At 39.0% G+C, this 144,179-nt stretch overlaps 1 pseudogene; it reads left to right on the top strand.

Moving 5' to 3' along the window:
- Positions 1-116,726: 116,726 nt before the first annotated feature.
- Positions 116,727-117,058, top strand: LOC109490019 (annotated as a pseudogene).
- Positions 117,059-144,179: the final 27,121 nt, after the last annotated feature.

The following is a 144,179-nucleotide window of genomic DNA, read 5'->3' as shown; positions in this document are numbered from 1 at the left end:
AATCCTCTATTATAAACAGCTGGTATTCCAATTATGGATATGGCCTCCTGAATTCTTCCTGACCTGGAATGAAAATGTGTATTAAGGAGAAAGAAATTCCAACCAGTATATCATATTCATGATTTACCCTGCTAGAAGAAACATGGAATAATTTTTATTTTCTCAGTAGATCCAACTTCTCCTTATTACTCATTATTAATTTCTTTGTCTGTGAGTAGAAACCTGACATTTAGATATATTCTGCCTCATCTTGCCTGAACATTATTCAAGGGTATTCAACAGACTGAAACCTAGGTATCCTTCTTTGTTTAATCACATCCTTATCTTATTACCCCAAAATGTGTTTCTGGGTCATAAATTGTCCTGAGACCATCGCTAGTGGGGTGGGGATGGGGAGGTGATGAATAGAACTACATTGTAGTTACTGGTCCTGGGCACTTGGATCAGCATGCCTATTTTTGTAAAAAAAAAAAAAAAAAAAAAAAAAAAAATCTTTCTGTGCTCAAAGCCTGAACTGGAAATCTCTTTTATCCTGAAGGACAAAGGTTGGAGGTCCTGCACCTTTTTTTCTTCCAATTGGGTCATTAGCTCAGTTTGATTTTTCTTCATTTTCACATCATTTGCCATAGTAAAATACAAGTTGAAATGTTAATCATTAATGCCTATGTTAAAACCTCATCTTAAAAGAAAAGGAGTTCTGAAAAGTGTTTAGTTTGAAATCTACTATGTGTATTCTAGAGTTACAGTCACAGCTTCATTTCTCTTTTGTTGCTATAGGTTTTAAATGAAAAATGTATTGAGTCCTATTCTATATTGACTATAACTTTGATATATGAATATGAAGAAAAATAGAGAGAATGTGTATTAATCATGGGTTTTTTTTTTTTTTTCTGTATTTTATGAAACTTTGACATCTTGGTGTCTTCTGGCCCCAGGGAGGGACTGCCCCTCCCAAAGTTAGCTAATTCCTAAAGATAACAGCCAACTTTCCTGGAACAAACCTTTAGTATGCAAACTAACCAATCTCACATCCACATGCAAACCTTGCCTCCTTTTACTGGGTTCCTACAATCCAGAACACTAAACCCCCTGCCCTCAATCACCCCAGGGTCAGGTACTAGACAACTACAGGCCACCCCCCAAGCACAGAGCCCATTGAAATTTTTCAAACTAGCCAATCCTGAACTTGCTCACTCTTCCTCTCCTGTTCCTGCAGAAACCAAAATAAAGGCATTTGCCTGTGTGCGTTCCCCTTGTTCCTTCTGCCTCCTGAGCGGTGTGCTCATGCCCCTCGGAAACTAACAAACTGTCTTTTCAAGGACAGTTGTCTCCTGGCCTATTGGCCCCTATAACTGAAACTGCTACTGTAAAACTGAGGAAGAAAAGCAGAATGAGATGACAAAGATGAAGAGGAAGAAAGGGAGAGAAAGAGAAAGATGGTGGGAAGAAAGAGATGCTAAGTCTCTGCATGACTTTTAAAACCAAGCAGGGGGAGGGGGGACATTGTGTAGCATTGTGTAGACTGAAACCGAATATTGACTAAATAAAGGACAACAGTGTGGCAAAATTAAGAACCTTCCTAAGATAGCAAAAGTAAAAACGAATTGTATTTGCACGCAATAGTGATTGGATGTAGGCACCAATGGAATGATACTAGCAGTTAACATTTAATTTGAAATACGAAGGCCCAAGTTTCCCATCTTTAAAAAAAATTAGCATAAAAGCACCGACTCTTCAGGGTCACTGTGAAGATCAGATAGGATAACACCTGTGTAAACAACTGGGACAGTGCCAGACACAGAAGGGGTGTTCAATCAATGTGACTTTCCCCTCATTTTCTATCAACATCTCTCACATCGAGTTAAATATATAGTGTAAGGGAACTTCTGTCTCTGTCCTTCGGTGGGGGGTGACAAAAGGATGCTGAAGGATTTTCAAAGGAAATAGACTGTGTATTCTCCATCAGCAGTAAACACTGCGTCAATTTTGAAGACTTCCTGAGAGTTATCTTGGAGTGATAAATTAGACGATCTGGGCTGGGGTAATTACTGCATTTTTTAAAAAGCCCTACAATTGACGCTGATGTGAGCTTTCTGGTGAGAACTCCTGGAACACACTTTCATAGGAGGTATATTTGTTGTACCAAACTATGATGCTACCATATCTTTTAATTGTTTGGCATACTCAATGAAATGTTATTTCATCCCTACAATGTACCAAACTGAGTCAGCCACCAAAGATACAAAAACTAAGATGCGATTTGTGGTCTCAGAGATGTCTTTCGTGAGAGACACAGATGTCAAAAAAGAACTATCATTTTGAGAAGGAGGTGCTGTTATATTAACACAGTTAATATCCACAACAGAAGCCCCGAGGAAGGAGCTCTGCCATGACCCATGACCCTGCTACAGACGCAACTGTGACTAGCTTTTTTATTGCAAGACTGGAAGAGCACTTCAGTACGAGCTATGACTCTTTTGCTTTCAAGCAGCTGATCTTCCCTACTAGCTCCCAATTCTTAATGGTTCCCAGTGCACAATACCATTGCCAAAAGGCCTGGTCCAAATCTCTGAGCACAGCCTCCCAGACTGGAGGATGCCCGAGTTCTAATTATGAATTCTTCTGTACCCTTTGTTATATTGTCCCCAGTGAGTGATTACTTAATACTTAATACCCATGACCTAGTTCCCCAGTCTATAAAACTGGGACAATAATATTTATTTGCTTTTTATGATTTGGTATTCAGCATTTAGGTAGCATTTTTATTTTAAAGGGGCTCATAATCATTGGTTCGTTTTTCCTAACTAGCTATGCTTGCCTCGCAGGGATGGCATGAAGCTTAACGAGTTCATGTTGGCCAATGCTTCTGAAGATGAAAGACCTTTATACCACTCTACGGTAGCTGCCTTTGGCATTATGAGGCTCCCCCAGCCTGCCTGCTGCCAGGGGCAGCTGTAGGGGGCAGTGCTCACTTGCCCTACTTCTCTTAAACACTTGACCAGCAAAACACAGTATCAATTCAGAGGAAACTTTTTAAAAAAATTTTATTTGAATTCCAGTTAGTTAACATAGAGTCTTACATTAGTTTCGGGTGTATAATGTAGTGATTCAACACTTCCATAGGACACCCAGTGCTCCTCAGGGCAAGTGCACTCTTTAATCCCCATCACCTGTTCCACCCATCCCCCCACCTCCCAGCTGGTAACCAGCAGTTTGCTCTCTCTAGTTGGGAGTCTGTTTCTTGGTTTGCCTCTCTCTCTATCTCTCCTTTTCCCCCCTTGCTCATTTGTTTTGTTTCTTAAATCCCACATATGAGTGAAATCATATGGTAATTTCTTTCTCTGACTGACTTATTTTGCTTAGCACAATACTTTCTAGCTCCATCCATGTCATGCAAATAACAAGATTTCATTCTTTTTTATGGCTGAATAATATTCGTGTGTGTGTGTGTGTATGTGTGTGTGTGTGTGTACCACATCTTCTTTATCCATTCATCAGTACATGAATTGGGCAGCTTCCCCTTTGAATATACTTGTCATGGAAGAGAAATCCTTCCAGTGATGAGTACAAACCAGGTGAGCAGAGCAGAGCCATGTTCCCAAGTACCCACCTGCTTCACATTCAAGTTCTTCTTAACAACAGTGAAATTATTAGTTGAAGCCAACAATGTTAGACACTATTCAAACCAACAGGCAATACAGAATTGTTTGTATTATAAAGTGGGTAAAGAAGATTTTTCTGATTATGTAGCCTGTAGAAATAGCTTACTCAATTTATTTATCCATTCGCATACTAAGTAAAGCAGTACCGTTTAGAAGATATGTGTTATACAGCAGTATTTTTTTTCTTTATACATAATCAAACCTTTGACTGATACTATAATTTTGTGGAATCCATACTAAAGACATAATAGGAAAGTGATAGTATTATTTATAATTTTGAAAAAAGAAAATGATGCAAATATTCAACAACTAGAGAATAATTTAAACATTTGTAAAACACATAAAATGGAATATTTTGTAGGGATTTAAAATTATGTTTAAAAGATATTTATTGAAAAAAGGAAATGTTCTGGATAAAATAAGTAAAAAAAATAAAGTATAAGACAGAGTATGCCTTATGATCTCATTTATATGCATTGAAGTTGGCTAGCTCTGGATAGAATTATCAGTGATTTTCAACCAATATTTTCAATTTCATTTGATACTTTGACCTTGCTCAATTCCCCAATTTTATATAATAAGCAATACTGCTTAACTAGTCATAAAAATTACAGTAGTTTAATGCCAATACTGAGATAGACATTCTTTCATTCAGCCCCTCTCCTATCTCTAATGGTATCATTAGGAAGACATACTAGTATTTATAATGGTTCCCACTTACTAAGCATTGAGCCGGGTGATTATACGCATCATCTCATTGTATAAGGCTTTAAAAGTGACCCCTCCATTGCAGTATGCCCACGTGAACCTTGAAATTATTAGTTGCTTATAGCATATTCTTGGAAGACCCCACCCACCAACACACATCTTGTATTACAGTTATTTGTGGAAATAACTGTAGTTATTTTTACCTTAAGTTGTAGTTTTATTTTTGTCTTAATTTGACTTCCATATTTTTGGGAGCAAAGACTATGTTCTATACATCTTGTATCCTTGTATTTCCTACTACTGAATAAGTGTTACTATGAAGAATTGTTCCGTAAGAGTTACTTTATCTACAAGAAGTAAATATTCCTCTTTTATGACTGTGTCTTTCTGAAAGCCCTGAAATCCACTTCTTCTTGGGCAGGCCTGAAACCAACTAATCTTCTCTTCTGTCCATTCATTCAACGAACACTCGGTGACCACCACTACGTGCCAGGCACGTTCCTAGGCACTGTGGACATGGCAATAAACAAAACAGAATCTCTCCCCCACAGAGCTTACACCCTTTTGAGAAAAACACATAAAATACAAGGCAAGATTTATGGTATGGTCAATGGTAATAATAACAGGGGAAAACCCCTAAAGTAGTAAACGGGCACAGGAAAGCTCAGGAGAGGGGACTGAATTTCAGAAAGAATGGCCAAAGGCCTCACTGCAAAAAACAGGACATTTGAGTACAACCTGAAGGTCGTGTGGCAGCAAACTATGTGAATATCTGAGGAAATAACATTCTAGACAGAGAGACTAGCTAGTGCAAAGGCCCTGGATAGGTCCATGACTGGTGTGCTTGAGGAAGCAAGGCCAGCCTGGTTGTAGCTAAAGGTATAGGGGAATAAAACAGTAGAAGATAAAGTCACACATTGACAAAGGGCCAGATTGCGTAGGGCCTTGTAGGCCCTTTGAGGAGAATGGCTTTTTTCTCAAAAAATAAAAAGACGAGTCACCGGAATATTTTAAGCAAGGAGTGGCATGAGCAATGTATTTTACCAGTAAAACTTTAGTTACTGTGCTGAAGACAGATAAGCAGGGCAAGGATAGAAGCACTGGAAGGTTCATCCAAGTGAGAGAGAACAGTGCTTTAGACCAGACTGAGAACAGTGAAGGTGCCAAAAATTGGATTTTGCAAAGAATTTGCTGGTGAGTTGGGTGTTAGTTGCAAAGGAGGAACTGAATGCTTCCAAGATTGGGATGTGAGCAACTCAAACGATGGAGTTACCACTATCTAAGAAGAGAAAGGGGATGCATGGAGCAGGCTTGGGGAAAAGATCATGAGATCTGGAGTGGCTAGTATTAAATCTAAAGGAGACTTGTGAGTGGAGATGTCAAATGAACACTGAGATTTACATGTCTAGAGTTCAGAGGTGAGTTCTTGGATGCACACAGAAACACAGGAGTCAACAACGTATAGGCAGTGTTCGAAGCCGTGAGATCGTCTAGCATTGCCAACGACAATTAGAAGATTATAAAATAATAAGTAAAGACTTGTAAGAAACCCCTCTTCTCTCAAGTTAGAAAGAAAATACTAGTCGTACCTGTTCTTTTTGCCCAGGAGTTTCACCCCATGGAAGCCCCAAACACCCAGAGCTCCCCAGACGTCTAGCTGGACCTGCCACTCCTGGTACCAGACTTTACCAACTGGAGTTCTTACTCATCCCTCACTACTCCGGCTGCACTATGGATGGCAAGAAGGTAGCAAAGCTGGAAATAGTTTTGGCCTCTATCAGTAAGACCAAAACTGCCCCTATCACCAATTGTTTATTAGAAATACAAAATCCAGGCTCCATTCTAGACCTGCTTCATATGAAGTTTGAGAAGGCTTATGCTATATAATGACTTAGGAAAGTTCTGTGGGCCTTCAGAAGGCCCAGGGAGTCATCTTGCAGTCTCTGCATCCAGGAATTATGCATAAGGTCAACATCAGGATGCTTGTATGGGTGCCTTCAACATCTCTAGGCCTGTGGGAACAGGCACCACATCTCTGCCTTGGGGATGCCCAGCACAGAACACACCCACTGGGACTTCTGCTGCTGCTGCTGCCTGTAAAATCTTTATACCAGGCTGAGACCATGCTGGTGAATTGACTGACAGAACCTAGGTCACTGGAAGCTGGCAACAAGAGTTGCAGCTTACATTTGGGGATGGAAAAACTCATAATGTGGAAAATGTGTTTAAAAGATGCTGGTGGCCACAAATATAACAAATGTCCCTACAGGCTGAAGTTAGATACAGGGGGGAATACAGATAGACTAGGAAAGCCTGGTATTTGGGTGAAATTAGAGAAAAGGACATACCTAATTGAGATATGCAGACAAACATTAGATCTCAGACCCAGATATTCTGGGTCTGAGGACAGAGTCTGAGTCAGAATTCAGAGCCCAGAACTAAAGATAAGAAGATCTGATGGTATCATTCTGCATCCCCTTGGCTAAGCTGGAACTCCATTTCCCATCATCCCTTTCTCATGCGGTTCCATGTGAGAACTGGCCAAAAGAGAAATCGGCACAAGATCTGAGGGCAGAAATGACACAGCAGCCATTATTCTCGGAGAGTCTCGGTGGGTAGATGGAGTAAGAGACAGATGACCAGGTGCTGGGTTCCAGCTTATTGCCCCTCCCCCCCATCCTGTCTCCCGCCCCCCATATCCACCTCTTCTTCCTGACAACTGGCCTAATGGCCACTGGTGACTGCAGGCTCTCTCACGGATGCAGGAATGACCTTCCCTATTCTTTCTACTAACTCTCCTTTGTGCTCACATATGGCAATAGATGTGCCTGGTTTTAGGAGGGCTGCTGAGTGAATTTTCTCGGATCCTACAGCTCCCCTTTTCAGACTCTCATGGCTCCAGCTTCTCTTATAGTTATATGGACAAAATTCCTATATAAATCTCTTATTCCACAATGCTCATGGTCCTTCTATTTACCCAATTAAATCTTCACTAACAGTTGCTGCTACCAGAACTGGCTCCAGGGAACAGAACAATAAGAGTGGGAATCTGGAAATATTGTTTGGATCAATTGAGACTTAAAGGCATTAGTGACACCATGCCCACCAGTAAAAAGGACACTAGTTGTCCATGGCATGCTGCAACAAGACAGTTATTTAAATCATCGTCTATCATCACAGGTAATCAAATACTCAGAGAAGAGAAGGTTGTGAATGAACAAGCAGAAGCTACTATATAATACTTTAGTGGAAATAAAGAAGACATTAGTTTGACTTGTTGCTTCTCAGTGTACTGCAGAACATGGGCCAAAAAAAAAAAAAAAAAAGTCATGAACACAAGCCTTTAAATTCTCAGCTGCAGGTTGGGGGAAGGGACTAGAAAGCTTTTAGGTCTTTGGCAAGTTGTAACTATGTTTCCCAAAAGGGAGAGTTGATGCCTCAAAGGACAGCCACTGGTGCAGGTGGACAGGCTGCAACCTGCACGTGAACCTGGGGCTCCGGTCTGTCCAGCTATCAGAGTGAACCCACCAAGGGCAGCTGGAGAAGTCAATCCTGCAGATGGCTGAATTAAAGGAAGATAGAATTCACAACCTCATCGGGTCTCTAACGTTCAATGCGCTTTGCTGTTTGGTTTCAGTAACAAATTAGCTGATTCACTACATTTTCCACATTTTATAGAATCATGGAATTTTAGAGTGGGAAGACACTCAAAAGCTCTGTATTCTTCAGAGATTCTTGTATTGTTGCATTCTTGTTCTACTGTTTTATGTGCTTTGTTTGACTTAGGTTGCTAAATTAGTTTTGAAGATTTAGTGAATGAAAGTATGAATCACAGTAAGAATGACAGGCACTGAATTTGGGGCAATGGTTATCTCTAGGTTAGGCATAAGGTGGAGAGAAATGCAACTGGAGAAGGTACACAGGAGATTTCCACTGCATTTATAATGATTTATTTCTTTTTTTTTCTTTTTTTTTTTTTTAAAGATTTTATTTATTTATTTGACAGAGATAGAGACAGCCAGCGAGAGAGGGAACACAAGCAGCGGGAGTGGGAGAGGAAGAAGCAGGCTCATAGCGGAGGAGCCTGATATGGGGCTCGATCCCGCAACGCCGGGATCACGCCCTGAGCTGAAGGCAGACGCTTAACCGCTGTGCCACCCAGGCGCCCCTATAATGATTTATTTCTTAACTGAGTGCTAGAAACACATTTATTTGTTATATTACTTTATACCATTATTTCGTATGACTGAAGCAGTTTATCAAAATAAAATGGTAAAAATAGATTTCACATGGGCCTTATAAATAGGGGGTTTTTTTCTATTTTATTTTTGGCACAAAGATTTTAATAAAAGACATTTTATGTTGGATAAAAGGTTTCTCCACAGCCAGCCAATGAATTATAGAAAGCAACTGTCAGGAAATCTGGTTTCTACAGAAATGACTTTTCAAGATTTACATAAAGTTTTATAGATCAAGAATTTTGAAAAAGATCTTATTTTAACAGATTCAAAATAAAGACTTATTTTGGCTGCAAGCAATGCATGAAATTGTCTTCCCTTTCCTATCCCCTCCAGAGAAGAAACAACAGTGACTTTGAATGATAAGAACTGGATTCTTGCCAGGACTCTGGCCTCTGCTAGCTGTAAAGTCCCCAGCTCAGGGAGGCTTTGAAAAGGCTCTTGCTGACTAGAGAAGTGCCAAAGGGAAGAGGAGGGGACTGGCACTAACAAAAAAGAAAAAAAAAAAAAAATCAAAGTCATCATTGTTCCTTCTTACCATGAAGTAAGTATCCTCAAGGAAGGGAGAACGAGAAACAAAAATGGCTCTTGGGAACAGTTAGAGCATCTATTTTTCGTGATAAATCAAAACAGTTCCAGTTTTTAGAAATGATGATATTTGGGTCACTTTTGAGCTCTGCCTTCAGGACTTCTAAAGACAGCATCTCCTAAGCATGCTTCAAACAGCTCGCTCACATACACATGGCTTTTGTTTATTCTTATTCGCCTTGGTTTTCACATTTTTATACATGGCCTTGAGGAATGACTTTGATGCTGAATTTTTTTGGTGAAGAAAATGAATAAGTAAATACAGAAGTCACATATACAGAAAATATAAAAGTATAAATCAATGGGAGGACCCTCCAGTGTTTTTCAAAAACCTGCGTCTCTAATAGTTTTTCCAAGCAAGATTCCATTTCAACAGCAGTTTTGTGTCTCTTGACTACTGAAGGAGGCTAATTTCTGGATTCATGAATTAGTCAGGTGTTTGGTCACATTGTGAAATGTTACAACCACAGAGACAAAATGTCTAAGAGGTACAAAACCATTTTAATAGCAGCACTGTATCTTTTCCCATGAGAATATGAAATGAAGTCTGGATCAAGTCGATGGCGTGTCTTTCTCAAGGGTGGGTAACTCATTAGCTGTTGTCCTGGAAAATTCAATTGTCCATGGGATTTGGGGTTTGTTTTACTTTTTTGACCAGGGAGTTTTCTTTGACTTCCCAATTTATTCTATTTATTCACGGAATTTTGCCCTAACTTTTTTCTTCTGCTTGAGTCACTTGTACATCAAGGTGGGTGGGCCCTGGGTTTCAAAATTCTTTTCAAGAAACATCAAATATGTATGATGTATGAAAGCAGGATTTCATTTTAGCTGCCAAGCTTACAGTTGTAAACAATCATTGAATAAATAGTCTTCATATAATTTATGGTCATCAGGGGCCACTCGAATGAATATACTATCTATTCTAAAACTTCAGAAAAATATCTACTGGAAAGGATTATAATAATAAATGTAGGATGAGCTCTGCCCTGATACTTCCTCCTGCCTGTCCCTTGTGCTCAGCAACTTTTCCATTAAACCCCCCTGTAAAGCTGCCACCAAACAAAATGCTGATTAAGGTTTACCAAAACTTTCAGTATTTGGTGATAAAATACAGGTCTCATAAAGTAGCACTGGGAAAATTAAAACAATTCCAGGTTTTGAGTTCTTTTCATGCTTGATCTTCATGGACAAGAATATGAAAAATTATGTCATATGAAAAGGGAGATGGAGGGACAGGAACTGTTATCAAGTCAGACTGGGTAAGACTGACAAACACCTACTTCTTCTCCTGCCTCTTCCCCTGTACGCTGGTGTACTTTTTTAGTTTATGATTTGGAAGGAATTCCTTAGCCACTAACACATATTCAGTAGGAAAAAACCAGTAAAGTATCATTTAAAAATCTTTAAAGAAATTTTTTTCAGGAAAGAAATGAAGAGAAATGGAGCAGTAGGTAGGGGGGAAAGTAGGTTCAAGAAGTGTCTCTCTTTTGTTTAAACTGATGCACATTATAGCATCTTTGTATCTTTGCAGAATTTTGTACCCGTAGAAGGCAAAGTCTATAAATTTCCAGGAAAGAATGAAAATTGCTGAAGTGATGACCTTAAGGAAAGGAGAAAAGAATGCGTCTATTTCACAGTCAGAAGAATCAGGCAGATGGGAACATGGACATTCTTCCATAGTAATATGTGGATGCTAATGTATATGGATATAGGTGCTAGTGGGCTGGTGAATTTGGTAGTGGGAAAATATGAAGTGATTTTTGGTGATATAAAAATCAAGGCCATCAACTGAGACCAGAGTTGGGGGAAGAGGTTTGAGGGGCTTACAGAAGAGGAGAAGAATGAAATAATCATCTAGAAGAATGATGGAGTAAATAGACTAGGGACATGAGATGGAATTGCCTGGTGGCTCCAAGAACCCACACGAAGATGGCAGTCATGAATTTAGAGTGAGACCAGGCAGCATGGTAATGTCTTTTCTCCAGCCATTTCCAGCTGTGTGGATGCAGGGTTGAATTTGTGCACAGTTCAGATTTTCTAGGTGAGTTCAATGAAGAGAAAAAGGAGTAAAGATGAGTAAGGCAGTGGAGGCAATGACTGTGATCATGCTAATGATGATGATGAAGAAAGATGATGTAACGGAATTCTAGTAAAGAGAGACAGGGGCAGCAAGCGAAGGTAAGATGGAAGAGGAGGAGAATCAATGGATTCTTTCTCCCAGTGGGGTCATAAATTGTATGAGACAAGTTCTAGAGGGAGTAAATTGGAAAGAAAGGAGAAGGGAGTCAGAGAGTGTGATGCTTTAAATTACTATTACGGAAAAGATGCTATCATTGGCCATTAGAAGGCCTATGGTATGTGTGACCATTGGAGTTGATAACTGCAATGAGATGGAGGACAAGAAAATTGGAAGAGAGGAACTTAGAGTCAGGTCCTTAAAAACTGTCTACCTGTTATAGAAACACCCAGGAGTTTTGAATGGAGAGGGAGAGCCGGCAAACAAAAGCTAAAATTCTCAAGTTATTAGGGAGAATAGCCAGGGCATTTTGGCCAGCTTCGAGGAGGGGGCATAGGTGGTAGTCTGAAGATAAGAGCAGAAAATCTGAGGGGTGTAAGGAAGAGGGAGAAAGAGGGGCGCCTGAGTAGCACAGTCATTAAGCGTCTGCCTTCAGCTCAGGGCGTGATCCCGGCATTCAGGGATCGAGTCCCACATCAGGCTCCTCCGCTGGGAGCCTGCTTCTTCCTCTCCCACTCCCCTGCTGTGTTCCTTCTCTCGCTGGCTGTCTCTCTGTCACATAAATAAATAAAATCTTAAAAAAAAAAAAAAAGGAAGAGGGAGAAAGAGTGAGCTGGAAGTGCTGATGCCAGCAAGAAAGACACCAACCCCAACCCCTAGACACAGTTGGGAGAAAGCCACATTTCCAATCTTCCTTGAATTTCTGAAGAAAATTTGCTAATTGATCATACGGGCTTATCTATGCATCTTTATGATTTCTTCCCTTTCCAAGGTTTAATATTTTCTACCTCTTTCCATAATTATGTTATGCTTACAATTACATCATCTCCTAATACTTGTCAGGCTCCGGGAGATGGGGATGGGCAATCAGAGACCTGAATCAACCAACCAGTTTACATGTTCAAAACTCAGCTTTTGTGTTTGGTTTTTATTTTCTTAAATTGCTTTAACTTTCACTAGTCTTAGCACAATGGGGGAGGGTGGGGGTGAGGAGCTTGAATGTGAGAAGGGTTTTAATCTCCCTCAGTAAAATGAAATAATATTTTTTAATATAGACACTTGGCCTTTCTCAATGTTAATAAGGTGTAAATAAAAGCATCTGGAACTAGAAGCTTGCTATTTTAATTGATTTGTAACAGACATTCTGAATAAAAAATGTGCTTGCCATGCAAAAGCAGCCCTCCACCACAAGTTCCAGTTTTCCACCCCAAACCCCACTGTAAAAAATTCTATAGTCAGTGTTCACTGTCCACATACTTTCACTAGTAGGTGGCATGGGTGCAGACTCGGCTTACATCTGGGATATAACAATTCAATTTGTGACTATAAACTTGATCTATCTTGAATTTCTTCCAAGCAAATTTAGTTACAAAGAGTACTGGAAGGCTCTGTGTTTGTGCAGTGGTGTGACTTGAACCCTAAGATGATGTTACATTGGGGTTTCACAACACTCTGGTGTTTTAACAAATAGTGCAGATTGAGTCCTTTTGAACCTTTTTTTTTTCTTTCCTAAAACTATGTGTCATCAGTTTACATTTATTAGTGGAACCTATATATAGGATTCTAAGAATCAATGAAATTGACAGAATCAGCTAAAAGTCTCTTTCTGACATTACCTCTGAGATTCATGATCATTCTGAGGAAGGCTAGGATAGCCCAAAGCAAGGGACAATAACCGTCTGATCTATTTGACTTGGCTTTGGAAATAGGAATTTAGGAAAACAGTTGGCTGCCTTGCTCCTAACTGCTCCACAGGAGGAGGGGTGGCGGCAGGCGCGAGAGACATGTGGAGATGTAGAGGGAGAGGAGACACAGAAGCGTAACAGGGGGAGGAGGGTGGGGGGAAACTGACTGCGTGGGATGCCCCTCCCGCAGTTCACTGCAGTGACCACCTTCCTGAGCTCCGGGTGTGGGATCTGTTCAAGCGTGTGCTGAGAAAATGGCAGCTCAAATGCAGACATGTGGGCTTCCCTGGCGAATGAATATGATAGACTGCCTTGGGAGTTCCATTCAGGAATTTAGAGAAGGAAGTCATTTGACTTCTTTGTAGATCGTTAGGTAGGTCATTAAGTCATTTATGGCTTAATTTCCATGTCAGACCCTCAATTTTATACACACACATACACACACAAGCACACATACACAAGCACACACGCACACAGATGACAGAATAGATTTAATTTTTCACAGGTGCTTTAGTCAAAAACCTCCTAAGTGGTTAAAGCACTGAGAATATACATAAACTCTCCTTTAGAATATGTTGTGAAGGCAAAGAATTGATTTTTAATTCATTTTGTGGGTCTCAGAAGTTGAGTAGGTAATGCAAAGGGACTATAAGTAACATACCACCAACAAGTTAATGACTAAATGCTGAACTAATTTAACAAAATATAATATTGAAATATATATATTGCATGTAAATTCCATATTTATGATTGCAATAAACTTATAATAAAATCCCAGGGCATGCTTGCAATATTATTATTAAGTTTCATTTCCATCTCCAACTGCCTACTTTTAGAAATATGTAATATTACCTTGAGCCATTTGGATTTTATGTGGCAACTGCATTTACCTTAACTCTTCCCTGGAGGAAGATTGAATCATTTATTTCATTCTAAAGGAAATGGATTTCTGCATCAGAATGAAATAAAAATGATTAAATGTGAATTGAATCACTTAATCCTTTTTCTTTGGTCAAAGGCTATAATTATAATTAGCACTTTGCTAAGTGCTATATGTGCAATCATGTACTTAAATTTAGACTCGTAAGTAGCTTTAAAATGATGAGCTATGAGAACAGGGTGGCAAGACCCCCAAGTATATAACCAGTGGCAAAGGCTTCAGGTGGCATGTTGGAGGTATAAGCTTGCCACACCTGTATTAGTGAACCGGACATGTGTGCACCATCCATCTCGTTTTTTAAAAGAACTCTCTATGACACAATGTAAGTCAACTTCATAAAATGTATCGTGACCACATGTCTCTAGAGTGAGAATTGCTTTGGGTATGTGCAGTTGTAGAGCCAACACAAGACCAACAGCCCTCCCACTCAGTGCATGTTTATTAGGTCAGTCCTTTGTGGCAGAGGAGAATCCAGATTCAAAAAAGCCACCCCCCCCACCGCCCACATCAGTTGGCTGCATGCCAGGGCAGCCCATGTGCAATGCTCAAAATAAAATGGAGAGTGAAAGAGAGAGGGAGAGAGCGAGGGAGGGAGAGAGGTGCGGGATGGGATGGAACAGGCTGGAGAACTGGATAACCAGGTTAGGAATCCATACTCTTAATAGCCGTGTGACTTCCTTCAAATCACTAACTTTCTCTGGGTCTCATTTTCCTCTTCTGTAAAACAAGAACAACACTTGCCCGGAAGAATATTATAGAGATGAGGGGGCAGGAACTAGCACATGCCTACTGCTCAGACGATGATAATTGTTACTATGATTATGCCACATGCAAAACAATGCCTGTCGGGAATTTCTGGAGCTTCATTTGCAGAGATGCATCCGTTCTAAACGGGGGCTTTTCGAAATGGCAAGAGTAGGGAGACCGTCCAGTATGGGCTCTGGTTCAGCAGTCTTCCAGTTCGTGTCTCTTCTGTTCTCAGATGTCCCTGTTCTCAAGACAGATCACGTAATCATCCTCACACTAGGAACTTGTGTGTTCCTTCTGCGGGTTATTTTGTGTGGCCGGATTCTCAAACACCTGGAGGGCTTCATGCTCCTTTCCAGATCCACACCTGTGGTCCTTCTGAAGAGATAATACCTCCAAGTCAAAGTTCAGGGTGGAGTCTGTTATGGATGGAATTATGTCCCCTCGCTCCCACTCCATATGCTGAAGTCCTAATAACCAGTACTTTGGAATGGGACTTTCTTTGAGTTAGGGTCTTTATAGAGGTTACCAAATTAAGATGAGGTCATGGGGGGGGGTCTAATGCATTATGACCGCTGTCCTTATAAAAGGGGAAATTTGGACACAGACACATACAGAGGGAAGATGCTGTGAAAACACAAGGAGAAGATGACCATCTACAGCCAAGGAGAGAGACCTGGAGCAGCCCCCTCCCTCACACCCCTTCTCTCACCCTGCTGACACGCTGATCTCAGACTTCTAGCATCCAGAGCTATGAGACAATCAACTTCTGCTGTTTAAGGCCCCTGGCTTGGGGCTCTCTGTTATGGCAGCCCCAGCAAACTAACACAGAGCCCAAGGAGGAAGGGCAGTTCTTGCCTTTCTTGGTGTTTGAGCTTTCGTTCCTAGAAAAACCCCGCTGCCTCCCAGATACTGAAACCGCAGTGCTTTCTACGGGCAATCCTATATGCCCGTTTCTCCTAGCAGCATTCTATGTGAACTCTGGAGACGAGATTTTAAAAATCAAGCTGTGAATAATGACACAGATGCTCAATTAGCAATAATGACACATATCAGAGTCGAGGCTCCATTCCCTGAAAACACCTCAGGGTCGCCGCTCCGACTGCCTGGGAGTTATAAACTATTAACACATTTATCTAGAAAGCATAACGCCACACTAGTATGAGGAATCTGTTTGTATCCGTGGAATTTACTGGTCATTCAGAGGCCTGATAATTTACCCTTTGTTCTCTAAAGTAAGTATATGCAAGTTACATAAATCAAACCTAATTTTAAAGCAATATTTTTCCTCATAGAAAAAAGAGCATGTTTCTCCCAGCAGCTCCCCCCTTTTAGCACCCCATACCCCCTCCCACATACATAGACACACAGGCAGGAAGACTCTAGAACCAGACACATAGTATCTGTCTACATTTTGTAAAATTTTACCTTCTAACTCTTAGCTTCCTCCAGCCTCAGCAATGTTACATTTACTTACAGATACAAACAGCGTTTGTCACGTATGCTTTCCCTTTGAAAAGAAAATATTTAAAATTCTATCTAATACATCACAAATGCTTCAACAAGTTGTTTTTAATTAATGTCAGAGAGTCTGTAGAGAGATCCATTAGAAAGTTTTGAAACAAGAAATGTGGTTAAAATCAATCATGATTTTTCCCTCTCACAAATGTGTTTGCCACATATTGTTAAATTTTTCAGATAATCTATTGTTCGAGGTTGGCAAAAATGAGGGGCTATTGTAATTTTCTTCCCAAAGCATCTGACTACCCCCAATAACATCTAACCTGCTCATAGCTTAAATTTAGAAAGTCGGCATTCATGTTTACATCATATTTCCAACTTGTTCCAGGGTAGACAAAAAAAAGAAAAAAAAAAATCATTAAGAAGGGAAAATGACTTGTATTGTGTGAGACTTTCTCATTTCTCAAATGTGAACGTATATTTATTTCAGTTTACATAATCCCTTATAATTTGCTAATTACCATAGCAAGTTCAAACTAGTTCTATTAAACACAATTTTCCCCTTTCCCCACATAATCTAATATAAAAATGTCATATAATGGAAGGAGTGTGGGCTTTGGAGTAAAACAGACCCAGGGTACAATCCTGGCTTTATCACTGTGTGGCCTGGGGCAAGTCTCCAAGCTTCCTTGGGCCTCAGTTTCTTCAGCTCAGAAATGAAGGTAGTGTTTACCTTGCAGGGTGGTTGAGAGGATTGGAGACTATGTGTGTAAAGTGTGGGCTGTACTAATAAGGGGCAACATTGTTAAGTGCTGTGGCCGACTGTATTTTCTGAACATAACCACACCATTAACTCCCAGCCCACACGCTCTTCCACAGTGTGACCTTGACTCCCCTCCATCGACAAGTGGTGTGTGCTTCCTCCCTTCTTGACTCTGGCCAGCCCAGGGGCTCCCTTGTAACCAGTGGGTGTGGCGCAAGTGATGGTTCCCGACTTCCCAGGTGAGGTGAGAAATGCCCCATAGCCTCTCCTGTTCTCTTGGGACGCTCACTCCCCTGACACTTCTTCTGGGAACACTTCGTCTCAGAAACCAACTGCTATGTCGTGAGGAGCCCAAGCCACTGGGAAAGGTGACATGTAGGTGTGCTGGTAAATAATCCCAAGTGAGCCTTAGAGCGACTCCAGCCTGGGTGCCAGGCATGTGAAAAGAGGTCTTCAGGTGATTCCGAACCAGTCATGTGAGCCTTCCCAGTGGGGACCCTGGATGTGGGGGGCTATGCTGCATGTGACTCTGAACCCACAGACGCGCGAGCAGTTAAGTGGTTGTTGCTTATACCTCCAAGTCTGGATGGTTTGGGGGGGCAATATGTAACTGGAACAAGGCTGATAATGCGCTTCGAACTGTTCTGCTAGAGAATTAGAAGAGCTCCCCTCCATTTTGGGAGCCTAGATTTCAAATATGTGTGATGTGTTCTCTCACTAAGCAACAACGCCTCCTTCCGAGCCCCTGAGATGCAGAGTCTTCTGCCAAAGCCGGAGAAAGTAGCAGTTAATGATGTTTCTGCAAAGCTGAGTCCATGCATTTTAGTCCTTGAAAGAGGTAAGGTGAGCAAACGTGGAGGAAGAAAAACAGACTAGGAGCACCCAACTCAGAACTCTGTTCTCTACATTGTCCCCCAACACCTCACACTAGCTGGATAGGCACCCGATTGATGTGCTTGTCTTTAAAATGCAAACACCTCCTAGAAACCTGGGATTCATTCACTCCAGGGCAGGGATAAACAAAATGACTTCCTTAGAGAATGGTAGCTCTGATGTGAAGCTGGAGAAGGGAGGGCATTGTGGAGGCCCATGGCAGCATGATAACAGGGGTTATGCTGGGGGAGTGAGGCTTTAGAAAAGTAGGTGAGACGGTGACAGTGGAATGTATCCGGCCCACTCACTGGTTAAGTCAACATGGACGGGTGCCTTCCGTGCACTGGGCACTGATATCAATGGATGAATGTGACCCATTCCCTGGCTGAAGGCATACTGAAGTTTTCCCTACGTCCTCATTCACCTCTAAGCCACTGAAATCTCCTTAGCAGAATTTGTTTGCCAAGCTAAACTGTTCCCAAACACCCTTGGCTCCCTAGGCTAGATTTACTCATTCAGCTTGCCAGTGGGAAAGGAGGGAAGGGAATATGAGGGAGAGAATGGAAGAGGAATTAACAGTATCAGTCTTTTATCTACTTTCTACCCCTCTGGATGTAAAACCCTTAATTATAGGAGCAGGTCTTATGCTAGCATAATTACTACACATAACTGATATCTAATAAATTGTTTATTAAGTGGAATTGGACTAAACCTGTGCATTAGTTGCAGAATCTCATATTCACAAGAATTTATAGAATATCACAGGAGAGTGCCAAGGGCCGGATGAAGAAGATGTGCGTTCAGAGTTTACATGCTAATCAACCTCTTTTTTTACTTGGGAAAAGATGAGACCATTAAAAGTATTCAGTTTGGAAATATTCATGTGTACAGTGTTACAAGTCAGAAGCCTTCAACAAAAAATCCCTACTGTTGGAAAAAAAGAACCTAAAATTCTAACTTGTCACCAAAATCATTTTCAAGATGCTATACATCGAATTCCCCTTCCTCAAACCTACCCACGCACCACATCAGACCCCTGTATTCAAAATCCACATTCTTTTGATTGGACTCATTAAGGAATTATCCTCGAGTTTGCAATTCCCATAGACTGGTAGGTTCTCAACACCCCACATAACATGTCCAACCAGGCATTGACAATTTTTCACCTAAGAAGGATACCCCCTCCCCAGGGGATCATCAATCCACTTATGGGGAGGGAGGGACCCTTCCACCTTTCAAGGACACTCTAAATAAAAAGATTTCTTTCTTTCCTTCAGAGAGCGAGGGAGCTAGCATGGGGGCGGGATGGGTGGCAGAGAGAGGGAGAAAGAAAAAAACTTAAGCAGACTCCACACTGCGCGTGGATCTCAATGCAAGGCTAGATCCCAGGACCCTGAGATCACAACCTGAGTCGGTGGCTTAACTGACTGCGCCACCCAAGCACTCCCCCCCACCCCCGCCATTTCTGAAGACCTCTTGACTTCTAAAATGTTATTTGTTTGAACTGAAATCCATCTTCCTTCTCTCCCAAATACTTTATAAAACTATCATTAGTGGAATCATTTAATATTTAATTTGTTTCAATAGAAATTGACAACAGAAGTAGGGATATATTGGGTAAATTAGATCTTGATTAATACTCTTTATGTCGTTCTATAGGTTCTAGACATCCTATGACTTTTAAAGAAAGAGGAAAGGGATGGGGGGATTTAACCCTTAGTAAATGTTTTTATTAAATTGGTGGTTATAAACTCTGTAAGTTGCAGTGATGAAATAGGACAACTACAAAGTCCCCAAAAGACACAATCATGTAACACAATGAAATAGAATATAAACAAATACATACACAATATAAAACATACCTAATAAAAGCAAACATTAGTATGGATTTTAAAAGCAACATAATTCTAAGAACAGAACTTTGATTTATATACAAGTACAAAATTAAAAATCTCCAAGACAGCTCTATGTAAATTTTTATAATGCAAGATGTTTTAAAAATAAAGTTGCAAAGGAAAAAGAACAAAGCAACATCCTTCATATTCTGTTAGTAATATAGAATAAAGAGGCCATTTTTATGCTCTGAGCATGTTTAGAGGTTGTGTAAGTTTAATTTATAAATAATTTTGAAACATTAAAAGAGACATGGGGGGGTTGCTCTGTAAGTTAAACAGCAATTTGATCTCAACATCATTAAAAATAAACTTTCACCTGTTACTAATTTTCTTCTTAGTTACAAAGCCATTGTTTGTTTGAATGAAAGGAAAAAAGCATCTTGATGCTGTTTATACAGTCCAAATAAGAGAACAAATTGCAAAGGCCCATGTACACTCAAAAGCAAATAAAAGAACTTTTCCAAGAATATGTTGAGAACATGACCAGGGCTACATACAATTAAAGGCACTACATTGTGAACCTCAAACAGCACCCCAGATAGTGCATATTTGAGTTGCAAACAGTACTGCAATCTTACATCTGAGAATAATTCTTTTGTGTGTACTATCTTTAATTGTGGACTTGTAATAAACTCTGAAAATTGAGCCCAGTATTACAAAAAGCCTTCCACAACCTCCGCCAGCAAAGCAAAAAAGTATTTCGTGTGGTGTCTTTGGTTTCAGTTTTATTATTATAGGGGGTGTGTCGGATTGTGTATGTATAATTGTGTGTTTGTTTATAGTTTATGAATATGCGTGTAATTTTGGCACTGGCTTCCATTTTTCAAAAGCCACTTAAACTCATGCCCAGACACAAGCAAAAACGGCTCTTAAAAGCTACAGAATGACTTGATGGGACCATTCTAACCTGGGCCATTTACATGAATGAATAGGTCATAGCGACGGGTTCAACAACAAGTTTTGATACTTGGGAACCAGAAGTGCAGGTCTGTGTTTCCAGCCTGGCAGAGCAGGAGCACGCAGGGGATACTCCAGCCAACAAATGATAACAAAATAATAGGAAAAAGATCTTCTGTAAAAACATAATTTGGGCTTTGGCAAAAGCAGAGCTCAGGTAAACATTCCATACTCAACAGACAATTCCACATCTCTTATTTACTAAGCCCCTTTTCCAGGCCCTACTGGAAAGAATCAGACAGAAAAAATGTCAATGATTCTAGGATATTCCCAAATGCTCCATCCATTTTCCATCTCTGTCTCTGTCCCTCCCGCCTTCCCTCACTCCTTCTTTCTTCACCTCCTTCCATGCACCTAACAAGGAATGCAACCTCTCCCATCTGTAAGACTTTTTTTTTTTTTTGCAATTCTTTTAGCACCCCATCAAGACACTACTCTCTTGGCTCTTAACCCCCAAACTTCTGGAATTAGCGTATTGTATCATTTCTTAGATTTCATTCCACTGTGCACTCTCTTAAGTGTCTCTAATGAACTTGTTCTGGCAAAGCTCTTTCTCGCATTTCGCATCATTCACCTTCTTACGGCATCAGGAGCCATCGGACGCTTGTTGAAACCCTCTCCCATGGTTTCCAGAACGCACGCTCCTCATTCTCTTCTGTCTCTGACAATCTTTCCTCTGCATTTGTCTCCAGTTCTTCTTTAATCGTCTCCATAAATATAGGTCTTCCTAAACGATCTTTCCTTGACAAAATTCCCGGTTCATTCTCTTGCTCACTTGGTGCCCGGTTCAATTTTACGGACTTCACTAACAGCTCTATACAAATGGTTTCCAATCTTTTCCTTAGCCTGCTTTCTTTCCCAAGTTTCAGCCCCACATCTCCAATTCTACATGAAACAATTATACCTGGATACTCCATCCACACCTGTGAGATTTCTCACATCACCTTCACATTTCATCCTCATTATAAGAACACCTGGGTTCAAATGCTCAGAACCTTTTGCCTGGTCCCCACGAAGGGCTCTCTAGTTGCCTTTATCCTCACTCTTCTCGAATTCACCACCCATCCTACTACCAAATGCATTTTCCAAAATACAATCCTGACCCCTTTTGAAAGACTCTCAATACCTCTCCATCCTTTCAGAATAGAGCAAAAACTCATTTCTGTGGTATTCAAACTCCTTTCTGTGATGAACTCAATTTATCCTGATGCACATTCTCCACCTTACTTTCCATGCCCCCCTGATGTAGCTAGCTTTCACTTTAGCTGAAATGAGCTACTCAGTGTCCCCTACCTTTCTCATATCCCCTCATTCATGTATTTTCTTTGGCCTGGAATACCTGTTTGTCCATCTCTGCCATTTCTAAGCCCACCTTATCCTGTGAAGCCTAAATAAAATACAATTGATCACATAGAGTCTTCCCTTACCTTCCCCCCAAATTTCCACCCACACTGTAAACTCACTGAGAACGGTCTATTCTGATACAGTTTTCTGCCTTGCATGGTTATTTAGGAATACATCCTAAATCTCCTACTAAGCTTTTGAAAATTAAAGCTATATGTGTCTCCATAACATCTAACATAGTGTCTGATACATGAGAGTTTCATTTCTGTTTTAGTCACTTAAAAAATATTTACTGGATACTGTCCTGTGCATGGGGAATTCAATAATAAATGAAACACAGACCTTGCTTTTATGGGGTTTACATTTTAGATTCAAAAAAGATGTTTATTGCATTAAAAAAACTCAAGAATAATATAATTTTCAAAACATTTAGTTCTCTAATTGTCAATATTTTGTAGAACCAGATTTCTTCTGTATAAACGTTCTGTGTAAACTCAAAGCATTATTATTCTGCCACAGAAGGCACAGTCGGCTTCTCAAGAAGAGAAGAAAGGCTTCAGTGTTGCTTCCCCGGCATCAGCATCCTGCCCTGTGATCCTTTCCCCTGCCTCTCCTCACTCCAACTCTGACCTTGATTTTTCCATTTTTGATCTTATTCCTTCTCTGCCTTTTGCCACACCTCACCCAGCATTATGCTGAGATCTGCCTTTTTCCTCAGCCTTGACCTTGTTCTCTCATAACTCAGGCTGCTTGTCTGGACTGGATATAAGTCCTAACCATTTTACAAGTTTGATTATGTTTTGTTTCTAAACAACAGATCAATGGATGACCTACGCAGAGGCGACCATCTGGTCAGAGACCTTGAACGCCCATATTGGCTTAATCAACAATGTCAAAAAAAATAAATAAACAGACTCCATTTCTGAGAGCAACATGATGACATTCTCTGAAAATCCAGCTGCATAAGACACCACCATGTGCTGGGTGCTGGCTGCTGCCTTCAGCCCTGTGAGCCAAGGAAACCATGTCTCCAGTTTGAGGTTTGTTCTATTTGCTTCTTTCCTCTGAATCAAGTCACCTCCCTTGAAACAAAAGCCTTATTCATTGCCTGAGAATTGGGGTCATTCCTCAGGCTAACACAGTTCCATTTTCTGAGGTCCTGCTCTCCTCCTTCTCAAAATAGTTCTTTGCTTCTCAAGTTTATTTAGGGACTTACCACCAAATACACAGACTTAGAGACAATCAGCAATATTTCTAGACGCGAATCAAGAATATCTGCTTTTCACTATGAACGTTTGCATGATGTTTCAATAAGAAAGGCAGAAGCATGTCCTAGGAGTTCTGAAATGCAGAAGACGCATGGTGTGTCCTTGATTCCATTTGTTCTCTGGGATCAGCAGAATGCTCTTATACCTGTTTTGAGTAAACTGTCTTTGGAGCCTCAGATGCAATTTAGTCAACGATGCTGCACACAGCAGGAATCTGCTTCAAATAACTAACCCTGTTACCTTCTTGTTTCCTGCACAAATTCCTCTGTGAGGGACAAAAACAAGGCTTCTTGTTCCTTTTAAGGAAATGAGGTTTTTAAAAAGGCTTGCAAGCTCAAAATGGAATTCGAAATCAGTCTGAGAAGTATTATACCAGACTATAGATGGTAAGTTAAACTGGTGCGAAGATCAGGGCTGAATTATTTCATAATATCTTCAAAGCATTACCACGCATATCACTTTATTGTGTTTGTAAACTAAATTTGGAAATAGCTTCTCCTGGGACCACGTCAGTCCCTAGGACTACATAAAGGATCTTTGGAAGTTACATTAACTCTTTCTGGCCATATTAGGGTCCATTTAAGATTTGGGGGGAAAAATGATTCACTAAATGATCCCTGAAAATGACAAAACAGCTACCAAGAGTCCTCATCTTATTGTCCCAGGAGCCATCTCCCATGATGGAAATCTCAGCATAAATACACAAGCATGTCACCCACATTTCCTCAGGCTATACCTACTGAAGGCAACAATGGACCAGAAGAAAAGAAATCCTGATCTCCAGCTTCGCTCCTACCGCGGAAACCACTGTCACTCAGTCCCCGGTTCCCTCCCACCTACCTCAGAATAAGCCTGAGGAAGTCCTACAAGTGTTCACGAATAACAAGTCTCTTGGTTTCATAGAACTTGTTAGTTAACATCTTATGTAACAAAATTTGCATTTTAGCAAAAGCACAGTTCCATGGAGCTTCTAATAGCCATTCATTCAATAAGTACTTTTTGGCACCAGGGACCAAGCAAATTGCTAGGTACTAGAAGTTAAGAGTGAGTCCCTACTTGGCCCCTACCCTTGAAAAGTTTGTCATCTTGACTCTGTGGCCATCCTCCCTTCCCGCTTGTGGAAGCCACATTGCTTCTCCACTTTACCCCAATGGTCTCTTCAGTTGGTGTGAAAACCCCACCCCTAACTACTGTCTCCCTTGTGCTTGGCTCAGGGGCTTGGCCAGCAGTGTGCCTTTGTTGCATATCTAGTGTTGTGGCTTTCTATGTTGACTTGGCTCAGGTTCCCCCAAAATGTGCCTCGATGCCAGCGACATTACATTAAACTACACTCAAAACTCCCCTTTCCCCAGAAACAGTGACTCCAGACTAAATATGTGTGCTCACAGGATGACCTGGGTTTGACATTCACGCAATCTGTTACAAGGAAATCAAGAAAGTCAGAAGATCATGTCTCTTATTTGCTACTGGTATTTTAAATAAATGAATGCCCCCAACGTTTCTGTAATCCATCTACATTAAAAATGCAATAAAACAATATTAAATGAAATTTAAGGACCTTCTGTCAAATTGATCATTTCCTCTTACCATTTATCCTACCGCCAGGCCCTATGATGTTAAAATGACATGGAATCAATTAACCACAATGCCAAATACAAAATTCACTTCTTTTTCTATAAAGCCATTTTCAGCCACTTTAGAACACAATGTTTACAAAGCCAAATGCCAACTGATTTGTCAAAATCACTAATTAAATCAACAAATATTTAATAGTCCCCGGAGGGGGTAAAAACTAGCTCCCATCCTTGCCCTGAACATTTCAGCATAAGGTAGAGCATGGGCTGTGCAGTCATGCATACCTGAATCAAAATCTCCACCCTTCCCCTCACCACCCATGGGACCTGAGCAAGCCCCTCACACTCTCTGGGCCTCAGTTTCTTCATTTTGAAAATGAGGACTATAATGTCTAGGTCAGAGATATCTCACCAAGATTAAAGGAGATTAGATGCAAAACGAATGTAACATGCTGTCTGGCACATATCAGTTTTCTCTCCACTAAGTGGCTTCAAATCCAATAGGAACAGGATAAAAACACAAGTGACTACACTGGGAGGCCACAGAGGTAAAGGCTATGGGATGTTACCATCAACCTATACAGACTTCAAAAGAGAGATCAGTCCTTGCCAAGGTGATCAGAGAAGACTTCAGGAAATGACATCTGAGCTTAAGCCACAGGGAGTGGTTAAGATCTGGGTCAGTAGGGGTTAGGGTCAAGGGCAACATCTCAGAGGCAGGTAATGGCAAGGCAGAGCACTGGCCACCTCACCCAGGCGGGTGTGCAAAGGGCAGGAGTCAATGCAATGGTAATAGCTTCAGATCTTTTCACAGGCCATGGGTGAAAAGAATTATAAGACTCAAACCTAAAGCACCGTTTTCTTGATAAATCAAGGACCACAGAACATTCTTTTCCTGGACTCCCTCAGCCGTAGCAATCTGCTTCTGGAAATAGAAGGATTGAGTTAGAGCTGCCTCGGTCCCCTCTTCACACTCCTGTTGCTTGCGGCCAACATAGACGCCTATGTACGTATATAAAACCCCTGCTAATTGCAAGAAGGTAGGTCAGTCTCACTTTCACACCGACCCTCCTTCTATATGCCATTAAGCTTTCACTTTTCTCACCTGTTTGCTGGTGGCCTTATTCTAAAGTGTTCAACACCATTAAGAGAAAAGTAATGACCCTAGAGCATGGTTCCTTTGCTGAAAATCTTTCCAAGGCCCTAGATGAAGTGAAGACTTTTTGTCTTTGGCTATGTCCTTCCAGAGCCACTTACTCTTCCTTCTTCACTTTTAACTTCTTCACTTGCAGCAAAGGTTCTCAGACAAAGGCCCTAGGCTGGGTTCATACTGCGAAATCAAGCATTTTGAGAGTGCTAGGGCTGCAGACTGTCTATTTTCAGGGAAGTTCCAGGAGCTTCATATGAAGTAGTCAGGAACGATTACTCACTCAGAGGGTGTTCCTTTCAATCACCTAGAGAATGGGGAAAGGCGGTCAAGAAACAGTGGGTCCAATAGAACCAGATCAGTCATTTACCTAACTATAGAGAAGGAGAGACCTTCCCAGCACGGATGGGCCAGCAAAGGAGGGCAGAGTAGGCAAAAGCAGGCCAAAGCACAGTGCACTCGAAGGAGCAAAACTAGGCCAGTCCTCTACGAAAGACCTACTTGCAGACTATTTGATATTCTCGACCCACTATCTCAGTCATGGAGAATGTAAAATAAATGTAGACAAATCATGAAAACCGTTGCAGTTGTAAATACCACGTGAAATGGTTTACTCCAGGTCCCCATGCAAATTGCTTTGTACAAATAAAAGCCTTTTGCTTGGCAATCTTGAAGTGAAAAATTACTGTTATTCTGTTTTTAATAAGTAGAAACATTCATATATAAATACATATATATGTATATATATACATATACATAATATATATTCTTGTAGAAGAAATGAACTTAAATTGCAGAAAGATGAGTTTATTAAAATTCATTGCAATTCTCACACCATTATGTTTTTTAATAATCATCTGGCTTTCTGCTGGGGCCCCCCTGCCAGTGTGCAGATGCATTTGGCCTCACCCAGGTCAAAAGTGATGCTTCAGTGCATCCTTGGGGATTAGGTCTGTATTCCAACACAATTCATTTTGAGTGTAAAATTTGATTGAGCCGTGCGAGTAAAAATACATTTGAATTTTTACACGGAAGATCCGACCTTTGCGCACTTTGAATTGTGACTATATTAGATAAGGTCAAAAAGAGAAGAGGAATACGATCCCGTGTGAAGAAAGGGATGATGGATGGTCCAGACAGAGGTGCCCTGAAATGTAACAGCCTCTGCCCCGAGGACAGTACCTTCATCTTGCAGATGCCAGTCAGTGCGTAACGTGAAAGGATATTTCTGAAAACCAGGGTGATCGATTTTTTAAGATGATGGAGTAATAAGAAATTTTAATAAAGATAAAATTATTCCCATAGTTTGATGACCTTTTTTTCTTGTGAGAGTTCAAAGTAAGAGTCTAAAACATAGGAATATAAAGTAATAATATATACATATATTTGTATGTGTATTTATTTTTTGTGAGGATGTTCTAAGTCAAATACCACCTAACGGTAAAGTAGATCAGTAGATCACCAAATTAGTAGATTTACCTAATGGTAAAGCAGATAACATCCCATAATTGTTTTCATCAAGCCTATTATTTATTTCCACCTTTAAAAAAATATTCCCTCTCTCTCCATGGAGTCTAGAGATTCTGAGGAGGAAGGGACTGTGAGTAGCTACAAAATGTGCTTTTTTTCATTTATAAGATTTTGGTCTTTTTATAGCAATTTTTAAGACCAGATATTGAATTACCAGCAGTACCTGATTCTGCCTATATCAAGGAATTTGAAAAACATATGAGTTTGAATTACTACTCTAGGAACAAGCGTTTTAGAAATGAAACACGACAGCATTTTTAAGCTTTCACGATTATTTTCTCTAGCCTCGAAAAGCAGGTGATTAAGAAAACTGCTTGAACTTTCTTAGAGGTGTTGACATCCAGGAGAGAACACTTTATATTTTTCATTCTGTTTACATCTGAATTAAATCATGAAATAGTCAATTGTGGACACCCAAAGTCTTTGAAAACGGCATTAGAAATCTAATCCATTCAATAAAAAGGGAGTACGGACTGCATCGAAAAGTGTCATGCAGTGGAGAAAAAAGCTGCCTTTGAAAAAATTATCAATACTTCTAGCAGTTGACGACTTAACCTGATGGAGAAAACAAACTTCCAGCACACCACTGACTTTTCATGGGGCTTCCCTTAAACTCCATTTTATATACCTACCTTATTAAATCTCCCTAATGTGGCCGTTGTCTGCAGACGGGGCCATAACCGTGTCAAACCTAGGATGATGTGGCTAGCAGTAAGGGCTGGCACCAGCCTTCTGAGGAGCTGCCGTGTTTGAGAAAGAAAACATTGTCAGGGTGGTAGCATAACCCCCAGAGTAATAAAGTGGCCAGACACCTGGAAGCAATTATGTGCATGGTCGAGATTATCCATCATGCTTTGCTCACTGTCTCTCGCAAAGACCTTTGTTTTTACATTCTCAGTAGCTAACTTCTGGGCTGAAAAGCCTGTTTCACAGACGATGTTTTCCACCGAGGCCCTTCCACTTACTGCCGTTCCCACATGATGTCGATCATTTGTTTGCACAGCCCAGCGACAAACCTCAGAGCTGCTGTAATAATAAGTTGGTCACCAGGCTTGCACCAGCAGGGGCATCAATCACGCTCCTGCCACAGCTGAGACAAACGCCCTTTGCCCACCAGCACCACTTAGAGAGCGCAACCTGGGTCTCTCGGAGGGAACTGTGCAGGCACCGCGTTCCATTTAGGCTCTAATTTAATATTTTTCTAAATCAGATTATTGCTTGTAAGTCATGATTGTTAAGTTCCTTCTGACATTTATTTATCGCTCAGATCCCATTATTCGTTAGGCTCTTGTGCTGCAGGCGATCAAGTTAGCCCAGGTCCTAGAATCAAACACTTTTTCCCTCAGATCCAGGGGAGTTGAAACTACAGAAACAATTGGATCATCCACTTCTGTTTTAGTACCTTGAAAACTTAGTCAACTTTACAAACATTTCCTCAAATACTTGCTTAGCTGAGTTGAATGGTTTTCTTATAACGAATAAAAATCCATGTGATTTAGACTCGTCCTTTGCCATAAATCCATATACAATTCCTGCAAGAGAATTTCAATGCTAGTTAAACTGTCTTTACGAATGTAATATAGATAATTGATCATTTCACATATTAACCAAATGCCTACTGCAAGACAGTCTGTGTTCATTTCGCGGAAGTGTCTTCCCAGTTTGGTGAAACCCCCTAGATTCTCTTCTAAGAAATCTTACAAAATAGAAATGTTTTTAAGCACAAGTTTAGGAAGGTCAAAAAAATTAAAGTTTGGGGTCACTTACTATTTATTAGAAGTCCCACAACCCATTAACACATTCAAATGAAACAGTCCTTGTTCCTCTAGGACCTTAAATTTGAAAGTTGAGAGTATTTAAAAAAAACAAAAACAAAAACAAAAAGAACAGCCACAACTTGGAGACCAGGGGATGAGGGTGGGGATAGAAGAGTCCAAGTGAGGGCTGTTCCCAAGAAAGAAAACAGCCCTTCCCTGCTGCCGCGTTTCTCTGATCTCCAGTCATCCCCTCAGTCAGTGGCACAACTTGAAAGGGACTTGGAGTCAGACTCACAGAGCGGACTGCAGGTCCCTACGTTACTGCGGTCTCTGGCTTCCAGATGGTTTGATCCTTGCTGTTTGGAAAACCAGTTTCAGCTACTTCCTAACCAATTTCTGCAAAAGATAGAACAGCTCCTGGAGCTCTAATGTGGAGATTATAGTCCACTTCTGATAATGATGACTTAATAAAAGACTCCTTTCTGCTGTTTTTAAGATCCAAAGGAGTTTTTTTTTTTTTGTAGCCCCAAATCCATATTTGTACGCCTACACTTTCTTAAACAAAAATTTGACATGTCAGTGTTCGCTCAGTTAACAGACTGTTGTCCTCAGGAAGCAGAATGAGAACGAGCTTGCATTATCATTGCAACAAACAGACCTGGGTGCAAAAGAATCACCTAATCTGTGTAGAAATCTGTTCTCTTCAGTTCTTGTCAGACTGTGTAGTGAATTCCAGCTCTCAGCTTCCCCCCAAATTTCTCTGCTTCTTCCTACCTTTCCCCCACTCGCCCCCACCACTCACCTCTAAAACAGCACGCCGCCATCTCACATTACTGCTTATAGACTTACGCAGCCAGTACCCTGTTGCAATCTTTATCAAGGCAAAGTCTTCACAGAAAGCACCACGCGAGAGGCCTGCAGACGGGTAAGCATCTGGCTTGGTATTCCCCCTCGTTCATCCACACATCGGTGGCACAGCCCGATTTCATAAATCCCATTTCTCTGTTTCCTAGGGGACTTATACCTTAGACTGATTCTGAATTAAAACTCATTTCTGAACTTTCCTTCCCTCGGATTCGGAAACATCTATGGGCTTCCACTGCCAGATTAACACTATAAATATTTTGGTGGTCAAAAAAAAAAAAATTCCACCTTAGGTAAACTGATTTTGTGGGTAGAATAGTGATCACATGAAAACAGTCTTCATCACATCACAGCTTTGACTCCCCCAAGAATCTCTCCTTCGGTGCTATGCCAGCTGGCCTTTTCATCACTCAAAATGCTATTCTCATTCCATCAATCTCTTCCCTCCTCTAGGGTGGTTGCCCAAACCCTGCTAGGGCACGAGAACCACACGGGCAGATTTTTCAAAATACAGGTATCTAGGTCCTGCCCCACCACACCCCCTCAAGATTCTGATTGCTTTAGAGCTAGAATGGGGCCTAGAAATTTATATTTTGATAAAGCTCCCCAGGCAGCCGTGATGGGCTGAGACTTAGGAAACACTAACCTACCCAAAGCAGTGATTCTTTACCAACAGGACAGTGGCTCACCACAGGGCCAGACCTCCACAGCCTGGCTCCTCCCCAGCCAGGTCCCCAAGAATCTGGCTCAGAGGCACTGAAGTTGCAGGGGCCAGGCTTGCATAGTTCACAGAAATCATCCAGATGATTCTGACATTGTGCATTAGTTGGGAATCAGGGATATGGAGATTAATCAGCAATAAATAATGCCTAAGTATTGCATCATGTGGTTTTAAAATTTATAATCTAGCCTTCCCATCCACACATCTCAGTTGTTTGGAAGTGAGTACAACAAAGAACCGAAATCATGAAGCAACCATTGAGAGACAACCTTTCTTTCACCTGTCTTCAAACAAGAATGCTTAGTAAGCAAGACCCCTAGACAGTAGAGTTTCCAGTTTCTATTTTAAACCCTTTAGTGCAAGGAGGGTCCATAAACTCTCTCAGGCGTCCGGGTCAGGACTGAACACCTTTATTTCCCAGATACCTTCCCTCTGTCTTACAGGCTGCATCCTTCTTGGTGCAGTCAGACCACCTTCGCCTACCCTCGGTGGAAATGGAGAACAACAGATGGCGACAGGATCTGGTAATGGATGTAGGATCTGTTTGTGCCTTGTATTGCCATGATCAACAGCACTACTAAATCCCCTTTTTGCCCTCTACGGTAAGATCAGAATGACAGCCCAATTTATCAACTGTGAATATTGGTGTAAACAACTTCAAGGCCGGGATATTTTTCATACCCCCTCGAAAACTGTCATCAGTTCTGTACAGGAGTAAGGAAACCGCTGATCCATTTAAGAAACTGTCAACAGGTGTACAAAGAAGTGAAAGATGGATGCTTTCAAAAGGTCTTAGGAAAGGAGGCTCCAGCTGCCGGAATACATGACTTCTCATATACACTCCAACTGGCCACGGAGCAAGGGAAATTAGGAGGCAGAGTGTAACTCTCAACACTGCAGTTATCAGCAGAAGGAACAATTCACTTCAGAAGGAAATTTCCAGACACACATTCCTTAGCTGTGAAGTATTTGAGTTACAGCAATGTCGTCTGTGCCACAGTGACACAAAGTGCCAAATTTGGGATTAGAAACTTGTGTCAAAAACTCTAAATTGAGTCTCTCGGCCTCCACTTACTGAAAATGATTAAGATCCCCTGCTTGGAAACATATACTGAGTCTAAACTTTTAATTTCCTTTTCAAAAAAATCATAGATCATTATGCTGTCCACCTTAAAACTCAGCAGATCATCTAGGTTTGAAACTTCACAGGTCACTTATAGCCATTTACTAAAAAGATCAAAAACAAAACAAAACCCAAAAAACAAAAGAAAACAAAACACAAAAACCGTTTTTTTAAAGTAGATTTTCCTTTCGTGTACAAAAACATTTTGCTAATCTAGTGGTTTTGCTTGACTACGGCTGTCACCAAAAAACTTATTCCAGCCATGTTTGAAAACGTGAGTGATCTGATGAAAAAGTAGCCTCAGCCATTTGTCATCCAGGATCCTGGTTGTGAGACAGTTACATATCACCCCCAACATTGTAGTAAAATCATTTGGTTTTTTTTATACTGGTTTTGATATTTGTTAAATAGTAGATATAAAACAATTTCAAAAATATTAAGATATTATACAAATGTACCATTCAATTAGTATTGTGTGTTGTGGGTTTATTTTTTTAAAGTAGTATGTTACAAACAAAAGAGATAAATTTGGGACTTATTTTAATAGCATCTCAGTGATGCAGTGCATTACTAAAATTAAGATTGATTTTTTTCACTACAGTGCTCTTTGTGTTGCATGTATTTTTAATGGTAGGTATAATTGAATTTGATATAAAATGATGTGATATAAGTAAAAGAATATAAATCCATCCATGGAATTAAATGGAAAAAGACTGAAAAACAGAATGTTAACTTCTGAAAGATGCTAAACCCATTCATCAAACCGTGAGCCATTCAATAATACCCTCAACATTTGCACTCAATTAAATCAATTTTATGGAAACTAGTCTTTCTTTTATATCACATGACTAATATAGAACAAACTTATGCTAACAGCAAAAAAAATTCAGAATTTCCTTATAAATGGTAGCGTCCGTGAGAATGAAACAAAAGGACCAAAGCAAAGAGAGAAAGAATAGATTGAATTACTATTAGATCCCAAATCTAAGTGTCTTAAGTCTGGCCCGGATTTCTCTGAGTGTGCAAAACACTACTTATCTCCATAACTGCACCAAATAGTGCCCCAAACATTTAGAAAAGAATTGACTTGTGGCTGGAGTAAAGGGTTAAATCAAAGTCATTCAGCCAACCCGGTTCGCCACAGAGCTCAGTTAGTCTCAGATGGGTTCATTTGTTTGCACACAAACAGTAGGCTTCCTCAGACTTCCCATCCATGTTCTGGTTTTGTTATTTTGTTTATGATTTGTTTGTGACTAGTTTGGGCTAGTCACAGCCACTGCACAACCAAACGCATGTTAAACAGTGCCCTATTTATCCCTATTTAAAAAAAAAAAACAACTTCCAATTCAACTCATGGCATGAGCTCCAAAAATAACTGCCTCTTCAACCCTTGAGGTCAAAAGACAAATCAGAGTTAAACCCAGCATCTCCTTTTTGTCATTCCCTCTCTGAACTTAGATATACAGACACAGAAAGCATGTGAAAAGCACCACTTGGAAAACTACCTCAGTGGAGACGTGTCACTACATGCGATTTGCTAATCCTGAAGAACATTCTGCCTGTTATAATCAGTGGGTTTATGTTTAAGTGACAGATTACAGTTTTTATAATAAAAATACCCATTCTGAAAAGTTCCTGAATAAGTACTCATGCTGAAGCCTTTATGTCAGAAAAAGGAACTATTATAGCACGTTACAGATGGTCAAGACTGCGATATGCATTAGCTGGAGACGAGGCAGGAAACCTCCGCTCCACCAAAGCCCCAACATGATAATCATGATGACCTAGGACTCCTGCCCAAGCTCGTAAAATTGTCTGTGATGGTTCCTTTAAACAGACGTAAGACAATGGAGAAGGGAGATTAACTTCCTTTTCTTAATTAGTAATAAGTCTTCAACCTATCATATTTGTCTAGCATTTCCCTAAAGCAATTATCAACATCACTTTGTTGACCTCCACAATGATTCTAGATGGGAAATCAGAAAACCAAATCAAATCTTCCCAAATCCCAAACCTCCAGGTGTATTAGCGATCTAATCTAGAAGGAGAACCTCCTGAATGCAGTCATTTTCCTGCCACAAGTTCATGAGCAAACACAGCATAAAAAGCATGTCCTCCCCAAAATCTAGGCCAATCAACATTTCAGAGAAAAAAAGTAGTAACAAAGATCTGAGCTGACTCCTATCCTCCACATTCTAAAACATGGTCTTGGGGCACCAGGGTGGCTCAGTTGGTTAAGCATCCAATTCTTGATTTCGGCTCAGGTTATGATCTCAGGGTCATGAGATAGAGCCCTGTGTCAGGCTTCATGACTGGTGTGGAGCCCGCTTAAGATTCTCTGTCTCTCCTTCTTCCCCTTCCCACCCTCTCCCTCTCTAAAAAATAATAATAAAATAAAATAAGACATGGTCTCTCTCTTTTTTTTTTTTAAAGATTTTATTTATTTGACAGAGAGAGAGACAGCCAGCGAGAGAGGGAACACAAGCAGAGGGAGTGGGAGAGGAAGAAGCAGGTTCCCAGCAGAGGAGACTGATGTGGGGCTTGATCCCAGAACGCCGGGATCACGCCCTGAGCCAAAGGCAGACGCTTAACAACTGCGCTACCCAGGCGCCCCAGGACATGGTCTCTTTAGAGTAGAAACAAGTTCTCTACCTACCAACATAGTTTTACATAATAGGATACGAGTCTGAATAAACTAAGAATCTGCTTAGATTTGTGTAACTGGCTTCATTCCCACCACGGTATCTAACGGGTCTTCAATCTCAAATTTAAGGGGAGTTCCACCCACAGATGGGTGCTTCAGCCTCCCACTGGAGAGAAATTCATTTCCAAAGCAGCTAATATCATTAAGTTGAAGATAGAAAATAAGAGGCAAAATCTAAGAACATATATCATTTTTAAGAGGAGGGCGTAAGAAGAGCAGTAACAAGTATTAGACGTTTTTTACTTCAATTTCCTTGTCCCTAAGCCAACCCCTGTGGGCCAAGTGGTTAAAGACAGCCGTCCGCTGCATTCTGCCAGGCTCCAGAGACTTCCTATGCAGAACCTGAGTCAAAGAGTCGCTCTTTCAGTGTGGCTCTCCCTCAAAGCCATGCTCTGTACATCTGCCGGTATGCACTTTCTTGGTTGAGGGGATGCTCCACGGACCCTTCGAGCCCTGCTGCTTATGCTGTTTTGAGCACCAGTTTGGTTCATCTGAGGTCCCAGGAGGAAAAGGACAATAAGGGCAAAAGCCGAAGTCATCCCTGCAGTTGAGCTTAGAGGCATTTTTTTCTGGATACTTAGCATGTTCACACTGAGGATGGGGCAGAGGTGGGGGTTGGGTAGGGGCCTAAAATAGATTCTCCTCCAATTTAATTATGAAGTGGCAAATGCTTCCGTTTATGGTCTCATATTTTTTCAGGTGTCTCACTGCCTTCTGGTTTCGCCACAGCTGTGACTGGAAAGAATTGCTTATACTTATGGCTTAAATGGACACAAGTTATCCTCATATGGAAGACCAATCTTCCCCAACTTATGTGGCTTATGCTGTGTTTTACGTCATAGCTAACTGCTGAAATTGTTGCTAAATAACCTTAATCTTTAATACTTTATTCCATTTTCCAGGGACAATCAAAGTCAGATGGCAAAGCTTCTAAAGCCTTCTCAGCTCTAATGGTACCATCCAGGATACTCTTCTGCGTTTCTTGTGCCATAAACTTAGTAAGTTTATTTTCAGGCAAAAGTACTTTGTGTTCACATGCTATGAGGATCGTTTTTTCCCACTTTCTCTTTTTCTTTTTTGTGTTTGCTTTTAGAGTAAAATCCCGTGTGGCAGACGTGCATGTACACTGCTTGGTAGATGAATGAACTCCCACTGAGATCACATATTCCTCTCCTCTGGGAGTTTTTCTGCCTGTACTCCACATTTCAGGTTTTATACAGCTCTTTCTCGGTAATGCAACTTACAAATTGCATGTTTACATCTCTTTCTAGGGTGTGTACAACAGGAATCCTTGGAGTCCACGCTGATAGCACCTACTACGTACGAAATTTGCTCAATACGAGTATTGGCGCCACCCTCCATACTCCAGACCGGCAAACAAGCAAGACCTATGTACAGCCTGTTGTGAAAGCTGGGAGAACACCAAATCTGGTTGACTCATTGCCCACATTTTTATTTCTCAACATAAATATTTTTTATATGAAGGAACCAACATTTTTTCCCAGGTACAAAGGGCTATTTTTTAATCCCCCTTGTAAAGGGGTAGGAGAGGGTTTAATGTATATAGACAGCAGTAATAGGAACACGAGCTTTGCACATTGCAGACTCTCTGACCTTTTAGCCTTCTGGAGTTTAACCATTTCCTGATGTCTTTTAACAGTAATTTTCTTGTTGGAAAAGCCCTCTCTAAACTGATAGCATCTAAACAAGTCTCTACCTTAATTGGAAAAATTCTCCCATAAATATTTATGCTGCAGTGATTAGGCCATTTACTAAACTCAACTGCCCATTATGGGTTAAAACAGGGAGCATTGTTTTGGGTTGCCTAAAGCTTGACATGGTTTATTGGAGGGGACCCAAAGCTGTAATTTATTTAATCAAGCCTCTGACCCCAGCCCTCTGGAGTAGCCAGTAATTGTGAGGGAGAACTAACCCACGACCGCATTGACTAGAGTCAGTATTCTGGGCTGTAAATTCTGTAAGTCTAATTTGGAAGGAAAAAAAAGAAAAAGTACAAAATATGTAGAAATGAAAGTCCCATGCATTTGTTCTTTGGTAAAGATAAATAGAAGATAGATAGATAGATAGATAGATAGATAGATAGATAGATGATAGATAGATAGATAGATAGATAGATAGATAGATAGATAGATATATGATAGAAGACAGATAGATCGAATTTTGAAAACAAAAAAACTTCACACACAGCCGCGAAGAAGAACCATTTACTTCCTGCTGGTTTGATGTCTCTTTGTGGCTCCTTGCGCTCTTTAGAGTTCTGAGGCTCCATCACACAAGAACTGACATGGCATTTAATTTAATTTTTGCTCTTGAAAATATATCAGATTTAGGGAAGGTAGAGGTAAGGAAAGGCTTTTGTATTAAAATCTTGCTAAGACTCCTGTGTAAGCACAAATTCTAGATAAACTGAGCCCAAGGTAAAAGCATGACTGCTGGCTTTTCTTCCCAAGTGTCTAATTGGTATTATTTCTACATTTGAGGTTGGGATTTTCAGGAACTAGACAGTGAGTATGAGTCTGTATTTATATCGTGTGTGTGTATATGCATGTATGTATGCATATTTATACAAATAAATACATTAAACCTTTTTTCTTTTTAATTTCCATCTCCAGGTGTAGATTTTCTCCTGATTCCATTTTTGAGTCATGTACAATAAAAAAGAGCCTCTTCTCCATTGGCCTTTTGACCTCCCAGCTGCAGACCCAAACATCCATTCCTTATTTTGAGGCATGATGTAAAAGAGATACTGAAACCAAAAACATTTTTTTCCCCTTAAACTCTTTACTACCATTACCTGGCTGCTGCCCTCCAGATTTCTAGCTCAAGAAGAAATTCTTTTTTTTTTTTTAAGATTTTATTTATCTATTTGAGAGAGGGAGAGCACAAGCGGGGGCGTGGGGGTGGGGGGAAGAGGCAGGAGAGGGAGAAGCAAGCTCCCTGCCAAGCAGGGAGCCCAATGCGGGGCTCAATCCCAGGACCCCAAAATCATGACCCAAGCTGAAGGTAGATGCTTAATAGACTGAGCCACCCAAGCGCCCCCAAGAAGAAATTCTGCTTCAAAAATTATAATGGTTTATTAAACTATAAATCATGTTTCCTCTTTGTTTAAACGTGCATTGCATTGAGCCCCCCACATTTCCTTAGCCCCTCTGGAGCCTGGCAATACCAGCATCGTTTAATGGCTTCTCTTGTGCTATTTTCCATTAGCAAATACTCGTGAACAGCCAGGTAGGGACCTAGGTTAGACATTTAGGCTAGACAGGTTGTTCCAGTAACTGTCCAAAGGACTTTTTATATAATAAGAGTATCGTGCTCAGATGCTTTTAGATACATAGAGAGCACCTAACGTTTCAGCTTTATTCAAATCAGCTATAAACAATCCTCCAAGGAGCTCTGAACACAAAAGAAAGGGTTAATTTATTCTCCACCAACCAGATTACCTCCCCTTTAATTCAGAAAATCTCTTTGAAGAAGCTTATACCAGGATTCTCATTTTTCCTGTTAAATTATTCATTCCTTGTTCTCCTTGGGTGTTATTATCTCTGTCAGAGTGATGGATGTTACAGAAACAGTCTTTAGGTTACAAACTACACAGATTTAAAAAAAAAAAGAAAGAAAAAGGTAAAATTATGGCAGAAAAACAAACAATAGATGTGATTATGCAGGTCTCTCTGTAAGGGTAATCCAGGAGCTGAGGATAGAGGTTTCCTGTAAAAGGATAAAAATGTCCCTAGTGGGGGGGAAAGTGGGGGAATAGATCTGTCCCTGTGCTGGCTAAGGGAAGATGCCTGTGGATAGTGACCTTGCTCCTTCGCACTGGTACTGTGCTCCGAAGTTGTGGTCACAGGCTGAACAGTTCATCGCACTGGGGTCATTCCCTTGACAGGCAGCACTGTGCTCCGTGACCACAGATGGCTCTTATTCTAGCCAGGGAACTCCAAAGTAGGTGGCATTGATTCAGAGCAAGCTAGACAATGAAACTAGAACCAGCCCAGAAAAAGCTCAATGTCCACACAGCTAAAAAAATTTGCTTTCATTTGCATAATAATAACAGCTCATTTAGCATTTCCTAAGGGCTCATCACAGTTCCAAGAGTATTACTCATTTAAACCTCTCAACAACCCCTTTAACTCCCCTTCTATAGATGGGAAAACCAGAAACAGGGAAGTTAGTCCCATTGGCTAAGGTCACACAGCTGATGAGTGGAAGAGCCAGCATTTGAACCTAGCATGGTTCCAGCCCCCATGATTTCAGTGACAGACGGAATGATCTTCACAATACACAGGGCTATTGTCCTTAAAAATAACAAGTCCTTCATGACTGCTCACAGAAATGCGCTGTGACATGCTATTCAAATCTGAGTTCAGAAAGGAAGTGTTTGGTTGGCTCTGACCACCCTCGGTCCATGAAAGGCAGCACTGTGGAAAGAAAAGCTACAAATCAGGAAGGACGATCTCCAGATGCTGTCTCTGAACTCCACAGAAGAGGATCAAAACGCACCACCCCAAAACATGCCACTTTTGGCTCATTTTGAGCTGCAGGAAAGTGAGAAATAGCAGATGCAGGAAGGGCTATTTCTACCTAAAAGCAAAAGCAGGGCATAAATTTCTAGGGAGAAAGGTGCTCTCCCTATACCAGAAAGAAGAGAACATTCTTCTTACCGGAGAAGGGGGTCCACGCCAAGATGAATCTGTGCAAACAAACCTTACTAAAATAACCCTTCTCATCCATTAGTTTCCCCTATATATTTCCTCCTCACTTTTGCACAATGTACTGGCCCTAACCCAAGCCCCTTTTTCCTTTGTCTTGTCACATCTCCATAATTTATTGCTCTTTGTTAAATGGTATATAAACCTCCATGTCTAACAGTCTCTTTGTTTGCTTTTTTTCTTTTCTGTTAAGCTGTCTTTCGCCAGCTTAATTTGTAGGCCCCAGGCACAAAACCTAAGAGTAGAAGAAAAGTCCCCCCTCCCCATCCCATCCCATCACAAACTTTACTTCTTCTCTTCCCTCATCCTGACTGATCTTCCTCTTAAAACACAGTGTGACTCTCAGTTGCTTGATTGTTCCTTACTCGCTCAGTGTTATCAACTCCTCCCACCCTCACCCCTCACTGATCACCCAATGCAGTCTCCTAATGCATCAATTTCCACCACTTTCCCTACCAGCACCCTATGTGCCTTTGCTCTTGACCTTACAGTATGCCCCATACAGCATTACCACAGATCCTCAATCCTCTCACTGTACGTTGCATCTCGTGAGGACCCCTGGCAAAGGCCAGGTGGATCCCTGTTTCAGGCTCTCCCACCGCAGCTGGGTCCTTCGTCCATCTGTCTTTACTTGTCCACACCAACCAGTTTTGCTGTTTGGTTTCATGTTTTCTTATTTTCTTATTTTCTACCAGTACTCGAGCATCTAGTCAATGGCAGCACCCATACAGAAAACGAAACTGAGACTGAAGACTGGCAAAGTTGCCCACCATCACCCAGCAAACAGGCTGTGCCGGGACGCACACCATTGCCTGTCTGCACAGGCTCTACTTGTAAGACTCCCTGCACAGTGAAGGCTCCCCCTGCATGGATTTTTTCATCCAAGGGGCACCATTCTGGTGCTCAACCCAAGAAAGAGCCATCTGTTTCACTGCTAGAGGAAAATCCGGTTCTGTCAGACTTGAGAGATGGGACAGTATACACAAAACTGTATATAGTGTTCTTTATAAGAGACTTAAGGGATTTTTTTAAGTCACTTTGATTATTGTGATTTTTACTTTATGGGCTGACATCAGGACTGGGCCCTGAGGAATGGGCTACTCCACTCCACTGCCACTGTTTCAGCACTGTGGCCCCAGCTGTTCCAGACCAGAGCCCCCATGCAGGGCCACAAAGCCACCCTCAACTCCTGGGACCTCAACGGAGGATCTTCACAACCAAATACAGGATTATATATATGTATCCCACCTGGAATGAACCTCGGGGTTTCCTGCCACCCACACCTTGAAGTGCCTCCACCCCACTGCCTTTTCCCTCGTGCCAGGGGAACACATCAGCTCCGGCCCCGCCTCATGTCCTGATTAATCCCAGCACTTCTATTTTCTACTCCGCCTGCCCTCTGTCTTCACAACCCTCACCTAGTTCAACTCTGCTTATGCTACAAGCATGCTGAACTCATACCTCCTGCCCAGCATCCAGCCGTGTCTTGGTATCCTGTTTAAAAAATAGTTAGACGGCCTATGTATAAGTCCTGATTCCACCACTTAGCTGTGAGGTCTTCGTGTCCTGTGCTTCGGTTCTCCCATCCATGCAACATCGGTAACAAAACACCCATTCCAGAGTTGCAAGGGTTAACTTTTATAATCTATGTGAAGCTTTTAATAAAACCTCGATAAATGTCAGCAATTATTAACAGTTTGACTCCATCTTCCTCTAGTTTACCATCTTCTCCTTCACTTTCTCTCCACTACCCAACTTCTTAAAAGATTAGGAGACATAGATGTCTGCACATCTCCCTCCCTTCTCTCCTGCAAATTTCATCATCTGAGGTTAGGTCTTGTTAGGTCTTGTTAGGTCTTGTTGCCCCAAAGCAATTTCTCTGGGCAGCTGCCCATGAGGCTTCATCACCACGGAGGATGATGCCCAAACCTCCATCTCTAGCCCTTCCTTTTCTGCTGAGTTAGCTTCTGAGTCAGCCCACGATTCCAGCATCAGCAAAACACCTCGATTTTCATCTCACAGATACCTTAAAGTCAACATGTCCAACTCGGGGCTCCCCTATATATTTATTCGTCCATTCTCATTCCTTGTCTTGATTCATGGCATCATAATCTTCCCAGTTGCAAAGGTTTGGAAATTTGGAATCACCCTTCCCATCGAATCATGTATCAAATGTTAATTCACCCTCAGAAATATATCTTCCTCTTGTACTTCTCTTCCATCCAAACTTCTCTGGCATAGGTCCTTTCTCATTTCTGCTAAATCGTCTTTCTACCTCACCCTTCAAATGTTTCTCCTCCGTGACAAAGCACAGATCTTCCTAAAATACAGATTTCGTTGTGCCATTTCATAATCCATAATCTTCAGAGTTTCTCTAGTACACACAACTAATCCAATTTATCAAATTTTGCTCCATTTCCACTACCAGATACTTTTTCATCTTTATCACCAACATTCCCCACAGTCCATCTGCACCTGTACATGCGTTCCCCAAACATGTCTCAATCTCCCTGTTTCTCCATCTTTGCTGTTCTTGGCCAGCATAGTAGAGTGGTTAAGGACAATCTCTGTAGTCAGATGGCCTGGGTTTGGATCCCATCTCCTCTGCATATGAATTGTGTGACTTTAAACAAGTTACTTGGTTTTCTTAATGGTAAAATAATGTTAATAAAAAGACTTAATTCATAAGATTGTTGGAAGAATAAATGAGATAATATAAAGCATTAGAGCTGCGCCTGACACCAAGCAATCATTACTCCATAATGTTAACTATCATTGACATATAGCTACTGTACATTCCTATTGATGTTCTTACACACCATTTCAAATATAAATCCCACCTCTTTAAAAACTGTCAAATGTATGGGAGTTTTAAAAACATATCCTTATGGGATGCCTGGGTGGCTCAGTCAGTTAAACGTCTGCCTTCGGCTCAGGTCGTGATCCCAGGGTCTAGGGATCAAGTCCCGCATGGGGCTCCTTGCTCAGTGGGGAGCCTGCTTCTCCCTCTGCCTGCTGCTCCCCCTGCTTGTGCTTTCTCTCTCTCTCTGACAAATAAACAAAATTTTTAAAATAAAAAAATATACATATCCTTATTATTGATTTCTAGCTTAATTGAAGTATGATTACGTAAGAGTTGATATGAATCCAATGATTTGTTGAGGTTTGCTCTATGGCTAGTTCACTGTTCACCCTCTGGTTTATTTTACCTATTTTTTGTGCTTTGCATAAATGGTGCCATTATCTGTGTATTCTTTTGTGCATTCCTTCTTTCAATACTCGTTCAATATTGTAACATCTGCTATCTTGTGCGGCTGTGTTTCTTTCCTTTTTATTGCTGCATAGTATTCCATTCTATGACTATACCACATTTATCCCTTGTTTTGATGATGGACATTTGGGTTTTTTTCTAGTTTGAGCATTACAAACAGTCCTGCTATGAACATTCTTATATATATGTATCCCATGACACATGTGAGTTTCTTTCCAGCACTTTCCAGAATGATGGCACCAATTTATACTTCCACCAGCAGTATATAAATATTCTTATTGCTCCACATTCTTGCCAAACACGGATTTTTTTAAATTTTTGCTACCTGGAGGCTGGATTAATGGTATCATTATTTTCATTTCCTTGATGATTAGTTTCAGCAAATTTATATGTCTGTTCTTCCATCTTTTCACTTTCAAACTTTCTGAATTCTTTTGTTTTAGATGTGCCTCTTCAATTTAATATATAGCAGAATTTTGTTTCTTCTTCAGTCTGGCAATTTCATCTTTTGACAACAACAACAAATTAGCCCACATGCATTTGTTATGATCATGGATACATTTCAATTCATTTCTACTTTCTTATTTTGTACTTTCTAAATTTTTTGCTTTTTCTATGCTTTTTCCTTTAATCTTTCTTGCATATTTTTGTGAAATTTTTTTCTCTTTCTTGTTTCTGTCCCCAACTAGTTTGGAATTATAAATTCTTCCTTTATTATTTTAACCATTAACCTAGAAATTTTAACATCTGTATTTAATTAAAGTCTAATTATCATATTTTAGTTATATCACTATTATACCCACAAAATTAAACAATATTATTATTGTTTATACAAACAGTTCTTGTTCATTTGGTTTTCTTGCAAAACTAGGGTGTACCATTAATATAAAAAAAAAATCCTTCACCGTTGTCTGCCTAAAAAAAGCTATTACGTAATTCTCAAGCTTGCGAGATAATTTTGCTAAGTACACAGTACTAGGTTGACATCCTGAAGATAGTTCACTTTGTTCTTTTAGCTTATACTGTTGTTATTGAGAAGTTAGATGCCAGTCTATTTCTTCCATAGAAATCCTGGTTTTTTCCTATTTTTAAGGTTTTTTGTTTCGGTTTTGGTATGTTTTTGATATAAAGAAAGTTAATTACAAAATGTCTTGATGTGGATTTCTTTTTTTCAACTTGCTTGGAAGTTTGTGGACTCCCTGCTTCTAAAGATTCATAGTTCTTTTATCATTTCTAGATAATTCTCAGACCTTTTTATTTCAAACAGTGCCTCTCTACGTTATCTCCACTTTTTTTCTGGCAGCCCAGTTAGACATTTGTTACATAGTCTCACTGCAACTTTCATGTTTCTTGATCAGTCTTTTATAATATCTTAACTCTTCTTGTTACATTCTGGATTTCCTCAAATATCTTCTATTTATTAATTCTCTCTTCAGCTTTGTTTAATGTTTTATTTAACCTATTCATCATGCTTTTCATTTTAATTGTTATATTTTTTATTTCTACAATTTCTATTTGAATCTTTTCAAATTTGCCTATTCATTTTTTATTTTTATTTTTTATTTTTATTTTTTTTTAAAGATTTTATTTATTTATTTGACAGAGATAGAGACAGCCAGCGAGAGAGGGAACACAAGCAGGCGGAGTGGGAGAGGAAAAAGCAGACTCCCAGCAGAGAAGCCTGATGTGGGGCTCGATCCCGCAACGCTGGGATCACGCCCTGAGCTGAAGGCAGACGCTTAACCGCTGTGCCACCCAGTTATTATTTTTTAATAATAACTTTTTATTATGTTATGTTAGTCACCATACAGTATATCCTTAGTTTTTGATGTAGTGTTCCATGATTCTACTTGCGTATCACACCCAGTGCACCACGCAATATGTGCCCTCCTTAATACCCATCACCGGCCTATCCCAGTCCCCCACCCCCCTCCCCTCTGAAGCCCTCAGTTTGGAGGAGATTATGCTAAGTGAAATAAGTCAAGCAGAGAAAGACAATTATCATATGGTTTCATTCATTTATGGAACATAAGAAATAGCAGGAAGATCAGTAGGAGAAGGAAGGGAAGAAGGAAGGGGTGGTAAACGGAATGGGGAATGAACCACGAGAGACTATGGACTCTGGGAAACAAACTGCGTGCCTATTCATTTTTTAAATCTCTTGTTCTATACTTCAAATATATTTTTATTTCTCTAATCAAATTAAATATACTAATTCAACCATTACAGTATCTAATGTCTTTGTGGGTCTGAGGCTGCTGTCTTTATTTTTAAGTTGTTTGGTTGTTTTATGCTTTATTTTGTTTTTTGTTTCGACTGCTTATGTTCTTGGTTGCTTCTTTCCTTGAATTTTACAATTTTGTTATCATAAACATATGTTTCATAAACTTCTTCTACGGGAATTTTTGAAGTCCGGATTTAAAAGGTACATTCTTCCAGAGAGGATTTATATTTGCTTCTTCCAAACATCTTGGGACACTACCAACATAGGGTCACTTTATAATAAATTCTCAGCTTAAGGTATCTCAAACACAAAAGTATGAATTTGGGCTCCAAACCTCTGTAATGGCCAGCTTAAGGGAGAATTTTTCCCTCCCACCCAGAGTCAAAGTCATGGGAGGAATTTTTCTAGTTCACCATCTCACTGACCATAACTTTGGACATCTGAGGTTTTTTTTAATCTCTAGTCTGATAACCCCTCTGGTACAGTCTTGGCCTTTCTTCACAACCTGCATTTATCAACAAAATGAATGCTCTAAGTCATGAGGAAACAGTAGATGATTTTAGAGGAATAGCTGATTTTTACCACTGGCTTACCTTTATGAATTTGTACTTTGCTTTATTTTTCAGTCTCTTATGTTTTCCTTTACTTTGTTTCTAGCACAACGATGCATGTTAAATATATATATTAAAATATTTTAATGAGAATTGTTAGGTATGGGAGGCCTTTAGAATTTCTAGTCTGCAATAAAGCTTCAAATAGATGTCCTCTTAGACACAGAGCACTTTTTCAGTTATTTTAAAGAAGCTATGACAGATTTTCTTATATATTATTTGAGCTATTTATCTATGTGTTTGCTTCTCATAGGAGCATGTAGTGTTCCTGGAAGAAAAGCAACTTCTTATTCAGTGTTTCTCCACCCCAGTTACATGGCAAGATCTTGCCTTGAGTAGATGCTCCATGAATGAATGGTTTAATGGCCTCACTCTCTCTCCTGGGCTTCCATAGAAGGTATGCCTAGCAAAGAGTACTTACCACACTGCAACAAATTGTTGGCATTGCTCCCTACTCAGTACATTAGAGTTCCTCATAGGAAGTGATCTTGTTTTATTGTCTTTGCGTTCTTAGAACTTAGTTTAGAGTCTGGCCTATCATGAACATTGATTAAATGTTGACTCAGAGCAGTCATAGCCTAGTCTCCGAGATTGCCATGTCAGGCAGAGAAAGCAACTGTATTCATTTCAAGAATGACACGGAGTCCAGTGATTCAGATGGGTTGGGTCATGCCTGCCAAAGCTGAGACAGAGGAAACTGAAAAGTCAGGGTTGATAGTCTCTGTTGTCATCTTTCCTGAGAGAGTTGTTCCTTTAGGGGCCAGAGACCAAGAGAGAATAAAAATAAATTAATTAAGTAAACAGAATTTAAAACCCTTCTCTTCCTGTTGTAAACTTTGATGAGTTTCACAAAAAGAAGATCTAATCCTTCTGCCTTCCATTCATTTTAGGGAAAACAGATGTTTAGTACTTCAGCATCTTTGGTTAAGTTCAGTAAGTGAGCTTAGACTGGCAGAGTTGAAATATCAGAGTATGTGTTAGAATGACAGTCTCTTACAAAACTTCATAAATAGACATTCAGATCTGAAATCTTCAACATTTTCTGGAAAATGTTCCTAAGACTATGAGCACCTTGCAATACTTCAGATTTTATTGGAGTCTTATTTTGACCTACAGGAGGTCATTTCAGTCCACAGAATGAGGGCCAAGGTAAGGCCCACCAAGACAGAGACATCCTGATTCCTAATGAGGCTCTAATGAGTTTCACTTGGGGGGTCCAGACTGCTTGAACTGGGACACTCCCTTTTCCCCCGCATGCTCTTTTCGGGCAGATCAGCTCCAGCACGTAGCCTATGGCTGCCAAATGTGTAATTTGCTGGGAATTCAGTAATAGTCTCCTTGACCTGTAGGCTTTCAAGTTTGCTCTGTTGCCCTCTGCCTTCTAGTCCTTCATCTCTTCCAGAAGTTCTATCACATAGCCTGACTTAACTTTTGATTTTTGTTATATAATTCTCCACCTCTGAAACAGAAATAATCATCTTCCTTACTATCTACCTCAAAAAGATGATGTGAGGCAATGCTTTGAACACTTCAGAAGAAATCATGTTAAATAATTTCAAACGTGAAGTGACTAGTCATTTTTTTTTCTCTAGAGTTCTTCAGGATTTCCATAAAACTTACTGATAGAGCCTGAAAGCATGTGTTCTGTAAAGGGGGATATAAAATTTGACTTCAAAATTCATCTTTAGTGTCATCTCTTCTAAGAAAACTTTTCTGACTACTCTCACAATTTAAATCTGATACCTCCTCTTTGAAATGATAAAAATTTGGCATTTAAAAGACACTTACTAAGAGCAAAAACATAGTGCTAACGCTTTACATGCAATGTCATGTTTCCATCCATTTGTTTATTCATTAAATACCAAATATTTAAAGTAGGTCCTGTGTGCCAAGATTCGTCCTAAACTGAGTTCATGATGATGAACCCAAAAGATACAGGATCCCTACCCTCCTTGAGCTGCTGTCTAATGAGGAAGATAAATACTATATAGATACAACAGAATGTATAATTACAAATTATGACAAGTTCTGTGGAAGAAAATAATAGGCAGTTAGGAGAGAAGGCCGTAAAGTGATTTATTTACTCTTTGGGATGAGAAAAAAAGATACTTGGGCCAAATTTTCAAGATGTAAATTGGGGTGTTAGAGGATTGCAGACAAGGAACCAGCATGTGCTAAGGTCCTGAGGTAGAGAAAGCTTGGTGTACTCCAGGCCTTGGAGGAAGTGTGGCTGGTATGAAGGGAGGGAGGGAAAATGAACTTGGTGAGAGACAAAAGTAGGACATAACATGATGCTACAGAGTTTCATTTTATTCTAACTGATTTCATCATAAATGCATCTCTTTAAGTCCTCACAACACCTTTTGAGACGAATCTTACTATTAGCTTCACTTAACAAGTGAGGAACTTGAAGCTCTGAGAGATATAGTAATTTGCCAAACATTACACAGCTAGTGAGAGCCACATGCAGATGAGAAAACTTAAATACAGACTTCAAAATCCAAGTTTAGGCTCTTAAAAATGACACTAATCTGCCTCTCTCTGTTGCCAGAGGACCCTGTGCCAATTGTCATTATAGCATTACATCACTGTATTTCAGCACATACATAATAGCACTATATTTTAACTGGTGGTTTCTGTTTTTATTTTCTGGTAGGCCAAAAGTTCCTTGAGAGACAGAATCAGACCACTGCTTGGAACATAGTAGGACCATACCTTTATCAAATGAATAAACACTACCATCAGCTGAACAAAGTTGGAAAGACTCTGAGCTAATCAGACTCAGATCTATAAGGCTTACATTTTTAAAAAAAGGGTGGGGCAGATTTCAACCAAATACTAAAAAATAGAAACTCAAGTTGTACTATATGCAAGCTAGTTTTTTCAACACTAGCTGAATAAGTAAACACGTTATAACCATATTGCCATTTACTATAGCCACACTAAGTACTCCCTGGATAGTTATTCATTCACTTATTTTAATTTATAAATTTAATTACATCTTTCTTGAGTGCTTACTATGTGTTAGGTATTCTTAGCCTCAAACACAGTTAACAAGAAGTTGATATGCCCAGATTTCATGCTGTTCTTTATTAACCTACAGGAACTAGTCAATATGTTATCTGTCAAGTCATGAAGGTCTATGACAAAATGAGCTCAGAGTACCTTAGAATGGAAAAATTCCAGAAAACTTCTACCACAAGTAACTTTCTATGGTTCTCAGCCTATGTCTCAGGAGATTATCTTCTAAGACTTCAAACTTAGCTCTGTGGCCCTTTCCTGTTTGTCTTCTCCAGTGGCCCTGCTCAGTTAGGACTGTGGAGGAAAGCCCAAGCTAGGGAGTCACTGAGGGCAGGACATTTATTTTATTATATGCCATTAAATGTAAGTATACAGATTCATTACTCAATTCAACTTGGAGCAACTTATTATAAGCTATTACATTTCCTTTCTAATCCCAACCTTCCTCTTTTTTTTTTTTAAAGATTTTATTTATTTGTTAGAGATACAGTCAGCAAGAGAGGGAACACAAGCAGGGGGAGTGGGAGAGGAAGAAGCAGGCTCATAGCGGAAGAGCCTGATGTGGGGCTCGATCCCATAACGCCGGGATCACGCCCTGAGCCGAAGGCAGACGCTTAACCACTGTGCCACCCAGGTGCCCCCCAACCCTCCTCTTATCCCAAAAAATAAACTAGAGTTATCTCCCTCTCCCTCTCTCTCTCTCTCTTTCTCTCTCAACTTTCTCTCTTTCTGTCTCTGGTCCCAACAGTGAGGAGGCCAAGCCATCTCTTTGGTTTTTCCATCTGTTGAACTCAACTCAAAGTTAGATGAGACTACCCCTCAAACAGCTTCCTAACTTCTTAAGAAAGAGTACCCTCCAGATCTCCTACTTATAGATACAGCTCTCTTTCCTAGACAATTTCTCTATACCTAGGTGAATTTCCTTCCATAGCTATCTCCTTGAACACATTTCTAACTGATTTGCCCTTTCTCTGCTGTTATACTCCTTTCTGAATCCTGCTTCAGTTACTACAACACATAACAAATCATTTTGTTTCTGATGATTTTTCTTTGGTTTAATTTCTGCCCCAAATCCCAGCCACTCAATCCACTAGGACGATGTGCAAATCATATTTATATTCCTGACCTCTATATATACTAAGAGTACAGCGCAATATGTAACAAGCAGCCATGTTTTTACAATAAAATGTAAATGTATGCGTATACAGGTATATAAAATAATATTTATTAATATACAGTATATTATTATAATAGTGTATACACAGACACACACACACTTCTCAATAAACTGGAGGTTATACAGAATCTTCACCTGACCTTGACGAATACATGGCAGAAATTGCTCGTTACCTACTCATTTCATACATTTGGGGATAGAATAAGCTCAAATAAAGACTATCTTTCCAAGCTTTTCTGGTAGATAGAGGTGTTAATGATATGTAAGCAGAAGCACTTACATATCATTGGGCAACATTTCCAGGCTAGCATGTTTGCCCTTCTGCTCCTACTCTCTTCCTTCCTGCTATTTGACAGCCTGAAGCACAGAAGGAGTATGGCTGAGCAGCCATCCTGTGACCTTAAGAGTGGAAGCCTTCTACTAAGGTTTTGGCAGGGCAGAAAGACAGAAAGAGTATGAGCCTGGTAGCTTCATGGGACAACAACAAGGGCACAGGAGTGCCTGCCATAGGACGCTGCTATTTATTAAAGTCAGTGTCGTCAAGGCTTAAATGATATTCCTGACCTGTACTGGGATGTGTGTGCGTGTATGTGTGTGTGTGTGTGTGTGTGTATGTGTGTGTGGCATTCCTAACTGATATGTGTATGGGTATGTGTTTGTGAGCATGTATGTGTGTGTACACACACACACATTTACTACCTTATGGTTGAGGCACTTTGCATAAATTATAAGCATTACATGAAAAAATAAATATAAAACATTTAGTACAGAATATGACACAGAGCAAGCAAGCAGTCTATAAACATTATTATTTCCTTTAATCTTCTCAACAACCACAGGAAGCACAAAGTCTCATCACTTGTTACAGACATGGAAACAGAGTTAAAGAGGATAAGTAATATGCTTTGAACGATACAGTAAGTTGTAGAGCCAAGATACGGACCCTGGTCTATCTGGTTCCCGAACTCAAGGTCTTAAAGGCATTCAGCATGATTTGGAATCTTGTAATTGGAGAAAAGCCAGGCAGTCACTCTGTATGCTGGAAAGTGACCTCCAGTGCATGGATTTAAAGGAGAGAGCATAAACTGAGCATGAGTATTCTCATGGCAAAGTCCCACATCTGCCACTTGCTGGCTTTGTGACCTTAGACAACACCCCCACTCTCAAGAATACATTTCTTTCCCCCTTTTAGTGAAGACATTGGCTTGATTACATCTGTGGTTCTTTCCAACTCCAACATGCCATCACTCAGTGATTCTCTATGGCTACACTATTGGAATAGCAATGAAAAACAAAACTTGGCTTTGAGGTTTGAGTGGTATAATTGGATCTCTACACATTCCCTTTTACCTAACTATTTTTTGGTTTTTCTTGCCCTGTGATATGTAGACAGTTTGGCAGGTGAGCACTTGGGAAGAGTTGCCCATATTAGTACACAGTAGGAATAAACAATTTGGGGACCCCAGGGGTATAGAGGCAAGAGAAGGACAAGGAGAAGGAGAAGGTAGAAAAGGCTTCACTTTTAGGGGATGAAATAAAGAGAATCAGCATCCCGACACAGAATTAGCCAGTATTTCTGAGGCTTGAGTTCTGCCCCTAACGTCTTCACTACTTCTGCACTCTCCAAAGGCAGATACCTAAGAGATGAGTCCTCAGCTGCAGGAAAAGCAGGTGGAATTTTGAATTAGAAACACCGATGTCTGTCCCAGCTCTGCCATTTCCTAGCTCAGTGACTTTAGACTCTATCTGTTTGTTACATGACTTTAATGAGTTATTCAATTTCCATTCCTCCTTTATGACCTGAGGTTAGCAACAATCCTCACCTCACGAGGCTGTTGTGTAGAGTAAGACATGGTGTGTCTAGAAGCTTAGAACAGTGTGGGGTTCACAATGGACTGACTCTATGCAAAGGTTTAGCTATATAAACCTAAGACCTACTCAGTTGTTGAGCAATTCTACAAGTTCAAGCTTTAAAGAGTGCATTGTTGCTGTCATATTTTATGTGTCCAGAAGAGACTTTGCAAACCTTTCATAAATGTTCTTTGCTGAATTAGCTAAAACTTCTCAGTTGGGCATCAGAGGCCCCAAGATTTGTAGAGTCTAGTCTGGTAACAGTTTTGTGGTTTTCTTTTTAATGGTTGTTTTAGTAGTAGCTTGTTGTTTGCTTAGTTCTGAAAAGTAAGGCTGCACTCAAAGAGTCAGATTGTTATACCATTCAAATTTATTTTAATGTGATTTGTAGGCAGACATGAGTTGGGAATTTGTCAAAGAAACTTGCAGAGTCTAGGCAGTGGTTCTTCACTTGGAAAGCATTAGCCAAGAGCCAGATAAGCCAGCTGGCCTCAAATTTAAATTGTAACTTTTCTTTTCTTATGTAGCCTTTAAATATCTAAATATTTGGATTAAATTCATTGGGATTATCATAAACACAAAACACTGATCCATCATGCTAAACAGGGACAATTGTTGCCATTCCCATATCCCTCGTATCACGAAATTTAAACGTAATTAAAGGTAAATTTTTAGAAACTAGCCCTTTTAGAAAAGAATCAGCAGGGAAACTTCACCTAGGCTGTTTCTCTTAACATGCTACTGGGCAGCTGTTAGTTTCAAATAAACTCAACACTAGATTTGCAACAGATGTTCCTAAAACAGAACAAAGAAGAGAATTGCTGAATTCTTTGCAAAGAAAAATAAAACCTGAAAACTAATTGAGATCTAGCAGGGCAATCATTAACATGAGGAATGAAATTAGGCAAATTAAAAAAGTAGTTCAAATGTTTCTCTACAAAGGAGCAAGATGGAAGAGCTCTGTTGTCAATTTAGCTTTTTTTCATTCAACAAATATTTCTGGGTTTCATTTGGTGCTATTCCAATTTGCCACCATCTTCTTAAATTATATATCTGGGCATGTTAAAATTACAGCTTTTCCCCCATTAATGCTTTTTGTTATGTAAAAATCTCACTATGCTGGAGAACATCTTTACAAACTTTCATAGATCAGCAGCCACAATTTCTTTAACTCTATCTTGTGCCTGTATTAGTGGGGTTTTTGCTGTTGATGTTGTCATCCAGTTTTTACTTTAAAAGCAAAATCTCAAGATAACTAGGTGTCTATGGGTAGAAGACAGCTATCTCTTCTATCTTATCCAACTGATCCAACCATACTTATATTTATTTACTCATCTGTAACCTTCACCAGATTCTAAAACCCCACAGCCCAGTGATTTTGTTTGTCCTGTTCAACATTGTTATCCCAGACCCTAATGTAAAAACTGGCACACAGAAGATACTTAAAAGAGAAAGAAATGTCTGTCAAATGTTATAAGTGGAACACAAATAGACATAAAAGCAAAGAAAGAAACTCATTTTCTTCTTTGTTCATCTACCAAGTGACATGCACCAAGTGGACACAAATGCTGGAAAGGAATCTAAGGATCACAGTTTAATTCAATTTCATTAAGTCTAGAGCTGATATATTTCCCATGTTTTGTCCTAAACACAAAAAGGATACAACCTATTCTTATTCTTACCCTTATCCTCTAAAACAAAAAACTGAAACTATTAATTCATTAAGTAAATACATAAGGCCTAGATATAACTAATCACCTATTGTTAATGCAACACAAAATTGTAATTTTTTAACTGTAATCTCCTTTTGAGTATCTAAATAGATGACTGTGTGCACTTAGGAACTCAGGCCATAGTGATAGCCATTGCGGGTGATCTGGTGAAATAGAGAATGGGGGTTTAGAATACGGACTCAAGTCCGAGTCCTCTGCGTGCTATCTGGAGGACCTTCGGCAAGTTGTATAGACAATGTAAACTGGAGAAAAGCACAGTACCTCCCTCCTAGGGATGTGGTGAGCATTCCATGGTTCAAGTATACAAAAGCTTAAAACAATGCCTGACAGATCATAAGCACTGATAAACGTATAAGCTGTTTTTTTTTTTTTTATTACTACCTCATCATCAGTACTTCTGTATGTTTACTGACATACGGCTGTCTGATCATACTCCAATTCTATCTCTGGCCCTGGCAACACTGTATCAACCCAGGCTCCGCCATGACACTTTCTTCCAAGTTCTCTCATGAGGCCAAGCCCATTGGATAAACCATCCTGAAGAAGAGGCAAAGGAGGCCTGACTTTCTGTTCCTCTTTCAGGGGAGGTCCAAGTCACGTTTCCTATTTCCAGAAGAATGGCTAAAATCTCCCAGCAATTCAAAGTTGCTGGAGGTGGGGCAGGAAGGGGAGGAAATGGTGCTGCAAAAAGTATAGAAGAGAACCTAACAGAACTCTATGTGTTCTCTAATATCAATGAACCGACTGCAGTAACTCATTCATTGCCAAAAGCGTTTTACAGGGAGAGCATGAGATAAAGCTGAAAGGAATGAGATAAAATCATATGCATTTATTCCATTTCCTTCCTCTAGAGTTTCTAGAGAGAACTACCACTTTGAACTAGATATTTTGAAAAGCTCTTTAACAATAAAAACCTAAGTCCTGAATAAAATATAGTAATTTAAAATGCATTGCTGAGAAGATATAAAAGTGAGAAAAATTCCCAAGCCCTCACCCCTCACCCCTCCACAAAAAAAGGAAGAATTAAAGAAAAAAAAAGGTGTGGATACTGCTGGGAAACAATGCCGTCCCTGGAAACCAGAGATGGGGGTCCTCATCACCAGATAGCACATTTCAAAATAGAACCTACTTATAGGACGTGAAATGTAATGAAAATCACTACAATGTTTTCATGGTTTTCTTCCCTCTGCAAGCCTCCCAATAATTATTATTATACATCATTTAATACATAAGTCAAGCCTATGTATTGGGTAGATTAACGGCTCGTACTCAGCTTAGTAGAATGTTAAAGGAATGAAGAAGGTGACTATAGGTGTGGTTGATGACATACCACCAAGAAAACTTAGAGGTTAGGAACTCAGAATTCTTGGGAGCCTTTTTCTGCCAAGGAATGTGGGTGCAGTATTGAGAACTGCCAAGTTACACAGCTGAAAGGTCTAAAGTTGCCTTCTAATTTGGTGTGATAATATTCTCACAACAAAACCTCAAGGGCAAGTGTGAAGTTTTATCTAAGAGATTCAGAAATGTTTACGGTGAGCAAATACAAGCCACTTCACCCAGGCATGTCCTTACCTCTTAATAAAGTGAAATGTCCACCTAATTTATAAACCTCCATATATTTTAATGAAATAAATAGCTTCATTAAATCTCTTGCTGTGTTTTTATTCTATTTAATATTCTGGATTTCATTATTGATTGATTACAGATTTTATTTTTGTCTAACAATCTATTATGGGAGGGCTGGGTCATTTCTTGTTTCCCTTTATACCCTTTTAGATCTAAAAATGACTTTCACACAATATGTATTCGGAAAGAGTTACTGAACTAGAAATAGACATTTAAAAAATGTTCTTTTTGAAATCATAGTTGGAGTCAACATTCATTGTCAACATAACATTAACCCAGAAATTTTCTTTACTACGTCTCTCCTGTTAACCTCTCCCTTTTTAGTCACAGGCACTTCTTGATTGCCTTGTGACCATTGATGCTTTAAGTTATATCCCAAGACAGAGAGTAAAATATGAATAGCCAATAAAATTTCAAGAGTTTAGTGAGGCACAATGGGCCCAATTCAAGAGTGAAGCTAGGCAAGTTAAAGACCTCGTTGGGAGCAAAGTGTTCATTCATGTGCCAAACCCTGGCCAAGGAAACTACTCCTTTTGGACAAGCATTTGACCCTCCAGAGACTCCTTTACTCAACCTAATTTGACACAACTTTGGATAAGCTCCAACATAAATATTCCCACAAAATATAAAGCTGAGGGAAACATCTCAACCTTTCTAGAATGAAGTCGCCTGACTCCTAGTTTTCTGTCTATTCGTGCGCATCAGCACACAGCACCTGCTCTATGCATCACTCACAAGTGCATTACTCAGGCGGAACCAAAGCGAGACTACACAGCTACCTCGTTCTACCTCCTCAGTTACCTGCCAAAATTCTTTTTTTTTCCCTTATTTAATGTGTTGATGACATCACGCTTGAGGGTGGCATGGCTGGCAGGACATTAAATAAACTTATTTTATAAGGTGCCTAATGCGCTAATACCGGGAGGGCTAAGTTGGGCCCTATGCCATCAACGTTTCTATCTGGATCTCAGAAATGAACCAAAAAACTTGAGAAAAATCCTTTCTTATTAATTTATTCAGCGTATTTCACTACAGTTCTTCAGACAAAGAGGAAAAGATTAGGCTATAAAAATAATATTTACTATATATAAGACCCCACACCAAGATATACATATAATCTTAGTTTCTCTAACATTATAAAAAGAAACAAGTTTTCATTTCTGAATTTAGGGAGGTGGGATTGAGATCTTCTATGTCCAATCAGAAGGTGCAAAGTATTATTGTGGCAAATATAGAAGTATTAAGTAATCATAATAATTTGGTACAAACAACTTCAGTTTAACATCACTGGTGATTTCATATAGATATCACATGCCTTCTCATATCATGGATGAGAAGAGCATTCCACCTCTGTGGTATTCTTTCCAAAGACCCACACCTGCAGTCTGATGTTTATCAGACTCTGGACATTATACAGGGCAGTTGGCCAGCACTATTTAAGGTCATGTGAAACTAGGAAAAAACTGGGCAAAAATCACAGACCAGGGGCACCTGAGTGGCTCAGTTGGGTAAAATGTCTGCCTTTGGCTCAGGTTATGATCTAGGGGTCCTAGGATCGAGCCCTGGGTTGGGCTCCCTGTCCAGCAGGGAGTCTGCTTCTCCCTCTCTCTGCTCATGCTCTCTCAAATAAATAAATAAAATCTTTAAAAAAAAAATCACCTTCCAAAATAGATGGGCAACATGACAAATAAATGCGACATAGTATGTTGAATTGAATCCTGGAGAAAGAGAGAGAATGTTAATGAAAATGCTAGTAAAATCTAAATAAAATCTGGACTATAAAAAAAAAAAGGACCCAATTCAGGTGGCTTTTAGTAGGACTGCCCTGAAGATCAGCAGAAATAAACAAGATAGGCATACATGTAAAATTTTTAAGGGAAGAAACTCAATACTCCCTTTTGTAATCCATCTCAGTGATCAATGTAGCTCTCATGAGAAGCTTAGATTTTTTTAAAAAGATTTATTTGTTTATTTTAGAAAGAGAGTGCAAGAGCATGGGGTAGGGGATGCAGAGGGAGAGGGAGAGAGTCTTCAGCAGATTCCGAGCTGAGTGCGAGCCCAGCACAGGGCTCAATGTGGGGCTCAATCTCATGATGCTGAGATCACAGCCTGAGCCACCAATGTACCACCCAGATGCCCCAGAGAAGCTTAGATGTTGTATCTACTCATTCATTCATTCATTCGACAAAATAAACACTGAGTACCTGCCACAAACCAGGCCCTCCTCCAGTGCTAGGGATACAGTCATTCACCAAGATAAACTCAGTCCCTGCCCTCTTCTATAACCTACATCTTTTTGGAGCTAATGTCTCTTCTTTTGTTATCAGTAGAAACAGGAATATTGTATTAGTCTGCTCAGGCTGCCATAACAATATACCACAGACTGGATATTCTAAGGTCAAGTTTCTGGCCAATTCAGTTCCTGATGAGTGCCCTCTTCCTGGCTTGTGGACAGCCACACTCTCACTATGTCCTCACATGGCCTCTCCTCAGTGCATGGGTGGTGGTGGGTGGGAATGATGAGGCTTGGGAAGGACACTCTGATGTCTCTTCTTATAAGGCCTATTGGATCAGGGCCTCAGCCTTATGACCTCATTTAGACTTCATGACTTCCTTACTCCAAATCCACACTGGAGATTGGGACTTCAACATATGAATTTGGAGGTGACACATACATTCAGTCCATAATAAATTTAAGAAATGGCCAACGACTGAATAATCTGAACCTCGGATTGAGTAAAAACTAGGGTAACTCAAAAAGCAGAAGGCAGGAAATTTTAGATCCCATCTTCCTTCTGGGTTTCTTTTAAATCCTGCAGAATTTTAAGAAGTATAGCAAAGTCTGCTTTTCACACAACGTATGGGAACTTCTGCTCCAGCTGTAGGCTGGAGCCAGATCGTAGAACTGCATGAAAATAGAGGATACAAGTCACCTGGGCATTTTTAAATGACCAAAAATCAACTATCTTCTAATCTGAAGCTTGCTTCAGTTTCTTCAATTTAAGCTATACACATCTTTCATTTCTCAAAGTTCAATTCTATTTCTAATTCTGCTTTCATTCACTGAGAGGAGAAGGAAGAAATCTAAATATGTATATGGTAAATGCAACATAGATTTGGCTTATAAAAAGCTTTGGACCTATCCAAACCCAAGCAAAAATTGAAAGGACAACAAAAATCAACATGAGAAAATAGCTCTGAATCTAAAATGCTCCTAGGCTGAAATTTATGATATCAGTAAACATTTAATTAAGAAGATATAAAAATGTTTTTAGGATGGCTAAGTGTGACAGTGGCCAGCATTCATACTGCATTGGCTATAAGTTGTCCTTGTAGCTCCCGATAAATAGAATTTTGACATGAATCAGTGCAATGATCCTAGTCGTTTTAACTATAACCTTTTTAAATATAAAATCACTGTTTATTTGGAATAGGATTTGCCATTTACCTCATTCTTTTACATTGCTCTCCTTATCCTTGTTAAAGAGTCAGGCACAGTTCCCAGACAGCAAATTGTGGCAGATATTTTTTTTTTCCAGTAGCATCTGGTGTTTTGGCAGAAAACTCATTGGGATAGTCTTAAATATGGTTAGTTTGATTTTCCAAATCTTTTTTTTTCCCTTCAAACCCTGAGAGAAGCTGAATTTTCATTATTTTCAGAACTGAGTAGAGAAATACTCAAGAAGCATTTTTAAAGATAATATATCCTTAAACTCGGGAAAGAAAGTCATTCTGGGGAAGAGCTAAGAAGAGAGCTCCAGCATTAATTCCAGTAAAACAAAAATCTAATTTTCCCAGAAATACATACATAGGAATCCTAGTTCTTTTCCTTCCCTCTCTCTGCATCATGCCCCCACCCCGCACCTTTAATTTGTCTGAGAACCAAAAACTGAAACAAATCAGTATCAATTTACTGACTTTTTCTAAATGGAATTAAGAATTCCTTTTTTTTCTGAAATAACTCCAAATCTCACGATCAAACTCCAAACTTCAAAATATGTAACCTCCAGATATCTTGGTGGTTAGCATAAGTAACACAGTAGACATGGTTGAATTTAAGTACAAACAGAGAAGATCTCCAACTTATTTGAAAAAGTGCATTACAGCCAGATTTTGCGAGGTCTTTTAGGACTTTGGTTTTTCAGATGATAGGCACAGAAGGTTTTTATACAATATAATTCCATGACCAAAACAGTGTTTTCAGAAGATGAGTTCAGTTGCAAAGTGGGAAAAGACTGGAAGGGAAAAGGCTTAGGAGAGCAGCCAGTGCAAAGATCAGAGAGGAGGTGCTGAAGGCAGAGGCTGGCCAGTTGGCTGAGGGGCAGCCAGGATGAAGGGAACTGGGAGAGCAAGTAAGGGGTTATTTTAAAGAGATATAGGGAGGACATGCTTCCCTATGAGGCTCCAGAAGCCAGGCCAGCTCCTGCTTTTGCCATTCTCTCCCCAGCTTCCAGGGGGTGACAGCCTCTGCCCTCTGCCCCCTCTAGACCCCACGTGCAAAGACACCATCAGTGCGGCTTCCACCCTGCCCTCCGTCCCCCACAGGGAAGACCAGGCTGCCCTGAGAATTTCGCCACATACTCCCTTGCCTTGAACCGGTTCTCTTCTGTGTTCCGTTAATTTCAAAAAATATAATACCTTCACTAATCCACTTTATTCTTATCATTTTAATTTAATTTTAATTTCTTTTTTTATTTTGCCGTGTTAGTTCTGATTTCCTGTTCCAAAGCCTTAATCCCCAGGAATAGTCTGTTTTTAGATTTTCATCTCACAGGCTTTAGCCTTTTAGCCTGAACAATTATAACTTTTAGTCATGTTTTAACCTTTTATCTCATTGGCTTATAGTATTTTATCTTTTATTTTTAAAATCTCATGTGTTTTGTATTTTTAAACTCATAAACTTTTACCCTTGTGGGGGTTTTAAATCTCTATTTTAGTTTTCACTTCATTTCCTTTTAGCTTAATTTTTCTTACCTTATTCTCTCTTTTTAAATTTTAACCTGCACTCAACCAACTGTCCCTTTAAGTTTTTTTTTAAATTTCCTTCATTTTTTCCCTTTTATATTGCTTCCTGATTTGAACATATTTTTATTTTTTAAATAAATTTGCATTTTTAAATTTTATTTTATTATTTTTTTTCCTAAGTAGGCTCCACACCAGGCAGGAGCTTGAACATGGGGCTTGAACTCACAACCCTGAAATCAAGTCCTGAGCTGAGATTAAGAATTGGATGCTTAATTGACTGAGTCACCCATGTGCCCCTGAACATATTTTCATAATGAACATCAAGGGATAGTAGCATATTAAGGGCTGAAACCATCATAATTGGGAAGTTTGGGTACTTCTTTCCCACCCTTACCTTCACGCTCTATTCTCCTGTACCTCTAAGCTTTCCAAAGTCTGCTTTTCTGGTGTCCCCAGTGAATCCTTTAGCCTGTGTAAGACTGGACTAAAAAAATGAAAGTAAATAAATAACATGATCAATGAAAAGAAAAACTGTGTTTTCCAATCCATGACTTCTGATATATATTGCCTGTCTATTTTTAACAAAGGTCAATGATATTCTACCAACCACAGAGACATGGTAACTGGGAGATAGTATTCTACCAACCAAAGAGACATGGTAACTGGGAGACAAGATAACTGGGAAAACTGAGTCCTTCATGTAACATTCCAGAACCAGGCCTTAGTAAGGAGGCAAACGATGTTGGAAGTCCTCAGAGGAGAAAGTAAAGTAAATGGCCCTAACAGACTGCCTGCACCACTTACAAACTTACCTGCTTCTAAAATACTTATTTCCAGGTTGGTTTTCTTCCTTCTCAGCAGATTCAGGAGCATTTCTTCCCTTAACACAAAAAGCAGATAAACAGACCAAAATGGAAGTTATCACAAATAGGACTTTTAGACATGAATCTGATGTGCTCTGTCAAGATTCAGGTTGGAAAACCTAAGGACAGGAAGTTCACCTCCATAAAGTGGGCACAAGTTGCCCTCACAAAGTTTTATGAACATAGCTGAGGTTGATTTCCCTAATATTTTTCCTGTCTTCTTAAGGAAGAACAGGAAAGGATTGAGTCTCTGAAGGACGGCTCAGTCATAATGGCCACACCCCTGCCACATGCACTCTTGCCCTACAACACCCCTCTCGGGTCCTCAATCAAGATTATGCTAAGAGGTACTCGCCTTGAGAACCAATCCCAACCCCATTGTTTCACAACTTGATAATCGATAGCTCTTTCCTTGCCTCAGGAAGCAGTATGGTCCTCCCACCTTTTCTGTTACAGAAAAGGACAGGGGTTACCCTCCTTACAATTTCACTTGAGAATATTATTCCCCAAGCCTCAACCCACTGTACTGACCTGATACAAAAAGCCAACCAACTCAACTAGTACAGTAACTGGCCACTCATGCTCTACCTCAAACAAGGTACTTTCCAAGAAGCATCGCCTTAAAGCTCCTAGAGCTTACTGATGACATTTGGGCCATTCGTTCTTTCACGACTGTATACTGATACCACTGTGTGGGTACATTATCCTAGGCCCTCATACAGTAGGGATAAATTGATGGCCCTGATCTCATAGAGCTCACATTCTAAAGAGGAAAATAAATAATAAACTAATAAAGATCTGCAGCTTGTGAGCAGAGAAATAAAACAGAGAAAGGAGATATAAAGGGATGACTGCAGGTGTCATTTTAGATGTGGCGACCAAGAAGGCATGCTTGAGAGGGTGACAACTGAAGAGAGGGCCCGGGGGAGTGAGGGCGTGGGCCATGCAGAAATACAGAGAAAGAGTCTTTTGAAATCGTGATTGGGTTTAGAGTCAAAATGTTATTGAAAACAGTCACTACTTTCCCAGGTAAATGTCTCTTGAGTCTCAGTTCTAGGAAATGTTTGTTCCTCTTGAACAACCAATTTATTTTTATCTTAAGGACGCTGTGAATCATGTAATCAATTGTGAAAGCTTTTTATGTAGCTCCTGAGAAACTAGATCCAAATTTGTGGCCCAACTCTAGCAAATGTTCCCAATTAGATGTGACACTTTGTGTATTATCTCACCCCTGGCACGATCTTCATGATCCTTCCTACACTTTTACCTTTGCCTGTTTCCTTCAAGCAATTTTGTTTTTACATCATTTTATGTTATTACAGATATTTGTTCCTTTCTGAAGCAAGAGAGCACAGAGAGAAAGAAAAAAAGAGCAAAAGAGAAGAGACATGGAGAGACCTTCAGCAGAGAAGGGGTGGTGGGGGGAAGGTGCTGAGTGGGAAAGACAGGTCAAAGAGACTAAGAACTGGGCAAAGGCCATGAGATACTAAATCACCATTATCAGGAGGTCATTGCTAATCTCAAAGAAAATTATTTTAGTTAAATGCTCTAAGTGAAAGCCAGATTTCTGAAGGTACAGTTAAAGACAATGTAAATGGCTACTATGAACCATCTATCTCTCTGACCACACATCCATAGCAACCCTCTGGGACCTCCCCCACAGCAGCCAGCTGTGCTGCCTCTGTTGGCTCATTAGTCTTTCCAGGACTAAATTCATTCTTGGGTTGCCAAATGAGACTGGTCTCTGGGGATCTACTGTCTGTGTTCAAATTCTGACTGTCTCACTAGCTTTGTGATTTGGACCAACACTCTGAACCTCTCTGTGCTTCTTATTTTTCTCAGTTGCAAAATAATATAATGAATTAGATGTATTTCATAAAATGAATGGAACAATTAAATGAGATATGAGAGAAAGAAAGCATAGCACCTGTTGCAGTTATCTGTATAATAAGTACAGGTAGATGCTTACTACATTTTAACTAATATTAATATCATTGCTATTATATCTGCTTAGGAAGAGAATGCACCGGTGGAGAGAAAGAAAAATAAAGCATCAGAGTCCCCAACATCTTCAGACATTATCCCTGGGCTCTGGAGGTATCCTTAATCCTCTGTTTATTCTAGATCCTAAAGAGTAACACAGTCCAAAACTCAGATTGTCCAGAAGTTTTACAACTATCTCAAGAATATTCTTTAAGTTTACGATGGTTACCTGGCTTCTTTAAATATATGCAAGTTCTACCAACAGCCAACATCCGAAATCATTATCCAGTTAAAGGACCCCAGGTCTTATTTGGAGGAACTAGTTTTCTCTCTATAAAGCCTTATGGGAGGGAATGTAACTCTAGAAACCAAGTTTCTGGGAGAAATAGGAAAAGACACGACTTCTAGTTATTTTCCTATTGTAAAAGAAATTCTGAGTGTGTAGGGTGCCTGGGTGGCTTAGTCATTAAGCATCTGCCTTCAGTTCAGGTCATGATCCCAGGGTCCTGGGATGGAGCCCTTCAGCGGGAAGCCTACTTCTCCCTCCCCCACTCCCCGGCTTGTGTTTCCTCTCTCGCTGTCTGTCTCTCTCTCTGTCAAATAAATAAATAAAATCTTAAAAAAAAATTCTGAGTGTGTCATGCTCCAGCAGAATTTGTAATCTTCCTGCTTGGGCCTTCAATCCGTTAGTTTAACGCACTGCCTAATCTTTACCTGGGGAAATTCAAACAAGCAATCCCAGATTTTTTATTTCTAATATAAGATGTAATTTCTTCTATATAAACACCTAGACCACCTGAAGCTAGTTTTGTGGGGTGGGTCTTTCATGGGCACATGCTCTAGAATGTTCCAGAAAGCTAGAGGTTTGTAGCTACATTTCTTAGCTATTGGCCAGCAACCATGTATTTAAAATGGCTGCTTGTATCCTTAATATGTAAAAAGAATAAACTCTATCATATGACATAATTTCATTTTCCAGCCTGAGCTATCACTGAGTATTAGGATTTATTTGGTCTTTATCTTACTTCTCACTGAGGGAAGTCCAAGAGTTCCAAGACAAAATATTAGGAGTTACAGCAAGAATGAGAAGAGGAAACAAAAGAGGAAATAGTCAAGATAATTTCCCAGAATAGAATTCATGAGTCTCCAGATTGCAAAGGTTCATTGAGTGCCCAAAATGAAGAGTGAAAAAAATCTATACCAAGACACATCATGATGAAATTTTAAAGCACTGGCAACAAAGAGGAGATCTTATAAGCTTAGGAGAAGGAAAAGAAAAACAGGTTTCATACAAAGTATCAAGAATCCAATAGCATTCAAAATTTCACCTTAGCCAGAATCAAAGTAAAATAAAAATATTATCAGATATTCAAGGTCTACAAGTTTTCATATAGACAATTTCTTAAGAAACTATGAGAGCAGATGTTCTACCAAAATAAGAGAGTAAACCAAGAAAGGACTACATAGAACTGAACAAGTAGGGAACCCAACCCAGGAAAGAAGTGAAAGAAAGCCCTAGAATGCTGATAAAAGGAGAGTCTACAACAACTGGGCAGCAGATCCGGAGAGCGAGAGATTCGGGTGAGAACAAAAGAGCAGAGGGCTCCGGGGGGAACATCTTCAAAAGAGGAGAAGCAAGAGAATTCTTGATGTGTTTTGGATGTATTAAGAGAATACTAACACTTCTGAGAAAGAGTTTTGGAAAGAATTAGTAATGAGTACATAGAAGAGAGAGCAAGTAATAAATAAAACAAGTATAACATCCAGAAAGAACAAAAACTTTTCATAAAGAAACTAACACAATATTCTCTATGACTCTTAGGTGAATTACATTTGCATAAACATAGTATGTAAATACTGAATACTGACCCAACCAAAAATAAGGCTATAGCTATATAATAGCAGGAATTTAATGGATAATATCAATAAATATCAGTCTTTGCCTGTTATTTAGAAACAATAAGGAAAACACCAAAAGAAACAACTAAAACAGTTTAAAATAGTTGTCCCTGTTGAGTAAGAATCTAATATGTGATATAGACAGAGGAAAAAAGGCTGCTCTGTTTTGTTTAAAATGAGGTAATATTGGTAAAGCATTTAGTAGAGCATCTGGCACATACGAGCAATCTTAGTGTTGGACAAATAAATGAATGAATAAATGAGTGAATGAATGAATAAAATTTTGTAGCACATGTGGTAGAACTATTTGTCTTTCTGGAGTATGTGTATAATCGAGAGAATATACTCAATATTGTAATAACTTTGTGTGGTGATAGTTGGCCACTACGTTTATCAGAGTGAGCATTTGTAATGCATGTAATTGTCAAATCACTGTTGTACACCTGAAACTAATATACTATTATATGTCAACTACACTTTAATTAAAAATAAAAACTATAAAAAAGAAAGAAAGGAAGAAAGGACAAACACGGCACAGGGGCCTGTAAAACAAAATAAAGAGTATGTGTATATATTTATGCATAAAATTTTGATTGAATTAAAAAGTTAATCTTAAAAAGTATCTTAGAAATGAGTAAAATACAGTAATAACATCTTGAAGTTATTATACCATGTTTTTCAAGATTTGAAAACAGCCCACTTTCAGAGTTTGTCTTCACTCACTCCCTCTTCAAAATCCTACTCCAGTACCCCAGCAAAATGTCCACACTTCCTCCAACATCCCATGGACCTTTACATTGCTCTGCCCATACTAGTCCAGATGGCTGGAATGTTCTCCTCAAACCCCATCCCACTCCCCACTCTGCACTCTCTACCTGAACAAAGGCCTGGAAAACCGTTTAAGGACTTTATACAAGTCAAATGTCACCTCAGCCCTGAAGCCTTCTCTCACTCCCCCAAGGAGAATTAGTTCCTTCACTCTTCCTGTTGATGTGTAATTATTAGCACCAGTGGCTCACCCTGAATCCAAGCACTTTCACAAGCAGCATCTCTATCTCAGGTACCTTTATTCACCCAGAGGTTAATGGTACTTACCATGATCTCATTAAATACTGAATGAATGAGCTAAGAGTGCTGAGCAAATCATGGCATACGTGACAAGAAATACACACAGGAAATAACAAATCACCAAGCTACCTGAGGACAACCTTCCTCAAACAGAACAGTGATATTTTCTGAAAGATTTACCACTATCACCGTCTCTTTCACCAAGTATCAAAACATCAACAAATTCTGAGATTATAAACATTTTCCTACATTTTTTAGGAACTGACTATTCTCTCCACATCTATTGTGGATACAAATATTTTTTTCAAAGTGTTTAATTTTTTAGAGCTTAAAAAAATTATCCGTACAACAGACAAATCGTTGCTGGTAACTCAACCTATTATGTGTATATATTCCTTTTTTAACTAGTCTCCCCAGTGTTTTCAGAGAAGTTGCGTGAATTGCACCTCGACTTGAAACAAACCAAAGACGGTCAGTGTAGATAATGATGGCTGACTTTCAACACCCTTTCAATGAGATCATCCATAGACAGACTGGAAATCCCATGTAAATTTTGCCCTCAGCAGTAACCTAGGGCAAGAAAGTTAGTATTATTTCTCTATCTACATAAACTTTTCTCAGACTTTCCGTTATTCAAGGTCAAAACATTTTCTACTTAATCTCCTTTGTCTCAAATTCATAATTTGTTCCTGCCATAAAAAGATATATGAATTCTCTCCCAGTTTCACTTCTCCATTACTATTATTTCAATTGGCAGATGCCAAGACAATACATGCCCTCATAGCATGAGAGGACCAGGCTGCACACCCCAGACCCTTTTCACACCTAATTACACTGGACTGACTCTTTCATCTTTTGTAAGCCAACAGATAAAGATCTGAATAAAGTAGGTGAATATTTTTTAATGCTCTAAGTATCTGGGTTAAAACAAATGTCAAGATTGTATTGGTTATGAAGAGTTTTGTCTGAGCAGATCTCCAAAGTATTTGCAAATTGCCCAATGTATTTAAGTGGCTATGTATTGACAATTATTTGTTTAGTCAACAAATATTTCTTGAGCAACTTCTGTGTTCAGACACTGTATTAGAAACTAGGATCACAACAATGAATAAGACCTAGCCTTGTACCAATAGAGTTCACAGCCCAGTGAGAGAGACAAACATGCATTAGATCACCACAATTCTTGTGGTAAGAATAATAATAATGTATTCATGGGACACTTATGAATAGCAACCCAGTTTGGGAGAATAAGTAAATTCTTAACTTAAGGACAAAAAGATGAATAGGACGTTGAAGGTAGGAATGAGGTGGGAAGTTCTACAAAAACAGAACACTGTGTTCAAAATCCTGAAGGTAAAAAAAATATGCCATTTTGGGGAGGAAAACAAGTCATTCAGTATGGCTAAAGCCCTGAAAGGTGGGGGCAGTGAGCGGAGCTCAGCTAGAATAGAAAGTAGGCACCACACCATGAAGGGCCTGTGGAGCTAGGCTGAGGAATTTTTACTCTACGGAGGGTGATGGAAATCCACAGACAGCTTTATGTAGGACTGACACATGATCAGATTTGCTTCTGGAAAAATCATTCAACTCACTGTAGAGAACAGATGATGGAAGGAGACAAAACAAACCAGAGCCTTTTTTGGTTATCTGTGGAGAAAAGATAGGGACCCCCGACAGGGATAGCTATAAAACTGGGGTGAAGAGAACAGATTTGCAATATCATTAAGGAGGGAGAATTAGTGGGACCTGGTGATGTTGATGTGGGAGAGTGAAGAAGAGCAAGTGTTTCAAAATTATTCCTCAGTGGTTGCTTGGGCATCTAGGTCCCATTCATTCTTCTTTGCAGTGTCAGGGAAGGATTTGGGGGTTCTGGGAGGTACTAAGCAGGATGCTTAGTAGTTACTCTGGGGTCATGGTATGGGTACTCCCTCAGAAGAGCTTTTTGGGCAGCAGTTAAAAGCTGGAATCATCATCTATAAATGGAAATTTAAATCTTTGTTCTCCTGAGCGTCAGAGTTGAGAAACTGTGCCAATTTCAAGGCATTTAGTTATATTTAAAAAGTAGATAATTTGTCAAGTTCCTTTTGGTAGTTCCCAGTCGTGTTCAAATATCTCCCCTAAAGACACAGCACAGACATTCAATAAAATACTTCCCCCAAACACCAACAACACTTCCTGAAGGTTTCAGAAGGTATTCAGAAACAACACATTCAAAAACTTCTCATTAAGCACCCCTTAATTGCCAAGCACTATGCTGGTTTTGGGACTGCAGAGATGAATATAACTCAGGCTCTGTCTTCCAAACGTTCACAGTGCAGCAGGGTTGACAGGCAATTAGCCAATAATTAAAGCACTGTGATTAGGATATAGAAGATGCTAAAAGAGGGGCACCTGGATGGCACAGTGGTTGAGCGTCTGCCTTCGGCTCAGGGCGTGATCCCGGCGTTGTGGGATCGAGCCCCACATCAGGCTCCTCCGCTGTGAGCCTGCTTCTTCCTCTCCCACTCCCCCTGCTTGTGTTCCCTCTCTCGCTGGCTGTCTCTATCTCTGTCAAATAAATAAAATAAAATCTTTAAAAAAAAAAAAGAAGATGCTAAAAGAGCAAGGAAGAGAAACGCTGAGACAATCATTAGAAGCTTCATGGAAGGGGAGGCTTTTGAGCTTCGTCTTAGGAGGAGGTCATCTGGCAGATATGATGAGAAGAGAATACAGAGCATCAGGAAATCAAAATAACCTTGTACATCTTACACTTAAAAAACAGCAGACAGTTCAGGATGCAGGGGAGAAAGCAAGGTGTAAGAGGTCACATCATAAGCTAGCCTGTATAAAGCCATACTAAGAAGCAGAAGGAGGAAAGTCTACTGGGAAATTGCAAAGTTCCATGTGAAAAATTGTGACAGTCTGAACTAAAAGGACAGAGAAAATGGATGCAAGTTTGAGAGAGATGAGAGGATAGAAATGGAAAAAGTAGAGATAAGAATTTTAAATGTATACCAAAATTATAACTGCATGGCAGCCACGAGAAATGATTTACATTTATGTTTATTACAAGCCTACTCTTAAGGAAGTTAGAAATGCTTGGGATGGGGTCTGAACTTTTGAAATTGATGCCAGGGAAGTCCACTACATCCCACTACAGAACCTCCCTGGCCCTGCTTATCCACAATGGAGCAAGTTGGCACTAATGCACAAATATCTTATACCGCAGCGTAGTGGAATCAAATACACATGGTCCTTTGGGGCTAGGAGGACTTGACCTTGAAAGGTGTCTGCACTACTATTTGACCTAGAACTTCAAGTTTAGAATCCCTTCAAACATGATACTAATGATGATATTTTACTCCCTGTGTACCACCAGAGAGAAGGAAAGGATGTGTTTGTACCTTTAAGCTAGATAAAAGCACACAGAAAACAGTTATTTTTACAGGAAACTATCACTATAGTGAACCAACTTCAAGAGTCCATAACTGGAAAATGGCTCACAACTCCTCTCTTACCATGCCCTGGGCTTTAGCAAAACCAACATCCTTAAGTATTCCACAGTTGGTTTTCAACTACCGGATGTTTTAATCACCCTAAAAATTGGGGGGATAGATTTGGTAATTATAACGAAGCTACAAGTTGGAGTTGTATTTCCTGAAATCAGTTAGAAAACAGGTATTCTATGTTCCTGTGATGCACACAGCTGTATGGCTTGGCTCAGCTCAGCTGGGTTAGAAATAGAACAGGGGGGCCCCTGGGTGGCATGGCGGTTAAGCGTCTGCCTTCGGCTCAGGGCGTGATCCTGGCATTATGGGATCGAGCCCCACATCAGGCTCCTCCGCTATGAGCCTGCTTCTTCCTCTCCCACTCCCCCTGCTTGTGTTCCCTCTCTTGCTGGCTGTCTCTATTTCTGTCTCTGTCGCATAAATAAATAAAATCTTTAAAAAAAAAAAAAGAAATTAGAACAGGGATATAAAATGTGGCATAGGCCTGAAAATATGTTTTGATACCCACAAAGACAGGCCAAGGGAGAGTCCCCAGCCAGGGCCAAGATTTTTCACAGAAAAAGATTAGGTGTCCAGGTTAACACAAAGACAGTTAGATGATGATGGCCCCAAATGTTTATAATTTAAATAGCCATTAAGATTTTAGCCCAGAAAAAAATTAAAGCAGGATACCCAATTGCTCTTCTGAACCATATGCCACCTTGGTAAGAGTCCCATAAAGTAACATATACTTAAAGTATATCATAACTGTAGAGCATACACTTCAATAAAGAGACGAGTTTACCTGCTGGATAGGGAAGTTTTCTGTGAGGGGCTTAAGTATCAAGACATATTAACAAATATGAGAACTTTAGGTTGATAACAATTGTTCTGTGGCTATTCTTTCTGAAACTATTATATAACAGAATCAGTTGTCAATGCAAGTCAATCCTGGTTGTTGACAATAAAACCATATACGTGGCATCTAAAAAAGTTGGGGGGCACTAAATAGTTCCTTAACAAAAACAGAAATCAAAATTGAGTGTATTGAATGACATATGATATCAGGGGAATTAAAAGAGCATTTTGTGAGCCCACGATTACAGGTTTATTCTCAGAGGCTGTAGTTGGAAAATCTCACTCCACATCACCCAAAAGCAACACAGATACATGGATGTTTTACAGTTCTTCCTACAAAAAGCATCAGTTGCACTTACCAGAACTTACATGTGTAATGTCACCTAACGGTCTTTACCTTCCCCCATGAATTTAATGTCTCTCATCATTAAGATTCTAAAAAGCCACCAGTGCTGGAAATACATACATACATACATACATCACGTGTACACGCACACAGGCATACGTACCTTCTTCTCAATTCAGAAACAGGTGTGCCTCTTTTGCTGTTACCAGCAGCTTCTTCTTCCAGGCTTTTTGTTTTCTTGGCCTTTCATCACTGGAGCTGGTGTTTACCCTAGAGCTGACATTTCAACGTCAACCCACCAGGTGTCCACAGTCCTCTCTCCCATGACACTCCTGTAGCAGATGGTGCAAATGGCCTGGCACATACATTCTGATTCATTGCAAAAACCAAACTGCCAGACTGCTGACTAGTTTGGCAAGAAAGGGAGAAAGTTGTTGCTAAAAAAAAACTATTATGAATTATCCTTCATGTGGTGACTTTGGACTTGTCCCTGTTTAAAAATGATTAGTAATTTATTTAATCAGATGAAACAAAAGCTTTTAGAGGAGTTCCTGGTTTGCAAAGATGGCTATAGGCAGCAGGAACTTGTCCATGCAGAATAAGAAGCAAACAATAGAAAGTCAAAACAAAATTACATCAAATGCAAAACATTTAAAGAATTTTTTTTAATTGACGAAGTGGGAACAGTAAAAGGTGTTTTGGATTTGTAGGTTTCTTTCTTCTTCTTCTTCTTCTTTTTTTTTTTTTGGTCTTTTTTTTTTTAAAGATTTTATTTATTTATTTGACAGAGATAGAGACAGCCAGCGAGAGAGGGAACACAAGCAGGGGGAGTGGGAGAGGAAGAAGCAGGCTCATAGCAGAGGAGCCTGATGTGGGGCTCGATCCCATAACGCCGGGATCACGCCCTGAGCCGAAGGCAGACGCTTAACCGCTGTGCCACCCAGGCGCCCCTTTTTTTGGTCTTTTTTACTTCCTGATACAATTTCAAAATCTCTAACACAAAACTTTTTTAATAATACCAGTAGTCTAGGGGAGGAGGGTGGGGGATTGGGACAGGCAGGTGATGGGTATTAAGGAGGGCACATATTGCGTGGTGCACTGGGTGTTATATGCAAGTAATGAATCATGGAACATTGCATCAAGAACTGGGGATGTACTGTATGGTGACTAATATAACAAAACAAATATTATTTAAAAAAATAATAATATCAGTAGTCTGTGATATTAAGGGTTTTTTCCAAAAATATTTTATTAGTTATTTTGTACAAAGTCCTTCTTACTTTTTGCCCATTTGGAAACAGCAGCTTTGAAAATGGAATGGAATTCTACTAGGCAGATCACACATGCACATGCACACGAGTACATAGGTCTAAGAGTTTGCTTTGTAAAGTTTAAGCCTTGGGATTGGATCTTCAACTCCCCTTTATCACTTCCATTACTCTGTTCTACTCTTACTTACTCTGCATTATTTTGAGGTCTGCCATCTGCCAGTCCTTGCAGTAGGATCTCTGCTGCCTCCCTCCCTATGTGGGTTGAGCCTCATGCACTTCCTACCCCAGGCTTCAGTCATCAGCTACAGAGTTCTGGAATGAGTCATGATGCCAGAAACATGGGGAGGTCTAAATCAGTGTCACCCTACTCTTGCTCATAGTGACTACCCTGTACCATTAGACTCCAGATTTGAGGTTCCTGCCCTTCTGATGGGATCCTGGCCAGCCTATGTCTAGGGTAATCTGAACTTTACAGCCCACATCCCAATATATAGACCTGTTTCCAGTGTCCTTCACCCAAAGTGTCCCGGACACTAAGGTCCCAGCATGCCTCACAGCTGAACAACAGGGATAAAGAGAAAGTATTCAAAGAAGTTGCAAAAAAAAAAAAAGAAAGAAAAGACAAATTACATAAAAAGGAACAGAGGTAAGGTTGACAGCAGATTTCTCATCAGAATTTGTGAAAAAAAAAAAAAGAATGTAGCAACATCTCTGAAGTACTGAAAAAAAAAAATGCCAATTTGGAATTCTGTGAAAATGTCTTCCAAAACAGAGGTGAGGCAAGCACTTTTTCAGACATATAAAAGTTGAAAGAATGTATCACCTGCCAGCCTATAGTACAAGAAATATTACAGGAAGTCTTTCTGGCATAGAGAAGATGATAACAGATGAAATACTTATCTATATAAAGGAATGAAAAACACTGGGAATGGTAGCTACATCGTAAATACATAAGATGTTTTTCTTATTACTTAAATTTTTTAAAAAGTGATTGATAATTAACCAAAAATAACAACATAAAATATATAAAAGTAAAAGGTATGCCAACAATAGCACAAAAATTGACAATGGGTAAATGTAAGTACAGTTAACTCTTGAGCAACATGAGTTTGAGCCACACAGGTCCACTTCCATGCAGATTTTTTATGGTACAGTGCTGTAAATGTATTTTCTCTTCCTTATGATTTTCTTAATAACATTTTCTCTAGCTTTCTTTATTGTAAGAATACAGTATATAATACAGATAACATACAAAATATGTGTTGACTGTTTATGCTATTGATAAGGCTTCCAGTCAACAGTGGCCTATTGATAGTTAAATTTGGGGGGAGTCAAAAGTTATATTCTGATTTTCAACTGTGCAGGAGAATCAGTGCCCCGACCCCTGCATTGTTAAAGGCTCAACTGTATGCTATTAAAAAGTTCTTCAATAATTCATAAAGTGATTTAATATCACTTGAAAATAGCCTGTGATAAGTTAAAGATGTATATTATAAATCAAAAAACAACCCCTGAAGGGTACCTGGGTGGCTCAGTCAGGTAAGCATCAACTGAGTTTCAGCTCAGGTCATGATCTCAGGGTCATGAGTTAAACCCCCATGTCAGGCTCCAGGCTCAGCACAGAGTCTGCTTGGGATTCTCTGCCTCTCACTTTCCCTCTGCCCCTCCCCTCTGCTCCTGCTCACTCACACTGACTCTCTCCAAAATAAATAAAATAAAATCTTAAAAAAAAAACACTGAAATAATAAAACAAACTGTTACAGCTAATAAGCCACTAAATGAGATAAAATGGAACCTTAAAAAAATATTTGGTGGGGCGCCTGGGTGGCTCAGTTGGTTAAACGTCTGCCTTTGGCTCATGATACCAGGGTCATGGGATGGAGCCCCATGTCCAGTTCCCTGCTCCCTCGGGAGCTTGCTTCTCCCTCTCCCTCTGCCACTCGCCCTGCTTGTGTATTATTCTCTCTCAAATAAATAAATAAAATCTTTAAAATTTTTTTGGTTAATTCAAAAGGCAGAAAAGAAGGACAAAGAAAACAAAGAACAGATAAGACAAATAGCAAGAAGACGGATTTAACCCTAATTATATCGATAGTCACATTACATGCAAATGGTCAAAACAACCCAATTAAAGGGCAGAGACCATCAGATTAGATAAAAAAACAGAACACAATTTGATGCCCCTATGAGATAAATGCACTTTAAATATAAAGACACGCACAGGTTAAAAATAAAGGATTGAAAAATGTTAACACAAATCAGATGAAAGGAGATTTCAGAGCAAAGAATATTACTAGGGATAAAGAAATTGCTTTGCAATAATAAAGGGGTCAATTCACCAAGAGGTATATAGACATTTAAGCACCTAATAACAGAGTTTCAGCATGAAACAAAAACTGATAAAACTGAAGAGAGAAACAGATTCATAATTAGAGAAATTTCAGTACACATCTCAATAATTGATAAAAACAAGTAGACAGAAAACCAGTAAGGTAATTGAAGATTTAATAACAGCATCAACAAACCTGACCTAATTGACATTTATAGAGCACTCCACCCAACAACAACAAATACACATTCTATTCAAGGGCACAGGAAAATTGTCCGAGATAGATTATATTCTGGGCCATAAAACAAGTCTCAATAAATTAGCAGGCTTTAATTCATACAAGATATATTCTCTGACCAGAATGGAATTAAATTAGAAATCGATAACACAAATTATGTGGAAAATCCCCAAGTACTAGAAAATTAAGTAATATACTTCTAAATAACCTGTGGGTCACAGAAGAAATGAGAAGGGAAATTACAAAGCCTTGTCAACTGAATGAAGAGAGGGCATATCAATATTTGTGGGATGCCACTGAAGCAGGATTTATGGAGAAATTTATAACACTAAATGCACACATTAGGCACAACATCAAAAGCATCTCTACAGAAGAAAATATGGACAAATTCAGCTTCACCAAAATTTAAAATGTCTGTCCTTTTTAAAGACACTGTTTCGAGAATGAAAAGACAAGCTACAGATTGGGAGAAAATATTTATAAAACATATATCTGACAAAGGACATGTAGCAAGGATACATAAATAACTCTCCAAACTCAGGAAAGCAACCTAAGTTTTAAAAATAGGCATTCTTTGAACAGCCCCTTCACCAGAGAAGTTATATAGATGGCAAATCAGCTCATGAAAAGACACTCTACATCAATTACTAGTTGGAACAATGCAATCTAAAACCACAATAAGATAGTACTATATGCATCTGGCAGGATGACTAAAATTAGCAAGTCTGACCATAGCAAGTGCTAGAAAGCAAGTGCTAGAGGAAGCGGAACCTTCATACATTGCCAGTAGAAATGTAAAATATTACGATCGCTTTGGAAAACAGTTTGACAATTTCTTAGACAGTTAAACATACAGGGCCATATGACTCAGACATTCCACTCCTAGGTATTTTCCCAAGAAAAAAAGAAAGCATATGCCCGTACACAGTGCCTGAATGTTTATAGCAGCTTTGCTTTAATAGTTAAAAACTAGAAACATCCAGGACACCTGGGTGGCTCAGATGGTTAAGCGTCTGCTTTTGGCTCCAGTTATGATCTCCAGGTCCTGGGATCGAGCCCTGCGTCAGGCTCCCAGCTCAGCAGGAAGTCTGCTTCTCCCTCTCCCTCTGCCTCTCCCCCTGCTTGTGCTGTCTCTCTCTCAAATGAATAAATAAAAAATCATAAAAAAAAAAAAACCTAGAGGGGCGCCTGGGTGACTCAGTCATTAAGCGTCTGCCTTCGGCTCAGGACGTGATACTGGCGTTCTGGGATCGAGCCCTGCATCAGGCTCCTCTGCTGGGAGCCTTCTTCTTCCTCTCCCACTCCCCCTGCTTGTGTTCCCTCTCTCGCTGGCTGTCTCTCTCTCTCTCAAATGGATAAATAAAATCTTAAAAAATAAAAAAATTAAAATTAAAAAAAACACTAGAAATACCCACAGTATGCACCAACAGATGAAAAGATAAACTGGTATATACTTACAGTGGAGTACCACTTGGCACTGAAAAGAAAGAAACTATGGATAGACACTCGATTGATAAATCTCAAAATAATCATGCTGAGTGAAAGAAGCCAGACCTAAAATGAGTATCTACTTATTCAAAACTCTAGAAAATGCAAACTAATCTCTGATAGTAACAACAGGTCAGTGTGGCAAATGGTGAGGAGGGTCACAAGGAAAGTTTTGGGGGCAATGCATATGTTCATTATCTTGACTGTAATAATGCTTTCGTGGATGTAGACATAGATCAAAACTCATCAGATTGTACATTTTAAATATGTACAGTTTATTATATGTTAATAATACCTAAACTTAGAGAGAGGACAGATGTTGTTTAAAGGTACAAACTTAAAGGTGGTAAATAAGTCCTAATGAGAGCTCTAACGCATATAGTATAGTGAATGTAGACAACAATACTATACTGTGATCATCAAACTTGCTAAGAGACTAGACTTAACTATTCCAATCACTAAAAAGAAATGATAATTCTTAAGTGACAGAGACGCTAATTATCAGTACAATGGCAATCATATTACAATATATAAATATAACAAGTTAACATGTTATACACCTCAAACTTATACAACATTACACATCAAATATATTTCAATTTTTAAAAAATTTTAAATAACGGATAACGCTATCAGAAAACAAAATACCACTCTACCTTTGATTAAGGTCTAATCAGTAATATTATAATTGCTGACTATTAGAGATCATCCAGTTCAATGGTTTTCAAGCTGTTCTCTGAGGAGTTTCCTCAGGGCACACGGAGGGACTGGGGTGGCTCTACGTACCTTCTTTCTTTTTAAAGCAAGCATTTTGTCTTTTACCTGACTTTTATATTGGGCTTTCTTTCAAACTATCATCCAAAAAAAAAGGAGTCTGCTGCTTCGAAAAGTTCAGAAAGTACGGACCTATTACAAACCACTCATTACATGGAAGAGGAACTGTGGCCCGGAACAGTGGAGTGACTGCTTAAAGGCCCACAGAGCTCGAGCCTGATAGAACTCAAGGCTTCCAGATTCCCACTTCATGCTCTCTCAAATGCATCCCATTGCCTCTCCTGAGAACCACCACAATGTTGGAAAATAGAGATGATTCCAGCTTAAGAATCTCAAAACAAGATTCTTGTCTTTTTAGTAAAAACATTATCTTGGGCCAGTCTAAATGATGGAATATTTCCAGGTATCTTACAAAACCCTTCTATTGTCAATAAACTATCAAAAAAAATGCTAGGGCTGTGTTGAATTTTATTTCTTTGTTCATTTTTTTAACTTCATGGATTGTTAAATGAATGTTATTGAATACACTGAAAATTTGCTTTGACTTATTTAAATTAATCACGAGAAAGATAAATGTCAAGGAAAGTTAGTGATTAAGATTAGGCATTGGCATCAGTCAGGTTCAAATTCCAGCTCTGCAAATCCCAGCTCTGTTTGTCAACAGACAATTCGCTTAGCTCATGTCAGCCTATTTGCTGATCTTTAAAATGGAGCTGAAAAGCACTCACTGCAGTGAGTTGCCATGGGAGTTAGATAAAACGAGACCAGTGATGCATTTATTGTAATGACTGGAGCATGGTGACAGAGGCAAAGATCAGATGAAGCAGAGATATTAGACAGGGAGGCATGACTCTGCTTGATTCCAAGTAGATGCTATCAATATTCCCCACTACAAGAAGAAAAGGCAAAGAACAAGAACAGATATTTGTCTTATCTGTAAACACGTAAACACTGAAATGAAAATTTTAAGCTTCATTTGGAACAACAGGTATCTTAAAAACAAGAACCCTGACAAGCTGGACTCCTGACAAATAGCACCAAATACCTCAGCTTTAGTGTACAGTAGACCCTCATCCCCAGGGATATGTTCAAAGAGCCCCAGGGGGTACAGTGGAATACCATGGATAATTCCAGACCCTATACATAGACACCTAGGGTAAGGTTTAATATTTTAATTAGGCGCAGAATAACAAGAATAACTAATAACAAAATAGAACAATTACATGGTAATAAAAGTAATGTGAATGCAGTCTCCCTCTCCCTCTCTGTCAAAATATTATACTGTATTACCCTTCTCCTTGTGATGATGTGAGATGATAAAATGCCTACAGGAGGACATGAGGTGCAGTGAATGATGTAGGCATTGTGACACCGTGTTAGGCTACTACCGACCTTCTGACAGTATGTCAGAAGAAGGATCATCTGCTTATGGACTGTGATTAACCCTGAGAAACTGAAACCATGGAAAGCAAACTGCAGGAAAGGGGGCAACTACTGTATCTTTTTTTTTTTCCAAAGAACAAAACACCTAGACCTGAGGGTCCACTGGACTCCTCTACCTGCTGTCCCACAGACCCCCTAAATGCGGACTGCTCAGCCTCAAATTCTTTGTTCTTAACGCTGCCATAATTACCACACTACTACACAACTCACAAATTCTGCTTCTTCCCATGCATTCTCTACCTCACTTGTGGCTTCAGCATGGCAGTGACTGTTACTGTAGGACAGAGAGCTAGGAGTCCCCCAGATTCCTCCCTCATTCCCCACATTCAACCAGATTCTCAAATTCCACTCATTTTCCATCTAACACCATCTTCCCTTGTCTGTTTTGTGTCTCCGGTCCTCTTACCTACAGAAGCTACCATCTGTCACCTGAAATATGCTGACAGCTTCCTAACTGGTCTCCCTCTAGCAATCTTGTCCTCTCCTAAATTAGCCTTTACGTTACTCTCAAATGTTTCTCTAAAACATAGGGGAACCAAGTCACTCAGCTGATTGAGTCCTTTAATGCCTCCTCATAACTCCAAGATAAACACAAACTCATTAATGACATAAATGTTGCTTCCTGGTGTGGCTTTTACTTGATCTCCAGCCACTCAGCTGTCTTACCCTCGCCTTCTCACCTTTATGCTCCAACAATAATGAATTTCTAATTGCTAGAAGGTCCTACACTTCCATGCCATGCGCATGTGACTCTTTCTGCCTAGAATGCCCCTCCTACCTCCTTTTGTCCACCTGGTGAACTAAATGGAGCCTTCCATGACACACACCCCTATTGGCCCCTCCACAGAGTTGAATACTATATGTTTATGTGTTTCTGTTTTTACTGTTGCCCATATCAGGCTGTACTATGAGCACTGGTTTAAATGACTTTCTACCACACTCACTGTCAACTTCTCAAGTTTAAGTGTTGGGCCTTATTCATCTATATAGCTCAGTACCTTACTCAGTGCCTGTCATATGGTAAGAGCTTAATCCAATTTGACTCTTTACCAACTCTTGATTCTCTTCATGTTTAGACAGATAATATTCCTTCAGCATCTATTCTGGGAATTCCTCTATGCCCTGGTTACAAAGCCTAATAGAAACCAACTTTGGAATAAAAAGTCTTCTTCTGTTCAAAACAGAAGAATTGAGGGGCTACGAGTTTGGAAAGGGGGCACTGAGTTGGACATCAGAGTAAGAGGCTTCCTGTGCTGAAGATCATGAGACAGTACAACTGATGCCCATTCTAGCATTGCAGAGATGGCAGGCGATGTGAGGGAACCTGAAATTCATTGGTGTTGACGCTTTAGGGACTATAAATCAGGTTCTGGCGCTCCGTCTGGCAGGTGGTGCCCTTCATCATGAAAAGATGTTCTGTCACAATGAGTCAAATGTTTATTGCATTGAGTCAGCAGCACCAGCGCTTCTGTGTCCGTACTCAACTCAATGCTAACAACATATCATTAACAAACAGCCGAACCCACGTGTTTCCTTGTGACATTCAGCATCAAACTGGAAAATGCTCAAAGCCAACTCTGCTAAATCCAACAGGATTGGAAAAGTGCTAATCATATCCTTAATCTGCTTTATGACACACCATGGTTATATAATTAATTGATTCTTTTAATGGCCCAAAAACTTAACATCCTCATACTCACTTTTAAATCTCTTCTGTGTCTGTTTTGTCTTTCATGTGAAATTTCTCTTCTTCTCTCACTATTAAATCTAAAGAAGAAAAGGTTACCTTTACGCTCACCAACAAAAGCAGAAAAGCTAAAACTGATTAGTATGGAACTGTCCTTTATGGCAAAACAATACTCAACACTCTAGAGTATCATGGCACATTAATGACACGCAAATTCCTCATGTGATAAGACCTGACTTCTGGACATTGTCTTTCAATAGAAAGCTCTCTCTCCACTGAAAAATCTAACACAGAATCCAGTGTGCTGTGGTCATGCAGGAAACTCTGTCTCCACTGACAAATACAGACCAAACATTTACAGAAATCAGTAGAATGGGATTCCATTGTGACAATGCAGAAACTCCCAGTATAGAGAGCATAGTCTGTAATAGAAAACTCCATTCTGTTCTACCAAGAAAAATGGGATAGCCTCATTCATGTGCCTTTCACTAGGGCAGATAGCTGTCTTCTGCCCACCATAGTGCAAACCACATTTCTGTTTCTTCCATTTCAAAAGAATCCTTCACCTGAAATTAAATACCTGCATCCAGACAACAGAATGTCATTCAGCACTAAAAAGAAATAAGCTATCAAGCTATGGAAACAAACGGAAAAACCCTCAATGTGTATTATGAAGTAAAAGGATCCAACCCAAAAAGACTATGTTTTATGGAATTCCAACCAAATGATGTTACGGAAAGGGCAAAATTGTGAAGGAAGTACAAAGGGCAGTGGCTTCCAGAGAAGAGGGAGGGATGAAAAGGCAGAACAGCAAAGATTTTAGGTCTGTAAAACCATTCTGTATAATACAACAGTGGATATGTGTCATTATACATTTGCCCAAACCCACAGAACGTGCAAGATCAAGAGTGAACCCATAATGTAAACTATGGCCTTTGGATGATAATGATGTGTTAGTGTCGGTTCAACCATTGTACCATATGTACCACTGTGGTGGGGGATGTTGATGGTCAGGGGGAGGGCTGCAGGACACAGGGACAGAGAATACATAGGAACTTTCTGTACTCTCTGCTCAGTTTTGCTATGAACCTAAAACTGCTCTAAGGAAATAAAGTTTATTAATTTTAAAAAATTAAATACCTGATTAAAAAGTTCTGTCCAGCCTGCTTATACAGAATATCTTTTCCATTTTATTGGGCCATTCCCAAGTCTTTCCTAAGCAGCAGAAGACTCTTAGAAAACATCTCTTTAGATTTCTATTTTTTAACCGCAATCATCTATCTCCTGCCTGGTCCCAGGCAGTCTAGATATAACAGCTAAGGCGGAACAAAGAATGGTTTAGACATACCTTGCTTGATTTGCCGTCCTTTACCAGAGCATGCTGGGTTTCCAAAGAGAATAAACGTAATGGGATTCCATTTTAATCAGTGTAATTGTTGCTGCCTTGGTACTGATCTATTACGTTTCATTCACAGATATCAATTTCACGGAAAATAAATTGCAGTGGGTGAAAAATGCTTTGGAACAACATAACAAAAACAGTCCTAGACGCACTATGCTCTTAGTTGCCATAGACAACCCTGCTCAGAGCATATGTGGCCCTCTCAGATCCAGATCCCCTTAAAATCAAGACGAAATTCTTAAAGGCTAAAAATAGGTGTCCCTGCTGCATCTAGCTTCCTGCGACACAGTCAGCCAGCTCCCTCCTCTCTCTAACACTTACCTCCGTCCCACACTCCATTCTACCATAAAACTTTCGACTTCTAATAAACGATAAGATTAACCAGAGCTCGAAGATAAATTGCTATGAAAGCATGCAGTGATTAAAAAAAAAGAAAGAAAGAAAGAAATTCTTCCAAGAAGATCTGAGTAGAAGCAAATGCAAGCCAAATTTTCAAGATTTTACAAGAGTATGCAAAATGTCTTTTCCACCACTGTGGATGTGATGCTGCTTGTCTCAGAACCACAAATATAGGAGGCCATCCCATGAAAGATATCAGGGAGCATTCATGCTGTTTCTACATTTTAAATAAAGACTTCCTAATGGCTTCTTCACTTGTTCCTTGCTTTTGCAGCTTTCATTTGAGCAGGTAGGGTGGAGCCCACTTCCCCTTTGGCAGCGGGTCACACAGTTCTCAGGCAATAAAACCTTGGACCTCCCTGACAGAGGCTCTCATTCATGTTAGATAGCTCTCTCAGTTCTCCACTCTTAATCAGCCCCCACCCCACCGCCCACCCCAAGCACACACACATACAGTTTATAATACATGTTCTTTCTTGTAAAAACAGATGCTAAGTGCTGTCCTACAATGGATTAAACCAACCCTATCTCCTTCCTACCTCCATCCATGGGGATTTTCATAGCCCGATAATCCATAAACAGAAAAACATAAATGTTCAGAAACAGGTCCTGGTATATTAGCTGCAGGCTGAATGCTTTGGTTTGAGCAGTTGTTTTATAATTAATTTTTTTCCTCTGGCACTAACCCAAGTGCTTGGGAAAAGTAAATCATATTAACATTTTATCTTCATGTTGCTACCCTATCTGCTACGTTATTTGGCACCTTGGGGGAAACCCATGCCATTTTCCCACTGACAGGAAGCTTTCTGAGCTGGTACCGTAGGTGGTCTCACACCTGCTTCTTGAGCCAGAGCACCAGCAGCTGTTATTCTAAGAGCTGATTTGAGTAGGTTGAATTTTGTTGACACATTTCTATGGTGCCATTTATGAGGTAATGTTTGTGGCTTGAGACCATGTGAATTGCTATGTACCTGACTGAAGAAATAAAAATTTCATAGCATGATCAAACAACTTTTTTTCTCATGTAGAGTACACACACACCCACAAGATCCTCCCACATTTAAATTTAGTCACAAAACGAAAGCCAAAAAAAATTAGTGCATTAAAAAGTGAAGAACAGCAATGTCCTTGCCTCTGCATCATGTATTTTCAGCTTAAATATTTCCAGCAGTCAACAACCCATGTTGTGCCAGCCCCTGTGCCAGGGATTTCATATGCCCCAGGTCTCCTACCTTCCAAGAGGGCATATGCAGTGGATACACACGCAGCGAGGAAAAGATCAACAGCCTCTCCAAAACAGAAATGATTCAACAAAAATCAATAAATCAAAACTAACCATTCTGACTAATGTCTGAAGTATAGGCCTATTGTCAATTGAATGTGTAATGCTACAGATTAGACAATGGGTTCCTAAATAAGCAGTAAAGCCTTTCAATGTCAGATATGTTTTAATCCAAGCTAAACAGTGTGAACTCCTCGTAAATTGTTTTATACGTTCATAAGCCACCTGGGGGCTGACCAAGTACGCATATACCTAAAACGATCTAAATCTTATGCACGTGACATGAAAAATACCTAAGTCAAAATGGGTGTTTCTCTACATTCAGTGACCTTGATTCTATTCCCAGAAAGTTCTAATGACAAAATGCCTTGGGACAGATTACGAGACATTTGTCATGGTTCAAAGACCTTTCAACATAATGTCAAATAAGTCATGACAAAAAGTGTTAATAAGATCCATAAATTTATTCTGTATCTCCAGGTGTAAGCACCAATTGACTACTATCATCAAAGCTTTTCAGGCCAACACACCAAATCCCTCATTTAGACCCTGGTTATTTTGTGTCCTTTGCTGTGCATTGCTGTGCATTGCTGTGCATTTCTATGAAAAGCCAGCCCTTCCTTCAGCTCTTCCTTTTTTTCTCCCTTCATCCTTCTCACTAGCATTATAGCACATGCACACATGTCTTATATTTTGTATTATACATAAAATGAAGCAAGGTATTTCATGAACACAGAAACGTTTAGTGAGACCCTGGAGTCAGATGATCTGGGTTGGAAACCCAGCCATACCAACTGCTAGCTATATGCTCATGGGCAAACTGCATAACCTCTCTGTGCCTCTTTTTCCTCATCTGTAAATGAGGGCTGCTGTGGTGGACTCATATGAAATGAGTATATAAAGCACTCAGAACAGTATTCATCCCCTAGGAAATGTCCTTTTTTTTTTTTTGACCAATAAGAAAAATATGACTACCTACATTTGTCTTTTCATTTTGACCACCAGGAAATTCAGGTCAAATTTTCAGCCCAGTTATAGCAATTGACAATACTTTGCAATCTAAGTATCTATATTCAATTGTTTTTCCTCAGTCTTCGACTTTTTTCAAATCTATATATTTTTTAAAGATTTTATTTATTTATTTGACAGAGAGAGAGAGACAGTGAGAGAGGGAACACGAGCAGGGGGAGTGGGAGAGGGAGAAACAGGCTTCCCGCCAAGCAGGTAGCCTGATGTTGGGCTCAATCCCAAGACACTGGGATCGTGACCTGAAGGCAGACACTTACCAATTGAGCCACCCAGGCATCCCTCAAATCTATATTTTTGCTATTCTTTTTATTATTAAGTTGTAAATATTTTAATAACATAATTCAAATTCATTGTGCAAGGAAGAAGAGACAAATCTGTAAAAGTCATACTAGAAATTATCGATAAATGTGTAGCTGCAAATGTGTAGATTTGGAAATACCAAAGTCAAGTCTGAGTAACTAGGATAGCTGTGTGATTTAAAAGAGGAAATTTAGACACTGTATTATGAGGTGTCATGAGAGAGTATTCACCAATGAAGTCACCTGAGTCCTCTGAACTTAAGGTTCCTCACCTATAAATGTTGGGATTAATGATCTCTACCCGTCAAAGTGGTTTTCAGGATTAAAGGAGAGAATTTATTTAAAGCACTGAGCACAATGTCTAGCACATAGTAGAAGCTTCTGGTGGTTATTTGCTGTTCTTTCACATCTATTCTCAGCCCTTCTCTTGCCTCCTGAGTGCTCTGGAGAATAATCTTGATGGGCTGCAAACTTGGGTTCCTTTAGTTAAATCAGTAGACTGGAGACTGGGAGGAGGGAGAAGATGGGGTATTTATTCCCCAACTCTGTACCCCACCCTTCTTTCCTCCCCCACAACTTCCTCTCTGCTAGGCCTTGGTTTAGCAATTGTTACATTCTCCCTCTGTTCTGCTACCTCTGTCCCTGGGCCACAGCTTTTGTTGGGTCTGAGCAACAGCTCCTTTCTCTAATTAGAGTAACTAGCTTGTCCCAGCTTTCCCAGGAAAGCTTTAGCACAAAAGCCTTATGTCCCAGGAACCCTTGCAGGCCTGGGCAAATGGGGAGTGGTTGGCTACTCTGCAGCCCGGCCCCTTCAGTCCCCAGGTAGAATACTAACCTCTCTAAGCCTCTCCCAGGTTATTTTCTAAAGCTCTGGGATTATGAATGATTTTTACTTTTCTTGGTAATTTTCAGTATTTTTCAAAATAAATAAATCTGAGCACAGCTCTGGAAGGAAGAAATCTTGTATTCTAGGCTGAACTCAAATTACTTGACCTTGGACAAATTACTTTTCTTGTTTTCTGCCCAGTCATTTGTAAATTGGGTGGTCTTGCTCACTGTACTCTTGATGTTGCCTTCTTCTAGAGGGAACACTAGACCATATCAACACCTAGAGGTCTCTCAAGTCATGACCTGAACAAATATCTTGAAAGAGAAATAATGCCCTATCTGTTGCTTGACCCCTTAGTTTGGTTTTCAGACCACTATTCTGCTGAAATTGCTCTGGTTCAAGGCATCAATAACCTTCTTATTGTCAAATCCAATTGTATATCCAGTCCTCCTTTCTTTGACATTTTCTGTGACTTACTGTTTTGTTGAATTGTGATCCTCAAAAATATATGTCCTAGTCCTAACCTCTGGTACCTGAGAATGTATTTGGAAATAGGATCTTTATAGACGTAATTAAGTTAAGAACTCAACATGAGAGCATTCTGGATTAAGTGTGGGCTCTAAATCCAATGACTGGTATCCTTATAAGGAAAAGAAGAGGGAGCTACAAGACACAGAGGCAAAAGGAAGAAGACCACGTGCAGACAGAGGCAGAGACTGGAGTTGTGCTGCCCAAACTAAAGAACGCCAGGAGACCCCAGAAGTTAAAAGAGGCAAGGAAGGATTCTCTTCCAGAGCCTTAGGAGGGCTGACCTCTTGACTTCAGACTTTCAGCTCCCAGAACTGTGAGTGAATACTTTTCTCTTGTGTTAAGCCTGGTTTGTGGTAATATACTATGGCAGCCCTAGATGCTAATACACTTGTTCCTCCTTGGTTTTCAAGCGAACTTTCTTTTTTGTTCCACTCTTCGCTGTATCTATATGACCTGTCTTTCTCAGGCCCCTTCACTGGCTCATCCTTTATTTTCTATAATGAAATGTTCTTGCAAATCTTTGTGCTTGGTCTTCTATACACCTTACACAGTTTTCCTTAACTGAGCAATTCCCTACCACAGTATCAGACTCCATAATGGGTGATAATACCCAGACTCTACCTTCTGAAAGAACCCAGGTGCCTCTTTCTGGATGTTCTATGGTTAATTCAAACCAAACGCATCGAAACTCAAACTCGTCTTTTCCCACAAGCTTATTCCTCCTCCCCTATTCCCTCAGTCAGTGGCATCAACATCATCTAACCGTTCTTCCAAATCTTCAAAGAAATCCTCCTTATCATATAGAGTAGTCATTTCTACCTCAGACAGATTTTTTTGAAACCCTCCATTTTTCTATCCCCAAGCCACTGTTAAAAATCACTGCTTCCACTGATTCTGTTTACAACTACTACCGCCAGTTCCCTGGGACAAACACCTTCCCCTTTTATGCATTTTCACCATCACCATCAAAGTCATCTCAATAGTCAAAATCATCTTCTCACTATTCAACTTCCAAATCTCCATTGGATCCCTATAGCCTAAAGCAGGGCTTATCAACCTCTTTCCTGCCACACATAGAACAGATGTTGATGTGCGCCAGTGGGTCACAGTCCTGCACGATTCTCAGGATGTTTGTCACAGTCCTACCCTTTTCTCTCCCAATGAAGAAACACATCAAAAGACAGGTAGAGATAACATATTTACCTGAACAACTTCAAATTTTCTCTAGTTGAGAGTAAAACCAATTATTTTTGAAAACTTCAGCATTTTGTTTTTCATAATAAATAACTTATATCTCACAGGCAATCTGCATCATAGCATAGAAATTAAGGACGAATAGCCTATGGAAAAATCTAATTCTCCTTAGCACGTCACGCAAAGCCTTCACAGTCTTGCTCCACATTTTCTTATTGTTTCTCATTTCCCACATCACACCTTATATTTCAGTAACACTGAATTACACATTTCTTGAAGATATGTTTATTAACATTAAATTTGTTATCATGCCCCTCTGCCTGAAATACCTTTCACCCCCTTGTGCACATGGCACACTACTAAGACTCTGCTCAAATGGCACCTTCTCTGAGACACCCTCTCTGATCTAGACACAGCTGCCCCTTGCTCCTTCCTGTATAGCATTTTATACGTACCTGTAATAGTTTCTAAGGCTGTCATAACAAATCACCACAAGTGGCTTAAAACAACAGAAACTTATGTTCTCACGTTCTGGAGGCCCAAAGTCCAAAATCAAGGGTTCAGCAGAGTTGGTTCCCTCTGGAGGCTCTGAGGGAAAATTGCCTGTTGCCTCTTCCTAGTTTTTCATGGCTATTGGAAACCTGAGCGTTTCTTGGCTTGGGGCTGCATATATACGATCTCTGCCTCTGCCATCACATGGCCTTCTCACTGTGTCTCTGTGTCTCAAATTTCCCTCTCCTTTCTCATATAAGTACATCAGTAAATTTAGGGCCCACCCTAAATCCAGGATGATTTTGCCTCAAAACCTTTAATTTAACTACATCTGCAAAGACACTATTTCCAAATAAGCTTACGTTCAGAGGTACTAGGCGTTAGGGTTTGGGCATATTTTGTGTGGGACATAATTCAACCCACTACAATATTTATGTCAGAACTGTTTCGTAATAATTTGTTCTCAAGAATGTGTCCTTCCTGAGGGCAAGAACCATCTCCTACATTTTTTTCTTAAATAATCCCCACAGCTTACCGTAAGTCTCAGTACATACTAAGTACCTAATAAGTATGTTTGTGAAGAAGGAAGGGAAAAGCAAATGGGTTATGAGTGACATTTTCTCTCTATTTTCCTCACATGCAGCTTCTTTCAGCTCTTAGGCTTCCAGGAATCCTCCACACTTAAGACTCTTAACTACAAAGGACCAACCCAAAAGGGCAGGGTGATACTGACAGTTTTCCTGTCTCTTTACAGAGTTGCAGATATAAAAGTATTCAGGAGTCATTTAGTCTCTGCCTTGAGGCACATCTGCACAGACAGATTGTCCTGGCACCTGGTAGACTAGACTGAGGAGAATCAGTCCTGCTTTTAAAGGCCAACAAAGACATACTTTTGAAAACCACTCTTCATGATGCCATTCCCATTAGCACTCAGTTTCAGGAAAAAAAAAAAAAAAACTAGTGTCTTCTTATACCTCATGCTGCGTTTCCCAGGTTCCCCTCCCTCTGCCGACTGTATAGAGGCCCACATGGTGAGACCCTCAGAAATCCGTTCCAGTTGCTTCCCTACCTTTGGAAACAGAACACAGCTCAAGAATCAGAATATCTAGAGCTCTTGGCCTAAGGCAGACCACTGAGATTTCCCAGGCTCATCTGTGTAGCTATAAAGTACAGAGATAAGCATCACAGCACTCTGTAGGAATAGAGGAGTGGATCACCCAATTAATTATGACAAAAATTTCCATGTACAATTGTTCACGCAGTACTCATCCGTTTCTTTTCCTCTTAACCCTAGGCATTCAAGCTGCCTATAAAGCCAAAAATATTCTATCTTGCTCTTGCAAGATTAAGTTTCATATTTGCCCCCAGAAAGAAGCCAAAGCAAAAAGGAGAGACGAAGAGGGAAACACCTCTAAGCCATGCATAGTTAAGGATTTGATTTCAGACCAATGTTAAAAAGCAGAGATAATTAGAAACATCATCTGATTTGTGTGCAACACAAGAGCTGCTCTGCTAACTGAAGCCATAACTGACCTAATTTCACTGAATGTTCCAACGAAAATGACAGACATGCAAAGAAAGAAATATAATACAGGCAGTGGATGATCCATATTTTCCCCTTGGGTTTCAAACACATTCCTCAGACAGTAGACAACAGTGACATGTTAATGACAGCACAGACCCTCACATGGCCAGCCAAAGGGTGCCTACACATCAGAAAACCCACAAGATTATGGCTGCTTGACCCCAGGATGACGAAGGGCTTGGTTTGGTTTGGTTTTTTATTAAACCTCAGTGTCCCAAGAGAATAGAACACAAAGCAAATTAAAAATCAACCCATCAGAAAATCTTTCTCTTTGATCAAATCCATTAACCAAAATGTAAAGGTACTGTAATGGGAATTCACTTCTCTCTTTCAGTATGGGACAAAAATTAACAAAATCTGTATCTTCTCTTAAATGATTCACGTGTCTCCAACAGCACACTGAGGGGGATCCACACGACACAGCAAGTGACATCTCAGCGTAATCTCTCTCGCAGACATTTTCTCACTCCTTATTGTAGCCATTCTTGCATACAAACATGCTTGTGAAAAGGGCACATTTTGTATGTTATCTCAGATCATCTGGCAGGATTTAAGCTCTAAGCTGGCATTTTATTTGCCTTGCTCTGCTTGGAAATCCCTTACATCAGCCCTGCTTTCAAGAAAGGAGTCAGGCTGTACTGCTTTCTCTAACTCTTTGATGAATCCTGTTAGGCAAATGCTTATGGAGCCCACCCAATAAAGTATCAAAGGGAGTACAAAGTCAGCACCAGCAAGATTGAGGGGACCCAGGGAAAATTCTTGTCTATAATAAATAGGAGTGAGAGCACTGGCAAATTGGAACGTCCAACCTCTGGAACATCTTATCTCTACTGAGCCTGTGCTGCGTTATCTAATACCGCTTATCTGCCTCCTTCTTTTTAAGTAAGCACCAGCCCTTCATTCTCAATTCCCATAGCTTCAGCTGCAAAAGATAGGATACCCTTGCAGCAGAGGTGACTGAGCCCACTATTGTGTAAAGCAAGCTCATTTCTTAGAGAGGTGTTTCTCACAGCAACAGCAGATAACAGAATTAGCTCCCTATGAACCCCTTAGTCTTAGGTATTGTCTCTTCAAGATTCAGGTAAAGACAGGGCAGGCCTGTGGCTAAACACCAGACTGCTACCATGGGTGACATTCTCTGGTGGAGTAGGTAGGGATCACAGAATCCTGATTTCAAAGGATGTCTAAGACTTGCTACCTTTTCTCTGGAAAGCAACTCTGTTTTTACATGAATAGGGCCTTGTATTTGATTTCTAGAAATTGTTCTGCAGCCTATTCACTCATTCAAAGAATGTTGACTGAGCACGAGATGCAGTGCTCGATGCTGGGAAGCATCCTGATGAGCGACAACTTTCCGTTGCACGTGTGGTATAGGGAGGTTCATAAGGTTCATCAAAATCTATAACAACAGTGGCTGGAGTGAATAAAGTCAGGCAGAACTGGGGTCAGATTCTAGCTGTAAAACATACCACTGTGTGATCTTCAATAACCTTTGATAATTCTTAATACCAACTTCCTGATCAATATAATGAGAATATCTTCCTCATAGACATGTCTCAAGAGATTAGTGAGAAAATCTATGTAGACCACCATATGCCTTGCCTAACACACAGGAGATAGTCAACAAGAAGTGACTGCTGCTACGGCTTTGGACATGGGAGCTGGGGACAGAATGACTAACTCTACCCCCAAAACAGGACAATTACCAGGGGGAGTAATATGTGAATCAGCTCTTAAAGGATATTTCTTCAGGTATTTATTTCTGTGTAACAAATTACACTAAAACCTACTGTCTTAAAATATCTGTCTTATTTTGCTCATGATTCGGTTGGTCAGGAACTCAGGAAGGACACAGGTGGGTGGTTCACCTCTGACCCATGTGGTGTCCTTGAGGCAGGTGAAGCACAAGCATCTACTCCCAAGAGGCTCCTTCACTTGTCTGTCTGGTACCTCAGTGACCCTTGGCCTCGCCCTTTCTTCACATGACATCTCATCCTGTAGGACCTCTCCATGGGGCTTGGAATTCTCACGAGCATGGCAGTCTCAGCGTAGCCAGACCTGCTGCATGACCCCTAGCTTCCTCCAGAACTAACATTCCAAGAGATAGGAATAGAAGTTGCTGGTCTCCAAGGCCTGGGCTCATCATATTCTACTGACGAAGCAGTCACAGAGCCTAAGCCGAGTCAGAGTGAGGGGGTACAGCCCCATCTGTAATGAGAGGAGTAACAAAACTGAGCAGTCATCTTTAATCTATCACAGATGTGTGGGAAATCATCAGGCAGGAAAGCAGAGGGAAACACGTCCAGATCTAGAGAACAAACCGTGTGGACAGAGGTTGTAGGTGGACCCAGCTTCGCCTTCTCCCAGTATGCAGTGTCAGGCACATAATTGGAATCAGGGACAAGATGGGGGTAATTGCCTGTTGTTCTCTTTTTTAAATCCTTACTTCCTATTGCACCTGTGTAGAGCTATGGGGCATCATCTTATTGGAAGTAAGGAAACTAATCCTCTAATTCAGCATTTCTCCTCCTGATAATTCTGTATCTAGGGGTGATAGGAAAGTCCAATGTTAAGTGAATATCAGGTGAACTCCCCTGTGACCATTCTCCCTCAATCTTCTGCCTTTACAACCAAATATTTTATGACTCCTGAGTCATATATCAGTTAGAGTATTTACGGCAGTAGGTTGATATCATAGACAATTTTTACTCATTCCCCACTGAACTATAAGCATTAAGTTTGGACCTGCATCTTCCCATCACTCACCCTAGCTCCATGCCTGATCTCTTGCCATCAAAGACAGTTTGGGTTTGAGGAAAACAGAATAAGATATAATTTGTGTCCTCAAGGGACTTTTCTTGTTGAAGGACAGCGAAATGAAGACAATGCCACAATGCATTGTGGCAAACACAGAGCTGGAAGAAACATAGGGCCAAGGAGGAGATGTGCGTAAGCTGGCAGGTAGACTGATTTGGGACCATCAAAGGTTCCCAGGTGACTTTATAAAAAGAAACACGCAGAGAGAGAGAGAGAGAGAGAATGAAAGAATGGCTAAGATATAAATTTAGGAGAGAAAAACATTCTCTGAACAGCGCTTTGGGGAGAAGCATATGTTTTAGGGGCGTGACATATGTTTACCATATAAATGATATAACTAAACCCTTTCTTTTTATTCTGGTAAACTTTTGCCTCAGATGACCTTACAGGGGAACTCTGGATGAGCAGGCATGTTGGCCTGTCTCAACTACTGTCCCTCTGACCTAATGTCCCATCATCTTAACTACCATTTAAGGAACTAATGAATTTCAGACTAAGCTTGGCATTCTCAACCAATAAAATTCACCCCCTTTTTTCCAGCCCACACCCAGACTTTCTTCTTGGTGTGAGATCATTCCGAGTGTACATGGAGAAAGTTCTCAGAAGTAGAGGGAGGAACAGGAACCAGGCTGTTAGCCATGATGAGCCACTCTCCCGTCTTCCCACACATTCCCCGCTCCGGCTTTTCTTCCTCCACTGTTCTGCTATTTCTCCCTCCATCATCTGTTTCAAAGAACCCTCATAAAAAAAAGCATTGAAAATCAGCTTCATCAGCTTTTTACAATTCCCATACAATTTAAGGGGAACTCAAAGAACATCCCATTCAACTTTGCAGAGGAGGAATGGAGGTCCAAATATATTCAATGTCCTTCATGGGATCACAGAGCCAGAGTTCCTGACTCCACTAAAGCAAGTGGCCTTTCCAGCCACGTTCAAGAACAGAAGGAAATCTGCAGTCTTCACTACAACTAATTAAGAACAAAGATTATAAGAATGTTACTGTTTTAAAAATATTACCTGTTCTGCTTATCTGATTATAGATGGCCTGAGAACATCTTAAATTTACCCAAATTCAAGGCAATAGACTTTCTAAAGCAGGCAAAGCCTTCCAAAGCAAGTCAAGGAATGAAGCTAGAAATACATAATCCATAAAGAAAGAACACACTAGAAATGCTGGTGTCTTTTCTAACTGGAAAGAACATTCCTCCATCAATTATTTTGCATGAAAATAGATTGCCTTTGTATTCTTAATAAAAATTCACCCTAGGAATAAGGCAAGTCTGTGTTTTTCTTTAGGAATAAAAGTCTTATCTTCCTTAGAGAGGTAATTATGATGTTGATTAAAATTTTGTCAGTATAAAATGATGGATGAATCCTGAGTGATACAAATAGTGTTTTATTAACACACAAGTGACATTGTTGAACTGCTGTAAGAAAAGACAGTCTTTTCTTTAACCAGCAGAAAGGAAATTGGTTTATATAATAGCAATTATATAATTAGGAGGAACTACAATAATGTTTGACTATTCTGCCTTAATAACTGTGTTATGATAGAAACAAAACACTATTTATGTTACCCTCTCATTGTAGCCAATAAAAACTATAAGGCAGCTGATTTTATTTATGGATGTCTATTTATTGCAGATTTCTTTTAGATTTAGCTACCACAAAAATGACTTTTTGGCTATAAATATGGATGACTGGATAATTTAATACTATACTATCTTAGCCAAATCAAATCAAAACATATTGGACTTCTATCTTCCACCAAGCAATTTTTCTTTAACGGTTTTTCTCCAAGCATTCTTGATATGTTCTGATGCGCTGGCTGTCTAACTTTTGGTTAGTGACCACAGCCATCCAGAAAGACACTGTGCAGAACATCTAGGAGTCAGTCCTGCAGAGAAGTGTAAGTCCCACGAGAGGGAAGTGGGACCTGAGAATAATGAGCAGCTGGCTAGGAGCACCAGATGACATACTCAGGACTCAGGAGTGGAGGGTGGAAAGTAAAGAAAAACAAATTTTTTTTAAGTTTCTTATTTACCAGGTCCATATCTGGGTGAGGCTGGCAGAAGTAAAGCCCCTGGTCCTGAGAATGTAGGGGACAGATTCTTTGTCAAGCAGGCCCCTTTCACACACAGGCAGGTCCATAAGTGTAACTCCACGTATAGAGTTCTAGCACTTCAGTTATGGTCCAGGTTGAATGAGACTGCTGGTGGGACAGTTTGCTGAGATATGACAAGCAGCAAGAAAAGCAAAATTCCACAGTATATCCCACCTGGGAATGAATTTTTGAGGTAGACAAATCATGATTGTAAATAAGTGAACTATGAAAGATAAATGAGTGGTCCAGAGAACAAAGAGTAATAATATATTGCTATACCCAAAGAATGGCAAATTCAGGAAGAAATGGCAAATTAGAATGGAACTTGAAAGTTGCTCTTCCTGGCTAATTTTTTTTTTTCCTTAAATGGCCACTAAAATATCTAGCTCAAATTTAGAATATCTTTTGGTCACTTTCCCTTTTGTTTAGAACGTACTTTACCAGGTTTTCCTTTCTTCTAATGTCTTCACAATGTGAAGATGAACACCCAGCTTTTTCTATTTGGTATAGCTTAAAATAAGAATACAAGTTGTCCGAGGACATGGAACAAATATACTACTTTTATATTATCCAGGATGGTTAACATGGTGCTGAGTGTGTAATCGGTCCGAATGTCTCATTCCCAAGAGGTAACCAGGTGCCTTAAAAAAAAAATTACATGTTATCACTCCAAGATAGTATTTACACATTGGTGCTCTTATTTGAGTGAGTAACGGAAAATGCTTAGTACAACGGCTGGTGGAGGGTAGACCCTGAGGGTGGAGATATTTGGGCACACAGCATTTGAATAAATCTTGAATCCCAGAAGGGAGGTTTTTGCTGCCTCTGTGGCACTGAATGCCCGTTTCTGGTGTAAGACAGGAAGACAGTGTATTTGATTTAAATGATGTGGTAGCCAGCAGATAGATTGCCTTTGTATTGCCTCGTGTCACTTCATCCCAAAAGATAAAATAGTCTGAAAGGCATAACCCTAAGTAATGTCTAGTCAGTGTTAGTCAGGATACATTAAGAATAGAAGCAGTTTCTCAATGATAAAAAGCTCTCACAAAATGAACTCTGTTTTCTCTCTAATTAAAAGCATTTTCAAGTTAATCTGAGTTTTTATATTAACCCATCCCAATGCAACAACATTGGACTTACGATATATCAAGGCTTTTCCTCCTCTGAGGTAACAATAGTTTAAGGAGGGAAAATAACTACTTTTGTTAACGGGGCACTGTATTATACTACCCTCTATTTAAGTTTACATTCTTATTGCCTTCTAAATATTTAGGTGGTTTCGAATACAAAAAGATATTGAAACATTAAATAGTTGGCAAGTGTATACAGCCTCATTAATCTTAGCTTCTTTACTTTTTCTTGATGTGTTATATTTGCTTGAATTACTTTGAAATGCTATATGACTCTGATCAGAAAAATATATGGAGCTAGATACCGGGCAGTCATGTTTAAGTAACACCAACCTTCTGACATTCAGTGACAAAAATAAAAACAGGGAATTTTAAAAACCCCTGAGGTTCCCAAGATTTTATTCCTACACCATCAAGTATTTATCAGCACTAGGAAGCATCCAGAAAAATGAATACTTTTGTTATAGCTTCCTTTCCCTATTGCTGCCTAGAGCTTGATGGAAGTGCTGAGGAGCAGAAAAATGATAAAAATAAAACAGTAGAAGAAATCAAGAGGAGAATGGCTAACATAGATGACCACAACCAGCCCCTGACTCAACTCAGGATCTATGTTTATGATCTATGTCAAAGAGCTGAGCTTATTGGCATCCTAATGGTCTTTCTAGTCCCAGTTTTTAACTATTGTTTAACAGAGAAGAATTTTTCACTAATTGTTTGATTCATTGATGAATTAACTAATGACTTCATGGTCTGTTAATCTATAATTTATCTCTTATTGAAATAGTCTCTTTCCTAGCACTGGATTGTTTCCAGTTCTCATACTTACTTGCCTGGATTTTTTCCAACTTGTCTCCAATTGATTAGCCTATTACTTATTGTTCTCCTTTATAAATTAATCATTATTTTGCCACTAGACCCTCTTATCTTATCACTCTTTGATCTCTCCAAGAGCTTTGGACAAAACCCATAGTGTTATTTACCTGTATACAGATGACACACAAAGTGTATCTTTAACCCAGACCTCTCCCTGAGTTCAAAACATATATCCAATAGTTTACCCTTGATATCTCCATTTGGACGTCTAAAGAATCCATAGCCATAATTGCCTTACCCCACCCCAACCAAATATGTTCTTCTGCCACTGTCTCTATTTCCATAAATGACACTACCCCCATCGACCATCCTTAACAATTTCCACTTCTTCACCTCCACATTCGGTACCTTGAAACCATTAATTTTGTTTTTTGGGGGGTCACTATCTTCTTTGGTACCACCTAGTCCAAACTGTCATCATCTTTCACCTTCACTTCCACTTTGTCTTTACTATGTCCACTGCTATACTAGGAGAAATCAAGATAAAGTGGGGCTGTTCCTATAAGTTTAAGGCCATGGCAATCACTCAATATTCCAGAATATCAGGAGTATCAGGATACACCCTCAATTAGCATGGTCCCTGGCATTTATACTGATCCCTTAGACCAAAATATACATACATATTAAGATTCACAAAACAACACATTTGCCACCAATGGAAGATCAATATTGTGTATTGATCTTTCTGTACATCCTATCCAGTAGCCTTGCAACCTTCCTAGTACCAATTTGAATCCCAAGGCCCAGATCTACAGCCCCCTTATTTGTACTGAGTACTTGCTCAAGGTGAACTCCAAGGAGTGCCAAAGCCATGATCTGAACTGATTTATTCAGAGAGATAGTTAGAAATTCTAGCTTTCACATTTTTATTTTCACCTCCCCAGAAAAGGTCTAGAACAATGACATCCATCAGGTCAATTTATATGTTGCAATATTTTGGAAGGCAAGCCAGTGCGGTGGACTTCAGGCTGTGAAAAAGCAGGGTCTAGGCCCAGCTCCACCACTTACTAGCTGGCTAATCTCAAGCAAGCTACTTAACCTTGGAGGATTGTTGGGAGTTTACGTGGGACAATACAGAATGGCAACAAGCATGATGGTGTGCCTTTAGACTTTTGAGCATAGACATCGAAGACAGGTCTAACACCTAAACTCAGGAAAGTTTCTTAACCTTCTCTGGACCCCAATTTCATCATTAAAAAATGGAGATATTTTACCTACTTCACAGGGTTGTTTTAAGGACCAAAGTAGTTCACAGACAACTGCTTGGGAGCAGTGACCAGCACTAGCTGGGATCAAGAGGCACCTTCAATGGGGAAAAGAAATGGAGAAGAAAGTGAGACACATGCTAAGCAGGTCCAAGACTAGGAAAATGTGAGAGGGATAAGAAGCAGGTTGCTGGGAGCCAAGTCAAAAAGCAGAAAGAGAAGAGAATAGGAAAATCAGGAAACAGAGTTACCTAGAGCCAGGAATCTATCACCAGTTAGTAAAAAATAAGGAGAGATAATGAAGAAAACACCCAAAGTAAAGGAAATGAGAGACCATACAGTCCCAAGGAGAGAATATTAGAGACAGTGGCTTCCTGATGATTTTCAATTCGTTTGGAACAATCTATAACTCACTTCTGTGAGATAGCTCTGCATTATTTCAACAAAAAAACTTTTTTTTTGAGTACCTTTAAAATGGAGAAATCTGACAAAATTACCTCAGCCAGGCGATCAAGGTCACCGTCAACATCAAGTCATATTGCCAGCATGTCACTTTGACATGATGTGATGACAATGGTACTTTATGTTTGTGGTCTTCCTCCCAAAATATAGAACCTCAAAGTATAAGAAAAACACCACACAAACCTCAGTTGAGGGACGTTCTGCAAAATTTATGACCAGGACTCCTCAAAACTGCCAGGGTCATGAAAAACAAGGGAAGTTTGTGAAACTATCACAACTAAGATGAGTCCAAAGAGACATGATGAGTAAATGTAATGTGGTACCCTAGATAGGATCCTCAAACGGGAAAAGGATATTAGATAAAAACGAAAGAAGTCTGAATAAACTATGGAGTGTAGTTAACAATAATATGTCAACATTGATTTACTAATTGTAACAAATTAACTATACTAACTTAGTATGTTAGCAATAAGGGACAATGAGTATTGAATATAAGGGAACTCTATATTAACTTCACAACTTTTCTCTCTAAAGTGTTCTAAAATAAAAATGTTATTAAAAAAAAAAAAACCTCTTTCGTTCCTTGACCTAGACTGGGATAAGGTCTAACCTTGCAATCAAACCACCCCTGGCTAGATAAGGTAAATTCTGGCACTGGTATGATCTGGCTGGGTGACCTTGAACAGGTTACTTAAAACCGCTGAGCTACTTTATTCATCCATAAAATGGACAGAATACATTAAAAAATTTGCTGAAAGGATTAAGTGGTTCAGTGTGTGGACACAGTAAGCATTTATTAAAAATAGCATCATTTTTACTCTCATCATTATTATTATTATTTAAAGGCACATTATCTACTACATGGGAGGTACTCAAGAAATATTCTCTTTATCCATTTCCCCTGTTTATTGGTCCTTTATAACACGCACATACTACCTAGAGTATCGATAAATTTCAAATTGTTCTTTATACAATCTCTCTTTATTTAAACAAGCAAAGTATACATACTCTACACAAAATGTCACCCTCGACTTGAAGTAATGCATCTATTCAAGGAACCTGCTGTAGAGAGGTACACACTACCTCCCCAGCCATGGCACCAGGGCCTACGGGCTGGCAGGGTGTCACAGGCTGGTCTCTGTCCCTGCTATCTTTTCTTCACCCCAAGATGAACTGACCCCAGCCCTGTCCATTCACAAAATATGCCAGTGTTTCTACCTGGTCTGGCCCCCTATTCCACCACTAAGGAAGAAGAGTTAAAAAGGGGTGAGGGATAAATATGTTATCAAGACTGCACATGGAATTTGAATTTTTTATTATTTTTTTAATTTTTTTTAAAGATTTTATTTATTTATTCGACAGAGATAGAGACAGCCAGCAAGAGAGGGAACACAAGCAGGGGGAGTGGGAGAGGAAGAAGCAGGCTCATAGCAGAAGAGCCTGATGTGGGGCTCGATCCCATAACGCCGGGATCACGCCCTGAGCCGAAGGCAGACGCTTAACCGCTGTGCCACCCAGGCGCCCCGTGAATTTGAATTTTTTAAAAAGACCTTCCTATTATGATATTTTAAAAAGCCAACTTTCTAACACAGGTCTTTAATGTGCCCTTTGTATTATTCAGGATGATATAAGCATAGAAAAAGGGGGAATAATATTTTATTGCCTTTTTACTATTTTTATAAGAAAATATGTTTTCTTATAAGCACAAAACATACTTAACTCATTTTTTTATATCATACAAAATACACAATGAACAAAAAATGAAAAATATTTCTAAGTTTGAAAAGTACATATTCCCCTATCTTGACTCTGATGTTTAAAATTCTCAACATTTCTTTGGTTTCTTTTATGTCAATAGACAATGTTTTTCAGGCTTGGTCTCAGCCGTGGCCCTATCAGTTCTAATGTAATTCAGTTTCATTTAATTGCACAAACATTTGGAGAATGCGGAATATGTACTTGGCACAGTGCTAGACCTTGAGAGAACACAAAAGAGAAAAGACACAATCCCTGTCTTCAGGTGGCTTATTACACAGCAGAGGAAATTAAATGTGAAGATAATTATTATAAGTGCCTGGCTAGAAGATGATGCGGGCTATAACAGATGCTTATTCAAATTGCCATTGTAGTGCCAAGGACAGAGAAGTTATTTACAACCAGAGGGATCAAGAAATTCATGAATAAGTCTGTCCTGAAAATGAGCAGTATTTTGACTCCTAGGGAAGGAGGAGAAGGGTCCAAAAGGAATCCATGCAGTGTAAGGATCTTCATGGAACCAGCAAAGCGGAGTTTATAATCAAGTTTCACTTTAACTGTTAAGTAGCTCAATTTCACATCAACAGCACTGTGTTGTTTATTAAAGGTAATATCTCAATTTTGTCAGATTCACCAGATCTGATTCTTCTTTCTCTATCATCGCAACTGGGTGATGCTCAGCATTCCACTTTGCCTGAATTCCTGGAGAAACTTCCTTTCTGGGTCTCTTCAACCTTTTACAGAAGAGATATGTGATGTCACTGTGTTTGTCCCTGCTATTCCATTTGCCAGGTTCAAGTTTTGTTTGTGTGAACAACTCACCATGACTCAGAAACCTGACTTTTAAAGAACCAGTACTATTGTGAAACAGGCAGTACATGCTCACCAGAGTTACCTTATTTAACATGACATTATAAACTGAAAAATCTAAAAAGAGAGGTCCTCATAGAACTCGGGAAAACTTGCCCCATCCTTCTCACCATCAGCTGTCCTAACAGGTTCCAGTTCCTATTTAGTGTCAGGCTTTTAGGGTCGTAGAATGTTTCAGTCGACCAAGTATGTGACCTTAGGCAGATGCTTGAATTTCCCTGAACTTCAGTTGTTCATGAAAAACAGAAGTCTGAGATGTCAGCATGGAATCAGAAATTAATAGATCAGAGTTCTAGAATCTGCTGAGAAGGGTGCTTAGAAGTGTAGCCGAAACTTAATCATTTTAAAAGATGTGTCTCAACACCTTAGATAATTCTCAAATTTCCCAAAACCACTTAGAGAAACATGGGTGGCAAAAATGGCTCACCTAGAACCTAAGAGACTTTCTGTGATAGTGCTATGATCTTCAGGATGACCTTGGAAAAGGAACTGTCATGGTTAAGAATGTCTGTGGTCTGCCTGCGGTAGAGCCTAAGGGCTCCCTGCTCATGCCTATCCTGTCTGATTAGCTCCTCTGAATAGAAATGGTCTTCCCTAAACTGTGACCAGATTTCCTCCCCCGTTCCAAAGAGCGATCACTAAGAATAATATCATTGTATTTGTGTAATTGTATTTCAGGAGATTGGGCTATGACACACCCAAATACCAGATATATAATTCAATCAGCTATCTTTATAATCACATGCAAAGCATATGGCATAGTAGAGGGAACAAAGGGGTCAGACTGAGTCTTGTAGGAACTAAGTCTCCTCTGCCTGAGTTGAGAAAGGCTTCCTGGAGCAGGTAGAATTGGGGACATCATCTGCAACTGGCATGTCTGTTTGAATTGAATCTGGCCAAGACATGAAATCAGAGAAAGTCAAGTGGGATATAATATAGGAACTCCAAGCAGGGAGGGCTTGACATGTTCTACCTTACCTAGAATTAGCTGCACATGTCTTACTCCTCTACTAAAGCCCAGGCTGCCTGAAGGCAAGTACCTTTATATTATTGAGGGCCTGGCACCTGGCACTTGGTAGGTGTCTATTAATTGGAGCAATTCATATCATAGCCCCAAAGCTAGAATGGTTTGGAATCAGAGAGCTGTTATACATTATTCCTGCTAGGATAGCTAGACTCTCTTCCCAGTCATGACCCTGTGGAAGGAAAAGGATAATCCTTAAAGATGGGGAGGGGAAAGACTAGAACTGGAACCTTTTCTCATCTATCCCAGGTGCAAATGTTCCTGAACAGAAAGCAGAAGGCAAGCACACACACTGGGCTCCTCAAACATCGCACACAGGAATGTGCTCTTTCCCCTCCCCATCCTCATCTCCTCCCATTTCATTCCACCTTTGTGTCAGGAAAGTCGGGGTATATAGACTTAAATAATAATGCTGAGTTTAGTTCCATTCACATTTACTGGGTACTGTGGTAGATTTTGTACTATTGTTCCAAACATGTGCTGTTCTTCCCTGTGAGAGAACTATACTTCCCTTCCCCACTGCAGCAGACTTGGCTGTATGATTTGCTTTGGTGATGAAATGCAAGAGGAAGTAACTCTCCTCTGAGGAGTCTGTGATCCCACATTGTCTCTTTTCCCTCTGCCATGAGACCTGCAACATTCCAGATAAACTTGCTCATCAGTCTGGGTTCCAGGTTAAGTAAGATGTGGAACAGAGTACAAGCTGACCAACAGTAGACACATGATGTGAACAAGAAAATAACTATTTTTCTTACTATTTTTCTTACAACTATTTTTCCACCTAAGTCTGAGGGTAGTCTATTACTGCAGTGTAACAGCCTACTGCTGTTGATACAAGTACACTTTTTAAACATCGGGAAATGTGCCAGATGTTGCTAGGTAAATGGCAAGGACCATCATTTCTTCTTCTTCTTCTTTTTTTTTTAAGATTTTATTTATTTATTTAGCAAGAAAGAGTGTGTGTGCATGGGGGGAGGGGCAGAGGTGGAGGGAGAGAGAAAAATCTAAAGCAGACTCCACACGGAGCGCACAGCCCAAGGTGGGGCTCAATGTCACAACCCTGAGCACAGAGCCTGAGGTGGGCCCATTGTCAAAACCTGAGTCAAAATCAAGAGTTGGATGCTTAACTGACTGAGCCACCAGACACCTCATAGATTATCATTTCTAAGAGATCCCAATCGAGTTATGAAGACAGAAATATTCTCACCAAAATATTAGGTGACCAGATTTGTGAGGACAATCTCATAGAATCACTCTTGATAAACTACCTTGAGAGAAAACTACCTTGAGAGAAAGCAGTATAGGGGCACATTGCAACTGATGGGGTTATATGGTCACTGTGACCAAAGAGTGGCATTTGGAGATTACAGTATCCAGGAGATTCTAGAGGATGCTTATGATTCACAAAAACTGGGTTGTTAGTATGTTCAGGTTGATATCATTTGTCCTAGCAGCATTATGAATAGCATCTCCTTTTATGCACCCAAGTACCCCAGTTTAGATAACAAATTGTAGAATTACGCTAACATTACTGGAGTTTACTGGTTATAAATTGTCTAAGGATGGCATACTGAACGGACTGGGTGAACCAGACAGAATAATATGTTCTAGACTGCCTGCTTGTACCCACAGATCCCTACCAAGAAAGCAACCCAAGGGTCTCTTTCAGGAAACAAAACAAAACAAAACAAAAACTCTTATGCTTTTGCATTGAGACCCTAATTGGCCCTGATAGCTTAGCCACAACTGATTAAACCTGAGAATATACTGCTACAGTTGACCACAGACAGTATGGACATTCAGGAGATCAACCACTTTGAAGTGATACATTCTGAAACTTTTGTTGTTCATTCATTAAAGAAATATTGAGTAGCTATTCGATAGCAGGTCCTCCATACTGAAGCGTGGCACACTAGCCTGGCCATATGTTCTCTTGGGAAGTATGACAGGGAGAGGCACGGTGGGAATGAAGCAGCACCAGGAACAATGGGCTCCCTTTTGGAAGAGGTAACACGAGGGCACTCGAGCTGCTGTTAAATCAGAACCTACGGGGCTGCTGTTCCAGCATGCCTAACTTCCCACCGGACACCACAGCCATGGAAGTGCTGGGACTCTATGTAACTGGCTTTGGGGCTGCCGTGGTGGTTTAACATATCTCCTGATTCCTACATATATCCTTAAAACCAACCCCCATCTAGGGTTGCCTAATGTAGCAAATAAAAATACAATAGTCACACCCTTATCTACAATTTCGCTTTCCTCACAATCAACCATAGTCTTACCTCACATCATCTCATCACACAGGGCTTTTATCATCTCACATCATCATAAGAGTGAGTATGGGATGATAAGATATTTTAAGAAAGAGAGAGAGAGCACATTCAGATAACTTTCATTATATGTTACGATTGCTCTATTTCATTACTAGCTATTGTTAATCTTTTACTCTGCCTAATTTATAAATTAAACTTTATCATAGATATGTATACATAGGAAAAAACAGTATATATAGGGTTCAGTTCCATCTGTGGTTGGAGGCATCCAGTGGGGATCTTGGTAAGTATCCCTCATGGATAAGGGGGGCACGACTCTACAGGATGCCAGTTATATTTGAATTTCAGATAAATAGTGAATACTTTTTAAAATATACATATGTCCATGCAATATCTGGGACATACTTATACTAAAAAATAATTTATTTATCTGAAATTCAAATTTCATTGAGGGTCCTAGACTTTGTCTGGTGACCTTACCCCTATTGCATGAGCAAGAATGGGCAGGACAGGAGGGTAGGGCACAGGGAGTATGGTTAACGTCATACCAGCAGTTCAAGGATTTTATAACAAGTCAGCCCCTGGTGCTGGTTCTGCTTTCACCACCCACAGAAATCCAGTTTGAAAAATTCCCCACATTGAATTCCATTTCCAGAGTCTGGGACCTCTCTTGTCCCTTCATTCCTGAATTCTGATTTGGTCCCCTGAGTAGTATGGTTTAATGTAAGTTACATTCTAAACTACTTTGCAATTACCTGTGTATGTGACCTGGGCAAGTCTCTTAATCTCTGACACTCGGTTTTGTCGACCAAAATGTGGGATTACTAATAGCTTGTAGGGTTGTTGAATGGTGGAAGTTCACTCCCTCAATCAGTTAACAGGTATTTACCAAATGTTTTCTAGATGCCAGGCTCCCTGTTAAGTGATCAAGACATGGGCCCTTTGTTCAAGATACTCACAATCCAGTGGGAGATATAGAAGTGAGTAAGCAGATGAAATGCACTGTGATATAAACTGTGATTGGTGTACAGAACATCGCAAGCCAAGTGTCTGGCTTGGTTGCTCAATAAATATTAGTATTTATTGATATTACTAGTCTCCAGGGTCTCTCTGTCCTTCCACTCCAATCTAGCATTCTTCCAAGAGCTTAAGGGCTGCTCTGGTTTTCAGCCTTACACTGAGAACCACCCCCCCCCCGCCCCGGCAAGTGTCCCTGACATGGTGGGCTGCCTTTCCAGACCTCTACCTTTGATGTTTGGTCCCACTCACCTGCCAGGAACCCCTATTGCCTCCCTGTAGGCCTCCCTGATGCTGACCTCCCACTTAGATGGCTGGCCCTGACCCAGTGGTTCCATCAGTCCGATTTCCAGGAACCAGGGATCCACAGCAGAGCTTGTCCAAGTGAGGACAATTCCCATTGTACCCTTTCACTTATGCAAAAAAAAAATACGCCTGTGTCATAAAACAATTCCTGTTCCAGCAAGACCTTGTAAATGTGGGCATCACTCTGTGACAAGCATAGTGTTGATGTTCAAGATTTATAAAAGTGTCAGAGATGGAAATAAAATATGATCCAGGTTTTCCAGCCAGGAACTGTGTCTATTCGTGGAGCGAACTCCTTAATTCTACTTCCACTTCCTAGCTTCTGGGTTGGCTCAAGCAGTGTCAAAACCTGTGTCTGCAGCCCCGGCAGCTTGAGTGTGGGAGTGTCAGTGCACATCTATTTCTGTGGCAAGTTCAGTACAGGCTGAATCTAAAATATGAAAAACAAAAGTGAGGCTCATGACTATTCCACCAAAAGGGGGAAAAGAAACACAGGACTTCTACAGAAGCACCATCCCCCTTCTCCCAACTGCAATTTATTACAAACGTTTCTCTATTCCAGCCCCTAACATGCTGTGCCAAACTGAAAAAGAGGCAAACCATTGTGGGGTTTTACTGTGCCTGCTTTTAGTAGCCAGCTCTGGTCGTGCCAACCCTCCTATCCTCTCGCCAAATATAGAGTTGCAACACAGAGGAAATTGTCTTTTGCTGAGTAGAGGAATGGCAAAATCCCCACAAATGAATAGTTGATGAACTAGGTCTTACTGTTGCTTGGGGTCCAAATGGAAAAGGGAGGGACACGGCTGTTGCATTGTAGGGTCTCACAGATTCTCCAGCATAGCAGCCACAGGGGTGCGGGATGAACTGGGAGTAGTTCTCTCTCTCTCTGTGTGTGTGTGTGTGTGTGTGTGTGTGTGTGTGTTTATGTATTTTAACTTAAGTGCTCGGAAGTATCTCCACCAATAGCTGGAGTCTAACATCAGTGAATAAGATTAAAATGACCCAATTACAAAATTAGCATTTCTAATGTTAGGCAGTCTTGTTTTGTGGCAGTTTGAGTTCTTCGTGTTTCATGATGGAGCACTAATATAGCCTCTCACATACCTCGGATAGAGATAAAACTAGTGAAAATGCTGTTCTATGGGAGCTGACCCAGCAGGCTCTCCGGAAGCATCTGCACCCACTGATTTTGGTTGGACCTGCCCCATGACTTGATGCACTGTCATCTCACTTACACCACAACTGGTTTCAAGGTGCATGAAGAGAACTGAGCACGGTTCCTACTTACAATAAGCAAGGAGCTTATGATAAAATAGCCTTGTAAACTGGGGAAAAGGGAGCCACAGGAACTACTTCCCTTTTGTTCCCGAAGTCTACCCTTGGCCTTGCAGTATCTTTTGTCTGAGACAATCTTCTGATCTTATGAGTTTCCATTGTTCAAGTCGTGATTTGTGGTACATGGTTGTTGACTAATTTTCCCTTCTCTTTAAATTCCTGTGTCTGCCTCTCTAGCATGTTCATCTTTCCACTCTGCTACAGGAGGAACTTCAAACAGAGGACAGAAGAGAAAATGTCCTTCCCTTTGCAACATATAGAAATAAAAAATAAAAAATAATTTTAATACAGAGCCAACTCAACAGACAAAAAGGGAAATCGACCAGAAACAAATCAGGATCCAAAGCCAGCACATGAAGCTCGTGACCTGAAATGATAATACACCCTGGGGGTATATTGGATCTATTTGGCCATACAGCAAATATCTGAGCAGTAATAGGAAATATAGCCTTGAGGCCATGCAAGGTGAGGATCTGGAAACAAAATCTTTTAACCCCGACTCGGGGAAAAGAAAGACTGTCACCAGCTTTGGGAAAGTGTCAAGAAAGATTATATCTGCTCAAAGTTTTATGGAAATAAAGTATCCCATGAGAAGTGAAGTCTTGGGCCTTTAACACACACAGGTGTGAATACAGTCTTGTATTACGTAAATCCTGAGAGAACCTGCAAAATGACAATATTTTAACATGAAGATTGTTTCTGGATCAATGCAACCGTTGGAGCACCTAACAGAAGCAAAGGCAGAATTACTTTATAGCAACCTTCCAGCACTCAAAGGATGCATGAGACTCTCATAAATAAATAGATGATAATGATGAGTTCAAACACAAGAGGAGATAGTTTGCTGAGAGAATCAGAAAATGTAACAGAGAGATTAACACTATCTAGAATATAGGATAAAGTAAGCTGGAAGTGACAATAAAACTACCTCCTTAAAACTATTAAAAGAGAAAGAAAAAGGGAAAAAATAAAGAAGGGCAATTTGAAAATAATGGTAACTTGAAAAAGAGCAATTGTAGCATCATAAGATGAAAGTATTAATTGAAAGTAAGAACTCAATGAAATGGGGAATAGCGTATTAAACACAGTTGAAGAAATAATTAGTGAATTAGAACACAGCCCTGAGAAAATTATGCATAAAGGAGCACAGAGAAGTGAAGAGATGGCAAATGGAAAAGAAAGGTTAAAGTCAGATCTATCTGGAGAATAGAGTAGAATTCAGCGCATATCTAATGGGAATTACAAGAGGAGAGAATGAGCAGAAAGAGAGGGAGTATCTGAAGAGATAATCACTAAGAAACTTTTAGAACTGACAAAAGACATCAATTCTCAAATTTAAGAAGCATACCAAGAGGCACAAATAAAAGCAAGCTCCCTCATACATGATAATGAGACTACAAAACACCAACAATGCAATAAAAACCTCAGTAGCAACCAGAGAAGAGAGACAGATAACTTAAAAAGGAACAACAGTTAGTCTGGTAGCATACCTCCCACCGATCATAATAAAAGCCAGAAGATAATGGAAAAAGATTTTTTGTTAACTCTAAAGGAAAAATAACTGTTATAACCAGGTGGCAAAAGAAGGTACACTCAACTTGATAATTGAGGAGAGCTCAGTAAAGGGACTAGATACAAAGTATGAGTAAGAGTAGGGTTGAGCAAAAAGCTCAAGGGATGCTGTATTATCACAGGCTTCCTAACAGCTAGAAATGATACAACTCCTCAGCCTGAAGAAATAAGCAACGACTGGAAGCTGCAGCAAGCTGGTGGGGAAGGCTGCCTAATGGTAGCTTTGGCCTTTGGTCAAGGGAAGCAGTCAATGTATTGTAACCCGTCAGAGAGGAGTGGAGGAAATAAATACCGCATCTTCTTCACCACCTTCCGATCTTTCTCCTGCTGGTCTCCCACGGTTTTATCCAATTTGAAGCCAAAGAGACATCAATTCGGTCCACGTAGATCAGTCTCTTGGGCATTGAGAAGGGTGCAGAGGAGTGGAGAACGAGTCCAGGTGGGGCACAAACCGTCACGATCAAATCCTGTGTAAATCAGACTATCCTTCAAATCTAAGGTCATAATAAAGATTTTCCCAAAGACTGAGAGATTTTACTATTCCAGAGAGCTGAGGTAGCTGGTAAAGAATATATATTCTTCAAAATGAAGAAAGTAAGCCAAAAGAAAGTAATAGGTTAAAAATAAATCAGCAAGCAATAAAATTGTAATTTTTTAGTAAACCCACACAAGGATAGGTTGCATATACAATAATAGTAATAACAGCAGGGGAGGACAATGCCAAAAAACAATTTTGGACGTGGAAGGGAATGGTGATTAACATTACAGCATTAAAGTACCTGTACTGGGCAGAAGGATAGAGATACTGATTAATTTTTTACTTAGCCCTTGATGTTACTACAAAAAAGAACAGAAATAGACTGTTTAACTTTCAAGTAAGTAAAAGACAGGAATAATGAAAATGTTATCAATCCAGGAAAAAGCAGGAAAAAAATTTTTTAAAAGACACAGTAAATAGGAAACACAAAATAAGATAGTAGAAATAAATGCCAATACAAAAATAAGGAAGATAATTGTAAAATGTGCAAGAAGATCATTTAAATGTAAGTGAAGTAATCTTTGTAGTTAAAAGATAAAACAAGTATCTTACTATGATGGCTCCTTTGTAGCTCTCTTAACACTTTTGCAACAATACATGTGAGGCTCTGCCTAGCTCTGAGTTTTACAGAATTATTTTGACTGTAAGTGAGAGAAATCGAACTCAAACTTGCTTAAGCAATAAAAGGAAAGGGGATTATTTGTTTGTTCACATATCTAGAATAAGAAAGTGAGACGTAATTGGACCAGAGACTCAAACTACACCAGGACAGTCCCTGTCTCCTTCCAGAACATCATGCCTGATTCCTTGAAGAATTCAGTACTTCTCAGGGTGCTGAGAACAACTTGCACATAATTATATAATAACAGTTGCTGCATGGCTATAATTGCTTATTTACAAGTCTGTGCCCCTGTCCCAGTTACCAAATCCTTTGGAAACAAATACTGGGTTCTCTTCGACTTCATATTTTTATCCCCTATTACAGATCCTGACAGACTAGTCAGCTAACACAGGCTTAATGGATACATAAAAAATGGATGTGTCTGGATAGTTCTTATTTCTGTACATAGTCTCTCTCACCATCAAAACATCAGCTTCTTGAGGTGGCCTCATTCCATCTATTTATACATTCAATTCTTCCATCTTACATGCTAGAAAGGTGCCCAAGATAGGCTGCATGATTAGGTGAAGGAATAAAAAGGACTTTATTCCTTCTTTTTAAATACAACTGACCTGCACAAAATGAATGCTAGAATGTGAATGTTCAGCCTTAAATTTTCAAACGTTATCCTGAAGTTATTACAAATGTGCTTTGTACCAAACACTGCGGTCAGTACGTGCTGATTCAGCTGGAGCAGGGGTGAATGGAGCCGTGTGCTCCTTCTCCATCCCAGATCCAAGTCTGTCTGTGCAAATATGAGCTCACCCTTCACTGGAGGCTTTTTCCACCGCATTTCAGTGGTTCCTCAGTATTCTCTACAAAGACACTTTCAAGCTGCATCAGTAATTTTTAATATTACCACACGTCAATCAACAAAAGATTATTACCCATTTACTCTAATACTCCTAAAAAGAGGATACTGATTGAACTTGACAACATTTAAGTAGAACCTTAATTTGTAAAATTAGCAAAAGAAGAGAATAAAAAGCCATCAATTAGCAGAAATGTAGGTAATCACATAAAAGATTAGCAAAGACACAGGCTGGGTAGGGCATGAAATGAGCGAGGACAATGCAAAACTTGTCTGGTAAGCAAATTCTCACCCTCCTTGCTCCTCCACCTTCTTAATAGACATTAAAAGCACTTAATTAAAACCAGTAAAGAAATTATAGCAAGGAAAAAAGGAGTGCACCAGATATAATTAGCATTGTAAGTGCCTTGGAAAGCCTGCCTAGAATAGTTTTTTCCAAGCTTGTCAAGTTTCAGAGCTCACAAATCTCGTCACGCAGCTCAGCTCAGTTCTTGCTCTCCCCTCCCCCATTCTGTTCTTCTCAGCCTCCTGAGAATGCAGTATTTCCATATGCTTATTGTGTGTCTCATAAAATGCATTGCCTCTATATGAAAAATGTATGAGACACATCATACTGTGCAAAACAATGTCTCCAAATTGGCCAATTATATTTCGTGCAAGTTCAGAATTGCTCATGATGTTTCTGATACACTGCGCTCCTGGCTGTGGGAACTGTGTTCTGCACAGTTAAAACAGGGGACTTGATAGCTTAATTGTGCTTAATGAAAGAAAAGGTGCTTAAAAATAACATGGAGAGTGATGCCAGTGTTTCTAAAGGTCTGCTTTAGCATTTACAAATTACATAACCCTTTTAAGAAAGAGGGAAGTATATAATTTTTAAACTGCTTGAAGTGGCTAGTGCTCTTTCTCCCCTGTCTTTCCAAAATAGGAAGTAAACCCCTCATCCAATATTTCCACTTCTTCTTATCCGCTGCTATATTTATCCCCAGGTGGCTATTCCTCTCTTGGACCCATCCTTGCTGTCTGGTCTCCATATGTTAATCTCAGCCATCCACTTAGCCCATGGACCTGCTTCCTGTGTCTTTTCTTCTGTCTCCTATTATTTAAATACACATTCCCTGTTAACTCTTTTCCTTCTGATGCTTGCATCACATTGCCTTTGTCAGATTTTATCTTATCTTTTATTTATTTCTTATCATAACTCTTCTGGTTTTTTCCCAACTGTTCTCTGAAGTCATCCCGCTCCAAAGCTATCACTGAATTGCACACTTATGTGTTGTTGATCGGAATGTTTTGTAAAACCTTCTGGTAACAAAGAAGAATTGCATGATCTTTTCATAAAAGTATTCTCCTTGCAGTAATCTTATTAATACATTAGGAAATGTCCTTTCTCCGTTCTGACTGAAGATCGCCCAAGCGAAATTTGTATGAATACAGCAATAAATACTTCTGTGAAACATAAAGAACTTTGAAACAGTTATTCTCTTGCAACAATGGTTACTAAGATAAATTTAAACTCTCCTTTTGAGGAGTCCTTAAAAATAGAAAACCTTCTCGAACTCCATTCACAGGGATAACTTCCTTCTCTCCACTCCAGAGTATTTATAATCTGAGCCACTCAACTCAACAGCTAATTACATACTGCCTTATATCATTATCTGATTATTTTGTGGATCTGTAGCTTTTCTCTGTGGTTAAATTATAAGCTCTTTGGCACAACGGTTTTGTCTCCATTTATATCACCTTGTAGTTAGTGATATGTAAATACTCTGACTTAATCCAAATACATTCATGATGGATGATGGTTTAATGAATAGTGTCCTAGTTTAAGAAAAGAAATCATGCAACAGAGACAAAAATTTCTCAAGGTTCCTTCCAGTTTTATGATATTTTCACCTTCTAGCTCTTTTGTGAATTTCTCTCAAAATTACATGCCAGTATACTTTGCTGGTTTCTTCTATTCCTTACGCTTCACTCAGCTCCCTTCAAACAGGGTTTTGTGATAAATCTTCAGTAGAAACAAGTCAAATTCAGATGCCACTCAGTCAACCTACAAGACCCATTTTTCAAGGGAATGCTTCTACTCACACTGAAATGTTTGGAATAAACAGTCCAGTGAATTCTGTGGTTCAATGTTTTGAGACAGTGTTTTCCAAAATATGTTCCACAAGAAGTGAATGAATGTTACACATAAAGTTTCCCATAGCAAAATTAAGTTTGGAAAAGCTGATCGAAACAATGTTAAGGGAGTTTCTTTTGCTACAGGATTGATCGAATCCTTTATGTGAAATGTATCACAGAGAATCTCAAAGAAGAAACACAGTATGCGACCACAAAACTTTTCTCAGCAGACTAGTCCCCAGAAGACATTTTAAGAAATGTTACAAGACTGAATGGTTGAATAAAATAATTTTTGAATAAACTAGTTAATTGGCATCCTTCCGTTTCTAATGGGATGTGTATGTCTGGACAACACATGCTCCAACCAAACTTTCACTGCCACTTCCAACTCACCAGGCCCTTCAATTGATTTTATTTGTTAAAATTTCTCTATGGTAGCTGTTAACCTGTCATACCTGTTGGGCATAAAGATACATGACAGGCATTGGGGGGAAAAATCAATATTTCATAAGTACTTTAGTGGTAGCGAGCACATTTTATTTCTTTTTTATCTCTATTCGCAAGATAGACCTAGGCAATTGGTTCTGTATCTAGAAAGATATTCAGGACTGTGCGGGGAAAGGGGCTATGTCATGTGATGAAAACCTGAAGGAGAACTGGGATTGCAAAACTGTCTTCAAATACCTAAAATGGATAAGGCTGAACTACAATGAATGACGGTAACCGAGAGATAATTAAGTTCAGTATAAAGAAGAATCTGTAGCCCTACAGCTGTCCAAAAATCGAATAAAGGTTATAAGCTTTTGATGATTACTTTTTGACAACGCTACTGAGTGGATTCTTATTTTTGGAAAACACTGATCATCTAAAATGAAATAGAGAATTATTCATGTCAGTAATGACTGCATTACCGATCATATATGATCTGCTTTACCAATAAAAAACAAAGAGATTTAAAGAAATACTATGTTTTAATTATAATTTATAACTACAGCAAAGCAACTTTCATAGAGTGTGAGCTCAGCAAGTAGGGCTGTTCTTGAATTGCTAGCTTTTTGTACTAATTTCTTCACTACAATTCTTAGCCAAGTCTACTCCCACTGGTTTAAATAGCTTTTATCTGACAGACTTCAAGGTGCATTCCAGTTTTAAATTTCTATTGGTTCTCTGACTCCTAATTGTATTTCCAGGGAAAGCATTTCCCCTGAGAAGTCTCTGGCAAAGTTAACACAAAAACCATGCGTGTTGATTCTATGCTGCTCCCCTACGTCTTCTGCAGAAGTTTCCCTCCTGCTTCCACGTCTGTTCTCCAGCCCTGCCGGGACTCCAGGCCTTTCACCCACCCCCTCCTCACCCTCCACCCCTAGCTCCCTCTCTTCTCATTCCTCCTTGCCCAGTATCCTTCTGAGTGGAAGCTCCACCATGGCAGGAATTCCAATGAAAAACTGTCAACAGAGAGTGAGGGAGATTAAAACACCCGCACTTTGCCATGGGGCTCTCCCTGCTCTCCTCTAAAGGCAGTGTCATCTGTGCAAAGATTCAGTTACTTACAGAATCAGTACCATGACCTTAGTGACACTTCAGTCACACACGTCACCAAAAAAAAAAAAAAAAAAAAAAAAAATGCAGAGACTAAGAAATCATTTAATTTTTAACCTGTATTGAACTCATTATATTCCAGGCTAAATGGATTAGTGTGCTATCCTAAGCACTTTACTTGTATTAACTCAGAAGTAATTAGTTAGTTATTATTGAAGTGTAGTTGACACACACTCTTACATTAGTTTCAGGCATACAATACAGTGATTTGACAAGTTCCTACATTATGCTGTGCTCCCCACAAGGATAGCTGCCACCTGTCACCATACAATGCTATTATACTACCGCTAAATTCCCTGTGCTGTGCCCTTCACCCCTGTGACTTAGTCATTCCACAACTGAAAGCCTGTATCTCCCATTCCCCTTCACCCAATTTGCCCTCCTGCCCAGTCTCCTCTCCTCCAGCAACCATTAGCTTGTTCTCTGCAGTTATGGGTCTGTTTCAGCTTTTTGTTTTGACTCAGAAGTATTTAAAACCAAATTTTAAACTAAAATTTCTCTATAATTACTGATGAATAAGTTATCACTTTAATTAATGTCTCACTTTCCCCAAGCTTACCCATACATTTTGCATAGAACCCATAAAAAAGTGAATATTTTGCAACTAAATTAAAATAACCCATTATTAAAGATCAAAACAGGATTCACTGTATATATACATAACAAGCAATAGGGTGTGCCTCAAATTACCATTTTCTATTTCATATATATTTAAAAGCTCCTAAAATACCCTAAAGCAATGTCAAACTAATAAATGTGTTGGATATCTAGTGTTATCAGCAGATATTATAAATCAAAGGCAATGTGTTAAAGGGAATTATAAAAGAAATATTTCTAAAAGAGATTGATGTTTAGAACGAGATGCCTGGAGCATAACCAGGCTTCTTTTTTCAATCCAGATATTTTTATCCTTAAAGTGAGTTGTGATAAGAGTTTTTATACTTATATGCTCAAATAATAATCTCCTATATTACTCAAACATCTACTGTCAGAACTATAATAATTACAGATCATTTTTTTAAAGCTTGAAAATTGTATGAAGTCTGTGTCTTCCCAAAAGTAAATGTCCAGCAGTAAACCCATTCTGGAATGATTTAGTATCAGTTGCAAGATTGCATACCTCTTTTGCTATTTTATTATTCAAGGAGATCTCTCCTAACATTCTTTCTAAAATTAACACTTTAAAATAAATTTCTTCCACTTCTGACCAAGATGAAGTAAGAAGGATTGGATTTACCCTGCTACTTAAAGCAATCAGAAGGAAAAAGAAAAAAAAATATGAAACAATGGTTGTCAAGACACTGGGCATCAGAGCAGAGCTGGAAAACAAATGAGGCCAGGACTATGATTGCCCCAACTTACTTACTTCCTTGAGGGAGTTTCCAAAAAGTGGTAAAGAAAAATGGGAGAAAAATAGGCAGAGGCTGGTGGACTACTTGGGCGGAAGAGACAAAGTAGATTGTCCATGGAGGAGAGAGTTGTACAGGAAGGAACTCGAGAGAGCCCCAGAAGTCATCTTCAGTCAGCAGTCCACCAATCAGCAAAAATGTGTGAAAAAACTACTTGAGGCCAAGGCAAGAACTACCCAAGGGATCAGGATTACACAGCATTTACGCAGAGCAAGAAGTAACACCTGCTCCCGCTAGCCAGACTGGAAAACTTTCTTTTCACAGAGCACTGAGTTCTCAGAAGGGACGTTGCATCAGAAGTGGGGAATGGTGAGTCCTGGATCAAACACTGTTCTGGTCCCAGCTAACAAATCCTAAAAACAAGACCCAAAAGGACTAACTGATTACAAGTAATTAAATTATACCCCAGAACAAAGCTGAAGGCTCTTTATAAGAATACAAAAGTATCTAGTACCCAAAAAAGCAAAACTTATAATGTTTGCCATCCAATCAGAGATTATCAGGGAGGCAAAGAAGCAGTAATATATGACTCATAATGAGGAAAAAAATCAATCAATCAGAAAACTGACTGAGAACTGATGCACAGGTTAGAACGAGTACATGAAAACATTTTAGAAGTTACTATGTTCAGAAAGTTAGGTAGAGATACAGATGATTAAAAGACCCAAATAGGAATATGAGAATATCCAGCATCCAACAATGTAAATTTCACAATATCTTTCATCCAATTAAAAATTACCAAACATGGAAAGAAGCAGGAAATTGTGACCCATAACGAAGAAAAAACTGAATTAATTGATATCAATAATAACTGACACAGATGTAGAGTTAGCAGATAAGAACAATAAGAACTATTATAACTTGATTCCATATGTTCAAAATTAAGTCATAGAAGACATTTAAAAAGGCACAGATTAAACTTCTAAAGATGAAAACTACCGTCTGATGTGAATAGCACCCTGGATGGGATGACTAGCCGGCCAGACACTGCAAAAGACAAGGTTAGTGAACATGAGCATATTGTTACAGACACTATCCAAAATGAAATAAAAAACAGAATTTAAAAAAAAAGGAAAAGAGCATTAGGGATGTTGAGAAATTCTGCAGCAGTCAAATATGTATGTAATGAGATTCCTCAAGAATAAGTATGATAGAGGGGACAGAAAAATCCTTGAAAAACTTATAGCCAAGAATTTTCCAAACTTGATGAAAACCATAAACCCACAGATCCAAGAAACACAGATCCTAAGCACAATTTCTTCAACCAGGTTAAGAATATTTATAGAAATACAAGAGTATCCATAGAGAAAACCATACCAAAGTACATCATCATTAAATTGTTCAAAACCAGTGATAGAATACCTTAAAGGCATTCAGAGAAAAAAAGGCATGTTACAGGCAGAGGAACCTAAATAAGAAGTCCAACTCACTGGAAACAATGCAAAAAGAGGATAATCGAGAAATATCTTTAAAATACTAAAAGCAAATAATTGTATACCTCATGAAAATATCTTTCCAAAGTGAAGGTTAAATGACTCTTTCGGATATTCGAAAGTTGGAAACAGGGGTCTGGTGACTAGCAGACCCCTCCACAAAAAATGTTAAAGGAAGTCCTTCAGGCAGAATGAAAATATACCGGATGGAAATTCGCATCTACACAAAGGGATGAAGAGCACTGTCAATGACGGCTGCGTAGGCAAATAGATAAGACCTGTAATAACTCCAAACTGAAAACAAACCAGAGGCCAATTATAGAATGGATGTTTATACCATGTTGTAATCCATAACTTCACAATGCAGCTTTTTATGCAGTAAGAGAACTGTCATTTCTGAAAAGTACTATAAATTTGGTTTTGATTTCCTCTTGAACCAAAGAAATTATGAATGTATTCACTTTCACGTCTTTAGTTTTTGAGATTTTTTAAAATGTTAATTTCTGTTATTAATATTGCTATCTTTAGAAATTTTGTGCATTTGTCTCATATATCCACTTATTTTTTAAAAACTGTTTTTATTATAAAAGAGGCCTTTCTCTTTCTACCATCTTGGAACCCCATGGAGGCTGCTGGGAACAAGGCTCCTGAAAGAACAACTATGTCTGAAAGTCTGGGGTCCAAGGCCATTTTTGCTGGCTATGAGTGGAGTCTCTGGAACCCAAGAGAACACATGGCTCGTCTTAAATTGAAGGCATTTATGCTCGAGATGAAACTGAATTCTGTCTAGGCAAGAGATGTGCTTAAGTGTACAAAGCAAAGAACAACACAGTGACTCCTAGTGGCAAACCGAACAAAACCAGAGTAATCTGGGGGAAAGTATCTCGTGCTCATGGAAACAATGACATGACTCATGTCAAATTCCAAACTGACCTTCCTGCTAAACCCATTGGCCACAGAATCCTTGCAATGTTGTATCCCTCAAGGATTTAAATTACTGAAGAGTAAATAAATAAAGGTGTAGATGTGTTCTCCCATTTAAAAAACTAAAACTATTTCTATTATAAAAGAAAGAATTTACTTGGTAAATAAAAACGTTAGAGTGCAGAATGGTATCAAATTAAAAGAGTCTCCATTCCATTAGCACACAAATGCCCCCCATCTTGAGATAATAACTCAGTGTTCGTTCTTCCAGGGAGTTTCATTATTATGTGACATTAAATGCTTTTATCTCTATTTCTTGACTTACAAAACCACATCTATTTTCTCCCTTTTATGACAAATAATGCACTTACACTAAGACCCACCTCCCATACTCACTCTCAATTACTATTTGTTTTTTATACTAGCATTGACTTTTATTCATCATTGGAGGTGTCCTTTATAAATCTGAATAATTAATTTGAACTGTTCTTATAACCCTTTATATAAGAACATATTTCAACTCAACCTAAGCTAACACACAATGCTTATCGCAGTTATTTATAAGATCTGTTTTAAAAATAGGTAAAAATAGGTAAGACTTATTTGGAAATGTCTTCACACTTTATGAGATACTGTACATCAAGATATAGTGCCTAGCATAAAAACAACACTAACTCCCAATCTTTTACCTTTGAAAACTTCTATTGTACTGTAAAGCTTGAGCTCACAAAGAAGTTAGGGCTAGTACGAAGGAAGGAAGGGATAAGTGGAGGGTTACCTACAGTGAAATCCCTCACCAAGTGCGGAGAACATGGGAAGACAGGGTGGGTGGATTAGTCTGGCACCATTCCTCACTGAAATCTTGACAAGTAGACCCTGAGAGAAAAGGATATATTTGTAGCATTCATCTTGGACATCCCATGACATCCTACCTCTATCAACCAGGATGTCTAACTTCCTATTGAGTGATGGTTTCTACCTTTAGGTTGCCTTAGGGAGATACATCTCTTAGTATTACTGGCATAAGACCCCCTCTTTTGACAGCTATCCAACTTTTACATTGAGTAGCATATTCACTAGATGACTCTGGCCCTATAAGAGAATCCAGATTTAAAAAAATAATAAATACTGGGGTGCCTGTGTGACTCAGTCCATTAAGCATCTGCCTTTGGCTCAGGTCATGATCTCAGGATTCTGGGATTGGGCCCTCTGCTCAGCAGGGAGTCTACTTCTCCCTCTCCCTCTGTGCACTCACTCTCCCACTCTTTCTCAAAAAAATACATAGAATCTTTAATAATAATAATAATAACAAATACAAAATTATCAAATACTTCTCCGTCATATTTCTTCAGGTTTCAGAGAGATTACGTTCTGTACTAGAATAAGAGTAATACTTTGTGTTTGCATAGAGCTTTCCAGTTTGTTCAATGCTTTCCCACATATGATCTAATTAGATGTTCATCATAATCTTCAGTATTAATAAGAATAATTAATATGATGTTCAAAAATCATATAAATTAGTAACCTCATTCTGTAATGATGGGCAAGCCTGTTGCAGACCACTCTTTCCATGATGAAAAACAAGAGCTGAACTACATGTACATGTATACCTATATATACTATTTCTTTAAAGACGTTAGATAGTCTCCAAAGCTGTGAGGACTAAGGGACCAAAATCCCAAAAAGAAGGGAAACTTAGAGGGGCAATGCCAACATTTGTTACTGCTTTTCCCCTTAAACCAGTTTTGGATTCCCAAGTGGCTACTAAGATACCAAAATGCTGAGCAAAAAAATGGCAACTTAAGAAGCTAAAAAGCTGAGCAAAACTTTTTACAGTTTTATAAGTCTGAAGGATAAAAGTTGGAGTTCAAAAAGAAAAGTCCATATTAAACTATCCAGATTTTTATTTCAGACCACAAAGGGCCTTCACTTTAGGAATAGAGAAAAACCTAAATTAGATCAGTGCTCATAAAGACTGAATTCCAGATTTGAATTAACTTAACCACTGATTGGGTTAGGGTGATTGACCCATACCCTAGCTGCCGGACAGATGCAAAACTATGTTCTCTAGGGATGCAGAAAGCACATCCAAAGGCTCAATTTATCTCCACAATTGTTCATGTCTGAAGTCCTGTGGCCAATCAAACATGACTAGGCATATCAGAAAATAAGACTCTGCGGCCAAAAACCAAGATAAATAAAACAGAAACAGACCCACAGAAGAAAAACAGATATTAAGTTATTAGACATACTTTAAAATATCTCACTTATATGTTGAAGAAATTAAATGAAAAGATAATTTTATCTAAAAAGAGAAACAAACGAGAATTCTAGAACTGAGAAATGCGTTAGCTAAAATTAAAACTTTAATAAGTGAGTTAACAGCTGAAACAGACACAAAGAGATGATTAATGAAACTAAGGGTCAAAAGAAAATATTCAGACTAAAGCTCGGAGACAAAGGGACGGAAAATATTGGGTGGGGGGTAGTAAAGGACATGGTATTCCAAGAAAATGTTTGGAGTCATAGAAGGAGAAGAAAGAAAGAACAGTTCAAAAGTAATTTTGAGGAAATAATGGTCTTAAATTTTGCAGCACTGAAAGAAGACATCAAGCCACAAAATTGAAAAAGTGCTTCAAATCCTAATCAGGATAAATTTGAAGAAAACTGTATCTACAAATGATAGCGAAAGTGCTGAAAACCAAACACAAAGAGAATTTTTAAGCAACTGGGTGGCGTGGAGGGGGGTGGGAAGAAATATTTTCTTTTAAGAGAATCAGTAAGACTGAGGCCTGACTACTTCACAGAAACCATGGAATCCAGATGACAGTAATGAAAATTACAACTGCTGGAAGAAAATAACTAGTTGCTAAATGCTAACCTAGAAACTATTTCCAACAAAAATGTTCATCAAAGCAAAGGCAAAAGAGAAATTTTTAAACCAATAAAATGGACCCACATTAAATGAAAAATTAAAGCAAGTACTTCAGGAAGAAAGCACAAGATAATAGCATAAAAATGCAGGAAGAAATAAAGAACAACAGAAAGGGTAAAAATGTAAGTACATCTAAGCTAATATTGAATTATGAAATAAGGTCCATGAGCTTAAAAATACATAGAATTAAAATACATGAAAATAATAACAAAAAGTGGGAGGGAGAAAATGGAATTAAAATGTTCTGAGGTCCTTACATTATCTGGAAATGGTAAAAGAATTAACTGGTATGAGAAACTAATAAGTCAAGACAGTATATTGAAATATGTAGTAGAATTAAATTAGAAATCATAACAAAAAGATTATTTTAAGATGTGATTTTAAGAACTTAAGTGATTTACTTCTAAATAACGTATGGTCCAAGGAAGAAATCATAATAGAAATTGGAAAATATTTTCAACTAAGTGGTAAACAAAATCCATGTTTCAGAATTTGTGAGATGCAGCTAAAGTTGTGCTTAGAGGGAAATTTATAGTCTCAAATTCATTTATTAGGAAAAAATAAAGGCTAAAAACAACTGTCAACAAGCCAGAAGGAAAAAATTACTTAAATAAGAGGAAAAAAAATAAAGACAGAAGCAGAAATTAACAATATCGTATAAAACAAATATACAATAGAATCAATAAAGCCAAAAACTGGTTTATTAAAAAGATGAATAAAATTAATAAACCTCTAATAAGCCTATTCAAGAAAAAAGTAGATAGGAATCATAACCCCACCAATATATTAAGGATGAAAATGTAGGCATCAGTATACATCCTACAAACATTAATAAAAAGATTACAAACAACTTTGTACTAATAAATACTAATATTATAAAAAATTTTAAAACTAAATTAAATTCATAATGAAAAATCTTCACACACAAAGAGAGAGATTGGGAGAGACAGAGAGACAGACAGGTAGACTATAATACCTCCAGTTCCAGATTACTTCACTGGTAAATTCTACCAAAAAACTTAAAGAAGTAAGAGTAGCCATCTTACTCATTTAAAGAGGCTAGCATTGCCTACATACCAAAACCATTTTCCTTTTAAAAAGAAAAATACAAACTAATATCCCTTATAAATGTACATACAAAAATTCTTAACTAAATTCCATTTCTAATCCAGGAATAAATGGAAAGAATATACAATGTGATCAGGAAGGTTTTATGCCAGGAATCAAACCTTCAAAAATCAATCAATGCAATTCACCAATTAACAAAAGACAGTGATAGCAATTATATGATTATCTCAATAAATGCAGAAAAGCAGTGAAAAAATTCAACATGTATTTGTGACTAAAAACTCTTAGCAAACTGGGAATAAATAAGAGTTTACTGAACCCGAAAAAGTTTATCATTTTAAAAATCCATAGGAAACATTGTTTTAAATATTTTAATATTGAAAGATTTCCCTTTGAGACAATGAGGTGCACTCTCAGCACTTCTATTCAGAATTGTGTTGGGGGCTGTAGCCAATGCAACAAGATTAGAAAAAGAAGAAGAGTTAAATGATTAAATATTGGAATGAAAGACAAATAAACTTGTCACTATTCACAAACAAAATGTCTATGTGGTCAAAATTTCTTTTAAATCTATGGATAAACTAAGAGAACTAAACTATGAGAAATAATATATGAGAAATTCATTTGGAAAGGCTGCTGGATGCAAAACCAATTTTTTTTAATTAAGTGCATGTTTATATACAAGTAACAAACTATTAGAAAATGAAATTCAGGGGTGCCTGGGTGGCTTGGTCATTAAGCGTCTGCCTTTGGCTCAGGGTGTGATCCCAGGGTCCTGGGATCGAGCCCCACATTGGGCTCCCTGCTCCTCTGGGAGCCTGCTTCTTGCTCTCCCACTCCCCCTGCTTGTGTTCCCTCTCTCCCTGGCTGTCTCTCTCTCTGTCAAATAAATAAATAAAATCTTAAAAAAAAAAGAAAGAAAGAAAATGAAATTCAATTCTAACTATAGCATCAAAAATTATGTGCAAGAACATTACACTGAAAAAAATTGATAAAAATTAAAGAACTAAATAAATGTAAAGATAAACCATATTTGTAGATGAGAAGGCTCATTATAAGGATGTCAACTCTGTCAAAAGTTATCCATGGATTTCATATACTCCCAATCAGAATCCCAACAAACAAAACAGAGAGCCACGCAAGCTGATATTTGAAAAGGGGCCAAATGCAATTCAATTGAGGAAAAAAAAAATAGTCTTTCCAGCAAATGGTGCTCAAATACTTGGGTGCCCATATACAAATAAAGAATGTAGACACACATAACTCATACCTTACACAAAAATTAATTAAAAAGGTACCACAGAACTAAATATAAAACATAAAGTTTAAAACTTTTAGAAGAAAACAGAGAAAAGTTGCATGACTTGTTTTTAGTGACGTATTTTTTAATAAAACATCAAACGCACAATCTACAAAAGAAAAAAATGAGAAGTTGGACTTTATTAACATTATAACTTTGCTCTGTGAAAGGCAAGGTCAAGAATATGAAAAGACAAGCCACAGATGAAATATATTTAAATCGAATGTCTAACAAAGGACTTGTCTCCAGAATATGTAAAGAACTCTTAAAACTCAGAAAAAGAAAAAGAAACAACCCAATTTTAAAATGTGCAAAAGATCTGAGCAGCCACTTCACTGACGAAGATATATAGTTGTCAAATGAAAAATGGAAATGAAAAGAGCAGATAAACCACATCATATGCTGTTAGGGGAATGCAATTTTGAACCACAATGAGATATCACTACACACTTATTAGAAAGGCTTAAATCCGAAAAATGACAATAAATGCTGGCAAGACGTAGGTGAACAGGAGCTCTCATTCAATGCAGGTGGGAATGCAAAGTGATACAGCCACTTTGGAAAACATTTAGCAGTTCTTATGAAGTTAAACATAGACGCACAATAATCCTCAGCAATCACACTCCTAGGAATTTACCAAAGTGACTTGAAAATGCATGTCTAAACAAAAACCTGTATGTGAATGCTTCTAGCCACTTTTTTTCTAATTGCTAAAAACTGGAAGCCTCCAGTGTGCTTGGCTGGCTCAGTCAGAAGACTCTTGATCTCAGAGTCGTGAGTTCAAGCCCCACATTGAGTGTAGAGATTACTTAAATAAATAAACTTAAAAAAAAATGAAAGCATCCAAGATGTCCTTTAACAAAGGAATAAACTGTGGCACATCCATACAATGAAATAAGATTCATCTTTAAAAAGAAATGAGCTTTTGATTTATACATCAACATGGATGAATCTTAAATGCATTGTATCAAGTGAAAGAAGTTATACCCAAGAGGCTACATAGTGTATGATTTCACTTATATGACATATTGTAAAGGCAAAACTATAAGGAATGAAAACAGATTAGTGGTTGTCAGAGTTTGGGGAAGGAGAATGCTTGAGGGACTTACAGAGCAATTTTTTGGGTAGAGGAGCTGTTCTGGGGTGATAGACACAGGACTCTATGCATTTGTTAAAATTCATGGAACTATACATTACAAAGAGTGAACTTTAATAAGTGCAAACTAAAAAAAAAAAAAGAAGGAACCAACCATCTGAAAAATGATGTTTTGACTAAAAACTATAAAACCATAGAAAAAAGGAACTGTACATAATCACTGTGCACTAGTTGGTGAATTTCTTTCTCATAGAGATAGAGATACAGGTTAACAAATCTGAAACTCCTTTACTTATATACTAGGGTTGAAGAAATAGGTAAATAGATAGTGGTGATTGCCAAGTTACTCACCAGGGGAAGATTACAGATAAATAAGCAAGGAAGGCTAGAATGTACCTGGTAGTACTCAATTAGATATCCATATAAACTCATGTTTAGCTTAATATATTTACATTATATTATATTATATATACGGATAGCTACAGAACACTTAAAGCACTTAAAGATGTACATGTACACATGGGTTATTATTCATAGATATACATATACACACATACACATATATAAATATATTTGTGTATACATATGTAAGTATTATATATATATGTATATATATATACATACATATATATATATATATATATATATATATATATATATACACGCTAGCACTGTTCACTGAGCGGGCCTAGAAGCAATGGTAATAACAAGCACACCCATTGACCAGATCTTGGTTTCTAAATACCATTCTCCAATAAAAGGAACAAAAGGCTCATTGAAGAAATCACTGACTTGAGGACTGGGTCAGGGAATGTAAAAGATGGGCCCAGATCATCTTGTGGTGCCAAAAACATAAGGAAGTGCTACACAGACAAATGTACAGGGACATCAAAAGGACACAGGGACCAAGCTGAAAAATTTCCCTGTGATCAAAGCTGGAACAATTTGAGCAACAAAATAAAGTGGTATGGATTATAACCCAAAGTATAACTAAATATACAGGAGTCCATACTGATATAAATAAATGACTGATTAAATAAAAATACATGTCTTTCTAACAGAAGAATTCTAAGTAATATGTGAACATAGGGCATTCTAAAGGAGGTGGATCTTAATGCCCTCCCCACCACCACTACTGCCACCACCTCCAGGGTAGGCCAGATTTAATGACTCATTTCCAAAGACTAGAGCAAGAAGTGAAAAATATAAACTTCAAATAGAGAAACCTGGCAAACACTACTTTAATCAAATGGTGAAGGCTGACGTCACCAGCAATTTCATGTGTATATCATATATCCCCTGATATAACGTGATGAGAAGGGTACTTCAACTCTATTGTTTTCTTTCCCAAAACTCCAGAATACTCATAAGAAAAACAACAGAAAACTTCAGATTATGGACATTCTACAGAATAACTGGCCAGTACTCCTTAAGACTGTCAAAATCATGAGGGAAAAATAAAGAAAGACTGAGAAACCATCATGGAAAAGAAAAGACTACAGAGCCATGACAACTAGATGCAAGATTGTGTCCTGGAGAGAAAGAGGACATGAATAGAAAAACTAGTGAAATCCAAGTCTGAAGTTTAGTTGATAGGAATATATCAATGTCAGTTTCTTCATTTTGATAAATGTACCATAGTAATATAAGATGTTAACAATGTGAGAAACTGGTGAGGGATATACAAGAACTCGTTGTATTTTTCATGCAACATTTCTGTAAGTACAAAATAATTCCAAAATAAAACATTTATTAAAAATATCCCAGAAGATTTTTTGTAGAAATTTACAAGATAATTCTAAAATTTGCATGGAAATTCTGTGGATCAAGAACAGCTAAAATAATCTTGAAGAAAAACTGGAGGATTTATGCTCCAAGATATCAAGACGTCTTAAATCTATAGCTATTAAGACATTGTGGTATTAACGTAAGAATAGATCAAAAGAACAATAGAATAAATTAGTCCAGAAACAAATTTATATATACAGACCCTTTATTTATGATGAAGGAGGTACTAATGAACAATGGGAAAAATTAATAAAGAGTCCTGATCAATTGGATATCCAAATGAAAAATGAACCTGGACCATCTCTCATACCACACACAAAAAATTAATTCCAGGTGGAATGTAGATGTATATTTAAAAAGGAGAGGGGAAGCTGCAAGAAGATAATATAGGTATGTATCTTGATGTTCTGAGGTAGACAACAATTTATTAAACTAGGACATAAAAAGCATTAATCATAAAGAAAATGAGTTGTAAATTCGACTACAAATTAATAATAAAAACACAGATAGCCTCATAAAAATAGATGAAAAGCGTGAACAGAAACTTCAAATGATAGAATGCCAATGACCAATAAAACTCAAGATGAATATTTGGTGAACTTTATTAATCATCAGGTAAATGCAAATTTAAACCACAATGAGATATCACTACATATCAGCAGAGTGAACAGAAATTTCAGATGACAGAATGCCAATGACCAATAAAACCCATGATAAATATTTGGTGAACTTTATTAATCATCATGTAAATGCAAATTTAAACCACAATGAGATATCACTACATATCAGCAGAGCAGCAAATAAGAAGACTGAGATCATCCAGTGTTGGTGATGTGAACCAAATGAATTCTCATACAACGCTCGTGGCAATGTAAATTGGTACACTTTGGAAAATTGTTTTTGCATTATCTATCAAAGCTAAATATCCACTTACCCTATGTCCATGAAATCTTATTTCTAAGTATGTACCCAAGATAAATATACAAAAAAATGTACAAGAGTCTTCATTTCAACTTTAGTAATAATAGCAAAATACTGGAAACAATCCAAATGTCCATCAACAGAAGAATGGAGAAATAAATGGTAATACATTCAAACAATGGAAAATGCTACAGCAAATAAAAATGTGCACATTACTTCTATACAAAACAACATAGATGTGGCTCATATACATAACCTGAGCAGAATAAGACCACACACATGCACACTTCAAAAACAGACAAAACTAATGAAAGAGTTAGCAATAGAGCTAATGGTTACCTCTGGAAGGAGACTCAAGAGTGTATTCTAGGGTGCTCTGATGTTCTATCATCTGGGCAAGAGTTACATAGGTGCAATCTGTCATAATTCATCAAGGTAAATAGTTGTGATTTTTGCACTTTTATATGTATGTATATACACATACATATATATACACTTCAGATTAAAAATTCTTTTTAAGTAAAAAAAATAAAAGAATTGTATAGACCTATAATGTCTAGAGATCACACGGGAAAGGAAGTACAATAATTCTGGAAAGAAATTCAATATCCAATATTAATGAAAAAGTGAGATTTATTTCCAACTCAATTCAACAAACATCAAATGATAATCTACTATATGAAAGCCCTATACTTAGTTCTCTGAAAAGCATGAAGGAAAAAAAGACAGGCTCTAACCTACCTACCCCTCTCCTGTACTCCCCACTCCCCTCATATGCTATTTCTAGGACTTCAAATAGATAAGCCTTAAAGTAGGCATTTATTTATTTATTCTCCATTTCTACTCTAACCTAAAAGAAAGAAAAGTATATGACTCACGCTAGCAGCTTCTCTTCAATCCCCTGCAGAACACTGATGAATTCGGGAGGAACAACTAGTATTTTACGTCAATCTATCTCCTGTACCTATCTCTCTAGGTGTGGAACTTAGAAATGGGAAACAATGTTTTTAACAGCACCCCATCCAACTCCAACATGCATCATTACAGGCAATTTACAGACAAGGAGAGTGAGATCCAGAGAAGTTGCGTAACTACCAACACCAAAATAGGACCTATGAGTACCCAGCTCCAAATTCCATGCTCTTTCCAATGTATCATGCAGCTTCCAAAACAAATAATATGAGAGTAAATGGTGGATAAAGATTAATTCCAACTGGCAAGATCTGGGAAGACCTCTTGGAAGAGCTGGGATTAGTTACCCGAGTTTTGAAAAATAAACGTGTCTTTAAGAATGATGATAAGCAGCCACCTTTTTCCTAACTGGAAAAATAACCTCCCTTTTCTTTAAAACCGCACTGTTTTCTAAATTTGTCTGTGGGTAAAGACATCTGTTTATGTGGAAAAATGCAAGATGAAACATTCATTTACCCAGTTCTGGCCTAATCAGGGTACAACTAACTGGTAGACATCGTGGTGGTTTGGCAATCTGTGCAGCCCAGGCTCCAGGTGGCCTGCTCTCCCGCCCTCAACAACCCAGAAATAGAAAATAACTAAAAGGTTACTGTTTGTTCACTGCACAAAGCTCTATCTGCCATAGATAAAGAGTATTCTCTGACTGTCTTTAAATAGGTCATGCAATTTCACACCTTATCTATATGTTTAAACTGCCATGAATTCCAGCATGCAAGACATAGGACTGAATTTAATTTAAAAATAAGCATCTATTCATTCATCTATTCAACAAATATTTCTGGAGCATCTTCTGCATTTTAGGCTCTGTACTGTGAGCCACGAAGTTAGCATTTTTGTCCCTCCTCTCCGAGAATTTGACTCTTCCATTTCCATGTGTTTCATTTATATGTGAATTATTCCTAATCTCAGACTTCTCTTCATACATGAGGTCAAGACTCTTAAACATAGTGGCTACTAAAAATCTCTTAATACACAATAGATACCTCAAACCTACTATGTCCAACATTAAAATCACCTCCCCTTCTCAAACCTATGTGAACATCTATCCAGGCGTCGTGTCTAGAAACACAGAAGTCATCTCTCCATCTCTCTGTATCCTATTACCAGCAGCCTATCAGTCACCAAGTTCTTTCTTTCTAAATATTTATCAAATTGATTCTTGCTTCTCTGCCCTTAAGACTGCTGTTCTGATTCAGGTCCTCATTATCACAAGCCTGCAACAGGGCAAAGACCACCTTAACTCTTCTCTGGTACTCCGTTGCCAACCAGAGTCTAGTCTAAAATGTAAATGAGACTATTTCTCCCGTCTTAAAGCACCTCAAAGACTCCCCCATGTGACACAGTAAAGAACAACTTCCTTCGGTAATATTTAAAGTTCTCTATGATCTGGCTGCTACATATTTCTTTAGTCTTCTTTGCCAGCCCAGGATTTAAACTTCATGCTCTAGTAAAGTTCTTATTGGTTCTATGCAATGATCTGTCTTCACACCTTTGTTCACGCTCTTTCCTTTCTTTGTTCTGCCTTTCTCCACCTTTCTTTTCTTTTTCTATGTTACTTCTTATTCTCTTGAAAGGCTCAACTTATTCTAAAGACCCAGACATACCTTATCTTGGTCCAGCCTTACTGTATTAACATCATGTTTACATAAAACTCCAGAAGTATCAGAACTATATGTTAATCTTTTTACCCCTAGGATCTATGACAGGCCTAGCATATAGTAAGTGTTTAATGTATGTCTACAGCTAATGAGGTTATTTTTTAATAACCAAATAGCACAAAACAAATTACATCCATAAAACTGAATACAACAACGAAAAGGATTGAACTATGACACAGTCCAAGGACAGGGATAGCTTTTAAAAGCACTATGCTAAGGGGAAAAAAGCCAGACATACAAGACCATACAGTGTACGATTGTATTTATAAGATATTCTATAGAAGGCAAAACTATAGCGACAGATCCATTCTCATAACCCCTGCATCACACAGCATCTATGCAATGCCTAATCAATCCATGCCTTGTTTCACAAAAATACTTCCTTCCCAAGATACTTAAAAAAAAAAAAAAAAACGTACAGGCAGAAAAAAGATCATTTGTTGCTGAGGTCTTAGGGTAGAGGGAGGTGATTGACTATACAGGGGCTTGAGGGGACTTTTGGAGATGATGGAAATGTTCAGTATATTTTTTTATACATTTTATATATTTATTTGACAGAGAGAGAAAGGGAGTACAAGCAGGGTAGGTGGCAGGCAGAGAGAGAGGGAGAAGCAGGCTCCCTGCTGAGCAAAGTGCCCAACATGGGGCTCAATCACAGACTCTGGGATCACAACCCAAGCCGAAGGCAGATGCGCTACTGAATGAGCCACCAAGGCACCCCGGAAATGTTCCGTATATTGATTGCAGTAACCGTTACATGAAAAAATACACATTTTATCAAAATTCATGAAGCTGTACCCTTAAAAAGAGTGAATTTTATTGTACGTAAAGTATACCTCATAAAATGCTTCAGTAGGCATACAAGCAACATATTGTGGGAAATCAAAAGAAAGGACAAAAACTCTGATTTGAAGAATCAGAGAAGGCCTCACCAAGGAGAATGAGTAGCATTTAGTTGGTTGGATAGCCGTTATATAATAGCAGCTGTGGCTTAGAAACTTGCATGCAGTCTCAGAAGTTTTCTGCTTGTAATTGTTATAGACACTATTTGCCAAGTTTTTCTGAAACTAAATGCAGTGGCCTGCTTTCTTCTTCACTTGCTTTCCTTCAGATCCGTTAAGAACATATCCCTGCCCACACCTCCCCATGCACACACATATATCCACTAACTACATTTAACTGATATTTCCAGATTCTTCCTTTTGCATTGACTCCTCATGAGGCAAGTGTTGGTTCCTTTCCAAAGCAATGTTCTTAGCTCATTTTTTAACCGTTTCAGTAAACAGAGGACTGGTCAGTTAAGTTATAGTTTCAAGATAGATCTTATTAGCTGATTAAAGAGATGCCTATAAAATCAGAATAATTACAGTAGAAATTTTCTTCAGTTTTACAGAGAACAGGCTACACAAAGCACACCTAAACGTACCACAGATGGCCCCAAACCATGATTCTTTCATTAGTAGGTAGAATGCTTCATAAGAACCACATCTGTGTGGAATTAAAATCCTGGTACTTAAAATTTAAACAAAGCATTTTGTGGAAGTAATATTGCCTGTGCATTCCATAAGTCCTATATTTGAGGACATTTTCTAAAGTGAACACAAGGGTGAGAAATGTGTGATTGCTCTTATAACCTTCTAAGGATGTAATGGAGGCAAAGAACCATAATAAATGCTGGTTGGTCCAAACTTCACTTCTTTCTTAGGAACCAGCAATATGTTCTTTGCCAATCAGATTAAATGCAACTCTTAACTCTAGGATTTGTGGAGCAGGTTCACTTGGTCCCAACAGTATAATACAACTCCACTGCACTCTAGTGAGTTACTCTGAGCCGCTCACTAGGCATCATGAAATAGATGAATCCCTATTCCTGCTCAACTCGGGTTGGGTTTCACTGACACCTGCTTGTATCAAGCACCTCGGTCACAAACCCACACAGGCCACCACTCTGGAAGCTGAACTCATTTAGGTGTTTCCCACTGGGGACCCTACTACATGTCTTCTATTAAATCAGACCGTCCCAAACAAACCCAGATGATGAAAATGTGTCCAGTCATTTCAACATAAAGCAATAATGAACTATTTAATTTTATTCACATAGATTATTCCTTAAATTAGCCCCACTGCTCCAGCTACTTAATGTCATGTTTTCATTCTGAATTCCACCAGTTTGCAAACAATTTCAATCCTTTTATTAGATCTTATGTTTTTCTCCATTATGCCTTTATATGGAGTGCTTTAAGATCTAATAACCCAGAAATTTGTCAGAAAAACTGATGACTGTGTTTTGTTTTGTTTTTTTGGGAACATGAAATTTTCTTGTGCTGTTATCAAATAATAAGTAGACACAGTCTCATTCTTGATGTTGATCAATAAATATAGGTTGAAATATTGTTAAATTTTTAAGACAGCCTTTAGTTATACAAATATGGAACTCATAACTTCCAAAGCAGTGAAGAAAAAAAGAACTAAGAAAAGCTAATCCATACAGCAAAGACAGGAAAAGAACAAGAGAGAAGACAGCATGCAGACAGAAGATGCCAGAAGTAAAGCTAAATGTATTTGTTACCATGAGAAAAGTAAATAAGTAAACTTCTCCATAAAAGCACTCTCTCTAATTAAACCAAAAATAATAAAATAAAGTAAAACACAAAAGAAAGAAAGAAGTAGCCAATTAACATCAGAGTAAAATCCAGGTCAAAAATATTAAATAAAGAAAATTATTTTATTTCAACAAAAGGTGTACTCTACAGTGAAGATATTACAGAACTAAATATACTTGCCAAATCTCATATATTAAAAAATATAAAGCAAAAGCTACTAGAAACACAACAAATCATTTTTAGGAATGCAATTATAATGGTCTTATCTTTGACAGATTAAATAGACAATAAATAAGAATATAAAAATCTTGGATAACATAAAAGCTTTAGTAAAAGATGCCTGCTAACCTCTGTAAATTGAGAATACATTTGCTTCCAAAACGTTCTTGGAATGTTTACCAAAGCATAAAATAAATTGCTGTAAGGAAAACGCAGAAAGTAACATAATATGAGCCTCATTGTGCGACTTTGTAAAAATGTTTTATGTTTTAGTGGCAACCACACAGCAATTTTAAAATACTCTTAAGTAACCTGAACTAAAAATTTAAAAATGTTTACATTATTAGTTAAGCTACTTAGAGAATAACAACAATGGGAGCTAACTATCCAAAGATATGGCAAAAGCTGCATTTGAAGGAAAATTTGTAGCCTTAAGTGCTTTATTAGTAAATAAGAACAATGAAAATAAAGTGCTCACTTCAAAAATCTAAGGAAATTAAATTAAGTGTCAAATCTTTCACTTCTCACATTGACAAATACTGAAAAGAATTAGAATAATTATTGGCAACTATTTGAGGGGGAGAAAACACTACTCATCATATATATCAGTATAACCCTGCTGGATTGCAGGTTGTTAATAAGCACCAAAATCCCTAGAAATTCCACTTTGACAAATTTCTTCTAATAATGGATTTGCTCAATGATGTAGCTTGGCATTTAAACCATAAACCCTATGCTTATGAACAGTTAAATGTTTAACAGGGAATAAAAAAAACTAATATCAAGAACAAAAGAATAATACAATACTGTTAAAAGGTTCAGGAACCTATTATTATAGTTATTATGTACCATGGTTATGCTGACATTTCTTCTAGAACCAGGACTGCAGAGAAGAAGTTTTTCCTCTTTGTACCCATAAGATGTTTAAAGATTGGTCTCTGATCCCTACATGCCCTGCATATTCCCACCTCAGTCTCCCTAATAGTGACAGAAACAAAAGACAGAACATTGTTCCTTAACTCAACTACCTTCCCATCTTTAAACCAAGGCTCCTCTTAGGAAAGAGGTCTTCAAAAAACCATATCAATTCATGGTAATCTGCGTTCTGCTGAAAGTACTTCCTCCCACACCAGTAAGTACAAAGAGGCACATAAGATCATCTGTCATTTAACTTTTTTCTTTATCCTCCCATAGGATAACTATGCCAATAGCCCTTGACACAACAATTGTAAAGTGAAATATTACAAAACCCCAAATTTTCATTTTACTAACTTCTTTCCCCCTTGAAGCTTAGCACCCCCTACAGGCAACTTTCTACCCTTCCCATTTTTAAACCTGTTCTCTGGAAAGTTCTTGATAAATTTAATCATACTACAGCAAGAATAATAAAGTTCATGCATTAGAACAGCGGCCAGACTCCTGGAATTTTAAGGGAAGAGGGGAAAACTTTCTAGGGTGCCTGAAAACCCAAAACATAGAATATGTCTGGAGAAACATCATTTCAGTTACATAAAGTTACGGGACAACTTTGAAATCTTCAAGTATTCTAGCTTCAGAGCAGAAATTAAATCAACAGATGATAGATACCAATCTTGCATAAGACAGCAAATTTGATCTATTTATGTCCTCTTCTCAAATGTTCTGACAGTTTCTATTATCTTCCCAAAATGAAAATGTGATTAAATAAACATGACAATTTTAGATGAGCTCTCAAAATGGCCTGAGAGGTGTTCTGGTTTATTTATAGAGTTCCTGCCTGAGGATATAAGGCAGATGCCTGAAGGACTCCATTGCATTAAGACATACTCAGTTACATCTTGTAAGATTCTGTCTTTCCTGTCACATCATCTAATTCTGCATCTCTTCTGGCCCTGGCAGTGAGCTTCTGAGCTTCACAAACCGTCTTCCTTTTGTCTGCTGCATCGATCTGGAGTAACTGAGGCTACTGCACCTTCACAGGGAAACTACACAAGGTTGTTGTAGCCGTTCAAACAACACACATTTATTCTGAAGGGGATGAAACCTGCCACTCAAGGGTACTTCCATTTTCTACTATTGATGTTTGGCACTTTTATTATCAAGGCTTTCCTCCAGAAAACACAAAAGAAAAAGAAGTCTGTTGTTTCCACATTGCTCACTGGCTTACTAGCATCTCTCATAGGGAAACCCATGATAAATCTGGATCATTTGAATGGTGTTACAGAAAATCCAGCAGGGCTGACCATACAAAGGAAGGTGTCTACTCATGTGTTGGAGGCCAAACAAATGTGAGAGTCATTGCTCTGGATTTTTCCTTTCGCTTCCTCACTTACCTAATCTTACCAAAAGATTCCAGGTCAATAAACTAATGAAATAACCACTATTATATATACTTTCTGAAGGAGGCAGAATAGAAAAAGAAAGAGAAGAGGGGAAGGAGAGAAAGGGGAAGAAGAGAAAATGAAAGTTTTGATTCCATCTGATTCCTCTTTGGCTGGTACTTTGCTCCATGTGGACTTCTGGAAGGAACTGAGGGAGTAACTCCATTATGGGGAACTTTACCTTCATGAAGGAGCAATTGCTAGAGAGGGAAAAGGGGAAGTTGCCAGATGACAAAAATGGCAACATGTGGGGAGACATTTTGGAACAAGGCAGGCTTTATGGTCCTTTCAAGCCATCGACTCTGGAGAACTACCAGCCTTCTCACTGACTGGACAGCTATGTCATCAAAAGGCTTTCTCTGCTGCTCTTCAAAGATCTCTATCTACCTCAAGGGAAAAAAAATCATATGAGGTTTACAAGAAAGACATAAGATGTATTTCATATTCTCAAAGAGCTTAGAATCTAATTTTCCACAGTGCAAATCTCATACTTTGAAACCTACCTGTTGTACCAAAAACAGCTTCTGCAAGAAAGGGCAGATTGAAAATCAATTTGTAACCCTATTTGCCCAAGTATTTTGTTTTCTCCCACCTTCCAAGAAATTAAACACCCGCCTGATCCAAAGGTAATGGTAAAATGAGCCCTAAATCTTCAGACCAATATTTGGGAACTTGGCTCATCCAGGCTTTTATAAAAAGTAATGGAAGCAGAACCTCAAATCACACACAAGGCTTCGAAGGTCCCCACCCCATCTTTAGGTCAGCTGTAACTAGTGCTTAGGTAAGTCTCTGAACAACAGCAGTTTCAAAACAATGGGTCATTTAATTTCCAGTGTGTACGTTCTGTGATATGAAACCCTAACATTTCAAGAGTTACCATGCATTATAATATACAACTCAGCTTTTTTATGTTTAAAACATTCTCCACATTCCAGAGTGCTCATTTGAGGCCAAATGCCTGGAAAATGTCTCCTTTAACTCCTTCACTGACATAAGCCCGTTTGATATTTCTGTTGTCCTTAACTGCATTGTTCTGATATATCAGAAGCTCAAGGACCTAAACCAAGTCAAAGAATTACAGAAGTGGGATGAAGAAAGACCACGAAGAGCTGAACAGTTTTGTAAGCCCTTTCCCAAGCAGCTATGGCCCGGCCAGGTGCTGCCTGATCAGGCTGATTGGAGAAGGGGACACTGAGGAGGTGCTGAGGGGTCTGATCCAGTTCAGTGGAATTCCTGTGGAACCAGCAACAAGGATCCCTGCTACCTGAAAGGTATGACAGCAGCCAACACGATGAAGGCCAAGCTGTCAGTTTCCAGGAAGAGTCATCACAGTGGAGGAGAAGCTTCATAAGTAATTAATTTGAAGTTACATGGTTAGATTTCCTGATTTTTCTTTCCAAAGCTTAATGATGTTGCTTTTCATTCTTTAACCAGCATTTTATAACATGGAGGTCACTGGAAGAAACTGTGTGCAGGCGTTTCTCTATCTTATGAAGTTCAAGAGAAGAGAAACAGTAAAGTACTCAGGGAAATTTTCTTCTAAAAGTCAATGCATTCTTCTAGAAGTCTGCTCCCTAAGTTAATTTAAGCAAGTTGTTATTTGAAAACTATGTTATATCTTCCGAGGGTAGTACTGCCTTTTTTTAGTCCTCTATTGAGAGAAATTTAAGTGTGCAAACATAATTGCCCCTTTTCTTCTCTCATCCCAAAGTAGAAGTTTCTTCATACTACAGAGAAAATCACCAAATATTCAAAACAGTTTGAATAGGTTTTTGCAATCCCCTATATAAACTCCACGATGCTGGCTTGCACATTGTCAATCTAGGATAAATAATGCTTAAATGAGTACCCACTTTCTCAGCCAGGAAGACTATTTTCCCACCAGAATCTCCCGATTTGATTTAATTATGCTCTAAGATGCTATCAGCAACGTTAAGTGTGCTGTAAAATTGGAATTGGAATTGTATCATACATTGTGTTCATTAGTATCCCCCTTTTGCTTTCAGAGAAGCTTTAGAAAGATTTCACACTCTTCTGGTTTAAAGAAATACTTTGTTACAGCTTCTGGAATAGTCCTGAAGCCAAGAGTGTATTGGGAGTCCCCCCTCCCTAACAATGTCAATGTTCTAACTTGTTTCAAAACAGCTCATTAAATCACACTTTCTCTTTACATGAATGTGTCCTACTGTTAGTCATTCTCATATATTTTACCCAATAGACTGCTTTAACCACCCAAGAACATGATGTCCCTGGAGATAGGCTTAAAAAAAAAATAGAAATCAGAAAGTCATTAGAGTATAAATCATATCACTGGAAAAAAATATTGTGGATTGGTGGAACTGAAGTGAGTTTTCTAAGGCAAAGACAAGTTGGAAAGCCCAAAGGAGAATGAATGTTTATTCATAAATCCAAATGGAATTAATTGAAACAATCTAGTGGAGGTTTACAAATAATGGCATCCATCAAAGTGCTTCAATTGTCTTTCACAGTGGACTCATTAACCAGCACTACATTTTGATTACTCTTCTTCAGGGACCAGCTTTAGTCAATTAAAAATGATTTATGATTCAGGGTCTAAAATGTAGTCATTTGGGGGAAAGTCCATCCATCTACGTAGCAACATATCCATCTAACTTTAGACTAAAGAGTTTTCAAAAAATTCCATAATCTGATTGGTTGACATCAAGAGGTGAAAGAGATTTAAGAGCCTGTTATAATCAACATAAATGTTCTATTGATTTTTGAAACCAGGAGCACATTCCTTGCAGCCAAGTTTATGGAACCACAACCCTGCCGCTCACTCTACACATTTGGGTTTCCCTCTGTGGGTCTGGCGCTCTCTATCAATCTCTTATTTGTTTGATATCAGGGAGTAGTGACAGGCCAGTCTGAGATTTAAATTAATCTTGTGCTTTTTTAGTTAATGCCCAAGTGCTTATGGATTACAACATGTTCTATATATCCCGCATCTTAAACCTGCCTTTTAAAATGAAATATGGAAGGAAAACATAGAATTTTTTAAATAAAAAGATTTTGAAAGAAAAAAGATTTTGCTCTTAAAGAAAATGAACTACATGAATGAATGAGCTTTTTAAAAAAATCAGCAAAACAGCCTTTTGACTCTTGGCACCTTGTTTTTTGTTTTGTTTTTTAAGATTTATTTATTTATTTGAGAGAGAGAGAGACAGCATGCCCTCATGAGAGTAGCAGGGAGAGAAAAAAGAGGGAGAGAAAGAATTTCAAGCAGACTCCCTGCTGAGCATAGAGCCCAACACGGGGCTGGATCCCTGAACCCTGAGATCATGATCTGAACCAAAATCAAGAGTCAGATGCTTAATCAACTGAGCCACCCAGGCACCCTGACACCTTTTTTTTTTTAAATAAAAAATATTGTCTGAAATACTTATGTTCTCCCCTTTTATAATTCTTCACTGTCAACAACTGACCTTTGCTTAAGTCTGCCTTCACACCTACCTCTTGCTGTTTCTACCACCCAGAGCAAGCCTTCATCAAATTAAGCTTGGGCCCCTGCAGGGCCTTGTGACTGGCTGTCATTTGCCTACTCAAATTCTCTTCCTATCACCTTGCACATCAAGTCTAAAGAAACTCTTCTAGAATACCCCATTTAATGATACACTGTTCTATTAAAAAACTCCAGTATTTCCCATGCCTACAGCCATGATTGTCAACCTGGTTTCTGAGGCCTTGACAAAGAGAGCAGCTACCTAGGTGGGGCCCACCTACTTGCCCACTTCAACCAGAGCACATTTGCTCTGATCTGCTAATATATTGAGTGTCCCTACTTAATATACTGACACTTTCACTTTTATCTGTTCAATATATTGGCAAAATGTCATGTGAGAGAGCATTCCACAACCTTTAAAGTGCTTCCAAACCATTGACCCACACACAGAATAAAAACTAAAATAAATACATAATTGAGTATAACGTGCAAGACCATCCACGGTCTAATCTTATCCTACCAATAGAAGTGGCCAAACTATGACAGCTGAATTTAGCCCCAGGTAAGATTACCTGTGCTCAGATCCAGCCCTTGCTAGCACAGTGATCTTCACTTAACCCATTACTTATCCTCTCTGAGCCTTTAAAGTGCAGATAGGTACCTAGCTAATAAGCTTGCTTTAAAGATTAAATAAAATTATATAAGGAAAGCACTTAGAACAGAGCCAGCCACAAAGACGGGAATCAGGGTAGCCATCAGGATTTCCTTTTAAGCCTTGGATCATGTTAGTCCACCATGTGAACTCAGTGTTAGAAATAAAGCACCCTATCCCCATTCCACAGATACTCCCTGGGCTTTATTGTACCTCATCTCTTCCAGGCCCATATCCCCAGGCTGTAAATGCTACCACTTCTGGAGGCTGCTGCTTTACAAGCAAGAGTGGGAAGGAAGTGAGAGAGGATATTGAGGAAATAGCCATCTTAGAAATACAGTCTTATCTTTGAACATCCTTCTTTCTACCAGTCATTGTTCACTGAAGTCTAATACTGAGAAATTAGTACTACGCTGCAATTGGGGTGGGGGGGGGAGATAGAGTGGAAAATACTCGTTTTTACTAACAGAACCTCAGTTGCTTAAGAAACCCTGAGCATGGGGGCGCCTGGGTGGCGCAGCGGTTAAGCGTCTGCCTTCGGCTCAGGGCATGATCCCGGCGTTATGGGATCGAGCCCCACATCAGGCTTCTCCGCTATGAGCCTGCTTCTTCCTCTCCCACTCCCCCTGCTTGTGTTCCCTCTCTCGCTGGCTGTCTCTCTGTTGAATAAATAAATAAAATCTTTAAAAAAAAAAAAAAAAAGAAACCCTCAGCATGTATTAACAGACGCCATCCCAAAGTCAAGTGCTTACAGAGTCATTCTGATCTGGAAAATTATTTAGATTTTAAAATGAATGCTCCTTTTGGCCTGTTTGAACACTAAATATCCCCTGGCCCCTTTCAAAGAACAGGAGTCAAGTTTCATCTTCTGAGCCAAATTTTTCCCCTTGCTTCATTCTACTCTGTGTTGATTTCCTTCACAAGGGAATGTGTTTTAATACTTTTATATGCTTCCCAGAGCACTCTGAGAAGGAGAGTACCTTATGAGCATAAAATAATATATTCCAACACAGACATTCTGCTTGTAATTACCCATGCAAAGGCATCCTGAATTTTGATCACTAGAAGAAGCATAATGAAGCACGTGACATTTGGGAATTTCCTTATCTCTGGGATTGCATTAGGTACGTTTGGGGAATGGGAGGATTTTAATCTTGTCAAGTCACAAGTACCACACTTAATACATTCCTGTTTCAGTATGTTCATCAGTTCGATGAAAATCTCACTCCTACTTTCCATGCCAGCTTCCTTATTAGATTTTCAATTTTTGTACCATTTGTAGTTAATCAGATAATTATAACCCTAGATTTAATATTTTTCTAGTTTTCCATTCTTTAGTAACCATAGCCATGCCTTATTATGTGTCTGCCAATTCCAAAAATCAGTGCTTAGAGGGCAGGGATCCTTTGCTTTGGCTCGTAGGGCTGTAACAAGAGCACCATGGATTTCCTACAAATACGCATCTGGCTTTTTGCCTCTGTTGTCCAGGACAAATCAGTTCCAGGAGACTATCCACCCCCTTGAAATCTTTGGCTGCATAGAGAATACCGAGTTGGAGACTATTAGCCCATTCTATACTCTGGCAAAGGATCAGGGTGGGACATAGTGCTGTATTCATCCTAGTTCTTTCTCAGTGACCTTGTGCAATTGAAGGGGGGAAGAAAAGATTATGAAGTTTATTGATGACCTGGTACTATGTGCCAGACACTGTGCTAAGTCAAAATACAAGTCCCTTTTTCCTCAAGGAATTCACCTTCTACTGAGGGAAACACACTCACAAGCAAACAGATAAACTCACCATTCTGGGTTAATAACTGAGGCAAAACAAACTAGAGGAGACATTTACCAAATGGTCAGACATCTTATCAGGAGGTACAGTACCTCCAAGACCCATAGGCAGGGCCTCCAAAAGCTCTGTATTTGGTTTCCACTTATCATGGATTGGGGGGGCGGAAATCAACATTCATAATTTACTAGGTATGAGCCCAACCTAACGATAACTCCAAGCCTATTTAAGAGTATAGAGTCTGAGATGCTCCACCCTAACAAAACCAAGTGAACCAGTCGTAAGAAATGCTCTTTGTCACCAAGGGGTTATATTCCAAAAGAAAGCTCTCAGAGTTCCATTTTGTGACATGCGACATGTATACCACTGATGTGTAAGACGTGTCACAGCTGGTGATAACAGGCCGTAGCTGCGGAGGCCTTGCAACATGTCCTTAACTTTCCTGAGAGGCATGCCATATGCTTCAAAAGAAACACACACACACACACACACACACACACACACACACACAGTTAAAACCTGCCCTTCGCTCTCATGAACACTTTCCAGTGAGTTGTGGTCACCACACATGGGGCTGGGGGTAAATAAAGTCAAGACTATTTTTTTTAAGATTTTATTTATTTATTTGACAGAGAGAGAGGCAGCCAGCGAGAGAGGGAACACAAGCAGGGGGAGTGGGAGAGGAAGAAGCAGGCTCCCAGCGGAGAAGCCTGATGTGGGGCTCGATCCCAGGACTCTGGGATCACGCCCTGGGCCGAAGGCAGACACTTAACGACTGAGCCACCCAGGTGCCAGTCAAGACTATTTTAAACTTCAACTGAGAAACTTGCCTACTTTATTTGAATTTTTTAAACTGATGGTCATAGTGTGCATTTTTGGATGAATATCACCAATCACTGATGGATAGTCCCAAGAGAAGAGAGGACTCCTCAGTGAGGGTCCCAAATCCACTCACAGCTCCTATCACTCACTTTGCACTGGGCTCTGTAGATTGGCTTAAAGATGTGTAAAACTTCATGTAGTTTGACAGTCCCCTGAGGGCTCTCATGTGTGTTGTTTATTCCATTCTGTATGTGATAGAACATTCACTCAAAATTTTCTTCCTGGACAGCTTTAGAGGCTTGCAGAGACTGTAAATATTTAGTTCTTAAAGTCAAAACTATCCACTTTTGTTCAAAATACCTCTATTGGGAAAGTCTCAAACATCTGTTTGGAAAATCTTATAGCCAGTTTCTAGCCTAACACAAACTATAAAGAAAAACACAACGTGATATCACCTATAAGGGAGTAAGATGTGGAAGATAGGAGAGTGGGACTGGTCTGGAGCCCAGATGTAGCAATTAGAATGTTCTGAGCTACAAAACAAGAAAACTCCACTCAAAATGGATAATCAATTGGGTACACTTCTTTTCTCCACAGTAAGACATTCAGAGGCAGGGAGTTTCCAGGATTAATTAATGTAGTAGGACTCGAGTTCTTTCTGCCATCCTCTGTGGCAGATTTTCTTCAATCTTCTGTCTTCATGGTTGCAAGCTGGCTGCAGCTGCTCCAAGCTTTGTATCTCACCCATCAATCTTCAGAATGGAGGACAGAGTGCATCTCTTTCTTATCACTTTTTTAGAGCAAAGTACATGTTTTAAGACGTGATCATGCAGAATTATCTTTATGTCTTATTGACAGAACTCTGTCACAAGAGCATTCCTAAATGAATTAATAGCAAACAAATGAAGTTACTGGTCTTGGCTTAGATTAATCACTATTTAACTTCTGGAGGCCAAGTCAGATCTTGAAGTTCTTGGCTGCCTAACACATGAACAAAATCGAGGAGGGATGTGGAAATGACTGTTGGGTAAACAATGAAGTGTCCGTGATGCCAGAGAACACAAGTGCTTTGACTTTGCTTTTGCTCCAATCTTTTCAATGACTTCTCTATCAGTCAGAAAAGAAGGCACTATGAGGCAGCAGGTAAGACCATGTCTCCAGTCACTACGTCTCGGTTCAAATCCCAACACTGCCCTTCTCTAGCTGCATAGCTTTAGGCAAGTTACTTCCTCATGTGTACAATGCCAGAAAAAATAATACATACCCTATAGGGTAGATTAAATTGAATAATGTTTATATAATGCTATCTAGCATCTGGTATTAATAAAGATTAGTAATTGCTATTAACATAACCTCACTCCAGAAACTAGATCTCAATGCCTGAAAGGATTTAAGAATCCTCCTCTTCATACTGCATTAAAAAAAAAAAAAAGAAAACACCTCAAAAATGCAAGCCCCAAAAATCTCCAGAGGTAAGGGAAGGGCAGATAGCATAGTTTAATTGTATCAGTAAAAGCACAGCAGTGCCTAAGTAACCACTTGACTTCTAAGTTCATGTTTGACACTTGGGCTCATAACCATTTCATTTATTTCAAGAGACAAAAAGAAAATCATATTTAGCAATTATAAAATAGCATGTATGAATTCAGGAATAAGTTAGCTATCTCTTCAGAAAATATAGAAGGGCAAGATCACATGTTTAAAATGATATGTATTGAGTTCACAGTCCACATCTCTGCACCATACTCTGTCTCTGGCTATAATTCCTATTCTTTAATTCATTTGGTGACTGCACCCTTTAAAAATGCTTAAAATCAAAATACTTGTGTCTCCTCTTCCTTTCCTTCTCACAAACACATTTGCCAAAAGACTTAAGTGAGCAGGATTTTATAAACACAGCTTTAAAATGAGTCCCACCTAAGTAACACATCCAGATACTCAATTAGACATTGTCTTCAAATTCCAGCTTTGTTAATTCTCAGAATGAAGGGTCCCCTGAGATACATGTAGGTGGCTTTAGACCATCATCTTCTCAATCTTTGCCATATAGTAGATGTAATTATTTATTATAAAGAGTGTCTGATTTCCTTGAATAGATGTTTTTGTTCTAATCTTAAATGGATTTGACACCCAGGAAAGAAAACCAAAAAGGTCAGCCAATCAAGACAAAAAGATGAATAGGGTCAGTAAGTACTGCCCACTGGTTGCTCTTTGCTTGAAGATCAGAACTCTGTCACCTCTCCGATGTGTGACCAATGCAAGTTAGGATGTTAATTAACACTTGTAAATTTTGTTTGTCCCCCTCTTTGTAATCTGCTCTAAGAAACTTTCAGTCCAACATGAAGCTATTAGAACTTCTGTGTGTTTCTGGTTGGAATATGACAAATGAAAGAGCAAATCTCCCCTAACATTTTATAAATCTCTGAAGCAATTCTTGAAGGTTGAAAAAATGATTTTGGAGTTTTTCATAAGCTCCTTATGAAACTTATTCTATGACTTTCCTTAGTACTGAAAGAAGCTCCTAAACCAGATGGATAGAGAGAAAATCTAGAAAGAAAGCATACAAAATCTAAAACAAAAGTACAAATCTCTGAATCATATAATACAACCTCCAGTTTTCTTCTGAGTTGTGAATTTGCCATATGGAGATAATAAGGGGAAAATTCCAAATACAATCTCCACGGATTCTTTGTCTCTAGGGGCCTAAGATGTTAGTTCATCCTTACAGAAAGAAAAACTCAAAGGATAACTAATATCATACATATAGTTAGTTGCTAATAGAACTCAGAAGACAAAATAGTATTTTGTATATAAATAGAAAGTTAAGAAACCTTAGTTGTTGCATGTAGAGATAGTATGCACCCAACACATGAACAAAATCGGGCAAAAATTCAAGGCAATCTGGAAGGAAAAAAAAAATCAAACAGTATCAGTTAGGGCAAGAATCGAAAATGACACCCTCTAGGCCTGTTCTTGTTTAGGAATAATGTCAAAAGAAAAGATCTATAATAATTGTCTGGCTTTTCTTTAAAAGAAAATTTTTCTTACTTCTTTGTTCTGCAAGGGAAAAAAACAGTAATTAGCAAACCACAGATGAGAGTGAATTCCCTCATTTAATGCAACAAAGTATGCCCCCCAAGACCACAATTGCTGCCATCTTCACTTAGCATGCCCATTTTCTTCCCTTGCTTTTTTATTTTTTATTTTTTTAATGATTTTTTATTATATTATGTTAGTCACCATACAGTACATACCTGGATTCCGATGTAAAGTTCAATGCTTCATTAGTTGTGTATAACACCCAGTGCACCATGCAATATGTGCCCTCCTTACTACCCATCACCGGTCTATCCCAATCCCCCAACCCCCTCCCCTCTGAGGCCCTCAGTTTGTTTCTCATAGTCCATAGTCCCTCATGTTTCATTCCCCCTTCTGATTGCCCCCCCTTTCTTTATCCCTTTCTTCCCCTACCGATCATCCTAGTTCTTATGTTCCATAGATGAGAGAAATCATATGATAATTGACTTATTTCACTTATTTCACCTTG

This window comes from Ailuropoda melanoleuca, chromosome 16, assembly GCF_002007445.2.
Source record: "Ailuropoda melanoleuca isolate Jingjing chromosome 16, ASM200744v2, whole genome shotgun sequence".
Taxonomy (NCBI): domain Eukaryota; kingdom Metazoa; phylum Chordata; class Mammalia; order Carnivora; family Ursidae; genus Ailuropoda; species Ailuropoda melanoleuca.
The sequence above is the reverse complement of the archived record's forward strand: the minus strand, read 5'-3'. Positions and strand labels throughout refer to the sequence as shown.